This window comes from Pyrgilauda ruficollis, unplaced genomic scaffold (assembly GCF_017590135.1).
Source record: "Pyrgilauda ruficollis isolate IOZ18807 unplaced genomic scaffold, ASM1759013v1 scaffold11, whole genome shotgun sequence".
Lineage (NCBI taxonomy): Eukaryota > Metazoa > Chordata > Aves > Passeriformes > Passeridae > Pyrgilauda > Pyrgilauda ruficollis.
In genome coordinates this window covers 5901639-6012537 of record NW_024509210.1, presented here as the reverse complement: position 1 = coordinate 6012537, position 110899 = coordinate 5901639, and the positions used below count along the sequence as shown (strand labels likewise).

Below are 110899 nucleotides of genomic sequence, written 5' to 3'. Positions count from 1 at the left end.
ATTCTCACACAAATTATTATTATTATTATTGCACCTACCTTACTGCATGTAAATCTCACCCTCTGCCACAAAACCTTTGCACACACACACTCACTCCTAAGGGATTACCCAGCCTTACTTAAAGTAATTTGTAAAGACTTGGGAGAGAAGGGAAAGAGAGGAACAGTTTTCCCAGTTTATCATACTGCAGCAGCAAGCTTTTTAAGCACAGGTACTTTTACATTTTTTCTTCATCATATGTCTGCCTGAAGAATGTGTAGTTCTTTCTTCTAGAAGTTAGTAAAGAACACCTAACAGAATAAGAAAAATTTCCAGGAAGATTGGAAAATGGGTGCAAATGACATAATATATAACAGAAAAAAAAGAGCTTGTAAGTGGTACCAGTCACTTCCCTCTAGTTCCATTTAAATTTCAAAACGAGGTCAGAGCCATACTTCAAGCAGTAACTACTGAATATGCAATCTATAAAAGCATACAGGAGCTAAGTCATTCCAGCCAGATTTCAGTTACAGATTAATATGACTCAAAAGCCCTGACTTCTTCCTAGTTTTTCCTTCTGCACACATCGCTCTTCAGAGCAGATGTCAGCTGTCAGCAGCTAAACAAACCAGAGACCACCAGCGTGATCACAGACCATCCCAGCCCACTGAGCCTTGAGACTGTCAGTCAGAAATCAGCACCCGGGACAGCGCACAGGAGCCGGCAGGAGTTCACCTGTTCCACTCCACTATGTTTCCCAAACCAACCCTGAAATGAAAACAGTGATTGGAAAGGGATCAAGCTGAGCTAAGAGCAACCTAAAGAATGACATTAATTAACTCTCTACCAGAGGTCAAAAATAAGAAAGAAGCCGTGAACCACAAGAACAACCTGATATTTAATGCACCACGGCACCCTCAAAATGGTGGAACAAAAGCCCCGAGTTGCTGAAAATTCCTGCAGCTGTTCTGTCTCAAACAACGACCTAGCTTTCACCTTGGCACTTCCACCTCTAGAAGTGCCCTAATGTCACAGACAGTCTTGGGAATTATTCTACCCAGGTTTCTAGAGGGTCATAGAAGCATGTAGAAAACAGACAGCAGACACTTCTGATAATAAAGTTTTTATCCAGCTCTTTTCAAAATCACTTTCAGTATAATTGCACTGCACGTATGAATTAATATCCTCCTGGTATTGTCAGTGCCCTTACTGAGTTTCTTAATCCATGTGAAGCCCTGCTGAGAATGTTCTTTAAGCTCTGCAGAAGTGGTGGTTAAAAAATCTGGTCCATATTTCATAAAAATAGTTCTTCATCCACGATCACGGTAATTTCCCACAATATTCCCCACACAGCTCAAAGTTCTCCTTAAGACTGAATAATGAAAATAAAACAAGGCTGACATTGGGGAAAAAAAATGGATGAACGTGATAAAGTTTCTCCAAAATATTATCACAGATAATTTAAATTACAGATATCCTTACTAAATAAGGCTACTTCAGGGATACCTCCGTGCACTACATGTTTTTTCCCCCCAGCACAGATATGCCGTGCTATACAGAGAATCCTAACTCCACACAGAGTTGACCTGCAGGAGGTTTTCCAGCGGCGCATTCGCCCCAAGGCGCCCGGCGCGAGTCCCGGGCAATGGAGGCGCCTCGGTGCAATGGAACTTAACGGATTTATTACCCTGCCCTGGAAAACGCCTTCAGCGGGTACCGGAGGGGTAACACCCCACAGTACCACAGGGATGACAGCACCACAGACTCCAGGCCACCAACAGAGCAGGGGGGAGGATCTGGGAGGGTCGGGCTTGTTCTCCGGCCCCTCCCCGTAACGCCAGGACGCGGTGTCCCGGTCACCCTGGCCACCGGGGGCCGGAGCCTGCTGGGCTCTCAAGGCGCTCCCGGCTGCGACGGGGCTGAGACATCACCGGAGCTCGGGGCAGGACGGGCCGCCCCGCTCGCCCCACGCTCCGGGGCCCGGCCCGGCCTGCGGCGCGACCCCCTCAGCCGCACGGCGAGAGGCCCCGCCGCGCCGGGGGCCTGCGCGGGGGACGGGCCCTGCACCGCGGCCGGGCCCGGCCTGGCCCCGCCGCCCCCCGCCCCTCACCGGCGCGGACAGACCTGCGGGGGCGCGGAGGCTCCAGCGCATCCGCGGAGCGCGGCAGGGAGGGCGCGGAGGGAAGGGAGGGAGCGGCGGGGCGGGGGCCGCACCTGCATCACGTGAGGCGCGCGCTGAGGTCACGGCGGGGCGGGGCCGCGGGCGCTGCACCGGCACCAGCGCCCCGGGACTCACCCGGGACACGGGACACATCCAGGGACACGCCCCCGCCCCTGGGGGAACGCCCCGCCCCACGCCCCCGGGACAGGTCCCCAGACCCGCCCCCGCGGCCCCTCACAGCCCCCGCGGGGTCGCTGCGCACAGAACGCGTTCGATGCTCCCGCCCCTCAGCCCTCAGCAAACGCGTAAATACAGGCGAGAGCACCGCACCTGCACCAGGGAACGCCTAAGGAAACCCATCCGATGGACAAGCTGCTCGCACCGCTCCTGTGCAGAAGTTTGGCAGGAAGAAGATGGGAAGTTTGCCAAGGGACATACGAAGTGTCCCAAGGACACACACGTTTGCTCTCCAAAATTTGTACATAAAGTAGACTGAACGTAGTAGACCTTGACAAAATGATAATATCTGACTTACATGACCAAATATAAAATGCCAGACAGTACAGTTTCAATGTTCCTTTGCTGGTAGAATTCTTATTTACAACTTTCATGTTTTCTTTTCTCCTGGTTGTCTTCAAATTATATGTCTGTCCATTTTCTCTCATAAATTAAAAATGACATTTTTTACGTACCTGCTCTTAAGTTACAGCCAAGATCAAACGCCTATGTATATATGCAAAATTGGTATTTCGTATAACTATTGACACCATCACATACATTCCAACATTTGTTAACTTTCTGGATAAGTAATAAGATTGATGGGAAAACTGGACACATATCAAAAGGAAGGAAGAGAGAAATAATTATAATTTGTTTTGTGCTAAGGATATAGTGTAAAAATGGGTTTATCAGGGTCAGGTGGGCAGAAATGGAAAGGAAAAACCTTAGGAAGGAACACAACAGGCTTCATCTGGGGTTTTGTCACCTAACGGTCACTCCGATTTTCTTGAGGCTTACTGGTTGATACAATTGTTGATTAGAGTAAAATTAATTTCTTCAAGATGAAAAAAACCCTTAATCCTCACATAAAGACATCAAAAACCTTATTATCATCTCAGCAGTTTTCCTAGCAGCTGTGCACCTTCAGGGCACTGCAGAGCGAGGGTGTGAATGATGTGCTCATGGTTTGTGCTACACTGTTTGGTACAGGGAACAGATGGAGCAGGGATGGGGCACAGGGAGCCCCCGGGATGGCCTCGATCAGTGCTCCTGGGGAGGGCGGCCCAGCAAAGGGAAATGGGAGCTGAACTGGTACCTGCAGCTGGCCAGATGCTGCTTGAGCCTTCTGGCAAGTGGTGAAACATTGTTAGATGCTGCAGCTACTAATTGAGTCTTAACCTTATTATGGGCAGACAGAAGCCATCTTTAGAGCAATCATGTTATGCTGACTGAACATAAATTCAATTAAAAATTATAGTGAGGACAAGCAGACCTCCCCTCCACTTTAAAGGGAAACCCACATGTCAAATCTGACTGTGAATACCATTGCAGTGAACAGACAAATTAAATATGCTTGGATAGACACTAAGATACTACAGTATGTTTCAAGTGCTTATGTTGTTCCCAAAAGCTTTTGCCCCATTACACATTAATGTTATTTTCCTTTCTTTTTTTTTTTAATACTTCACACACTGGGAATTTGTGTGCTTGAAACAGCAAGATTCTGGTTTATTGGGATTTGGAGCAGCTCCCAAATTCTCCAATACTTATTGTGACTTGGTTGTCCCACCAGCCTGCCCCAGCAGCTTTTGGTGTACTGAGCTATTGCCTTGCTGCTGCTGGCTTCTGGTGTCACTTTGTCACCAGTCTGCACCTACTTGCCACTCATCCATTTGCTCTCCAGTGAGACCATGATGGACAAGCTATTTGCCCATGATTCCTGTGTCAATTATTACAATTTCCATATACAATTCACATTTACCTGCCCATTTATGTGTCCACTTGTATATTTACCTCTCCCTCCAGCCAGCCAAAGGGAGATCCACACACTGGCTTTGCTTCCTGCTAAACCATCACACTTCATAATTGGCTGGAAATCCATCAGCAGAATGAAAACTTTGAACAAAATTGCAATTCCCAGCACACTCAGAGTCAGGTGTGGCAGCTTGCTTCACATGATTCTCATGCCTGCTCTGTAGTGAGGAAATGTTATGTGTTAGAAAAGTTTTGTACTGGATAAAATGTACAGCACATGATAGTCACAACAGCACCCCTGTGCTGTCAGAGGTGAAATTGCCTGCTGTGCTGAAAGACACCCTGCCTTGCCATTCTCTATTTTTTATATTTATCCTTATGTCCTGTAGCATCAGTGTGAATCTAACAATTTTGCTTACTTATTTTGGCCTAGTTTCTGCCTTAACCCAGGCATGAGTTAACAAAACTAGATGCAACCTGTTTAAACAACCCAAAGCATGTTTTAACAAAACCAGAACCCAGCTGGTTTTGGAAACTCACCGTGCTGCCCCACTGAGGGCTCAATGTGCTTGTTCCAGGGTATGGTGCTGCACACCCCTCTAATACCTTGCTCCTGTTTTCTCTTGGGTTTGGTACGAGGGTTTTCCTTGGCGGATCAGCAGCCACTTGCAATCAGCATTGAGTTCCTGCGGCTAATTGCTCCACACAACTCTCTCCAACACAGCACGACTGCTCAGTGGGCTTGTTTTTTCAAAGGGTAATCTCATAGGAGGTGGTCGGGGTACAGGATTACTCACAGAAGGACAATCTCATTAATAGCTTTCCCTCCTGAGATAGATACATTTATGTATTTTTGGCAACTCTTCATTGTTGTTGGTAATGTAATTCCACTAGAGACAATGTTGACCAGAAGTTCTCTTTAAGCCAAGCCAGAAACTCCATTTGCCTTTATTTCCCCATGTGTTTATTACACACAGACTACAAACTAACAGAGGTTCTAATCTAAAGCACCATCTCTTCTCAAAGCAAGGCAATTTGGAAACTGCAAAACCTGCTCTCACTTTGAGCCAAACACGGATGTCACACAGGACTCTGGTCATTATGTTTGTCTAACATTTAAATCTGAGACCTAAAAACCTTAGAACCCAGACCAGCAACAAATGAGTCAGTCAGTTTTCCAAGGAGAGGCTTTGGGGGGTTTCCTGGGTAGACATTTCAAATACATGTAAAAACCCTTTTTTAATCCCTTTTTTTGTCAACAAATAATTTATCAAGCTTTTCTCCCTCCCCAGTCCTACATAAGTATTTTAACTACATCTGACACCCCCTGCAGAAAATTTCACATGAGGAATTTCACACGAGTTATTTCTGTTCTCTTTGCTTTCTGAAACCTTGGCTCTGTATGCCATAAGCTTCACTAATATCCCTGACTTCCATGAATAAACTTCCCATGGTAAAGGAGATGTGCTGCTGGATATCTGAAGGACAGAAAAGTCAGTCCCAGTTTCACGCAGCTCCTTGCTTTGGGCAAGTTAAATGTGAGGCAGCAGGGAAAGCCAACAGCATGCTGGGCTGTGCCAACTGAAGCACAGTCAGGAGCTGGAGGGGAGAAGACACAGGGATAACCTGGCCAGGAGGGAGTTCAGCAGGAAGACAGAGCCAGCAAAGCCAGGCTCTTCACAGTGCTGCATGGCAGGAAGATGAGACAGTGAAATAGAAATGGCTCCATCTAGACACAAGGAAAACAGTGGTCACTCAGAGGGTAAAAAACATCACAATGGAGACTCAGAAAAATGATGCCATCTTTGGAGGCATCTGGACCCAGCTGAACAAAGCCCTGGACAGCCTGGTGTGACCCCAGTGTTGCTTTGAGCCCTGGATGACCTCCAAGCTCCCCTCCAAGCTAGCACCTATGATTTGTACCAGTTTCACAACAGAAGGCATGTCAAACCTAAGGGTAAACAGCCATCATTATTTGGTCAACAGAAAAACTCATATTGACAGTTTTATCTGACTAACAGCTACCTTGGGTTTACTTACTCTCTAAAATGTGAGGCTGTGATGCTCTGGAGAAAATAGGTACAAGTACAGTGTGTTTTATTGGAAGACCAGTAACACCCAAGACTGCTCCTTGATTGATTTTGGCCAGTAGATTATTTTTAAGTGATTTTATTCTCCAAACATATTTCTGGATAGAATCAAACTGCAGGAGCCCATACATCTGGCCATAGATGTTAGAGAGAGACAAGCTAGACAACGGAGCTGATTGAAAATCAGGAAAACACAAATTCTACTTGGTAGTTTCCCAAGTCTTTCCTAATAAACTAGCCCAATACAGCTACAAGAACAAAACCAACTATTGCTGTAATTATTCCTTTGATACCTCATCGTATTTTCATTAAATTCTTAGAGTAAACAATTAACTACAGTATATACAAAGCAGTGAGTGAGTCAGAAAGATACGCAGGTTAAGGAGGAACTCTGGCATGCAACATTTATTATAGCTGCCAAATAATGAATTCATGTGGAAATTAGCAAGAGCACTAAACTTAATTTGTCCCACTATTTTAATGGGAGGTTAGTACATTGCCAGGCAAATCAGCAAGAAGTCTTCCCACTAACTGTGGAAACAGATCACCACTGACACTGCAAAAGAGCCTGTCAGCATTTGGCACGATGACAATGAACAAAGCACTGCCAACTGCCCTTGCCTTAAGCAAGAAAGAATTGAAAGTATCATCATCTTCTATGTGTAGATTAGGAGAAAACTGCTAGAAAATTATTTTCAGTATTTGCAGGTGTTTCATTAGAGAATCCTAACTAAAATAGAAAAAATAATTCTTTTTGATACCTTTCTTTTGGCTACATCTAAAACACACTGCATTTTGTTAGATTGCTGCTTTAGGCAACGATAAAATTTTAAGGTGCCCTGACTTCATCATATTCAACTGGAAAATTACCTCATCTCTTTAGAACTATACCACTGGCTGTATTTTCTTCAGGAGGATCTATTTTGATTTTTAATGCTATTTATCTAGCTGAAGGAATACGTAATTATCTTTCATTTGGAAGAAAATAAATAAGGGAAGACCATTCTCCATCAGCTAAAGCTTCTGGGGTATCTGAGATTTACAGCTCTCACTAGGAGCAGAGTTTGCTAATGAAGCTTTTGAAGCCACAGTGCCAGTGTCTGATTGTAATTGCTGAAAGGTGACTCTTGAAGAGCTTTATTTGCACTAATCAACACCACGTTGTGCCTCAAAGCTAGAGTTCCCTTAGAAGCACTGTCCCTACTGAGTTATTCCGCAGTAACTAAACAGGCTTTTCTGTTTACTTCTGGTTTTCAGAAGTAAAAACTTATCTGTGTTTTTTTAATGGGATCCTTCAGAGCTGCACTCCAAACCTGTTGTACTGTTAAAATTTCATCATTTCTTTCTAACATTCTGGCATTCCCAACCCTTTCTCTTCTGATACCAGAGCCACAGGGACCATCTGTAAAAGTATTAATATAAAATACCCAAGGGCTCAGGAGTGGCCTGGGAATGTCAAACTGTTAGATGCAGAGTCACAATCATTTCTTATTTTCCTGATGGTGGCCATTTGGAAACATTACATTCACAGTGCTGAACTCAGCTGGACAGTATTCGGAAGTGCTTCTGCTTCACAGCTGAAACAGCTCTGTGCTTCCTTTATATTTAGTTGCCAGCAAACTGTTCAACTGGTTTCCTCTTAAGAGGAAACACCTGAACTGAGTAGACCTGTGAGCAACTCAGGTGCCAAGGTGAGCTTACTGTTCATGCTTCAGGGGGACTCTTGATCCACAAGCAGCCACCATATCACCAAGTAGATTTTCAGAAAAATAACGTTAGTGCCATAGAAAAATGCAATAACTAACCCCAAACTTGCTCCCAGTATGTAATTTTGGGCTTGTTGTATCATCTTGGAATAAGCAGTTCTAACTTTGCTCTAAATCCCTTTCAGAACAGTTGGCTGTGCAGTCTGTGCTGTCACATTACAGATCCCCCTATTTTACAAAGTCCTCACCCATGGACGCTGAGCTCACTGAATCGTTCTAATGCTGATAAACACGAGGCAGCTGTGGAGCTCAGCACACAGCACTGCAGCAGTGTCCAGCTCTCCAGTCTCTGCAGCCAGTTCCCAGTGGGTGCCTGTGCTTGTGTCACATATGTAGAACGACTATCTCTACAGCTCCATTTGAAGGCATTTTGAGCTGCATGAATTCCTGGCCTGACGAATCATAATATCACCTTCAATGCACAGAACACTACATTTCATCATTAAGTGAAAGGCAGGACCCACAGTGAGATGACTTTTGGCTGTAATGATGCTAGGTTTGGAGTTTTAGTGCTATTGCTGTGACAGCCTAAGGCAATTACAGATGTTGCCTTAACAAACAGACCTTTCCTGCATAGACCCATTCCCTGGATGAGTATAGTGCCTGTGGGAGGCTGTCACTGAAGCCAATTATGGAAAAATATTGAAAAGTCTGTAAAGGTGTCTGGCAAGTGAGAAATAAATCCCACCTGTCACTTCTTACTCAATCCTGCTAGCAAATCATAATCCTCAGTCATCACCACCTCGAAGCTTGTAGCATGGAAAGGATCTAGCTACAAGGAGCAAGGATTGCATGTCACTTTGGGGACTGTGATCAGCCCAAGCCTCAGGTAAATGAGTCTGGCTCTGTCAGTTCAGTCAATACTCTAAAGGCACTGTGCACGGCCGGCACACGCTGTCCCCAGGGGCGCTCCGCCTGCCACAGTGGCTTAGCGGGAGCGAGCCCCGAGGCTGAATTACGGCTCCTCCCGCAGACAGGGCGAAGCTTTCGGCGAGGCTGAGCTCATCGACCAGACGCTGCTGAGGAGCCATCTGCCCAGAACACAAATAGAAGGCAAGCACTTCAGTAAACAAAGTGGCTTTTGCAAGAAATTACAACCTTCTCAAGAGCGGGACAAAACACACACGTGTCTCAGCACAGGACTGCGCTGATAGCAGCATGTTTGACCTCTGTGAGGAAAAGGTTCTGCCTGGCTCTGCTGGGCATGGCCTGAGCAGGGGATAAGGGACACTCACCGGGTCCCTCACCTCCCCCTGGCTCATTCTTTCCTTCTTCCCACTTCAGAGAATTCCCCTCCCCTGGGTGTATTACCAATACTTGGTTTTGGAAAGGCTTTAAGACAAACTACCAAATACAACATTATGATACCTGGGGCACTAGTTGCTGCTTGTGTTATGTCTCTCAGCCCTGCAGAAATATTAGGGCAGCAGAGAATACCTGGAGTTATTTGACCTAGAGATCAGAATTTGAAGTTGGATTTAATTCCCTTAAGACAGTTCTGTCAGGTCATTGCCACATGAATTTTCAGAACAGCAAAGCCTTCCCCTGCTCATTTAAGTATACAAATGCCTTATTTTGGTCATAGATTAAGCATTTCTCATGGGTACAATTTTACCTTGGACTGTAACAAAAAGCAATTTCAGAGGAATTTATTAACATTTTGAGGCCCTCTGAAGGTCATATGTAATCAAGATTTGAGGCAAAAAGAAGGGGATGCTTGTCTAAAGCAAACAGAAATTTGATTAGCCTTGAAACCCTTCAAGCTACTGAGGCCAAAGCCTTTCCTAGTAGGCAAAGGAGGTTCCTGATGTAAGCCAGGGTAACAAAACCCTTCCAAAACTCACATGCAGAAGGTGCAGGTTCATCTCAGTGTTTCCAGGTCTCATGCCAATGACTGGAAACAATTTTAAGACTTCAAAAACTTTAGAACAAAACCAACCCAAAAAATTCAGTCAAAAGATTTAGAGCCACAGAGGCTGAAGCTGTATGACTTTAGGAGATACTCTGTTATTAGAAACACCTCATCCACATGATTGCTCACAATCAAGTAGTCCAATTTCAGATAAGAAATAAAAAGCTCCAAATCTGTTACATTCTAAATTCAATCTGCTGGGTTTGGCTGCTGGTTTTTGTGTACATGGAATTGGCAGAATGAGGAAGGAGTGGACTCAATCAATCAGTAGGTCTTCTTTTTTCATCTGAATGCTCAGGGAATTGTCATCACCAACCGTAAAGTCTAAATGGCACTTACCTGAGATTTACAATGTGGATGAATTAGGAACCTACTTTTCTCAAACTTGTGGTATGTTCAAGTCCAGAAGACACTGATTGCATTTTTTCTCACCTTTCTTCCCAAAATGCAAAAGTTTTGATTTTCCACAGAATGTAAAACCAAACATCCCTTTACTCCTGACCTACATTTGCTGCAGGTCATTTAATTATGAATGAAAATGCCACTTTGTTTATACGAGTTCAATTTATGACAGAGATTAAGTTATGGAATTTGTTCTCCTGGCATCTTATTAATACTGCTCTGCTGTAAAATTCCTCAGGCAACGGCCAAAATAATGACTTAAAACTGCAATGATATAATTACCTAACAATGCAGGCATTTTGAATATAGACATAACTCTGGATTTGAAAATACAATTTTTAGGACCTCATCCTTTACATAAAAGGGTGTGAAACACTTACAATTACTTTAATTTATTTTCATGACATTTTGGTTTAGATCCAATCAATTCCTAGTACATTAAAGAAAATTTTGTCATTATTCAATAACAGGATTTTAGCTATTCACAGCAATTTTCTTAACCTTCAATTTTAAAAAGATAAGTCTTCAAATCTTGGCAAAATTAACTTTGTGCCATGATGAAACACTTCGATCTATACACTGTCATTATGGCATCCAGTATGCCAAGATGCTTTGATGAATGAAAAAAAATGAGCAAATTCAGCACTTCCCATCAACTTCCAGCTGAAAGGCAGTTGTACATGTGCAGAGGAGCCAAGTCCTCACTGACACAAGGCCATGCTGGAGGATTCTTCTGAAGCATCTCTAAAGCAAATGTCAAACTACATCTAAATCTTAAGTGGACACAAATAATTGATTTGATTTAGATCCCTCCCCTTTCAAATGGAAGTAAACAAAACTTCTCTCTCCTTAGTGATATTTCACACAGTTTAGGATCATGAACTTTCCTAAATGTCTCTTTTTAGGCAACACCTGATGTAGAAATAACGCAAGAGATTAATCCACCAGAGTGGAGTGGGTGAAACTCCTGGGAAGAGATCTTTATTATAATGCTTTTTCCCCTGGTCCCTCCTGCAAGGCCAAGTCAGAGGACACCCCTGCTTTCTCTACATGTGGATCCAATTCCTCACTGGCCTAGTTATTCACTGTCACAAAAGAGAACCCCATTAATATGGGAGCATTGTTACTGATGAAAATGCACAAGCCCATGGAAAGAGGAAAACCTGCTCTCTGGTGTTTCAGGTACACAAAGCAAAACAACTTCAATCAACCAGGCAGCCTGGAGAAAATTTTCCATGTTTTTCTTATTCCAATTCTAAAGTTGCAAGATTCTAGATATGTAAGGTTGCTTAACTTTGTCATTTCCCCACACAGGTCCAAAACAGACATGACTTACTCAGACACTTATGGTCAGAGCTCACACTCGTGTTTTAAGAGAAATATCACCCTTATGGTTTTTCTCCCCTATATGCAAAGCAGGACTACTGTTAGGATTCAGACAGGACAATCTTTCACAAATGAAAAACATCAATCAAACAGGTACCAAAGGAAACCCATACAGGTGGTTCTGCTTGGACACCAACACATGGGAGATGGCAACCCAGCAAATGGGAACACAGAAACAAAAATGAATTGCCTCCTGAAAGTGTTTTCTGCCTTTTTTGCAAAGACCTGCGAACTTTGAAAGTAAAGGCTATTTGGGAACATACATCCCCACCCCCTCACAGCTGGTCTTGATGATGATTTCTGAGAAAATCTAAGTATCACATTTAGAGAGCATAACTATAGAATATTACTGTAATAAATGTGAAAACATTGGAGTTTGCCCCTGATTCTGTCTTTGCTTTCCTGGTTTATTTTATCAACAAATACTATTAGCAATTTATGAGAATAAATGTAACAGTTCCCCACAATCAAAATAATTCTCTATCTCCATCAAATGAGTGTAAAAGAAAGGTGAAAGCACTGTCTTTGAGCAAGAAAATTGCAGTCTTCTCCTGTAGCCTTCTAGCACACTCCACCACCCTGAAAAGATTTCAGATGCTCAAAAGCCATTACACAGCCCATCCAGACAGGATTTACAGAGGTTTAATTCCTTATGCACTTCAGATGTTGTTCTGAGTGTAAATTACAGTTTATAAAATCTAGCAAACATTGTCCTTCCAGGCAAAAACACCCATAATGCCTGTAACATTTAGCTAAGGTCAGACATATTAAGGAAGTGATGACATATAGATATATTAAAACAAACAGTTTGTAATTTGTCATTACTGCCTTCCTACAAAAATAGCTTTGGAATGAAAGTTCACAATTTGCATAGGGACAGTGATTAGATGCTAACACACATACAGATTTCTTGGATCCAAACTGGTAACATCATGTGTGGCACTGCATTATTATTTCTTGTTAACTCTAAACATGGACTTTTAAAACAATCCTGCCTCACTGGTCCAAAGGTCCTTTTGCACTTCCTATTTAGCAAATACAGCTTTTATCTGTGCAGAATCTCACCTTGATAATATTAATTACAAAAGGAAGCAGCTGTAGTAGGCATAAAAATTCCAATCATTTACAGAAGGAATCTCTAAAAAGCAAACAAAAGAGATGTTACTGAACTGGGCCTTCCAAGTGAAAACCCCTGAGAGCAGAATAGACAAAGCCTCTGTGCTAAGAGAGGCTTTATACAGAGAAAGTAGGTCCTTATCTGCATGTTACGTGACTTTTCCAAGAGGAGATTTGCAAAAAACAATGTTTATCACTTGGGCAGAAGGAGATAAGGCTTTTCAGTAACCTTTACCCAACCAGGCATACTGATGCCATCTTATTGCAAAGGTTTCCATACCTTCTTGGTGATTTCTCATGGGCAGCTCCTCACAGCACTGACTCCTCCTTCTTCTCAGCACAGCCAACAAACTCCATCCAACTTCTCGACCAGCCAACCTACTCTTTTACAATACCCACCCTAACAGGATCTAGCTGTGGCCTATTAAGGGCAGGCCTGTTCCTAATTCTTGATAATTAGCACAGCTGTAACTCCTTAGGGGTGAGATTACTTTCATCACTATCTCTATTTTCCTACATTCCACCCACCCACAGCATACTCTTACTGTTTTACACCCAATGGAACAATGCCTTCATTGTATTCCATTTCTTTAAAAATTTGAACATCAATATGGTCCTCTTAGCTATTCAACATTAAAAATAAAGAGCAAACCCCCTCATCTTTAATATCACCTGTTCAATTTACTATTAATTAATGAATCAAAACCACAGGAAAAAATATCAGCACAAGAACTTGTCATTTATAGGCACACCAGCTATGCAGTTTTCAGTACAGTCCATCAGAGAGAGAGAGGACAGCTGACTGCAAAAAGGCTGAGGTGTGTGAACTGTGCACACAGAGAGCCAGCAAGCACAGCCAGCTTGTAAAGACAGTGCAATCTCTCTAGGCTCCTGTCCCCTGCTTCCCAGATTTACAGCTGATGAGCTACACCAGCAATGGTTCCCACTCCAGTAGCTCATGGCAGCTTCTTTAAAGCTTCTCCAATGTGTGTGCATGCACAGCACAGTGTGTGCACACCCAAACACATCCCACAGTGTCACCAAGAGGACTTGGAACACACCAGTGCCTCCTTTAGCTGCAGACCAAGTGCCACTTAGCAGGACCAGGCAGTGAAAGCCTGCCTGACAGCTCAGCTCAGCACAAATTGATGGTGTTGCTGTAATGGAGTTATCAGTGACAAATACCTCCTGTGCAACTTCCAGGTCACACTCACTTAAGCAATGATAAATGAGCATGAAACACTGTTAGCACAAAACAAGATCATAAATACTCAATTCTAAGCTTAAAAAACCTAACCATTTCAGACAGCTGTTGCATCTTGCCGTCTCCATGATTTTATGGATGTTCTCACTCTTGTCACAGAGGTGCCACAAAACACCAAAAGATGACTTTATGCAGAGATTAAAAAGAAAAAAAAATTAAAAAGAAAGAAAAAACACAAGTCATCCATCCAGAGCAAACATTGCATCACCCTGCATTGGCTAATATGCAATTACCTCAGTGAACCTGACAGAGTTTGTAACAGCTTTTGGAATCCCAAAGTCTGACATCCATCTGTCCATCCTTCTGTCACAGAAAGCTGCTCAGGATGAGACGATGCAGACTGTGAACGTAAACATGAAAAGTTGTGAAATTCAGGTGTCTGGGATTCCTTTGTCCAAACACTGACATAGGTGGGAAGACAATGGAGAAAACCAGGAAAAGTCCATGGTGAAGCAGCCCTTGCAATTGTGCTTTATCCCCAGGGTTATCTCCACAGGCTATGGTTGCTTTTAAAGTGCATTCATGAGGGTATTTACTGATTACAGTGAGATCAGTCACAGCTTGGGACAGACTGGCAGCTGCTTCTGCACTGCAGCAGCACAATGGGAACACCTTCTGCCTCCCCTGCACCTGGGCTTTCCAAGGGACAACATGAAGGGCATCAACCCTTCACTCCCTTCCCAGCTGTCACACACAACCAAACCCTCAGCTCATCCAGCACTCAGCCAAACACTGCTTGTGAAAATGGGATCCCTTTGGCCATTTCCATGAGCACAGTTACCTGGGCACGGTGCAGGAAGCTCCCTGCTCAGCCACCACCCACCTGCTCATTCCTGCTCCCCCAAACGTGTCTGTCAATCACCATCTTTGCTTCCATTGCTGCTGTTTGATGGACAAAATCCTTTCGTATCAACACTGCAAACTTCATAAGCACAGTTACATATAAAACTTTAGGAGCAATCAAATTATATTTTTACTCTAATTTCCTGTAATGATAATAAAAATAATTCCTTAACATTTTGGAAAAAGTTTTAAATGGTTTTATTCAGGAGGATCTCAGCCCCACTCTTACAAACCATAAAAATCCCTATACCACATGTTAATTATTTATACATTTTAGGGGGTTATTTACCTTTTTTTTGCTTTTATTTAGTGACACTTCCTTCATGAAGTTCAGTGAATAATCCAACATCTACTTGCTTACCAAAAGCTTGGGAACATCAGAATATCTGCATATGGCCATACACATGGATGAAACCTCACACTCACACTGACACCCTTCCAATTTACAGTAGCTAATTGTGTTTTACAGTAGCTAATTGTGTTTTACAGTGTTATGCAGACACAAGCAACTACCACCACACTGTACAGGAAGAATTAATTTCCCAGCTCTCTGTTATGTGTCAGTTTACTGCCAGAATTATCTGCAGTATTATGCCCTGTGCATTCAAATGTGCTGGAATTCTTCTCTCCTGGAAAGTATATTAAAAGACAAATTACACAACATGGCTTCAGTCAGAATTTTTTAATTGTATTCCTACAAAATTATGTAAACATTAGCATACAGATCCAGAAAAATCAATACAATATAATGGTGCATAAACTGTAAGTTTCGAAGAATGTCAGGAACACTTCAACAGTTTATAAATTAATATATACAGTATTGGATAGTCCTCATTGGATAAGGAAACATCAGAACTGAGCAATTTAGGTGCAAGAGCTGTAGAAGAACAGAAGTGCTCAGACACCAAACTTGACTATGAGGCAACATTGCAATCGGCATGACTGCCTGTTGTTGTTTCATATTGAGCACTCAATTTAGCTGCTAAAAAGTATAAAACAAAAGTTTTGGTAGGAAGTTTATTTTTACTGGAAATCATATAGCAAACATCCCTAAAATAATTTTTAAAAAATCCCAAACCTAGAATACTCCATCACCAGGTTCCTGGAAGAGTGAACCTGAAGCTTTCTAGGCTGCACAAGATCACTGGCATCTCCATCCCACACTACCTCTCCCAGAGCACCGAAGGCATTGCCAGCTAAAGGGAACATTTCAGGGAGTTTGGAAATGGGGAGTGGTGGGTGAGGAGAAAAAGAAAGATGTAGAGCACATATTGGGCTGACATGCAGCAATCTGGGCAGTTCAGCTCTTTATTGAATGAGAATATCATGGGAATGTAACACCACTGTTAACTAATTCTGGGCTATTTTGCTTTTAAAAAAACCCCAAAGCAAACAATAACAACAAAATAATATTCAGCCTGCCTGTGATCAAAATCATATTCAAAGCATTCTTACAATGTTGCCCTTTAGGAGATCAGGAACACACCATAGAATCCAGGATATATCACTCTTTTTCAGACAACACATGAAATGAAAAAGGAGTTATTTTCCTTTGTTCCTGTCCATACAAGCATAATTCACTAGAGAAAAAGGTATGGTAAACATATCCTAATAAATGATCTCAAACAAAAGGCATTCTTCCCCACATTAGAAAATGCTCAGTATCACTTAAACTACAGACTGCATAAAAAGACTAGGATCATCCTGGAAGCACTTGACACTGCAAGAACTCTTTTAACTGCATACCTATAATATGATCATCAGAGAAATTCTCCAAAGTTTAATTTTTCTGTTTCCAGAGTTGAAGTAGAATTTCATTCCATCATATTTTGGTACATTTTTCATACCTGACCAATCACTTCTCACAATGACTACATTGCACTAAAGTATTTATAATAAAGGGGAGGTAATTTCTAGCCATCTAAAGCTTTTTGTTGTATTTTTCCAGTTGTTTAGGAACAAATTCTGTTCATTTCTTCTACACGAGATCCTGAGTAGTAAGGTGAAAAAGGTTTGGCTGATAGCACCAGTTTTCCATCACTTGTCATAATTCCCAGGGTGCATCTATCATCAGCAATGCATCTAGAAGCACTATCATACTTGAACCTAAATGCCCAAATAAGAGCTAATAAAAGTTAGTCCTATTGCCAGAATCTGAGCCAACACTGAAACACCAGGAGCAGGAGAAAAGATTTCTGCTAAATCTGAGGACACAGGTTGCAAACACAGAAAAAAAGCCTGAAATTCTAGCCAAAATCTTTTCCTCAAAATGGATGGGGGTGGAGAAAACTACACCTGGTGGGAAGAACAGGAAGAAACCTCTGTGTTCATCATTTCCCAAGTAACACACCTGCAAGATGCCCACTCAGAATTCACGCCAAGGTACAGCTCCCTGAAGGTATTTATAAACAACCCAGACTCCTTCCTGTTGCTTCCCCCAGAGCAGATCAAGCAGTGAGTGATTTATTCTAAGCCAGACTGCCAACAGCTTCCAGCATTTAATTACCATGGTGTGTTTGAGGCTTGGAGAGTTTTATCTGACATAACTCAAAAGGATTCATTGATTAAGAAACTTAGGTCACTACATTTCCTGCTGCATATTTTACTTGTATTGCTAACTTGTAATAACTATGAGAGACAATAATAATCTAACACAGAAGAGGTTAAACTTAGGAATCTGGGCTGAAACTTAAACTGGGCTTAAATACGAATAGACAAAAGTCTCACTGGATCTGCCCTGTACATAGACCTGAAAAGGTTTTATCACAGATATATTTGCAGTTTTTGTAAACTATTAATGTACTACAGCAACACTAATTTGGTATTCACAGATAGTAAAAGCACGGGTTTTAAAATGTTTTGCCAACACTTCACTGTTACTGCCATGTCTAAAATGACACAGGCAGAAATCTCTAACAAGACCTCATGCTCTTATCTGTATCCTGCAGAATTTCCTCCCACTGATATGTGATTTGTTTCCTCACTCACATATCCCATGGGGATCTTATACTCACATATATGCGTGCTGAGAGAAGGGAGAACTGATATGACAATATGAACACAACTAGCAGACCTTAACTCAAATATTGCCAGCAGCAGTGAACCTTGAGAAACTTCCAATAGACTAAGACCTTGTTCAATGTGGTAACACATAGCACCAACAAAATGGTATTGAAGAGTTTCATGTGAAAATCTTTCCCTCTGCTTTCAGCTTTGGTCACATTTCTCTTTTTTCCACTCTTGTTCTTCTTTCTCTACTTCTTCATGCTAACTTTTATGTCTAATTTGGTAAAGACCATGCAGTTGTGAAATGCATTGACTCCCCTAGAACTTTTCAATTTTTAACAATTTTTTTAAAAATTTAATTAGACCTAGGACATTTTAAGTTAAAAGAATGAAAACTTTGGTAAGAACATCGATGGTACCTTGGCACTCCTAAGGATTATGACAATTTTCAGTAAGAACAATCATTAAATTGCTTCTCTGTAACATCATCCGAGGAGTTACATGGCTGTCTGTACTCCAGCCGTAAGCCTCCATGAGAAATCTACATAAGAGCTCTGGAAAATAAAGGCAAAGGAGTACAGGGAAATCTGAATATTTTTAGCAATCTCGAGTGACATGTACATGTATATCAAAATATTCTACTTAACAGGATAGAACGCAAACCAGACTTACCAAAGAATTTTTTTCTGTATACACATGAACAAGGTTTTCATGTATCAAACCATCAAACAAATAAATCTCGTCTCTCAAAGGTGTTTGTGGGGTTTTTTGTTTGGGTGTTTTACGTAACTACCAATGCAGTCAATATAAATTAAGCCAGCTCATTCATTATGTCCAGCAATTCACACAATATACCAGTGGGAGGAGATAAACATTATTCTGATCAAATACATTTATTTTAATCTTCAAAACACAACCCTTTTTCTTCATCCTCCTCATCATCATCAGTAGAATGTGCATAGGACTCTAGAGTGTTGTATATGAAAGAGTACAGCTTGACATCTGGTCCTGAAGTAGAACAGTTTCTGCATTGTTCATTGTAGTATCTCAGCAACAGCCTATAAATGTCCCCTTCAAAAACCAAAAAGAAATCATTAAACACCATGTAAGAACATGCCATATGAGCAATGTATGATTGCAAAGGAAGGCTAGAAATGCACATGCACACTGAGACAGTGGCTAGGAACATCTCTAAATGAGCAGTGGCAGAGGAGGCAGATGACTGTGTAAATGGGAATGTCTGCACGTTGTTCAGCACATGGGATAGCCTCCCTCAACTTCCTGCACAAGCTATCCCAACATTAAGCTTGCATACACATTACTTACAAATGTATTGCCAATTACCCAGCTTTGTGCTTCTGGCCCAGAAATTAAAAGACACATAACAATTACAAGAGGACAACGGATACACTGCTTTTCTTGTATTGCAACTGAATAACACATCCTACAGGATCAAGACAGAACCACTAGAAGACAAACCTATATCAAGAACGCCTAAGCAGCTTTTCCCTTTTCAAAGCTTTACTGAGTTATATCAAAAGCTTTTGCAAATCTTCTACCTACCACATGTATATCTATTTTTCAAATTCCTCAGCATAACTCCTAAGTGAATCAGAAAAGCATCTAAAGTCTTCTAAACTGATTAGCACTGTGCAGTAGATCCCAAAGCAGAAGAGCTCCCCATTCTGGAAACAGGTACAAATAAACTGAGATCCATTTGCTTGTGTTTAGGACTTCGTGGCAAGAATTCATATTGGAAAATATCTACTTAGACAGATGGTTATGTCACTTTTGTGCACACAAAGATTTCTTTTTTTGCTCACCAATACTTTGGCCCTTCTCACAGAGAAAAGTATGCATGCTGTAAATGTCCCGCATCAGCTCCACATCTCCAAAGGTAAAATACACAATATCACGTCCAGCCTCAGCAGCTGCCAATATCTGAATTAAGGCTGGAACAACAAAAAAAGATTACGCATGAACACAGGATAAAACAATTTGCTGAAGGAAAAACACAGCTTAATTTTACAGCAAGCAACCATAGCATCCATTTCCATGCGGATGCTGCAAAGCACTACAAACAATGGGTAGATAAGTATTACTTCCATTTTTTAAATAAAGTAAACTGCTAGGCACTGCAGGTCAAGAGTGTTGGAGCATTCTACAAGAGCTGTTAGTGACATCCACCCTTACTTCCAGATAGACAATGTGCTTAAAACTGAGAGGGTTTATTTTGGTCCATGTCTGCCCCCGAGCAGCATGCAGCCATTAATTAGCTAATAAATGCCTGTTGCAGCATAAGGCAACAGAGCAGCCCCTGCCATCCTGGTCTGAGCTGCCCATACAGCCACAGACAGTGGGGTAAAAAGCATCCATGAGCACTTGGCAATTTCCATTCTGTGCCACCTGTAAGAAGGAATGGAGCCAATCCTTTCATTAGGTAAGCTATGCAAAGTGAAAGCTGACCCAATTTTTAGCTCCAAGAGAAGAACTATGGTTCTGCAACCTCTTCCTGCATAATTTAAGGTGTCCATCATACCTACAATAGAAGTATGCAGCAAGGAATGCAATGGCTTATTCTGACCTGTGAGGGGTGATGTCAGCAATGCAATTCATGTTACTTAACTTCCAGCTTTCTGTCAAACTCATTGGCCCAAGCTACAACCCAAGTTCTGTCAAGAACTAACATTATAATATAGACAGACTTTGTTCCTCTATATGCAAAAGAAAGAAAAATGTTTCCTATCTTAGGAACAGTTTTTTGAAGATTCACCTTGAGAAATAATCTGGATCAGTAGTGCTGCTGAGCCAAGCTAATGACCCACTGCAATTGGAGCAAGTAGCTCTGGTTCACTTCTCACCCAGCTCCTGACTTTTCTGCAGCTGTCTGGTGCTCATCAGACATTCTGCCAATTTTATTCACCAAACTGCCAGAAAAGTTACAGATGAAGAATAAAAACTTCATAAATAAAAAGAAAGTGAAAGGTTTGCTAAGAGCCAGAGCTGAGGCAAGGGAGGGCACCAGACCATAGAGCCAGGAACAACAAAGGGGAAGAAGAAACACTGAGGGGGAGAAGAAAACCAGGACCCTTTTAAGCAGCACCAAACATAGAAGAGTGCAACTCTTTCTTCAGCCAGCACTGCCAGGCTGGAGTGCCACAGAGGTGTGCAATCAATCACAGGTTCATTTCAGGGAACTACAACAGTCTTACCAATGGATCCCAGCAACTATTTCATCTGCTGCAGCCTGTCTTACTTCAGAGCCTGTTGGTGCAGCTCTGATATTAATTCTTCCTTCTTCTATCCAGTAAATAGAGTTAATTAAAATGTGATTAATATTGTCTTCGTAAAGATTAATTTTAAATAAAACAGTGTACATAGTGCATTACCACCTGCTAGTGGAAGCTAAATAGAAAGCTGTTCAGAGCTCAGCTCAAGAATCTTTCACATTTTTAAACAGAGACCTATAAAAACACTGTGCTCCTTAATCAAAAAAAACCCTCCTCTTGTAAACCCATAGCCAAAATTATAAATTACATGATCCACATGTGAAATTAATCTCAATCTGGGAATGATATTTTAATTAAACCACTGAACCAGCTGTGGATTTAGTAAAGCTTCAGTAGTTTAGCTTTTAAAGAGTCTAATTAACTAGCTTGCACAGGGGAACAGAACCTAATGAATCTTATTATTCATTCCAAACTGCAGTTTCACTTACAAGATGTTAAAAATATCCTACTGCTTATTTTGCATTGTTATAGATCTTATGAAACAAGGATCAAAATTTCTGTCAAGAATCAGACTTTACAATCTTCTGGACATTAATGATACACAATACCATGGGAAATTTCCACGCTACTGGTACAGAAAGAAGCATCACAGGAAGAGCAACAGAGCCTGTGGTCTGGAGGGATCTGAGCTCTCCTGGCCCTTGCACCCAGCTGATGTGATCCCACTTAACTTCTGGACTTGCACCTGAAGCAATGGCTGTACTGACATCCTTCTTCTACTTTATAAAAAAACATACATGGGATATTACAAGTTCAGATCCAAGATCTTATGCAAATTGAAGTACTTGTTAAACCTTCCTAACATAAATCAAGTGTTCCCAGATCCTACAGTAAATACTAGTCCTGATATTGATAAGATGTGCATTTGGCATCCTATTTTATGTAATGGAAATCAAAAAACAACTGCCAGGAACTCAATGAGCATTGAGAAAAAAATAGATGCTTTATGAATTAAACACATTAAGAAAGAAATGAAACGGGTAGCCTGATGACTGTCTCACTGTAACTACCTAAAGCTGTTCTGAAAAGCAAATTTGAAATACTCTTCAAATGCTAGGAAACAACAAAGAAATGTAAATTTCTATTTAGAATTATATCAACCAGGATATGAATTTATATGTCAGGATCCATCAGTTCTTGAATTGATGGAAAAGGTTTTAAATGAATGTAGGCATGTGATATCTGCTGCATTACAAATACTCTAATTAAATATAAAAGAACATGAGAAAGTGAGTGATATAGCAGGCAAGTCAGGAAAGAAAGCAGCATGACTGAGTGACTGGAAACCTCTCTGGCATACAGCAATATATTAAGGAGTAAAACTAAACATTAACCATTGCCAGCAAATTTGTGAAGCCTTGCAAATTACCAGGTACTTTAAACAGCTTTGCAGAGATATGAATTTCAGGCAGAATCCGAAAAGACTGCTCCAGAAAGGTCAACTGATTTATATGACTGACAACTGCAATGAACATGTTCTTCTGTGAACTAAAGCTGCACGTTTGTGTTTTGGAAGGTCTCAGTGCTACAAGTCCTCACAAACCCAGCATTTCACCATCATGTGCTTGCCCCAAACTTTAAATTGAAAATAGCATAACAGTCTACAGAACAAAGAATAGAGTAGAATGCTCTTTTATTGTTTAAGGCCACATTACTCACAGCCTAAAGATCAGCACTAATGTACCAATTCTACAGAATGCCATTTCTTGGCAAACATGTATCAATTAGAACTAAAGCAAAAAATGTACTTGAACAAAAACATATGGCCCAGGATCAAAATGTAAGTTATTTGATTAATCTGAACATTAACTAATTGCTATGCTTTACCTTTTAATCGGGAGTCCCCTCCAAAGGCACCACATCCCCAGTTTCCTGTGGCTATTGCAGAGAGATGTTGAGGTGCAACGTTGGGTCGAGAGAAGCCACAGTAGGCCTGCATGCACACAAGAGTCAGAGATGCATTTGAGAGGCAACCTGGTGCAATACTTCCAAACAATAAAATGATAACAAAAACTATTGTCTTCTAGCAATACCAAATTCCAACTACTTCAATACACCTTTAGTCTTCCCTTAAATTCAACATCAATAAACAAAAAAATTAAGACAGGAAGACTTTTGCCTTATTTGGACCCAAGTTAAAAATTAAGATACAGGTCCTGCATCCCAGGCATTTCATCACAGCTACAGGAAGCTTTCCAGGATAGCCTGAAAAGAAAATTAACTCAAGTCTTAGACTTTTCCTTAAACACCAATCAGACCTCATAAAAAAACATCAGCCAAACCAACACACCTTATAAACGTTGCAATGATTTACCAGAATTTATTTTAAAAATACAAACTAAATCAATACACTGAAAATTGTAGGCAGATCATAAATTCACTGATGTAGGTAATTAGAATTTTGTACTAAGATATCAGTGAGGTTTACAAACTCTGCTTAAATGCCTTTTGTAAGGCTAATTTCATTACCAACCATGAAGAAACAAGCTGATGAATGTTACTTTAGTCAAGATGCTAAGGTTTCACAACTAATTAAATTAGTCCTTCAGCACTGTACATAATTTCAAGAGGGTGTATTCCCTTTCCAGCTGAGAATTAGGGCTGTGTGTTCCTATGTTTGAATTTATTTAAAATACATCCTATAGTCCATACCCCCCATACTGCAGAAAGCAGGAGGCTTTAACAATAGTAGCACTGAGCTCTTATAGTCAACACAAGCTACAGCAGAGGCTCACTGCATCTGGAAATGTAGACTCAGACTAAGGAGACTCATCAGCACGTTTTGATCCCAAAAATTGGCACACTAGCAGAGTATAACTGAATTAGCATTCATGTACTCCAGTGCCCAGTACAGACAGCACTGCCACTGCTAGAACAGGCCACACATCTCTCACTACCTATGCCTTATACTGGTCATGCAAGGCCCTAATTCTGGCCCATTAACCTTCTTATTAACTAAGGAGAATCTGCTTGGTGAACTGGAGACCAATTCCAGACACAGCATGTGAGCAGATAAAATTTGTGCGTGGGATAACAGCAAAGGCCTTGAAAAGCTAAGGTCCCATAACCACAAACAGCTCACTGATGGCAAGTACTAGTCCCTGTCAAGGTATTACCTTAAAAGCTGGGAAAAGACTGCTTTAGCTTCAAGAAAAGAGCAGCAGCAAAACAAGAAAAACAAGTGACAGAAAAACCTTGGCTATGCAGATGATAAAGCACCTGCCACAGCTTGGGAAAGTAACCCAATGTTCCCAAACGTTATGTTTGGGAATCCCAAGGACTGGGAAACGTCTCAAATATTGTACTTAAGGACAAGATTCTAAATTAGGGATGGCAGAGAAGAGAATTATGTCCACCACAGTTCCTGTTTCCCCTGTCAAAGAGCTCTTCAGCCTGGGAACTTGGATGTGTGAGATGATCAAGGATCACAGTCACTGCAAAGTGCAGTTTTTACCCACACAGCGGATTCAGGGCAGGGTCAAGGACTGAAAACTTTGAATAAATTACGATAATGGATTACTGTGCAAGAATTATTAGTAGGAAGAGTGCTAGTTTTGAAGGTCAGCCCAGAAGCTTTGTTTAAAGGATTAAAACTGGCCTGCATTGTCAGTCTTCTTGAAGACTCTAAGGTCTGACTGGCATGTATACACACATATGTAGTTACAACAGCCCTCACAGCTATTGTGAAAATAAAGGAGATTTATGAACAGCTGGATCTGATCTCAAGAAAACATCAATATAGGAAAAGGTCAACTCCCAGGTAATATGTCAATACCCCAAGAGCAAGGAAGAAAGGTGGAGGAAAAGCAAGTGGCACCATATTTATGAACTGCCCCATAACATGCCTCGAGGCACCTCCTTTTCCACCTTGACTGCACAGCTGAATAGGATTCAACAGCACAAATCATAGGGAAAGAACTTACACTCATCATTTAGAATCACAGAATAGCTTGAGTTGGAAGGGACCTTAAAGATTACCTCATTCCAACCTGCCTGCCTTGGGCTGGGATGCCATTCACTAGCTCAGGTTGTTTAGGGCCTCATCCAACCTGGGAGTGAACGACGAGAGATGGGGCATCCATAGGTTCCCTTCCCTGTTCCAGTGCCTCACCACGCACACAGTAAGGAATTTCTTCCTAATACCTAATTTAAACCTGTTCTCAGTTTAAAACCACTGCTCCCTGTACTGTCACTATCTGCACATATTATGTGTCCCTCCCTGAAGCCTTGTCTTCTCCACAATGAACAACCTCAACTCTCAGCCCGTCATTTGGAAGCAGGACAGGGAAAAATTAACAAAATGTATATCCAAGTTTCATTTATATTTTTGAAAGTTATATAAAATACACCTTTGAATAGCACATCAAAAGACAAGAAATGCATTTGACAATCTTTTGCTTTAACATTGGACAGCAAATCCTTGTCATATGAGACACCAGTAAGCAAGAGCTTCCTTAGATTAAGACAACAACAAAAAAATATTTGAAAAGGCTCTATAAACATTAGACTACAGGCTGTTGCAAGAAGTTACTGGCCTTGTTGAGCTCTCTTCTAATTTTCTCTGGACCAAACTGATCAAGGAAACGTCTGAAGTGAAATGCATCTATAGCAACAATTTCAGTGTGGCGTCGTTGCCATTCATCCCTAAAATTGGAGGGGGGAGAAAAGTAGATGACATTAGTTGTTTAATATCAGCCATACAACCCCGATTCAAAATAAGCAATTCCCTTCAGAGTTTCTCTGTTAGAAGCAGCTGAAAAGGTAAACTCAACAGACAATGGAATACTTTTTCTTTGTGGGTTGGGAATGGAAGCAGCACCAGAAATGAGACAGGCCTCCCCATAAATTTAGAAATACCCTGGCTAGACTGAGCATGAACGTGAAACAAATCCTATTACACAGCACTATTTATCAAGTATGTAAGAACATTGCAAGGTCAGTGTTTCTCTGTCTTCCTCCAACATTTAAATGAGAGTACACTGTGTATGTTTCCATACCAAATGGGTAATTTTCTGTATATACTCTAATGACATCACTGGAGAAATAAATTCAAGAGCTCAGAGCTTTCTACTCAGATTCATGGTATTGATTCTTATTTTGCCACACACCAGCTGCACTGTGGCATCTGAGGTATCATTGTCATTGCAAACTTATCAGTGTCTTGTGACATTGCAAACCATAGTTCAGTCAGTATCTTAGCAAAAATGTGCATTAAATACCTATATCTCTAAACTGTAAAATATGTTAGGCATCAGGGCAGGTACCACTTATTAACATTATTACGATATTACTAATATGACATAACTTTCTTAGCTTGTTGGCTCTGCTGAAGAAAGCAACATCAAGCAAATATCCTATTAAGGCAAATGCAAGGAAACACTTAAAAGTTTTCAAATTTCTAACATTTATTTCTTCCTTCATTTAAAATACTTATGTGGAACTTTACCTGGGGGTCTTATCTTCGTGGCTCCTTGCCCAGCGGTAAGTCTCTGCATAGCCTGTGTACTCACTGTACTGCTCAGTACCTGAAACAAATTATTTTCCAGATTACATATAAAATACATACTATTTTTTTCATTTGGCAAATCTTTTATAGGAATCACTGCTTCTCTAAAAGAACGCACAGCTCTCAGAAGCAATGGGAAACAGAGAATTTGCATTTGCACCACAAACACAAGATTTCCTTGTAAAGCTCCCTTCCCACAGGTGATGAGCAGCACCCAGCAAAGAACATTATGAGTGCAGATCTATGTATGTTGTCCAGTACACAACAAGAAGTGGTCAGCACAAAAAAGTGATCAGCACAAAAAAACACAGTCTGGAACCTTCTTGGCTGCTCTTGAAAAGGTCCAAAAGGGGATCCTGGCAAGTATTAAAGGCTGCCAGAAAGCAGCTCCTTAAGGTCACCAGTAACTTTAGCTACTATGCTCTGCTATACCAATCCTTTTCAAAGGTTTATCCCAAGACAGAGTGTATCTTAGCAGAGAAAAGGATCATAACCTTTCTAAAAGGCTGCCTCTCACCTCATTTTATAGAGATTCAGGACCTTGCTTCAAAACCTGGGCATCGCACAAATGCTTCAGAGAAATACTCCTGAAGTAATGCCACAGCAAAATGACACCTTTTCCTCATTCTGAGTTCACAACAGCTGAGTTTCAGAAGTAATCACAGAATTGCCTGGGTTGGAAGGAACCCCCAAGGATCATGAGTCCAGCTCTTCAGTGAACTCACTACCTTGGCACTATTGGCACCATGCTCTGACCAGCTGAGCGGATTTGTTTGGACCTTCATGCAGGTGTAGTTTGGCACAATTACAAACAGTAAGAGTAAGAAGAAAACTGTTAAGCAATCCCTTAATCCCTATAAATAGAACGGAGAGAAATAGGTTTTAAAGAATTGCAAACTGACAGCACAAAACATCTGATTACTAAGACAAGAGTACTGCCTAACTATTGCACAGATCAGCAATACCCTGAGAATACAAGTGTTTAAATTTAATCTGAGTTTTCCAATCTCTAAATAAAAATGCAATTGAAGTTGAACAATCAAAAACATAAAACTATTAACTTTAAACCTCACTGACAAGGAAACTTGAATGTTTATCTCCAGTAGTCTCAAGCATGGGAAACAAGCTGTTAAAACTGTTTACAATGATGCATATACAAGATGCATAAGATATACAAGATGTCAAGATATTTTCCCCATTTACCCATATTAATTTTAACTGACAAGACTTATCAACGCTCATTTAATTCATCTGCCCTGTTACCCACTCATTATTTATTTAGTCTAGAACATTAATCATTCTGAAGGCACACAAATCTCACTTAAGGCTATTTTGAAAAGCTGCTATGCAAAATGAGTGGGATGGTAAGAGATTCCTTACCGAGTTGACTTCCTGATAAAAAAATCATCTGAAAAATGTGGATAACAAAATATGCCTATGTATTCACACACATTCATGCCCTCAGCCAAAGGACAAGCACAAGCATCTTCCATATTCTGAAATCAGTCTTCTAATTGAATTGCAGGCTATCAGCCTTCACCCAAGACTTTTCCTGACATGAGTAAAATTCAGTTCTCTTGATAGGCTTGATGAAAGTGTCTAAGCACAGAGCAAGAAAAGACAGATAAGGGAAGTATGTGACTCTTGAGAGCTCTCTTTAGAGGACAACTTAGCAAAACTTTCAGCTTGAGAAAGGAAGCATTGCCTTTGGTGTCTAAGATGGGGAAAGAAAACTCTAGGTTATCGAGATATTGCACCGGATAGATTAAATGATAAAGTATTAGGCTGGCTGTTTCAAGGTTCATTGTTTTCATTAATTTTTATGGAAGTGTATTGTCTAACGACAAAAGCACCAGGAAACAAACAAAAGAGCAAATACAGACATATACACACATATATCCACAAAAAAAAAATAAAAATCAATACTGGAGAAACTCAAGGAAATGACACAGACTCTAAAGTCATGTCCCAGAAACCCAAAGTTAATGAAAATCAATGAGTTTTCATAAGTGAAGCTCAGGAACTTTGTCAGACAAAAATGCTTATTCAACTGGCAATACTTCTGCCTGTGAACTACAGGGACACAAACAACTTCTGCTGGGAGAACAGAAACAATATGGGATAAGCTAGATTGTTAATGTTTCTGGTGAAGCTTTTTTCCTCCCATAAAAAAAAAATAGGTAAAAAAAGGCAAACCACCAATAAAGTTCCACCAGAACTTTAAAAACAAGCTACAAAACCTAGAAAAGCCTACCTAAAGTCAAAAGAATGATATATATAAGTACCATTCAAAAATCTATCCTTTTTGAGACTTGTATAAGTTACAGCATCAGACAAAAAGTGAAATTGCCAGCCAAGTGTCAGTGTTTATGGGACCTCACCAATTTAGACAGATTTGCAATTATTACTAGAAATAAATATACCTTTCTCAGACTCCATAGTCTAGCTTTACATATGATCTGTACAGCATTATCATGTTTCCACGGATTGGGAAAAATCCCACCATAGTGTTCCTCCAGTATTTCTAATGAGCTTGAAATTACACCCCTGAAGAGGCAGGACCACTAGCACTAAACAAAGACTAGATGTGAGAATTGCAAGAGTTTAGTTTTGTAGTCACCAACATAAAGGCACATTTAGTGCCATAACTGAGAGGAAGGTCCTTCTTCCCCTTTCAATCAGTTCTTCCAATCCTTATCTTGTACCACCATTAGTCTTTGGCTCTCCCAACACTGGCACAATCAGTCAGCTAAATCCAGCTGAAAACCAATTTTCCTCTCTGAGTAAATTTTCAGCCAAACCAATTATCTCATCTCATCTCATTTGCTCCTAGCTAATGTGGTCAGAAGTCTCCAAAACTGCTCTGCTAAGACGTAGTCCCAACTGGCCATTGATAGATCTGTAAATTTAAAGCAAACAAGGAACACAGCTTCATCTGCCTGAGGATGTGTGAGCTCAAACAGGAGGGAAAAAAAGAAAGTTAAAAAAAAGTCTGAATGAAAACCACTCACACCCAGAAATGCAGCTGTAGGAATCTCTGGTGCTGCTGCTGACATTTCTGTAAGTAGATGTCTGTGTTGAAGAACTCGACTGTTTGCATGACCAGTTTCATAGTCATTACAGCAGTGATCTTAACCAGATACTGTAAAATCACAACAAATTTAATTTATCTCCCAATTTCTTGGGCTCCTCTGCAAATTTAAGCTAAACAGTTATACCCATTAGGCTGCTGAGTGAAGATGCATCACAAAGAATGTAATTTATCAAGAGGATCGTGACACAGAAGAGACTTGGCTAAGAACCAAGATGGAAAAGCTCCAGGGATTAAATAAAAATGATGGAATGGATATTTCCATTAGAGAAGAACTCCATATCCCAAATACTAATTGCAAAACACTGGAAGATAAAATATCAAGAAAGATAAAATATTGCTGCAGTGAAAAAACATTCTCACCTTTACTGGTCCATGCCAAAACACCATTTTTGTCTGCAGGGCAACGGAAGGTCTTTCAAAACACTAATTTAGTGTTTCCCCCTAACCAGTTATTACCCAGACTGATAGCTGTGCTCTGTTTTTACCCTTCCCAAAAAAGTCTCTCCCAGAGGACAGTGCTTAAAATATGTTAATATAGTATCACATCCAAAATACAGAACAGAAGTCTCTGATGGCCAAGAACTTCTTTTCTGACTCATTTTTTTAAAAATGTAATCACAAAAGCCAATTTATCAAACTTTTCACAAAAAAGGCATTAATTTTGGCAGAGTGGAAAAACAAAATAAAACACTGTCTTAAAAAGATTGCCAAGCATAAGACTGAAAACAAAAGATGCTCTGCCCAGTACAATCAATAACTTAGGACAGAGTAAGACCTGCAAGATTTAAGCTCAAGTTTCTACTGCGTATGCATGTGAGAGAAAGAAGTGCTACTGATGGATTTTCCCAAGAAATGTGTTCTAATACCTACAGAAACTCTTGACTTTTGAGACGGCTCAGGCAACTAAAGCCAACATTTTTGCTACAGCAGACTGAAAAACATAAACATAGTGTATTATAATATTTACCCAGAGGATCTCTCTGGGTAAATATATTTTTTTCTTTATAGCTAGTCTTTAGTGTAAATAAAGTAGTATTATAGGATCATTTTATTTCTTCAGTCATGAAAAATGCTCATTCATGTATAGAACTGAGACATGCAGCATGACCTGGGCTGCTCCAGTTCTTAACAGTGACATTTGGTTTTTGATGCTGTTTTAATCCAGTGGGTAATAAAACAATCCAAGATATATGACAGAGTGGGAAGCAAAAGAAAAAACCCTTTCAGCTAAGCTCTGGACAGACAGGACATCTCCACACACAGCCCCTCAGCAACATACTGGAGAAGCAGGTTGTTTTTGATGTAATTAGGAACCCATAACTAACCTACAAGTAACATGAACACATGTGAAACTTACAAGACCAAAATCCTTGAGACAGTTCCTAGATTTCTACCCTTTCCTAATGGATGAAGGATATCTACTTTTCCTCTTCCTCCCCTTTTAGGTAATCAGAAGGTAGCTCCTCTTCTCAAGAGTGTTCAATCCCACTGATCACATCAAATGTTACAAATTAAGGAGAGGAACAAAACCCCCACATCCTTTAACAAAAGAGAAGCAATATCAGCTAATAGCTGGAAATTGTGGCTGTTACCTATATTGCCCATCAGCACTCTTTAGCTAAAGACACTGAGTCCTCAAACACATTTTAAAAGGATAAAATAAGCTTTTCTGCTTGCTGTCACTTATTTTTCTCCTTTCACAAAGCATCTGTGGAACAGTGTCCCTTGTGGTTTTAGCTGGGATGAAGTAGGAGGCTCTTTGTCAAATGACTATCAATTTTTTCCCCTTTTTTTTTTTTAATCCTTACAGCTAGACTTCCAAATCCTTCCATACTAAACTTCAACTTAGAATATATTTTGTTTATATAAAACCAGAATTTGATGTGAAACATTTTCTGCAAAGACTAACCTGTGATGATAAGACATTCATTGTGATCCAAGACTTCAGTGATGAGCCTTGATACAATCAGTTCTGGATTGATTAAAAACCGAATTTCTTCTTGTACTAGTCCTGCCCCGGTCACACCACCTCCAACAAAACGGTTTGCAAAATCAACCTACCAAAAATACATTCAGGAGGATTATGATAGGATAAGAAAAAAAAATCCTTTTCTTACCAAAGTAAATAAAATCCTGTACAAATTTCAATTATTGTGTTGAAATCTGCTGCTATCTCTTAAACTACAAGCAGAGAGACTGATTAACATGATCATGCCTCGCTCTTTTTTCCATTCAACTTCTCAGAAGACTTACAACAAATGAGATATTGCACAGCAAAAGAAATTTTGCATCTCAAACGCTCCAAATCCAAGTTGTGTAGGTTTCTCTTGAAGAGGCACATATTTCAGAATAAAACACACTTCAGTAAATGTGACAGATGAAAGCAGCATTCTTTTTTGGGATGTTGAAAAATCATTAGTTGGTCCTTTGGAAAGCATTCTGCCCCAATATGGAAATATCTTTACATTAGCACTGCTCCTGTAATAGTTCTATACCCAAAAACCCTCTAACAAATTATTCTTGAAATGTACTAATAATCTCTTATGAATTGTCCTTGAAATGCACTTGAACAAGGCAAATATTTTTGACTCTAAAGGTTTCTGCTTGAAATAGAGAAGCTCTGGACTCTTTTTTGCTGCAATAGTACATATTTTGCAAATTACATTTTCATACAGACAACCGTTTTAAAAAGTTTGTTTATTCAATAAAGTAATTACTATCCACTCAAATTAACTGCCCATATAAATTTATAACTTTAAAAAAGTTACTTCATCTTCCAAATACCATTAGCTTCTTACTGATTTTTACTTAGGTAACTGATGAGAGCACAGGAGGGGGACAGAAGGGGGACAGAAGTTGCTGGGGTGACATGAACACCTGGGTAGATTACAAACTGACCCAGGAGGCAGAGTTCAAAGCACACCAAGAGCCAGCCACTACAGCAGCATGTGTTCCTCTAGTCTATCCTGGAAATACCAACACATTTCAGTTGTTTAAGATTTGCTAAACTTGACTATGATAAGAAGAGTTATACGAAAAGCACTCAGATGTACAACATGCCAGGGCCCCAGAGCACTGTAACTGTGCTGGGCAGCCTCCCCTGGGCCCAGCCTTGTCCCACCCTGTCCTGGACCTCACCCGAGACACATCACCCGTGGGCCCAGGCCCAGCCCTGCTGATGCCCACGGGCTCTCCAGACATGTCTCACTGTCCCTGGTGCCCTGACTCTCCACCTTGCCTTTGTCTGATGGCCACAGCCAGTCAGCAGGGGCTGATTGTCATCATCCCTGCCCACTGAAGCTGGGGTCAGTGGGGACTCCTGCACTGTCCTGCCTTGGTCATCCTGCTCCCTGCTGCAGTGGCTGCTCCTCATCTGAGCAGAGGTATTTTGTTTGATAAGGTTTGAAATAGCCAAGAGGAAAAATATCACATCCTAGGCAATACTCCCTTACACAGAGTACAACACTAGAAAAATTGTTATTACTGAGCAATTGCTGAGTTCTTCATAATTTCAGCACACATTTGAGTGCTCCAGTTTGATAAAGTTATGAGACATTTTAAAGTCTGAGCAAAAAGCATTGCAGAAAAAAAAATCTTGTCTCCTTCCTCCTCTTCCAATGCAGTGCTTGTCCCTGGCTAAAAAAGCTGTCATTTTTCCTTTTTTTTGGTAAAAGAATTCTAGAAGGCAGACCTTTTTATTTTTTTTCCTAAAGAAAACCAGAAAGCAAACAACTAATTTGAATACTCAAATGTGTTCCTTCCTATAGATATGGATAGGACATCCTCCTTATGAATTTCTTTTGCTGACTGCCTCCCAGACTGAAACAGTAGTGCTGGCAGCAGCAAGAAAGTCTCCTGGGTCACTGACCTGGTCACTGTCTGGGGCACAGCACAAGAATAATTTTTTTAAAATAAACTGAAATCCTTGACAAGTCATCAAGATTGCAGCCTGAATCTTTTGTCTTGTCAATCTTTGATCCTGGCTTGAACCAGAAGACCTGAAGCTGTCCAGGAGTTGTGATTTTCTGTCAGCCCTTTCTGTAACAGATACATGTGCTACCTAGATGAGCTGGGGAACACTGACGTACTAAGACTGCCCATGGAATTAATTTTGATAGGTTTTTTAATGCTGCATAACATCTAGTCATTTAAGTCAATTGAGGATAAACTTTGTTCAGCTGGCAGACCATGAAAGTATGACAAAAACATGAAATCCACAAGAACTGTTATATGCACTTACCTGTAGCATACCTTGTCCATTGCTTTCAATGGTGCCTTCAGAGGAGACATGCAATCTAGATAGTTTTTTCTGAGATCTACCATTGAGGAAAAATATTGTACAGAAAGGATCATTTCAGAACCCCCACAAAAAAACATTCATTTTAAAACAAAATTCACCCAAACCCCAACTGCTTACACACCTTAAACATGAGGTGGTTTAAAAAAAAAAAAAAAAACAAAAACCCTGATGGATTAAAAAAAAGTTTGCCTTGCAGAAACAATGTGGAAAAGTTTAAAATAGTAATTTGTTCAGTTTCTCCACCTTTTACCATAAAACCCCACATTTGAAGTTCGAAGTTCTTGCTCCCCAGCAATGAAGCTGGAATACTTGTGCTCATGCTGATCATCACCCATAGTTCATTATATTATCTGACATTTCTTAAATCAAGAAATCATTGGTAATATAATCCCTCTCTTTTTTTCCCCCCTCACTCAAGCAACAGCATCAAAGATATGTTACTGCTTTAAAACTTCAACTAATACTTGTCTGCTTTACAGACAAACATATGGGAAAACTCAGGACACACACTACTTGTGGCAATTCAGCCACCGCCATCTGTATTTCTTTCTGCAACAGTCCATAGCAAAGATTGACTTCTGTAGTACTTCTTGACCTGAATCAAATCCAAATGAATGACACCGAGTTACTGTGGACTTAAGAAACTTCTTACATTAACAGGATGTTTGACTTACCTCTCCCAGTCTGGAAACTCCTGGAGACACTGCCTTGTGAACGTCACCAATCCCGTAGGTTCTACAGGCAAACCAACCCCAAAGGAAAATGTATTAAGTGTGGGAGCTTAGCCCTTAGATTATCTTAATTGGTAATCTTTGAAAACTACAAACATCATTCTCGGTCGATACCAAGAGCTTAACTTTCCTCAAGAGTGACTCTGATTTTCCCCCTGACAGCCCATGCTCTAATTGATGACAAGTAACATGAAGACCAAAATATTACTTCTCTTCCCACTTGGCAGTTTGAGTATTTTAGCTTTTCCAGAGCTAGGAAAAACTATTATTTCTTAAGTGATTTTCACTTTAACAAAACTAAACACTATTAGAAAGACCCAGTAGTCGAAGTAAAATGTGCTGTTTTAGAGAAAAAGAGATTGTGAACCTTTAAAATCAACAGCTGTTCAGTGCCAGAGAGTATTCAACCTGTGGAGGGAGGAAGCAGCAGCTCATATTTCCAAGAAAGTCCAACTATGTCAATAGGCATGCAGTGTTAGCAGATTCTAAATCAGGCAGTTTTTAATCCTGCCAGGATGCAAGTGAAATTCACTGTATTCCAACTGAGAAAAGACTCCTGCCCTTGAGGGAAAAAGAGGAGCTGTTGCTCATACAGGAAGGATGCAGCGTCATCTCTTCTCCTTATTTCACTCAAAAAAGTTCAGTTTCGCAACAGAAAGAAAATATCAACCTTTTATTAGGTGATATCATTGTAATAAAATCTTCAATTAAGACTTATTTCTCTGCTACAGTAAATCTACTATGATTTATGAAAACATTGAGAACACTACATAAAGCAAAATGCATCCTTCGAAAAAAGCCTTAAGTAGTTCTATGCTTTACTTTAAAATTTAGGTTAAAAAAAGGTTACTTTCTCTTAAAAAAGTGCATAGCTTTCAAGCATAATATTCAAGTGCTCTTTCACATGGGAATTCTGGTATCAGTTGTGGTATTCTACAAGTCAAGCATTCACCTTTTGAGCACAAATTCTTCAGTTTCCATTGTTCTTTCACAGAGAACTCAATTATCATTTACAATAAAAAGAGCTACAAAATTATTACAGTAACTTATAGAGCTAAGTTTCTTCAGCCTTACCAGTTCCTCTGACAAAAAAAAAAAAGAGTAAGAAATGGGGTATTTTAAAGGTACAACAGGAATTTTTAATTCAAGAAAAGAGCATTCAAGAATCTCATTAAATATTATTTAAAGTTATAATGTTAGGAAATCTAATATGGTAGTTTCACAAAGCATGTTCCCATCAGAGTTCATATTCTCAGAGGCTCAGGAACAGCTGCATCAATTCTGGAGTTGGTTTGCACAAAAACATTAAAACTCAGGTATTAAAAAAAGCTGGTACACTGTATCTCTTCTCAGTCCCACACATAGATCACAGGTTACTTTTCACCTCAGAGATTTAGTTCTATTGATATTGCTTAAAGTCTGACAGCTGAAATAGGATATAGCTGCATCTACTTTGTGGTGAATTAAAATGATGAAGATGGTCTGAACCAAGTAAGGGCCTTTTATATTTAATAGTTTAAATCTGTCTTTCTTTTAGAACAAACGCTTCTGAGAAAGTATTAAGTTAATCGTAAAATGCTGACATGTAAAGAAAAAGTTTTTTAAAAAACACCATTGTAAGGGTATTGCTGCAGATCTGATGTATGCTACTACAGTAAAACCTCTTTCACCCCAAAAATGCAATATATAAGCTATGGTAGTTATCACAAAAATAGACCTGTTTTTGAAAAGCTTTTGCAAATATTCAAATCTGTGGTAATAACAAAAGATCTGACTATGCATTAAATTCTCCAAGAGCAGGAGATATCTCATGGCTTGCTATCATGTGTTTTATTTGAACTGAGCAAATCTAAAAACAGCTTTGCTTTGGAACCATAGAAGGGAAAAACCTGAAATATCAACACAAGTGAGGGAATATCCCTCAGAACTCCAAACATTATAGTCAAAAGACTAAATACGCAGGAAAAGTGAAGCTTGACTCAAAATCTTTAAACCTGTGATTTTAATGGCTGTAATGTTGCCAAGTTCTCTCTACGTCCTCACTTGGATGTGGTGATGCAAGTGGTTGCATGTATTACTAGCATTATATATATACACTTGTATTTATATCTACACATCTACACAATGATACACACACACACATATATATAAATATATATATATTTCTGCATTTCACACACACCCCATATATATTTATCAGAAAAAATAAAACAGAATCAGCTCTGGGCAAATAATTTGCTTGCATGCATCATACATATGGTGACAAGTGCCATTAGTATGGGAATCAGTGTACTTTGCAAGCTGTCTTTTGTGAAATATTTTCATCATGGCTATGTAGCCATTTCTAAATTGAATGGGATTAAATTTTTCATCTGCTTTGCGGCTCAAAAAAAGAATAAAGGATATACTTTTTTCTGTGACTCTTCTAAAATAGCAGAAAAGGGTCTTAAGTTTCTCAGGCTTTCTTGGTGACCTTCCTTCAAACAACCTGAAAAACAGGAAATAAACACAAACAATTAGATTTCAGGGACACAGTGCAGAGCAATTAGTGCTACTTACTAATTGCAATTTGATTTTTTGTAATTATTATGCACACATTTCATTAGCCTTACATTGAAATACTGTACTGTAGACAGAACACTCTAGACAGCCCCTCAGTAATTCAAGATTTTAGGACTAATGAGTTTATTGACTTGCTGTATTTCTGATGAAGATGCCAACTGAATGCTTGTCTCACTTGCACCAATTTTCCAATACCAAGAAATGTAATTTCAATATGAACATTTTGGAAAGCTACTAGTTTTATTTGCAACAAATTGAAATGTTTAACAGGTCATTAAGTGACCAAGGGGTGAAAACATGTGTGTTGAGTACTCCAAGATCCATTTGTCCCCCTCCTTTCAGCTCAGTGAGTTGCTCAGAGGAATTAATGCAACCTTGTTGCCTTCAAGAGCTGCACTGCACCAGCAGCATTTCTAAAGAAAAGAACCTTCCCCCAACAGAAATGGCTCCATCCACTGGGCTGTTACAGCCATTCTGACAGACATTTGTAAAAAACCTAAGCATTAAAATGAAGGATCCTTTTTTTTAGCCATTAAGTGAATGTATTCTTTTAAGGTTAGCTGAAATACTTTTACTGCATCATCTGTCTTCCAGCAACTTGAACATGCATTACTTAATTTCACTTCCAGCAGAGTGACAAGGCATTGTTATTGGCAACACATAATGGAATTTATCTGGAAGGAAGAACAGCAGTGACTTCAGAAATAATACCCTTTGAATAGGAACTTTACTAAAAGATGTCTGATCCACTGAAAGGCCTGAGGATATAAGATTCTCCCCCAGTACACAGTCTAAGTAAAGCAATGACACAACATTATTCATTTGCTTCTGTGTCATGGAATGACAATCTGCCTTTAAAACCAGAATGCTGAGAGGTGAATTAAACTAGATGCAGCAAGGAAGTGAACTAGATTTTTCAGCATTTAAAAATCCTTATGTTGTATATATATAGGCTGAAGAGATCAATTGCATCTGAAATCTATATTAAGTTACAGAGGTTAATTTTATTAGCACTTTATTCTTTGAACAGTGAATCAGGACTTTAGGAAGGTAAACTCCAGACTTTTACAGTCTATTCTAAGATGGGCCAATATGCAAGTTCTGTCAAGGCCTTGAGCTTGCACAGGTAAAAAGGGGTTTATAAAAGGAGCCAATGTGTGCATGTGTGTGCAGGTGTTGCCTAAATTACCCCCAACTTCTTACATGGAAGTCTCATTTCATATGAAGGCTTTAAACTGGTTCATTTATCTGTCAGCCTGATCACATCTTTACTAATTTTTTTGCCTCTTCACATCAAAGTGACATCTTGCTTACATTGCAAACTCTCAGGAGAGTTCTTCATGTCACAAAGGCAATGTGTGATCCAGCATAAACAGCAGGCTGGGCAGGAAAGGTGCAGAACTATGCCTGAAGTCAGATCACTAAAACCAGTCATATTTGTGAATGCAACAGGAAAAGCAAGTGATATTTACATGATTCAAAAATGGCCTAGTCCTACCCCATTAACTTAAATAAGGACATAACATGGCAAAGTTACAAATGTTTTAACCTTCAACCTTATTTCTGGAATAATCAATTGGACAAAATAATGAAAATTTTCTTTTTGAAGCAAATACTTTAAAGAATAGAGCTATATGAAGGCATCACTAAGATATTAAGTAACACTATGCTTCAAGTGCTGCAATACAGATCCTACTAAAAATCCACCCAAAAATCTAAGTGGAAACCACATAATTTCCTGACAGAACCACCTAGGGCCAAAACCCATTAATTTCAATTAAAGCACTCATCCAGATGAAGTGCACTGTAAATCAAACACAAAGCACTGCAAGTCCACTTTCAGGTGAAGTAATTAAAACCTTAGTGGCAACTGCATATGTAAGCTTTGTACAGGATGTTCCCACTGCCATGCAGTAACTTCAATTTATCAGCTACAGGAGCTGAGAGAGCCTCCAGGACTGATCACCAAATTCATCTCTGGCTCTCCAGCCATGCCAGGGGAGCAGCAATGTTAATCAAAGAGAAGACTCCACAGAGATACATGTAGTTATTCAAGGCCAGAGATTTTAAAACATAAGAAAGTAGATGTGTGGACTTTGTGTTTATGACATTGTAGATTGTTAAAGTCATTGTGGCTAAATGAAAAATCTTTCCTAGCAAATATTCAGACATTTAATTGTTCTGAAGAGAAATACAGTACATGAGAAATAAAATACTAAAAATAGTAAGAACTAATATTGGGAAAATGTAAAAGAACTGTCAGTAAACATACAGTAAAGTTACAAGGCAAGAGTTCATACCATTTCAACGATTATTACAACAACATGCAAGAGCATTTTCCTAAAAATTTTGGGATGGAAGAAGAAGCATTTAAAAAGTGCAATCAATGTTCTGTTTTTGCATTCTTGACTGTCAACTCAAAATTGTCATATTTGCAACCAATATTTCCACCTTTTAAAGCTGGAGTCAAAAGCTCCAAAGAACCTACTCCCAACTGCTTCCTTGCTGAGGCAAGTGGACTTTAAACTTGCAAGGAACTTCAAAGGGTGCATTGAAAATAACACAAGAGAAAAATTATTTAAGAACTTCACAAAAGTGACCTTGGCTTGCATGGAGTTTACTGGGGAGAATTTGAACCAGCTTAAGTAAACAGTTCCCAAATACACTGTTTCTGATTAAGGTAAAATTAACATACAGTATTTACCTGTAAAATTTAATTTCTAAGGAGTTAAATTGCTGCCCCGATGTTACTCTAAGAACTGGCTCCAGCAGGAGCCATTACAATCACGTGATTTAATCTCCCAGTTCAATAATTTCCTAATGATATTTCCATACCCAGGCTGGGCTTCCTTTGAATGTTTCTTTTCAAAGAGAATAATCATGCCTTTACATTGAGGTTGGAACCCACTGTAAGACCCAGAAAGGTGTACACACTGTAACAACACGCAAAAATTTGCAGTATGGATCACACTTGAAATAATAATTCCCATTCATAAATCCATGGCATTCCATGGGTACTCTTTGCAGAAGTGTGGATACACAATTTTGTACTTGTGATCCCTACAATTAACTATGTGTACTGTTTCCTCCACTACCCACAGGCACTAAAAAGTATCTTTTTCTTTACTACTGGACTTAAAGAAACTTTAAGTTGTTTATTGTGCTGTTTCCTATATTTTAGTGTGATCTCACTAAAGATAACAGAACATCTGAACAAGTACAAAACATTTAACTAAAACCTGAACTTCTCCTACAAATAAAGTCAAAGAAGGACTTACACAGAAGTCACATGGACAGATGAATTTCACCCAGTAAAGGGGGTGAGCAGGGGGAAGGATGCAAAGTTAAGGCAGAAATGAAAATACTGGAGAGATGTTTCCTTCGACCACAAGAACACAGCTAATCACAAACCAGTTTTAGTCTAAGGCAGTGGATGACAAAATGCTTGGAAAGGAGAATAAACCAAGTATCTTGCTTTTTCTATGTTGCTCCTTTTCAAGCCTATGCTTACCTGATGTATATATACATGTAGGAGTGGAAATAAAATACTTAAGTATGTTACTGTCAAACCTTATTGCCCTCCATATGATTGAGGGCTATTTTGATTGAGTGGCTGAGCATCCTCAATAGGAACCACTGAAATTTCAGGTTGATACACAGCACCCTAAAGGAAAAACTAATATAGTGTTGAATGGTCCAATAACCTCATCATTTAGGACTGCACTAGCTGCACTGGGGAGCACATAAGCATCTCTTCATCTTTCTCCTGCAATTCTCAAACTCTTGGGAAAAAGTGGAGTTCCAGGAACAAATAAGAAATACAAAATTCTCTTTTTCAAAACCACTATCATATTTCTAATGAAGTCTTTTTTGAACTTTATCTTCTAATACTAAGCCCAGCTTATCAAAACAGTTTCAAAAGGATTCTCTCTCAGTACGGTTTGACATTTTTTATTCAATTGTACTCAAGGCAACCTTAGTCACATCCACGTTAAGGACTGCCTGTAGATATTAGTGTATCAAAGGTCAAGCAAAGCTGTGTGCATTAATGTGCACAGAGAGAGAGGAGCCCACCATGTAAGATGTGGAACGTGTCTATAATTATGGGTGCTTTCCACACAATTGCTTGGGACAGACAACAATTTCATTCTCTAAATATATGAAAGCAAACCTGTTTATCATATAGGAATAACTGGAATTACATTAATTACCCATATCCTTTGCCTTAAGTGTTTTCTGACAATGCTGTTTTATTGGTTATTTATTGGGTGGGGTTTCCCCCATGCAGAAACATACATCTACCTTTTAAAATGGAGTTTAAAATCTCTAAAGCCTCACTTCAGTGAATGAGACAGGAGACAGGACGAGTCAAGGACATTTCATGAAGAACAAAGCTCCAGCAAGTGTTTCATTGCTATAAGTTATGCTTCCCTTCCCAAGGGAAACAAACTACACTATATTTTGGGAACATCAATACCCCAGAGACCCGCTCTGGTCTCCAAAGTACCCCAGGGGGTGTGTGCAAGACAATCCATTAGGCTGCAGGAAGAATATATTTTTGTCCCATTCATCAAATTAATAAAACATTTTGTAGTAGTTATTTCATCTTTACCTCATCCTTTCTAAATTTTTTCCATGTTTTATAATGCAATATATTAATAAAGTAGCACATGTATGTAACTCCTAAGTAAATATATACAAATACACTGGGGTGTATAAATATATATATATTTATATATATAGTATAAATACAATCAATTGCTCAAAAGTGTTTTACTGATAAGCATGTGTGATCAAAAAAGTTGAGGCCACTGCCCTAGACAGCTTTAAATACAAATACCTAAACATCAACATAATGCAAGATGAAGAAACCTCAGCAAATTTAAAATGGGACATTCTTATACCCAATATAAAATATAAACTCTTACTAGAAAGTCCTGCAGTCACTGAAAATATTTTAAGTGAGAATTAGAAGGAAAACTATTCGGTATATTACAACTTTACTTTATAAAATTTGGACTTAATGGAAATCAAAAGCAGACTAATCCGAATGAGAAACTCCTTCCAGAGAGACGAAAGGCAGGCAAACTGACCATCCCTCTGAGAAAACAAAAGGGAATGCTACTGTCCACATCTTGCATTTTCTGATAGAAAAACAGAGCACAACCTCCCACAAATCAGGCACAGCAACCTCAGTAGTTCTTTTCTGTGCCTCTTCCACTCAACATGAATTCTATCTGTCTGTATAAAAACAGCCTTCCTCCTCTCAGCTTATAAAGGACATCATTCTAGAGTTCTCTAATTTCTTTCATATCAAGCAGGAGAAAAACAAAACATTCAATATTTCAACCTCATGGCAATTTCTTCTTTACTGTGATGTGTTATAGGTACAAACTGTCATCATCTGAGAAGTTATTTAGGAACACTGCACTATTCAATAACTTTATGTTGAATTAGAATTTCATCTGTAGATAAATAATGACTTTTAAGATGTGTGTAAACAAAAAAATGGAGCAAAGTAATTTTTTTGCGAATCTAGATACAAAAAACTATCTTTCATCTCAGACACTCCTGTATACTCACACGTCTCTGTGCTTTGCATTTCGTCATTCTGTTTATTGTGGCAAGTAACTTGGTGCATTCTAAATTTGTTTTAACAAAAGGTTTTGGTGATTTGTGAGTCTTAAAATGCATCAGGTTGATATCTGACCTCGATGAAATGATAAGATGGCTAATTGCAAGTACTCTACACCAGAGAATAGTGGGGTAAAATGTTTTACCTCGAGGATCTAAAACAAGGGACAACCAATAGCATGGTACAACTACATGACTGTATTTACTATACTAAAAAAACATTCAGATTCAGTACTGTTTTAATCACTATAGCAAAGAAATTATGCCAGATTGATAAAAATAGTGTCCTTTTGAAGCTGTCTATTTAAAGAGTGTTTCCACATTTACCAACCACAAATGTTGATTTAAATTTTTTTGCAGAAAATTATAGTCGAGTTAAAGTAATCCATCCAAGGCTAATCAGTTCACATGCCCAAAGTAGGCACAACAGAATAAGTTTTGTAGGATCAGTGTCCTTTAACTCAGAAAACCTAGAACCACTTATCAAAGGAGCAATACATCTCAGTCCAAAACAAGTTCTCTAGAAGTCATTAGATAATCTATTCCCCAGAGAATATTCATTAGTGTTATGAAATTGATGTTGTTTATGGAGAGATAATTGCATTACTGGTAAATTAGATTTCAATTCTCCTGCATAAATGTACCATACAGTTTCCCATTTCCTTTCATATATTATATATTCCATAAAAGAAAATATATCTTAACTAGTGTGTTTTTCTTCTCATTTCCAATCACTTGAAATTACTTTAAAGGTTTGTTTGATAAAGATGAAGAAATTCAGTCCCAGTGGAATACTGGTGGTTTCGGACCAGAGCATGCACTAATATATGTGCCAGAAGATCTAGCAGGCTCATGCTGTTAGATTTTGCTGCCTTCAGTTATGAACTCAAGCCCAGTGCCTTTAATGGGAGCTATTGCATCTTCAGTTTAACCACAGAGTTTTTGAACAAGGAAAATGGAGTTCTTCTAACTTGACACAACAGTTAAAACAGATCTGTAGCAGGTCCTTGACAAACCTGTGTTATTTCCAGAACACTGATTCAATACTGCAGACGTTCTCCCTCACATTTTGCTTCCACATATAACCAAACCAGACAGTTTCCTAAATTACCAAATGCTATATTGTCTATAGTGTAACTACAACCATCACCACAATAAACTATTATAAACTCTGCAACCAACATCATAAATGTAGAGAGTCAACGCAATTCAGGCTCTACATTCAAACAGAATGCAACTTCCAAGAAAAATACATCAATAAAGTAAATAAAATAGCCAGTTCAATTATTTCTTTCTTTTGTGATGGGTTATTTTGAATAAAGCTGCCCAATCTAATGTCATCACATATATTATAGTAGTGTTTTTAAAAAGAAAACACTCCAAATTTAGCTTGATATTTTGAACAGAAGCAATATTATGCTATTTAGTAAGATCTAATGTTTGGCCACTGAATGGATGTCATTCTACCTACTCAAATTCATAAATATTAAAGCTCTTAAACTATGAATTCCTTTTTATCAACTACATTTGAACAAATTATCTTATTAATGACTTAAGACTCATAACAGGCTCATCCCTGCCAAGAAAAAAGGGGAAGAATTCAATTAAATTACTGAGTATTTAATTATACACAGGTGACTTTCAGTCTGTAGCAAGATAAGGAATCAAAATGGACAGTCAGTGTCAACACACACCATTTAACCAAGTGCTTCTGTGTCAGAAGAGGAGTGGCCACATTGATTCTCCTCTCATTTGGTAAGACTAACAGCAGGAGAGAAGTAAAACATAGATGATGTGTGTTAATACTAACACGTACAACAGCCTTCCTCCCAGTCAGCTGCACTTATGTCTCTATGAGTCTTAAATTTTAAACTACCTTGCAGTGACTGTCTTGTTTTGTCAAACAGATTTGTACCTTGGGAGGAGTCGGGGTGGAATTTACAATATGGTAGTTAATAGCACATAAAAACCTAAAGCAGAGAGAAGACTGAGAGGAAAGAAGGACTATATCAGCATTTAAATGTAAAAAGAGTAACTATTTTATGGGGTATAAAAAGGTACTAATGTTTAAGTCTGCATAAAGTGACCTGATAAAAGACTGCTGTGTAAAACCAAAAACAAGAAAATGTACACAGTTGTGTTTCTAACTTAGAAGTTGCAAATTTCAGTTTTTCGGTCTCAGAGATTTGAGGGGAGGAGTGGGAGCCTTTTGTATCAATGTAGACAGGACATGGATAAAGGAATAGAGGAACAGCACCTTTTCTAAAGAAATGCCCCTCAAATGTTAGCATCCATGCACTCAGTAGCTTGGCTTTGTTAGGGAACAACAGCAGATGATTTTTGATACCTCAAGAACAAAGTCATTCACTCACAGTCACGTAGCAAATGAATTATGCTGAGGAAAGAACTAAGTCTGAAAAAAGCAACAGACCATAATACAATGGGGACAAAAGGTTGATGTGTGAACAATCTGTTATGCCCATCCCTAAGCAGACAGAGCAGAGCAGCAGCCTCCAAAGCCTTTACATCAAAACATTTTTATAAGCAGGAAAAAAGTCACAAATATTTTAACGTCAGTCATTGCCTACTGCCTTTTGAGTACATTCAGCTATCCAAAATGCTTTTTTAAAGAAGCTAAAAACAGATACTGCAGTGAACCAAATCCGGTCACCTTTACAAGTCTGAAACAATAGCTGAAAACATGACCATTTACTCTGTCCTTGCTACTAAAGAAGAAACTTTGCAGGGCAGAAAAATAGAAGGTTGGCAGGAAGAAAAAACCCCATAAGATACTATCCATCTTCCTTCTCCCCTCTCATTTTAGATTTTAACTAAGTCAGGTTATATACAGTAGCAGAAAACTGTACAGTCTTGTAGTACTCTCTCCAGAGCTCTTCCTTTTGCTTTTATCCTACCAGTCTCCCATTCTCACTGACACATTCTCTCAAATGTTATCCACTGCCTGCCACACTTTGTATTCTACTTCACTAATCTGCTTATTATCAAATTCAAAATACAGGGGGTTTAGGAATGTGGATTTGGTACAACAAATAGTTAAGTAAAAAAAAAGGAATGGAAAAGGAAACTGTACTTATCTAATAAATGCATAAATTGACAAACACTGAGGAAGAGCCACTTTTAATCCTCAATAACCAGAGGACATTAGCCTCCCTTCTTTTCTCCAGTTTGGCAACAACATTGTTGTTCATGCACAAATAAAAATGGCTTTCTACCTTACATGACTTGAACCTGAGCGTTGCCTCATGCATAATGCAAAAGGAAGGTCTGAAGGTTGTCTTCTCTATTCCCCTTCTAAATAACATTGTGGGACCTTACCATGAGAGCACCAGGCAGCCAAGTCAGAAAACAATGCTGGACTGACTGGAACAGAGCAGAAAATTCTGAATGCTTGATACCTTATACTGGTCATTCTTTCGAGTCTACGGCAGGAAAATATTTACCTAATAATTTGCCAAGGTTTTTTATTCAGACGTAGCTTGCAATATTATGTCCTGAGTCAATCACAAGTACTGCACTATAATACTATCACCTTACATTGCTGTGCAATTTTCATAGAGGAGCATATGAATTTACTCCAGTTATTTAGGAGCATTTTCTTCACAGTTGGTAGGAACTTATCCAACTTGCAAAATTTAACTGCTTGGTTTATAAAATTTAATTTTGTTTAAATTGCAACAAAAACCAGTAGCTTAAAGTCCTTTAAAAATACCACAAAATACAGCTAGAAGTGTAAAGTCAAAGAGAACTCCTTTCAGACCTTTCACTCTCCTTTTTCAATGCTCTGAACATCAGTATTTTTAATGCACCGATGGTACTTTTCATTGATTTGTTCTTAGGAACAAATACATTGAATTGTATGGCATGATAATGTCTACCCACACTTCTCTTCTGTAACCCACTGCACTCTTGGGATAACCACCCAGACAGTGACCCTGGTCTCTCCTCTGAAATACACAAACCTGTGATAGCCCTTAAAGGCAGCAGCTGCCAAAACCATCATTAGTACATTGGCATGCCTGGCAATTTATTCTGAGAAGTCCTAGTCCAATACAGCTCTCATAATAGACACACCCAAGTGTGCTGGATCACAGGCAACACTGGTTTTGTATTTCATCTCAGCTGTCAGAGCACATACACTACATCTGTTAACAGTGAGGAATAAGAAAAACTAGATCAATAATCTATCCAAGCTTCAGCCTAATAAACCTAAAGTTGATCTACATTTGTATGGAAGTGCCAAAAAATTATAAATTCATATTTCTAATCTACAAGTCCATGTGAACCATAATATTCTGCAGCAGAAAATGCCTCCATGTACTTCCCTCGTTTAAAATTGAAATAAGCATATTTAAATTATAAAAAAGATATAAAGAAAAATTTCTAATCAAATCTGATTGTAAGTCAGCACTAAGAAAAAAAGAAGAAATGCTTGCTTAGACATCAGAGTATCTTTAAGTAAATTCCTATTGTGGCCTTCTTAGGCTAACTTGCAGCAAAAAGAAAAAGTTAATTTTAACATGCAGCTCTACAACTGCCTGAAAATAATGGTATGGATGCTGAAGAATGAAGTCCTATTGATACGACTTAATGTGCAGATCACCACTGATGACACAGGAGACAACAGAAATGTGGCTGGGGAAACACCAACCTTTAATTTAAACACACACAGAACACAACTAAGTTGTGAAGCACAACTAAGATACACCATTTGCAGATTATTGGCTTATGAGGAGGCAGGGAATTGTATCAATCTAATTATGGCAGAGGAAGAGTGTGTCTGTGCATGCTCATGCACAAAATAAAATTTGGAATATTGATCATATCTTCCTGTGCACAAGATCCTTTCTTACATAGATGCACAGTTTTCTTTCCCTTAGAGGTAATAGGAAAAAAAAGACAAAATGCAAACTAGTGAATTTAGTGACAGAAACATGAAACAAATGAGTTTCCCCCGTAAAGTACAACAATATTTTCATGGCAGGGCTATCAGGCTCATTTACTGCTGAGTGCCATACCTGTTGAAGTTAATGTCTGGATAACTGGAATACTCAGACTTCATCTTCGCATTGCGACGTGGAAAAGTACAGAAGAAAGCATTGGCCAGAAAGCTGGCGATCTGCTCCTGTGACATTGTGATGGAGTGATTCATCTTTTGTTTCAGCAGAGGTATTGGCTACCAACAAAAGGAATGAGGGGGAGGAAGGGGCAGGGGAGAAAGGAGGGAAGGAGAGAGAAGAATAATTAGCTTACCCTTTTTGAAAGAAAAAACAGAAGCACAAAATTACATTTGTTATATTAGAGCAAGAGTAATTTAGGCCATTGGTAAAGCCTTTAATCAGCAGCACCGTTAAAGTCAAGAACAGTTTATTCAAGACAATTCAGAGAAGGCTTGCCTGGCAAACTGCATATTTCTAATCAATAATAAAAAGATCAGGAAACCACAGCTTATCAAACAAAACCATCAGGAACGTAGAGGGGAAAAAAATAGATGGGATGTTGCAAATCCTGGGCAATGTTAAAAACTGAAATAAAAATCCACTTTCAATAGCTGTATAGTTAAGACCCCTCAGGGAATGCTTTCAGCTACAAGAAGCATGCTTTGAACTTTACAAAGAAACAAGGAAGTCATGCCACAGATCATAACTCTATGACTTGCTTTGAATTTTTTTCCACCCTACTTGAAGAAATAACATTGATGGCATTTGTAGAAAGTGTGTAATTCATTCTTTTATAATCAGAATGAACAAAAAGCTCAGCTTCACTTTGGTCTTTAGTTTGAAGAGTTATTTTAATCTGGTCAGGTTTTCCTTAATATAAAAAGAAACAAAGGGGCAGAGGGAAGAAAGAACTCCCCAATTTGAAGCCTCATATATCTTTCATTTTATCAGGCATTAGCCTTCTGATTTTGAGCTTTGGCTCACAACATTCACAGTATTTTATTTTTTTAATTATGTGATAATATGGAGTGTGGCAGGGGCACATCATTCTGACTGCTGAGTCCAGTAACCATTACGATAAACGCACTTGACAGGAGAAAGAGAACACAGTTTTCACCTGCTTCCAAAATTCTCAGCTATCATCATTAGCCTAGCACCAGTACAGCTACATTTCCATCCTTCTAGTTGTGAATACAGAAACTGCTGCTGATTTAGACTGTTGAATATCCAGCCCTGCTTACTCCAGAAAACAAACAAGTATCCCTTCATTCTTATAACTACTACATTCACTGAATCTCATTCTGTCTTCTGGCTATTTAATTAACAAGCTTTATTATGATGTCTGAAGTCACTCAGCTAGAGGGGGGAAAAAACCCTGAGAAGCTGACTCTATTAAGTTCTACAAACCTATAAAAACAGAATATTTTGGACAGTGTTATATACACACAAATTTATCTTTATGTCTAACAAAAAAAAACGAGCCTGACAGAGATCTTCACAATTTACATTGCCAAGTAGTACATGATCTCTACAAGTCTTGCAAATCTTGTGCTTGACTTGTTTTCAGAAACTTTGTAGTATTTTCAAACAACTCCCCTCATCAAGTAACCAGCAAAAAAAAAAAAATTAAGAAATATTCATAGCTTGAAATTATGTATATACTTCAGGACTCTTGCAGCATAAAAAAGTAGGGAAATATTTTCCCTGCTTATTTCTAATAAAATCAATTCAGAAAATGGTAACAAAGAAGTTTACAAATTGTTCTCACTCTACTAATATGTTACATACCATACATCCTCACTTGACCAGCCCTACTCACTTTTATCAGCTTTGCTCCTTAGAGAACTAATTCCCATAGCATTAATACAGAATTACTTAAGGTTTGTATGTGTGCAAGCTCTAAACAGAATAAAGTATGTTCCCAAGTAAATGAAAGTTTTAAGAAAATGCCACTTCTAAGATTAAAAAAATTCTAAAATAAATAATTAGATTGGATTGAAATAAAAAACTGAAACAGATTATTCAATTGTTCCAGTTTCTAAGGTTGATTTTACAACCTGATTTGTTGTGTGGTCATTTAATTTAAGAAATTCAAGAAGCAACTTCAGCATATAGAAAGGAAAGGGTTATTGAAGTTCAGGCTAAAACTATGACAGTGAGATTTACTTTTATTTTGCATTCTATTACATAATTGCAGATGTGTATTGTCCATTTCGCTCCTTAGGTCTCATCTGCCTTCAACACAAAAATTACAGCTTTTATTAAGAACATAACATGACCCTGATGTTTTGACCTTAGCCATCAGCTGCAGTTTGCAGAGAAGTGCTCTGCTAGCTGGGTTTGCTTACCTGGGTGCAGATATTAGGGAGACAGAGTGCCAGCTTGACCATATCAGGAAGAATGGACTGGAACAGATGTTGAGCCTCTGCATCTTCAAGAACCTGTTAAAAAATAAGAAGGGAAAAAAAAAGCTTTTTACCTCAGAAATAATGATTGAATTAGAAGTTTGTGAAAACGGGACCCATGCAAAAGAAACAAGAAAAAACCAGGTCCTCTTAGCTTCAAGCCAAATCTGTAACATTTTCACAGTAGTGCCTCAATTAATTTACCTTGCAATAATCCACTGACTGAGATACAGAAACAAGTATCAAAAGTAACAGTTGAGAAAACATATTACCAAATGTCCTTTAAAGAAAGCTTGAATAAGTTGTCATTTTACTCTTTCCAAGGCAATGAACCAAATTTTCATCTGAAAAAATCACTACCTAACCACAGAAGTACTGGGATAATTTACTCAAATTTCATATTCAGGTCATAGTCCAAGACAAGTACCTGTGACAGCCTCCTTTAAAGGACAGATAAAATACACTCCTGGCTCAGATCAGTGGGCCTCTGCAGCAGCAACAGGAAATCCTGTGCAAGAGGATGCAATCTTGGGCATTTTCTGCCATCCATCCCCACCATGTTCCCTCAAGAATTACAGCCACTGTTACATAGCAGGTGCAGCCTTCCAGACCCCACAGGCTGAAGTTGCAATCTTTTCAATCTCTTCCTGTAGGACACTACACTTCCTGACACTACAACTGTTTCAGCTGCCTCACCCTCTCTTCTAACATACTTTCTGAGAAAGAGACCAGAATTGACAACACTGAAAACAAATGGGTACGTGGCATGTATCACAAGGCCTCTCAAAGCTTTTACACCCAAGAACAAGTCACATCAAACCTTTCTTGCCCTGCTCTCAGTTCCCCCCTGACACTGTCTGGCCCACTGTGGACATGTTCAGCTGCCAAAGCCTATCAAGCCAATATATTCAGAGCAAGTCCAGGATCTCTCTTCCAGTTGCAACTGGCAGTTCTGAGCACAACAACCCACACCCAGGGTTTGGATAAACCCAACCACGTGCCTATTCATGTATCACACACCTATTTTTCTAAGACGCAAAAATTTCTTTAAGGTGGGCAATGCTCGTCTGAGAAAAGCTAGGATAAGAGGTTATAAAAAGAAATGCAACATGAAGTGGCAGTTGCAATACGTGAAGCAGCACAAAAGCCTCAAAACTCTCACAGTCTGCTGAATGAACAAGCTGAAGGGAGATGTAGAGAAAAGCACATTCCTATGATGTGGAAGTTCTTCCCCTTATCTGTGGATACAGGCATCAGTGGCTGTTAGATTTACATGCTGCATTCAAGGCAAAAAGCAGAGAGAAGAGAACACACACCTTGCACTACAGCTGGGGAACAGAAGACAAAGGTCACAGCTCAGTTGTCTGTCTCCATCCTTCCCCTGCAGGGAATCTGTATTTGAGACCAATACTTTCTACCAGTTTCTAGACTAAAATCCTCAAAATTCTGAAATGGTGGCTTTAAAATGACAAAATATTATTTTTCAAGTAACACTTAAAAAATTGTTTTGCTACCAGTTTTGCACAAAACCAGCTGCAGACAGAATGGATGAAACAGCACGAAGGTATTACCAACTTTAGTCTCTACAACAATTAAGAATAATTGTGAAATCACAGGAACAGATCTTTTTATTAGACATATTTTCAGGGCTTTGCAATTCACATTTCTATGGAAAGTTTCACATAGGCTTCAGAATATAAAAAAGACACTGGCAATTTTCTTGAGAAGGAAAATATGGTGCCTCTGACTTGAGACACACTGATTCTCATAAACACTGAAAATATTGTTTGAAGGCAAACAACTTCTGCTCTTACAAGATCATTAAAATAATCATAGAAATACCTTGGCTCTGTTATCTCCTGCTCTAAGTAATAATATAAACGGATAAGAGTACTTAGGAAGTTAAAAAACAAAACAAAAACAAATGCTCAAAGCACAGTCTGTTTGGGAAAAGAGGGAAAATACTACAACACCAAGACCTACACAGTTACTTTCTATGCATTATATATGCTGCTTGTGGAGGCATAAAAATGAGGGTTTAATATAAGATTTTTAAATGAAAGAACTTAAAAAGAACAACAAGCCCAGGAAACATGAAAATAATTTGATATGAGGAAGAATCCAAGTAATAAAGTACTTCTGAAAGTAAGTTTATTTTTAAGATGGAAAATGAGCAAGATGCATCCCTCTCTCCCATTGCTGGTTGCATATGCACCTACATATTTACACAGCATAAGTCAAACCCTAAAAACTATGACCTAACCTTTAACATTATCTGCTCGTGCAGGAAACTTTGCTCTGTTCTTAGGCACAATGTTTTTAAGTGTCATAAACTAACCAAATGAGCATTTAAAATCTAGAATTTCAGATCTCAACCCATAAAATGAATACGTAAGTTACAGCTATTCAAAAACTGACATTTAACCTCAGATGTCTACCAGGCTGTCAACTTCTGATATTCTCTTCCCTTCGGGTAACACTTCCTTCTCTCTTCAAGTTGACATATAAATAGTGGCTGCTGTGCTTTGCTGACTGCCACACACTATACAGTATCACTTATCTGGTGACACATTATGGCACCGGACTTTGTCAGAGCTGTCAAGACTTCAACCTTTTCTTTATGCTTCTTTGAAAACAACATAATAATAGTGTGAGACTATTTCTTCCCAAAACAGAGGCAGGCCAGCAATTGCACAGCTCAGCTCTGATGCAGAATACTTAACTATAAAGGTCACTTCTACTCTGAAATCCTACTTTTCCTTCTTCTTACCTTCCTAATGATGTACCAGAGTATTCTTTCTTTTCTGGCATGAGTTTTACTAGATCTCCACTAATGAAAAACATCAACATTTAGAGGTGTTACTGCCCAAAAGTGTTCTCCTCGACTTCTGATTATTCTTACATGTGAATGAAGTGCATTTTTAAAAGAGTTTTGGGCACCATGAGGACCCCACAACTTCAAATATATGATCATTGTGAGTTCACAGACCTCGTCAAGAAACTCCTAACTCAGCACTGTTCTCTATATCAAATGGCCATATCTCTGTAACTGAAGTTTACTCTGTCTGCCCATACACCCTTCATGTACAAGTAACATTCCTTTGAGGTTTCTATGAAAAAGAGCACCTGCAAGCCCCTGGCTGCTTGGTCCTCACAGCCTCTCTTGACCACTCACCCAGCACACCATCACAGGTGCAGCTTTGTAGACCCACCTCTGTCACTGCATATTCTCAGCTATGCTGAGTGCAACATAGAGCCTGATGTTACCTATGACAGTCTTTTCAGGCTTTGAAAGCAGCAAAAAAGGAACACTCAATCATGGAAAGTAAAAGAATTCCAGGACATGGAGTGCTGACAACACAGCTGCCTCTGGCAGACATCCCATGATGCAAATACCAACCTGAAGAAGCTAGCATCAGCAGAGAAAACACCTGGTCACAGAACTGAGGGCAGATTTATTTAGAAGGCAACTCTCTTCAGGAAGCAGTGACTTATACTGATGTAAAATCCAGCATATTTAGAGTGACATTGCACATTCTACATATTTGATGCTGCTGAAAGAGGAATGTGTTCATTCTCCCCATTCAAACACATGCACGCACCCCCACACACCACATTTCATCAGTTCCCATGTTCATCTGACAATTTCCTGAGATTCCTTCATCTTGCTGATTCTACAGAAAAATAATCTGGAGATGGGGATAGTCTGCCCATGCAGTAATAAGTTGAAGCAGCCTACCAAAAAGTCATGCATTATTAGATGTGTGCAGAGTGGGTGTTAAGTGAAAAAGAATCAGTCATGATCCTTGTCAAAGGGCTACAAAGGCAGATCTCAGTTGCAACTCTTCTCACTGACAAAACAGTTATGTTCTAGTCAGAATGAAGTTGTTAAAACAAGCACCTCACTTGGAAGTAAATCTGCTAGTACAGGAATGTCTGTATAAGTTCACTATTGTGCTTTTAATTGTGTACAAGTTTTTCAAGGCTACAACTCTGCAAACATTAAGAGAAAGGACTGAGTTTCTATTTTTAAAGGAACTAACATTTGATTTATAACTTAAGGAACTCTAAAATGTGAAATGGTTGTCAGCAAGTTTTCATAAAGAAAAATACATTTAAGTACTGTAGCAATTTTGGTTTTAAACAATTGATCGGTTTCTCCTTTCCTTATTATGCACTACTATCCTTCACAGCTTCCTTCAGTATTTGAAGCAAAAACATAAATACAGTGTTGACTTTATCAGTGCTCCAGCCATGCAAAATACATAGGAATTAAATACACGCAGGGGTTATACCTTGAGGGAAACATATATGGAGTCAAAGTTGCAAAGCATGACTTGCTTTTTACCAAAGAAATAATTTGGCAACTCCATCACTATTTTCACTGGGCTGACTGACTAAATGAACAGGACTTAGGGCTCCAATTCCTAAGATGCAAATGGCTCAGTGAGCCGTAGCAGAGGTATGAGCTCTTGGCCAAACCTGCATTGCAATTTTGCAAAATGAACATTTATCCTGCAGCAAAGAGGCCTGACTAAACATGGCTGTAAGTAATGGCCTCTTGTCACTATAAACCAGTCTTCCAAAATGCAGCGGACAAATATGCCTGACAGCCTAATAAGAAGGATCTGAGGTAGCATGGGGTGATAGTGATGGTAGAGAGTTTAAATCTAAATCTGACAGCTCATCAAAGCAAACAAACTGCACGTAGGGTACACAAATTTGGACAGCTCCATCTATCACATGGGAAGGCACAGCCATCATGCCAACAGGCAGCCAGCATGCTAAGACAGCAATGGCTTAATGCTTTCAATTTGTTTGGTTTTATATGCCCATATTAACTTTTGTGGCAGGACAAGGACCAGCTGAATCATGTCCTTAAGGATGAAGAGGAAAACCAGAGTGCTTCCTTCAGACTGTGTGTCTCTTATTTCCTAATTCTAATGGATTTTGACCTTCTGACTTTTTCCTTCACAGCTGCCATGCCTTATGCTGTCAGTGATTTGAACCATGTACAGTTACTACACTGAATTTTCCAGGAAGAAGTTTTCAAATTATTGTAATGTAAGATATCACATAAAGGTGATAATGTTGAACTAAATAATTGGACAAACCAATTAACTTGTATGTATTCTATTTACAGTAGTTTCATTCTCCTAATTTCAGGCATTTTTTTTTTCTTTTTTCTTCTCCACTATCTTCAATTTATCTCAAATAAAATATCTATTTATAGTTTTATAGGGGTATTTTGAAGCACATTAAATACTTCAAAGCTGAAAACAAGGTCCTTGGAGGTATTTAAAAAATGTGTGGATGTGGTGCTTAGGGGCATGGTTTTGTGGGGGACTTCACAGTACTGTGTTAATATTGGATTCTATGAACTTCAGGGTCCTTATCAACCTAAATGGTTCCATGATTTTGAGGCATTTAAACACTTGAGTGTGCTCAAACAATCACAACATGTGGCTGCTCCTTTATTGCACTGTTTTCATTCTCTATTCCTTCCAGAGCAGCCTGTATTTATTTCCTTGTTCTCCTGTCTCATCCAGAAGTCCTCTGCTTTTTGCATACTGTTTAACACTCAAATATGAGGAAGCCTAAATCCATGACTAGAACTCTGCAGTGCCAATAAAACAACAAAGCTACTGGCTATGACATTGAAGTCCTCTACCTGAAAGTAACCAACCTCAGACTGGCCATCTGTACTCCCTTTCTTCCTCTAATCCTTGTCATAGGTGCTTTTAAACATTACAAAATCCTAAGAGCAGACTTTCTCAATCTGATATTTGGAACAGCTGGGGAAAAACAACTAAACAAACAAACACACAAACAACAAAAAGGCCCATGCAAATTCTTATTGGGTGACTTTAATCTATTTAAATTAAACCCCCAAAACAAGCTTCACTAAGTAGTACTCTCTACAAAGCCTTTCTTTCTGCACAGGGAGGAGATCAATTCTTCTTAAAGACATTGTGCAATAACTATCAGTGTACTCACAGCCAGACAGAGACACCAGGTTGCAGCCCAATAACTCACATGCCTCTGTAAAGCAGACTCATCATAATGTCAAATACTGTACATATTAACAAGACTGAAACATAAAAGATATGTGGGGTGGAGGGTATGGTGTGCATGCATTCTAGTTCCCATTTTATCATGTTAATGAATTTCCAAAACTGCAGGAAAGAATATTCTCATCTGCCTCTTCCAGTTGCCTTACAAAACTAATTCAGTAGGAAACACACTTAGCTGTCAAATCCATCCCATTTATTGAGCACTTGTCTGATTAGAAACAGAGGAAGGACAAAGTAATCTTGGGAGGAAAGAAGAAAGAAACCATAACATTATGTTATGCAGAGAAGAATCTTATTTGAGAACAAGAATGCTTCTGACATTTATCAAAACCACAAACTGACACCTCAAAACGAAAAAAGAAGACAGCTTACAAGGCAGAGGTTAATTTGGTTATGTTTAATTTTTTTGCCCCAAAGGCTCATTCATGTCTTCTGCCAATCCAGCTCCGGAATAATCTCTCAGTTGTATCAACCTTAACAACTGCTGCTTTGTTCTCAAAGCTTTTAAACATTCTAAATAAAATCTGAGAGAAGAATGTGTGTTTATTTTTCAATCTCCTCTTAATGGTTTTAGAAGCCCAGTTTATACTTACAAGGAACTGGAAATTTAACCTCGGTCATTTCCACTACCCTTCAGGCCACCGATAGCTTCTACCTCTCTGCTGCTGCAGAGTGATTCTGTCATGGCTAGAAGCATCACAGCCATTTCCAAAGCAGTGGCAGAATCCTGGGATGAAAAGTCAAATACCACTTTGTAAGCACTTTCAAGTTATTCTAGAGAATGTAGACCAATGGAGAGGACAATGATCTCTACAGAAGGGTAACATGAGGGGAAGATAAAGTACCTTTCACCTGCCTGATACAAGTTACCAGTGGAAGTGACCTATTTCCAGGCTTATTCAAAACTTTTATCTCTCTGAACACAGTCATAGGGGGAAACTATTTACTACTGCTATGGTTTACAAAACATTTTTTAAAAACAGCATAGAAACATTTGAAAGCCTTCAGATACTAAATACGTTCTGCCACCACTTTTGAAACAGTTGCCATCTCATTGCAAAGGTTTCCACACCTTCTTGGTGATTTCTCATGGGCAGCTCCTCACAGCACTGACTCCTTCTTCTTCTCAGCACAGCCAACAAACTCCATCTTTCTTTCCCAACCAGCCAACCTATTCTTTTACAATACCCACCCTAACAGGATCTAGCTGTGGCCTATTAAGGGCAGGCCTGTTCCTAATTCTTGATCATTAGCACAGCTGTAACTCCTTAGGGGTGAGATTACCTTCATCACTATCTCTATTTTCCTACATTCCACCCATCCACACGAAACCCTGGCACAAAAAGCTTCATGAGACAACACAGCTGTTAACCTTATAAAAACTGTATTTTCTTTAACATGCCAAAAAACAACCCAAAAACAAAAGGAGTCAAGCACAGGCAGAAGGGGAAAAAAAGGATCAAGTAAAGACAAAACTATACCACTGCAGATTTTAACCAATCTATACACCATTTTTGCTTGACTGTCAATATGACCAATATTTAAAGAAAAATATCCAGTAATTACTATTTTATTGGCCAAATAAGACTCTCAGACAATCTTAAGGGTATGCACCTTGCCACCTTCGTAAACCTGCTCTTCAAGGAATGCAGCAGTAACAAATGCTCCAAGGAAGCCATATAAGCAAATTCAGTTTTTCAGACAAAAAGAAAGGAGGAAAAAACCCAGGAATATAGTTACAATCTACTTCTTTTCAGCAAGCATTTCTCTTGAAAGCTTTGACCATCACGGTTTGTTTTGGGGGGCTTTTGTATTGTAACTGCTCAATACATTATAAATAAAATTAAAAAAAAAAATCCCAAAGTACTAAGTAGCTAAGGAAAGTCCCCCACAACAGAAAGGAACTTCTCTTAGTCATTCAGGATACATAAGTGAGCACAGATCAATGATGACTTACACATAATCCAATGGAAGAAATCTATTCAACAGACCTCTGACCCCAAAACAAAACAAAGCAACTATCAGAAGGCAGCCTTTAAACCTTTAAACAGATTTTAAGGTTTTTTTAGGGGTTTTTTCTTTTGTTTTTCAAAGAGGCATGTTCTCAATACAGTGAAAAACTACGAAAGAGACACTCAGAATGTGTCTTTACATAGATCTTTATTAAAACACTAAGTATCCACAAGCACTTGGGACACAGCGTAATTTTATCTCGGCACCTGCTATGTGCAGCTATCCCTTCCCTGATAACTCCAACTCAACAGTCATTGCAACAGTGCTTACAAAACACCACTTAAAAAATACTCAACTGTTTTCCAAGACAGTACAGAAAACTAAGAATAAGCCTGTAACTCAATGTTCTTTCTCCTCTACAATGCTTAGTCTCTAATGTTTTGAATGTGTACAAGATGCATATTCCCCCCACCACTGAAAAGCTCACCTTTTGTTCAATATGGGAATCAATTCCTTTCTCCTGCTGTGAAAAGAAAACCCTTCATGGCACACTCAAAAGACCTTTTCAGTTTAGATTTAAAAAGGTAATCTGATGTAATGAAAATTGCTTGAAAACATCTGGACTAAAGTAAAATCCAACAAGGAGCAATGGATAGGCTATTTTCAGCCTTGGGACATTCTGTTTCTTGCTTAAAAGCCTACATTTGTGGTGCTGACATCTCTATACAATGCTCACTTCTGTTAGTACTGTCCAGACAATTATAAAAATGATTTATCAAAAACCCAGTCACCAGAACAATTTGGTACTTCAAAATTCCTTCTATTCCAGCTTCACTGATTACAGCAATCACTTTTTCAAGCAGGTCATTCAAACAACAAAACAGGAAAGACTGTCATGGTTCATAAGACCTTCAAGGAGACAGGAGTGGGGTGAAACCTTATTAGAACGTAAAGATTTCCCAAGATATGCACATACTTAACTGTAGCAGTGTTCTGTGTTTGGTCTTTTTCAAATGAATGAAAATCCAGAGCTCAACCATAATCCAACTAAATACACTGCATTTGCATCATCTTCACATGTGGGATTTATAATCATTTTTTTAGATGAAAGTTTGAAAAAACAGTAAAAAAATGGAACCATAATTTCCAAAATCACCCAGGTAATTTGAACATTTTATCAAGTTAATTTTGAGGTTATTAAAGATAAGACTATACACCCACAAAAGACCGTGTGATTCTGTGGCTGTCTGCAGTTCTGCAATTGAAGTAGAGTATTTCATTGACAAGAGAGTTCTTCATTTTATTCAGTTATCTCGAAATGCAACCAATTCTTAGAGAGGAAGCAGAAACACTGCCAATATTTGCATGCCTAATTTTTTTTGCTCAGTTCTCTATCATTTAGTATGCTCTATTGTAACTCAGTTACTTGTATCTGACATTTTCTGAAAGTAGCAAATTCAGCCCAAACACACTAGTATGCCAGGTAGTGGCATACATTTAAATGAGAAACTACACTTTGGCCAAAAACTGCACTAAGCACATTCTGTAGATATTATCCCAGGTTTTACAGATTTGCACCACAATCAGCAACACACATGTGCTACGTGTTCCAGTGAAATACATTAGTGTTCTTCTACTTACTTTAATTACTCTTAAGTGCAAAGCATTGACTAACAAGACTCATTGTAATAAGCTCCATCACTCCTCACTTTCAGAATATTCTCTTATACTCTGGAATCTGCACACAACACCTGCAGTAGAAAAAGTGGTATTTTAGCAAGTGTGTGTGCACATGCCCATATAAATACTGCTAAGCCAAAACTAAAATGGCAAGAATTTGTGAAAACAAAAACCAATTTCTAGTACAAGAGTTAACTTCAATTTTGCAAGAAAAGGAAACCAGACTTTTGGAAGATCAAAACATATATAATATGGATGTGTGGTATTTGTGGAAAATAGAAAGAGTTGTATCTATAGATCAATTTCTTTACATATTTATCTTATCACTTAATTTATGTGTTTTTAAACTATATTTACAGAAAATGTTAAAAAGACATTAAGTGAAGTTCTAAAAACTTACAAATAGAGACTTGCATGTAAAAGCAGATGGTAATAGTCTCACACGCCAGCTGTTCTGGACTTCTAAAAGGATCCAGCATGCAGTAGTATCCATCATGTAAGTTTTAGTGGAAATAAGTGAGAAATGGAACTCCTTTTCTAATCTTGTATCAAAACTAATTACAAATTACAAAAGCTCTAATTCTAAGACAACTATTTTTAAAGGGAGTCGAAAAATAGCAATATATTCCTTCAGTTTGACATGTGAGTTTGTTTTCTTGCCTCATGGCTTTTTATCAGATTTTAGAATAAGCTGAGGTTTGTGCCACAAAAAAACCCAACTGCTAACAGTCAGTTTGGAGGCTAAAGCCAGTGACCTCACGCTTGATTGGAAAAGGAGAAAGAGGACAGAGAAAGTGGTCTAGTAAATTCTTCCCTCATGCTGAAGGTTCTTCTCTGTAATTAAGTATAAAGAAGGGAAGAGACTGGTCTTTTTAAACACCACTATAATTTTTCTTTTAATCTCATACAAAAATCCAAAGGTAAAAGTTGTACAGCTTCTTTTGTAATACAAAATGATTTCCTGAATGCTGAATTTACATAGGAATCAACAGCAAATATGCAATTACTGGCCATTAAATAGACTGATTGGCTTCAACAGCTTTCCCAAAAGACAAAAAGACCACAGGGCATCCATACACAGGCACTACAGACACAGACACAGTTTTCTCTATACTAGAAGCAAATCTAACAGTTGGAAACTGAGTATTACACAGTGGAGAGTGTCTTTGTAAAGATACTGATATCATATCCCCTCTAAGAATTCCTACTTGAGTCAAGTAGGCACCAAGGGTTTAAAGAGAGCCTGGAAAAGCAAATTTTGAAAGGCAAAAGTGCCTTACGTGATTCAAGCATTTAAAATGTCAATGACCTTTAGTATTCTTGCCTCTTAGAAGAGTCTATAGTATAGATGCCATACCTTTCTGTCAGCAACATCTCATATTGCACGCTATGCAACAACAGACCCTGCATGACAAGGCCACTTGTCTCAACCCTCAGCTTCAACCCAGCCAAGCCATAAGAACGTAAAAATGGACAATAGTTCTATGTACAACAGAACAACAATAGAATGAAAGCACAGCAGCAAAGGATTCCTAGGAAAGTCTAACAGCAAGAAGCACAAGTAATCAGCAGCACTTCCTCATTTGCAGTAATCAGTATCAGAAATTCCCAGAGTCCACCAAAAGATCTCTGTGGGTGTCAATGAGATCCTTCTAACAGCAATTTCTCCAAATTCCTTTAAAACCTGATGCAAGGCCGTAGCATCCTCTAGCTCCCCTGACAAGGGGTTCCACAGCATTCAGTAACTCAGTAACTACTTTTGTCTGGTGTTGAAACCCTTACCTGCTAAGAACACCCATCTGGTGTCCCTTAACTGCTGTACTAGAAGAATGGACAGTCATTTCCTCTTCACCCTCTCTTACATTTCTTTTGGACAGCACTGTTATACCCATTACTCGTGTCCCTCAGCTGAGATGAAAAGGTGAAATGATCCTAACTTACTTAGACATTTCTCATATGGAAACTATTACATACCTTTGCATCACTCCTGACTCCTCTCCCTGTATCTTCTCCATTTCCTAAACTTTCCACCAAGATGACCAAAGACTCCAGACAAACAAAATATAGTTATGGATCCACTGTACTGAACCTGCAAGAGGTATTGTGATCCCTTTGTCAGACCAGCTGCAGCAGCTCAGAGACAATCATTGCCTATGTCACACAAATGTACCTAAACTCAATCTTTGCCCTATGCCATTTTCAGATTTAAACACTCCTCTGTTCCTGAAAGGGCAGGACAGAGGCAAGCAATCATAGGAAGAGTTCATTGACAAGAATTATGCTAAGCTCTAAGAGACTTTAAGGCATTATAATAAAAACAAAGCATGTGCAGCACAAGGAGGCCCAATCTAAAGCAGCAAACCATGAGATTCTCTTAAATGACAGAGCCCTACTATTCCCTTTAGATCAAGTTGCTGTTGTCACAGATTAGTCTAAGGCATAAGTCCTGAATGACCTAACCAAACTTTTTATTTCACACACTTGGGAAAAAGAAAAATAACTTGGTTTTGCCTGGAAGTGGAATGGTAAATCTAGAAGAAAGAAAAATAAATACTACAGTACATAGGCCTGTTGAGCAAAAGCATGTAATTAATACCCAGCCCATGACCACTCCCAGAAATAAAGCTCATCTATAACAGACTGTGGGTTCCAATACAGCTCCATCCATAGTGGTTTGCTCACATTTTCTTTTCTGCTTGTTGCTTACTCTTTCCTGGCTTCTAGGTAAGTTCTGGGAAAACAGATGTGAGGATGACTTCCAAGTGACAAGAATTTTGCATGTACAAAGAAAAATATTAGCGCTAATAACTTTCATCCACTAAGTAATAATTAAAAAAAGTCCTAAGCATGTATGCCAATATCAACAGACAGATGGCAAAACAAATTAATACAACGCTGTGAAAATTTTGTAGAGAACAGCAAAAGAGTCAGATGTCTGAAGTAAACAGCCACAAGATCTTTACATACACTGTTCTATGAACAAGTTCCATGTTCTTATACAAGTTCTATGAAACTGTCAAAAGAAACAGAAAGGAATCCAAACATCCCAATTTGCCTCACTGTACAAACAGGAATTATACTTCCACACATTAACTGACATTCAAGAGAATCTTTTGAAAAGTGTGAGGGCTCCCTCTTCTGACAACACTTTGACCAAACTGCAGAACTTGCAGGCTGCGCTGTTCCGGAAAAAAATCTTGGCTCACATACATGATATTTATTTCCTATTAGTTAAGAAAGCTGAGAGTGCTTTCATCTTAAGGGAAAATAAACCTAAGCCAAATAAACTGGTAATTATTGTTATTATAAGAAAATTTACTTGAATCTTACAAAGTAGTGTTAAAAAATAATGCATATTTTGATAGCATAACTTGCAAGGAACTACCTAAAATAGGAATCAAAGCAAGACTGATATGACAGTACTTAAGATTAATGGATGAGGTGAGCTGTGCCCATGATCAGAAGATAAAATAACAAAAGGCACTTTATAACCAAATATAGTACCTGAATAATCCTCAAAACAGGCACCACTAAATTTACAGACAGAGCTCCCTTCTAAATCAGACTACAAAATCCTTGGTTAAGCAGGCACTGAAAGTCAACAGTGCCCAATGATATAAATGCATATCTGACAATCACAGACTCTGTTTTAATCTTTTTCTTTTAATATATATTTGTGACCACATCTTCTGTTGAGCTGCTGCCACTCCCTTTGGGCTGATTACTCAGGCCAGCTCTCCTTTTAACCAACATACAGAAATTCCTTTTCATCCTTATGAAAGATTGATGCCTGATCCCCAGTTTATTTCCCTATTGTTCCCTCTCCTCTGGAGACAGCTGATATTACTTACGCTCTCTGGTTGATGATCTCTGAATCTAATCACCCAGAGTTTCCAAAATCCCAAATGCACACTGTGAACACATCAGGACAAGCTCAGTTGTGCTTGTAGCAATATGATGCAAATCTGTTATGTTCATGAGTCAGATTTTTAACTGAACAGCACTCATACTTTAAAACATTTTAATTTAGGTATGCATACTACAGTAACACATGAGTGAACTGAACAAGTTAATTTTGCTTAGCAGGAGAGTCAATAGGAGCAGGGACTGACTGTCCACAGCCTCTACCATGGAGCCATGTCAGCCACCACAGAGATCAGAGGGGGGAGCACTAAATCTGCAAGATGGGTGAGCACAGTAGCTCTCAGGGCTTGCAAGTATGATACCACCAGGATTTTTATAGGTGCCTTTCATCAGCAGTAATAATACTGTGCTGCATGCAAAAGAAAATTCCTTCTGTGAAAGAGCTGTCCCCACACACAATTGGAGACAGGCAACAGAGAGAACAGAACAGCTCCTCTGATCACATGGCCTCAGCAGACATCTATTCACATACATAACAACCAAAATTCACTTCAAATCAAATTTAGTTTCCACTGAGTCTTCACAGAGGTCAGCAAGCCCCTCCCAAGAAAACAAATATGTGTGCTTTAAAAGTACTTCTGAAGTATTGAAGAAAAATACAGCAATTTCTACTGCATCTCATTTCATCTTTCATTAACATAGTTTCTAATTGTCAGTGAGGATGTACATTAATATTAGTCCAACTTGTATTTGAGATCTACTATTCATTTCTCTTTTCCAACCTCTCCATGAAAGTACTATTACCTAATACTTGAAACTATAAAACCCATCTCAGTCTTTCAAAGGCTCTATAGTTTAAATTCACCACCTCACCAAATACCAAAATTTTCCTGCTATACCAGCAAAGCAAACACCACTGCAATATAACATTAAAGTTTTACAAAAAAAAAAAAACCAAAAAACTAACACTGTTTAAAACAAAAAACATTACACTGGAAATATTAACACGATTTCTTAATAAATCTGGTTGTCAGAAAACAGGAAAAGGGCATTACTCACCTTACCTTCAAGAAGCTTAGATATTACTGAAGAACCCAAATTACATACACAAAATTTAAAATTAAGTCAGTTTATAAAGTATAATTATTGTTTCAGCTGAAGTTACCAGCTAAATGCTGCTCACTTAGATAGCTGACAACTGGAAACATTTACTCTTGAAAATGGAAATAAAGCCAAAAGCATTAAGACATATAGGCAAAATAGTGACTTTCATATTACTTTTCTTCCTATTTTAAATCAACTTGTTTTACCTTCTCACAGAAGTCAGTAAGAGCTGTGAAGTCCCATTTCTTGGAATAAGCAACATTGTACCTCAATATGGCCTCCTAAGGAAGAAGCACAACAAAACAGAGCTAATTATTAATGGCAGAAAACCGTTTTAGGGAATTTCCTTGTTGAAGAAACAGCACCATCTGGTGGCTAAAACCTGCCACAGAGCCTACCAAACTCCAGAACACTTAATTTGCTCTTTTAATACAGAGAAAATCCTTGATACTGAACTCACTGGTTTGGGTTTAGCAATGAGTAAGCTTCAGTCCATGGGGTTTTTTCTCCTAACACAAAATAAGACACGGCATATCTCCCAAAAAACAACATAAATGTTCCCCATCCCATGCTTGCTCTTGTTAACAGTGCTAATAAAAGCTATTTAAGGCATAAAAGCAATATAGCAGAAGTTGTACCAGTTTAGGAACTCAAAAAATCAGAACCACAGCAAATTAAATAGACCCTTTACAACAACACCACCCTTAAAAAATTCACAAGAAAAAAATGCCAAATAAAATAATATCAAGGGAAGTCTCCTCAGTTACTGGGGAAGGTCTATTTGTTCATTTAAAGTTTTTCTATAGCTTTTGCATCTTCCTCTTTCCCTGCCTTTCAGGTATAACCTAAATTACATTATTCTTCACCAAAAAAGCATAAATAGCAACTCTAAGCTGCTCCAATCAATATTCATGTTACTGTAAGACTTTGTGCCAACATAACTGTAAGAGTTATCAAAAGAGCATTACTCTCCAAAATCTACAGATTTTTGTCAGCAGCATGAATTGTGATTTCAGTGGAGTGAACTGATGCGAAGAGTTACTATTTCCAACTCTCTCACCTGTGCATCCCCAACCATCTGGCTACACAAAACCCTCATGCCATTTTACCACAGACTAACATATACTGCTGGACAAACACAGTTTTCTACAGACTTTAAAATGGCAATTCATTTAAGTAATCTGAATAAATTCACTGGCAACACTTAGTACTCATTAAGAATCTTCATTCTTTAGGAAGTCCCTTGAACAGCAGAGACTTTTTCATAGTTTCTTTTTCTAAGTCATTAAACAAATACAATCAAGCCAGAATCACTGGCAGTATACAGACAACCTGAATGTCTTATATGCACATAGACTTGATCTCAAACTGACAGGCTTACCTTCAAATCATGTGAGCAGGTAAATTTGTTAAGTAAGGCAGTTTGGATTAGCTCCCATCGACTTCCAGCAGTTCTATCTCCATTCTTTAAAGTAAAAGCACAAAACAAAGTCAAATAAAGTTATTCAATACATAAAGACACATTTACTGTCATATGTGAAATTGGTAAGTGAAAAGACTGAGTGTATTTGATAGAGGCTATAAGAATTCTTTGTTTCTGAGTCTAGTATCAATAATCATTATAGAGTTTTTACTACAGGACGCACTTGCTGATTTTATTCACCCTAGTCTGAAGTATTTCAGTGGCTATGTTTAAGTCTCAAGCAGTGACAATACCAGACCAACAAAGCATGCAGGGTTAATCTCTGCAATTGTTTTAGCAGAACAGTCAGATACACCTCACTATCATCAATATCTGACAGAGTATTGCAATCAAAATGTGCTTACAAATTCATTCACTGTTGAAATTGCAAATTGCTTCACACACACAAAATATACAAATATGTAAGTAAATAAAAATATCATTTACAAGGAGTTCAAGTTTACACTCCATGTAAATATAGAAATATATATATATAATCATCAAATTATTGGCTAAGTAAAATAACTACCAGGAAAAAAAATCTGCTCTGTCTGAAGCATCATGACCCAAAATCCAGTTTTTCAGACTTGATCTTCTAATGCCATAGTCAGTCTGACAATTGAGCAAATGCACTAAACTGAAAACTCGTCTATGTGGAAACAACTTATTTGATCACACAACTGTGATCACATAATCTTACCTCATCCTCCACAGGGTATAAATTTTGTTCTGAGCAGGGCATTTTAACATGCTTGTTGTCCCACAAATCTTTGTAGTGAGTTGGAAAAGGTTTAGGTACCTCTCCTTCCCTCAGAAGATCTACCTGTAACACAGAAGGACAGGGGAAAAAAATCACTCTATTTCAAAGTTTTTAAGTGGAAGAAATAAAAAGTAAGCAAAAACACAACTTAAAAAGCTCTCATCTACAGCCATCCTGTTTGAAAAGGGGAAAGCTACAAACTGACCACATGATAGCTACTCAGAAAAAAATCCATGTGTTAATCTTACATTATACTTTTTGAAAATAATGCCACCTTAACACAGTCAAATAAAGGCAATATATTCAATTACTGTATCTCAAATCACCAGCTAAAGATTTCCTCATTCATCAATTTAAGTATCTATATATTTTCATCCAAGTAGTTTCAAAATGTAGTTACAAATGTAGCCATAGTTATGTGCAGAAATTGTACTTTTAACCTAACACAAAAGGGATGAGGAATCATTATAGCTAGAGAAATGTCTCATATTTACTCCACAGGACATCAGAAAAGTAAAAAAAAGAACACCACATTCTTAAAGACTTAATTTGCTATTCAGCCCTCTAGCAACACTAAGTCTCTCAGAATAAGCATTTCAACTCAATGTACCTTTCTTTTGGTTGGGATTTATCCATCACCCCATAGTTTTCTGGTCACATTTTGTTTCAACAATAATTGGATTGCATACTACTCCAAAGGATTAAAGGAAAACTCATCAGATTTGATCTAAAATGCATTGGTAAAATTGCAAGAAACTCTGCTTCATTCCTTGTCTTTTCCATATCTTGACTATCTTGAGCCTATTTTATGTCTTGAACCCAAACCAGAATCACATGAAAATGAAAACATAGCATGAAAATGTTGGAAGTACCAATTTTACTTGTATACATATCTAAATTCTCAAACTTTACAACTCAGTCAAGGAAGCACTCACAACCTCCCAAAAAACAAAAATACTTGCCCCTAACAAGACCAAGGCAGCAAAACCATTATTATGCTTCCTCTGGATCTTACTATCCTAATTCTATGCACCAGAAGAGCCAATTTTCAGGAAATCAGTTGCCCCACTTGCAAGGAGTGGCAAGACAGGTGGCATGTTGTACGACTGAGCCCTAGAGGCAGAAGTTTGGCTGGAGGCCAGGCAGTGCATGACTGTACCCTGATGGTCACGGTGTGGCTGGCCGAGGGTCGCAGGTGAGGCAGACGGGCCCCACACGCCGGCATCCTTCTCATCTCTTCAATCGGGGTTCCAAACCATTTCTTGTTGGTTGGCAGAGGAGGTGGTGTATATTTAGCAACCTTCCTTCCTGGCCTCTGGGGTTTGAATTCACACTTTTCTTTCCTGCTGTTAAAATACAATGCATTGAAATACTTTATTTCCACAGAAAAAATTGATAGGCAAATACACAAACTTCCAGCCCAGGGTTACAATGATAGCTGTCAGTTTATTTGCCAGCCTTTGCTGCAGCCTCAGGCCAAAGCTTTATTTGGGGAGAACTCCCACCCCCACCAACCTTGCCCCCGCCAAGACACACAAGTTCATGTCTACCAAAACACTCCTCTCTAGAGACTGACAAAACCCTTCCCAGAACTGCAGTGGGTTAGCAAAGCAGGGTATTCCTCTGCAGAGCCATGCTCCTTCCCAACAGGATCTGTTTATCCATGGACCATGCCCCAGTAAAGATGTGCAAAACTACTTTCTTGCCCTACCCAAAGGACTTGAGTCAAGTGAAATAATTGCATGTTATACCAAAATACAGAGCTCTTTTGTTTCTGTTCACTCCTTAGACACTTACTCACTTTCTCAGGTCCCACTGAAATCTAAGGACTTCGAGCAGAGATTATCCTTTTGTCCTTCCCCAACACCTGGCATGCAGAATCCTGTGTCATGCTCAGGGCTCCTGTTTCCATTGCTGCAGCATAATCACCAGTCCTTCTCTCTCCCAAATTATGAATAGAGCCAAACAAAACAAACCAAAAAAACCCACCCAAAAACATCAACAAAAAAACCCAAACATCTCTACAACTGCTCTCAAAAGTGCATTTTCCCATGCCTATTTCAATTAAAGTGTCAAAAGCATTGACAGTTCAACAAAACAGATTCACTATTTTTGACAGATCAAACTAATAGGAATTCTAAGAATTGCACTGGACAAACATATCCTTCAGAAACCCCACAAACAGCCCCATTAAAAAGAAGTTATTTCAGTCTTACTTCAGTTGTCTTTGTATCTTAAAATACATTTTGCAAAACTTTTTATACAATACCAGCCTCTGAAACTCTATCACCACGGAGGAAATTTCCAAGCATGAAAAAATTAGATGAAGAGGTACACAGAACGCTACCTTTTCTCCTCAACTTTAGGTATCCTCATGAAGTGAGAAGTGATTTTGGAGTCTCTCTTCACACCCTGTTTTGCACCTTTGCATTCTGATGATGGAGCAGGAGAGATCCCAGGTGCCTTTGTATGCTGAGTGTCCTCTTTAACAGAATTATCTACTTCCTCAAAGCTTCCACAGCCCTTGGCAGAAAAACGTGATTTCCTTGACTCCAATTCAGCATCCCCATATTGAATTCTAAAACATTTGTTTATGGGTTTTGACATATGAATCTCCTCTCGTTCATCCAGAAATGGACTTGTTTCTTCATCAGCCTCTGACCCATGGCAGCTATTTTTAGAATTATCCACATCCATTGGTGACTCTGGTTCACTTTCTTTCTCAAAAGCAGGTGAGTCCCCTGAACTGCTCTGACATTTGCTCAGTTTCCCAGGACCTCCAAGATCAGATATACAGGCATCACAACCAGCATCTGAAAGTGGACTTTCTGGAACTACATCCCCTTCCTCTTGCTCACTCATTAAACAGACAGAATTGCAACTCTTCAGCTTCTGTGAATTGCATGAAGCCACCTGTCCATCTGTCTCAATGTCTTTTGAAGGTTTTGAATTTCCTGTTTTTGAAGCCCGGCCTGCTGATAACTTCCTCTGAGTCCAAGTGGCACTGCTTTCTTCACAGCCTCTCTGCTTGCCAGTTTTGTGCATCTGATCAATGTTGGCATTTTTAAAGAGGTCTGCAGACTGCAGCCCCTTCACAGGATCTGTATCTAAGACTGCATCTTTTTCCTCAGCCTCCCAGTTACACATGCTGCCTGTCTGAGGCAAATTTACTTGCTTTGCACCAACTTCCACAGATATTTTTGCATTATTTTGCTGACAAGTATTCTCTAGCTTTTTCACATCATGCTCACAAAAGTTCTCTTTTTTAATGGAAGTCATCTTAGGATGTGCTTCAGTATTGTTATTAATTTTGCTGTGCAAGCTGTGGAAAAGAAGTAAGGGAATTCAATATCTTATTTCCAAATGAAATTTCTGTGCATATTATTTTAAGGAACAATGATAAACAAACAACAGAAAGCACAGATTTTTATTCATTCTACTCTGTAAGTGAACACTACCAGGAGCAACAGGTTTTACTGCACTGGGGACTGTAGCTCACTAGCAACCTATTCCCATTTAAAGGCTCCAAAGGATGGTCAATCAGCTGCTTACCTCAGGAATCTATTCCAGTCATTCACTATCCTTATCTTCAAATCTAAACATTATGAGGCTATTATTTTCTCCAGATGACAAAAACCCTAGAAGTTGTGATAAAGTCCTCCATAACTTTCATTTTTATCCATTAAATACAATGAGCAAGGAAATCAATGGTTTTATGGCCATTCCCTCAGAGCTACAAATTCATCAAAGAAGAGGCCACAGCAGTCCATAGTCTCCTATTACTTCCTTACTTTTATAAACAGCCCATGACTTCAAAAAAACTCCATAGAAAAGCTCAAGTGTAAAATATATTTCAAACTGATAATAAAAATTAAAAGATGCATTAAATAAGGAGGTTTTTAAGAGAAAAATAACTTGATCTGTCTTCATGTAAGGCAGGGCAGGATATAAATATGTCCTAATGATAACACAGGGAAATGAACTGAGTTTTGTATGACCAGAGTGAGAAAGTCATTTCATATCTATGTACTTTATGTGTCACACAATTTATGTGTCAGTGTATTGATAAAGAAAATTGCTTAGAGGACACATGAATATTAAAAAAAAAACCTGACTGGTCTTGGTGAATACACCACTCTGAACAATATCTTCTCCTGAACGTATTGTTACAGAACTGTATACTCCCAATGCAAACTGAGCACACTAAACTCTGTATGTCTGGTCACTGCCCAGATTCCCATTAACACTGACTAAGAAAATACACAATTACCACACCATCCTGAATTCAGCCACTGGACATTTTAATAGACTATAGATTCCTGAAGGCATTAACTTTCCCCATGAATGCTAACAGATCCTCTTCTACAAGACCACTCAGGATAAGGAGAGATGATAGCTTGGAAGTGCATCCACAGGATGATTATTTGAAAACAAAAGGATTTTAGAGGGCTTTATTTCACGATAATTTAACTTCCCATGTATGCACTTATTCCTGAAAATTTTGATGAACAAAAACGAGTTATGATACTGTTGCCAGCTCAATTCATCTTTAAAGGTACTGACAATATCTATTGCCAACTTGAGAAATTAAATCTAACACAAAGACAAACTTAAATTAAAATTCTGATGTAAAATGCAATAGAAAGGAACATGAAATGTTTACACAACAAATCTGCTTCCTAAAGTTGCCTAGGCTCTAATCTGTCAGCAGGGATGGAGAGGGCATAGGAGAGCAATACTCTAAAGAGAATTTTTAGCACTGCTATGGACTTGGATCTCTATTTATTAGCAAGCACCAAAGAAAAATAAACCAGCACATTTACAACTGCAACTACAGAAAAATAATATCTGATATTCCTCTGCACCAGACAGCTAAACTCTTCGAGTATAACTTTAAGGCAGCCGTGCAATCACTGCTCCTGACAGACCACATTAGTCAAAAATATCAAACTTTACCTGGTATCATTCAGCAGCAGAAATTTGTAACATCTTCCATAAAATAAGCTTCAATACACATTTGAGCACCTGTAAATTCTAACTGTAATTAAACCAAACAGCACATGTTTAAACTACAATTGCAGTCCAATGAGACAAACCAAAACAGATTTCTGTCTATAAATTAAAAACTGTGAGTTGGTTAAGACTACCAGTGCAAATCTGTGACTGCTAGTGCCCTATGTCAAACAAAAATGAAAGCAGAACTTGACCAAAGACAGAGTCTGATATTACAATTAAATTCATGAAGTGTTTGGCTGCTACTGGAAGCAACACTCCCACTTGGCCTTTCCTTGCTCCAGGTTCCCATCTTTTGCTTTGCAGGAGCAGATGTATTTATTCACCTAAACAGTGACATGCTTCAGGAATCTATGTCAGCAACAGGTCTGGGCTTGGGTGTTTAGAGAGGATGGGTGGGGGACTAGTTAGCTGTTTGTAGTGATCAAGAGGATGTGCCAAGGTAAGGAAAGCAGCAGAAATGGGGATGCCTCCATTTAGCCAGCTGTACTGGCAACCTGCATTTCTAGCTCCCACCAGGCCCCCTCAAAGAAGGCACCTTTTGAACAAGTTTATGTTGTGCTTTTTACCTTTTGGACTCCGTTGTCTTGGGTCCTTTTTTCTCCAACCAACTGGTAATTGTCCGCTGTTTACAAACTGAAAACCACAGTTCACCGTTACTACATGAAACATGATAAAACTGAAACATCATTTCGTATGAAAAAGATAACTTGTACTGGGTGAAGATAAAAACACCTCCAATTAAGCCCTCATTAGCTTCTCTACTATAGGGAGCATCCAGACATTAGCAGTATTAAAACTACACATGATGCAATATTTAGTTTGCATCAGTCAGCAGCAGTAGGTGTTATAATAATCTTTATAAATTCCAGGCATGGTGTGTGGTGGGATTTGTTTCATTCAACCTTTTTCTAAAATATAGTTAAAAGGTTAAAAATAAACAGTGAGTGTGTAGAATTCAAAGAAAAGAACAAAGTAACTTGAAGTTTCTAGCTCTCATCATTACCTTTACTCACCACCACAGTGAGCCCCAAAAGCTTCTACTGAATTTTGGAATGAAAAGGCAACATGACATAACTTAAAATCAAAAAAGAACAAACAACAAGGCATCTTTGAGGACCCATCCAAGAACTTTATTTGTATGTGGCATACTGTGAAACATAAGGCTCAGTATAAGCACACGACACCCTAAAAGTGACAAGCTCTCAGAAAAGGACTTTTTCCTTTCTCCTCCACCCATAAACAGTTTGAAAAGCTTTTCAATACTTACTCTCCTAAACAGCAACAAAATGAAGGACACAATTTCTTTAGATTTACTACCAACAACACAGTTCCAGTCTTATGTGTGTGTTGCTGCAGCTCACACAAGGTTTCAATAGAATAGCAACACGTGAATTAATTATGCAGAGACTTGGGGGGAATGAGGAGAAAAAATTCAAAGCAATTCTTTCAAAACTGGAAAACAGTCTTTATTAGTATAAGGGGTATTTAGTTTTGTTGTTGTTATTTAAAGATATTCTGCAAATCAACTAGCTTCAATTCCCTTTCTTTCCATTTGCCAAGAGAAAGCATCTCCCTGGTACTGCTGCCTGTGCGAGGTGTTTGCTCGCTGCTTTCAGCTGGGTAAGGAACAGCTGGAGTGCCTCGCTGGAACAACAGTTTTGTAGAACTTCAAAACCAGTAAATCATGTTTGCAGAACTTCAAAAGCAGTAAATCATACTATTCTGATTCAGAGTATGGGAAGTCTCAGCAGCCTTCTGCAAATGGAGGTTGTGTAACTTGTATCAAAGATGGCTGAGGCCATAGGTTACTTAAGAGACATTGTTTCATAAACACTTTCCCTGACATTCAAGGCCTTGAACACTTTTACACAGCTGCTTATCAAATACCCTTATCAGACGATACCACAAGTTTTAGAAGAGAAGTAATCTCCAGAAAATACTAAAATAATTTTAGTTATTCTGTAATGGCACAAACAACAGTGCAAATATTTTTATTTCCAAAAATTCACTAAACTTAAATCTAGTAGTTATTCTGATTAGCAAATTTCACCTTCTCCTAACATTTGAAGTGTTAATCCAAATTGCCTACAGGTAAGCAGCCAGAAAAAAAAGAAAAAAAAAAACAAAAAACCAAACACAAAAACCTGAAGAGACATGTTAAAACATAGGACAAAGAAACCTCTTCAAAGGCAGCTGACTACTTCTTGAGGTGTAAACTTGTGCTGAGGAAGAAATACTTATTCATTAGCACAATAAACAGAAATGATGGCAGCAGCACCAGAACAGATAAAAAGGCTTTAGTTTGAATTTCAACACCTGAGCAGCCACATAAGCCCTCCAACCAACAAAACACACATCACTTTCATACTTCCATCATGGCTTTTTGCTACAGATACGGTGGTGAAAACCAGAGGCAACAAAAAGACAACACATGCTCATTCTCAGCATGAACAACAGGACCAGATTTTGCTGCCTTTTTTGTTTTTAATGGCATATTTATTTCTACTCAAGATTTCCCAAACCATTCCCATAAAACAAACCATCCCCTACAATCTACCTTTGTGGAAAACACCCTAATTTTCAGAAGATTCTGATTTACTCTGTAGGAATGTACACCTCTAACTCCAAACTATCATCTACTCAAAGCTGTCTCCTGGTTAGGGCTTAGTGAAGTTTAACTCATCAGCTACAATGACAGCAAATCTGTCTGGGGCTTTTTTCTCTTTCCATGCATTCCTTTCTATTCCTCAAAGAGGTGCATTAAAGTTTTATTTTGACAGCGTTAGCTCCAAACAGAAAACAAAACTAAGAAAGCCACGTGGGAACGTCATCTACACAGCTTTGTTAGGCGGCAGGAGGAGCAGCCACCCCACCCCAAGGGGCCAGCAGCGCTCCAAGCTGGCAGCCACGTGCTTATGCGAGCTCCTGTCATTACTCTGGGCTCTCCCTGTGTGAAAGCCTGGCACAACCCCCGCTGAAAGCCTTTTTTTCCCGCAGTAAATATTTGTCCCCTCTCTTGTGGAACACGCTACCTTTAGCGGCTCACACCTCTCTTCGATGATTTGCACTGAGTGGAAACGTGCAAAGAATCGGGCACAAAACCGGTGTAAGCATCCTGCACGCAAAGCCGACGGCAAGGGGAAGCAGGGGCTGGGACACAGGGGGACACGCTGGCACCGGGAAGCGAAGTTAGACACAATTCCAGCCCGACGAGGAAGGGCAGCTCCGGGGGGGCTCCGTGCACAGGCACATGCGGCCCCCGCCGTCCAACCCGCCCAGGCGGGCAGCAGCACGGCAGAGATGCCCGCAGCGGCACAGAGGGACACGGACACCGGAGCCTCCGGCCCGGTCGCCTCCTCCTCCTCCCGCCCAGCCCTAGGAGCGACCGCGGGCGGGTCGGGCTGGCGGGGGGCGCCGAGCAGCGCTGCCAGCTGGGGCCGGTTCAGCGCAGCCCGGGCTCGCAGGCACCGCCGGCCCGTCCCGCACCCCGACAGCGAGCCGCCGGCCGAAGGAGGCGGGGCCAGCGAGCCCCGCTCCGCGCCCGGCCGCTCCCGCCGCCCCGGGGCCGGTACAAACCTTTATTCCCCACGGCGGTGGTGGAGCTGCTGCGCCCGGGCCCCTCCTGCCGCTCTCCCTGGGAGCCGCCGCCGGGGCTGCCGGGGCCGGGCCGGGCTTTCTTCCGCGGGGGTTCCCGCCCGCAGCCCGCGCTCATCCTCGGCGGGGCCGCCCTGCCCGCCGGGGCCGGCCAGCACCCGCCCCCCGGGGACGGCGCGACGCTGCGGCAGCGGCTCCGCCCGTCCGCATCCTCCGTCCCGCACGCCGGGCTCTTCCCAAGGCGCGGGGGGCGCGGCGGGGCCGGCAGCGAGCGGCGTCCGGCGAGCGCGGCCCGGCGCTCGCAGCAAGATGGCGCCCGGCGCGCCTCACCCCGTCGCCATGGCGACCCGCAAAGCAGCGGGGCCGGGCGGCACTTTGCGGCTCTTTGCGGCGGCGCTTTGCGGCAGCCGTTGGTGGTGGCGAGGGCGGCGGGCGCGGGGCCGCCATGGAGGGCGGCGGGAACTCCAAGGGCACCGGGCTCGGCGGCCTCTTCGGCGCCGGCGGGCTCGGCTACTCGCACGCCGACCTGGCCGGGGTGCCGCGGGGCTCGGCGGGGGCCGCGTGTGGCGACGGGCGCGGGTCACAGGGACACCGCGTTCGCCCGTGCCGGCCGCTCCCGCTCGCTTCCCGGAAAGGCAGAGCCGGCCGGTGCCGCCTTTTAGGGAGTCGGGAAACTTCAGGCTGAATTTGCCCTCCGGCCGCGCTCGAGATCTGCCCCTTTTTTGCCTTACGTGGTTTGAATTGTTGTGTTAAAGTGTTCTGTGTTTTTTTTTCCTTTTAGTAACTGGGATGAGCCCTTTGTCACCGTATTTAAACTTGGACCCCAAGTACCTCGTGCAGGTGAGGAGGTGGCGTGTGTTTATTGTGTTGAACTCGCTTTCAGTGTTTGCATTACCTGAACACCTCAGACCTCCTGCAGGGCTGGGCACTGTGCACTGAAGTCTTGAACTGAAGAACAGTGGAAAGAAACTATTTTTTTCAGTATTATCCCTTATAAATCTTGAGGTGCTGTGATATCTAGAACAAAATGAGCACTGATAACGCAGAGGATAGGTAGGGCTGTTGTGTCAATCCAAGCCTGCTGCTGTTGGAAGGAGATATTCCTCCTTGCCTTGAGGCAGACAGCCCAACACCACCTCACACACCTCTGGCACTGCTCACACCTCCACTGAGCCCCTTCAGTCAGTAAGAGCAGCCAGAATCCCTCCTCTTTTCATGGATGAATTTTCTGAACTGTGATGAGTTGGATCAGTTTACTGAGGTGTTTGGCGAAGCTCCAGACCTGATAACAGGCTTTGCCGTCACAGTAGCTGCACATTTCACATCACTGTCCTTATGTCATTACCCAGCTGAAGGGAGATCATCATGAAGTAAAATTTTCCATTTTATTCTATAAATAATTAGCTGTCACACTTGCACATCTTAACATCAGTTGATGTAAAACAAGGCCATCATAAGGAAAAAAAAATTTGAATCAAGTAATGTTTTCCATTTTCATAAATATTAACTGTAGCTGAAAATGTTAAAGTTAATCCAATTATGATGCATGTCAATGATTTTATTTAGTTATTATTTTTCTACATATATGGCTTATGTTATCTGAGAACATGAAGTTTTCTAGAATTAGCAGTTAAAGGTCAACAGTTGCATAGTGCCTGCTAACCTCTGTGCCTCTTTCATTTCTGTGCACTGTTTCTTTTGCAAGGGAAAGCTGTGCCTGCAGTTCTGGGGCCTAGCAGCATGCAGTCTGGGTTACAATGTAACATTCCCAGAAGGATAGAGCACCCCAGCTCTGTCTCTGGTGGGAGTGGGTTCAGTGCTGCGGCTGCTGGTGTTGAGTGGTCAGAAAGAAGCTGAGATTATTTAGACAGTCTCCAAAGACACTCTCTAAAGTGATTTTGTTTAGTTAGTAGTTTGTCTGAGAACATGTTGGCGTTAAAAACAGTATAGCAGGGATTTTGGGATAAAGTGTGTGTACTAAGATACTTCTAGAAACAAAAGGGAAGTTTGCTTTAAATGCAAAGTTGTTGGCATTCGTGCCATGAAACACTTCTAAAAATACCTATTGATGCAACACTAGAGGCTGCAGTCTGTGTTGTAACACTTCACTGCCCTTCATGTTTAGCTCTAGTGTGTTGAAGTAACAGCAAAGTGCATTGAAATAAAAGGGAATTCCATTTTTTTTTACCTGAACAAGTTGCCTGTACAAGCTGTGAGGTCTCCTTCCTTACAGAATCACAAGACATGGGAATGGCTCTGAGTGCCCAGCACTGACTGACCTTTCTTTAACAATACACTAAACAGTCTCCACAGGTTCCTTGGGCTCTAAATACTGAAGGAAAAAGACATAGCTAATATTTCAGAATAATAGAGGTCTTCCCATAATAACAAATGGTACACTGGTACTCATTACTTTAAGCTCCACATTTTTGGTTGGTCTGTGAATGCAAGCACAGAACAACATGTTTTCTACAATGCTGTGTTGCCTGTAGCAGGTAACAGGTGTTAGAAATTTGCATGTCAGCCTTTGGCACAGGCCTAGAGGATGGGCTTTTGAGGTTTCCTCTAGAAACTTAGATGTTACATAAACAAGATTGCTTCATCTTGACTTCTGGGACAGTAGTGAAAACTGTTAGAAACTGCTAACTTGTGTAAACACTGAATTTCTCCAACTGTCTAGTTACAAGGAAGATAGAAACCATATTGTAGGTTCATTTTATTGATGACACTAGTCACAATTTTAGGAGCTGTTTTTTCTGTATTGCCATTCCCATTCAGCATCAAATGTGGGCCAGTAAAACCCCTTAGAATGCATTTCCTTGAGCCTGCAGCTGTTGGAGTCATGCATCAGTTAAGTAGGGGTGGGTAATACTGTGACTGGAAAGCACAGAAGCTTCAAAGAGATCTGCTGCTTTAGCACCTTATCAGCAGGCATCTTCAGTGTCTCCCACTGAAGAAGTGCCTTGGCACACCTTATCTCTACACATATGCCAGTTTCTCTAGGCCATTTCTCTAGCTTTTTAGACCACTGATTTGCAAGAACACGAGTTTGTCCCTGTGGGAGAAAGATGGACAAGTGAAAAATTAACCAATCTCACATATTTCATGCCTGATCATCACTAGTTTTGAGTGTATTCCTTGCATTTTTCACTTATTTCAGTGCAAGGAAATACCTCTTTTCATAAAAGGCAGTTTTTATTTAGTATCGGAGTAGTGGGAAACTAAATTAATGCATTATTATATCAGACTGGGTTGCTCACTAAGGAAACAGTGCTATGTAATCAGACAACAGGAAAGTTTTTAGAAGGCTTGTATTGCCTGCTGCAAGATGTAATTAATAATTAAGCAAATAGTCATTAAAAAACAACCAACAACCCACACAGTATGAGTTCCTTGGCTGACTGATGTAATTTATTAAAAGTTAGCACAGCTAGGGAGGAAAAAAAAAAAGCACTCAGTCCACTGAACTTCTTACAGTCCTTTTTCATACTTAATACAGTACACACATAGTATATTCCATCTCTGTGCTACTGTAGGCAAGAATTTTCCAGAAGTACTCATCCATCTTTAGTTCATTGCATGGATTAAAGAAAAGAATGAATATGGCTTACATTTTGAACTGGACTGGGAAAATACAAAAGTATTTGTTTTTGTCTTCCCCCAGGATACAGATGAATTTATCTTGCCCACAGGAGCCAACAAAACTCGAGGCAGATTTGAGCTGGCCTTTTTTACCATTGGAGGATGTTGTATGACAGGTGGGTGGTTGTGGTTTTCACTTTTCCCAGCTGTCCAGGTAACACCTATGCACTACAGTGATGGATGAGATTGTAAATGTCTTGTTCTGCAAGACACTGTCTGTTCTAATCTTAAGTAAAGAGATACTTTACTTAAGTATTTTAGTTTATACATTGAATTCTATTCTCAGTATTTGTTTCTAGTATTGTTTATTCTTTTTCTTCTTAAAATGTAATAACTGATGTTATTCCACCTAGGGGCAGCATTTGGTGCACTGAATGGTTTGAGACTTGGCTTGAAGGAGACACAGAATATGGCGTGGTCAAAACCTAGAAATGTACAGTAAGTGTTCCATCTAAAAAAAAAGTCCTTCTTAGTGACAGAGTTGTTTCTTCCAGTTTATACAAGGTTAGCTCTGAATATACTGCAAAAATAAATGTTTTGGGTTGTTTTTTTTTCTTTAGTGGGGACAAATGGGAGTCAGTATTTGTCTTGATCAAGTTATTACATGTTGTTAATTACAGTGATATTCAGTTCAACCTTTTTGCTTTTTGTTTAGTCACAATTGGTGTGTCCTGTGACTTACCTTAAATGTTTGAGAAATAATTACTACTTTGATGTTTACTAAAAATCTACTTCAAAGTCAAAGCAGTTTTTTATATGTGAAGGATTCCCAGAAGCAATAGTGTTTACTTTCAGCTATTTTTTGCTGTAATTTATCTGAGCACGAGACTCCCTTCTTTCCCAAGCTTTTCACAAGCAGGAAAACATTCAAATGCAGAGCTGGGCCTTCCTGGATTTGCATTAGGGATGACATTGGTGCATGGTGCTGAGCAGGCATTGCAGGGGGGAGCTGTTCTGGGTTATGGCATCCAGGAGCACCCGTGACATTGCTATGTTTTCACCTCACCTGATTGTTTGAAAGAACACATCAAAGACAGGAACATTTGTTTCAACAGGATGCCTCTTAAAATGACAGTTTAGACATAGCTATAGGAAAACCTAAGTGAAAGAGACATTGGAAACCAGAGGAACAGAATAACTGGGGGAAAGCATGGAAAATTTTCACTCCCAGAATACTTTGCATCTAGGGAATTTTCTGGTACAGTTTATATTGGCTCTGCTTCTTTTTAAATTGTTTCTATATTCATCCCCTTCTTTATCAAAATATTCACCACTATAATGATGACTCTTTCATAATGCTCGAGATGAACAGAATTGTATTTTAGGGTTTGGAATGAGCAGAGTTGGAGAAAGCCACGTTAAGCATAAACCTTGGCAGGTCAAGCCCAGGAGGTGGCAGTCATGCTGCTCTTATCCTGGCTCTGCAGGGCAAAGGTCTGCTGAAGGTCATCACCGTCCAACAGTGCATTAAGTTCTGGTTTTCACTCATCAGCTGCAGAGAACCGACTTGCTTAGCTAGATTTCTTCCAAATTTATCCTTAATGTACACAGATCTATTTCTTAATGAATTTTAATTTTGATGTTACTCATTTGTCATCAAATACCTCACAGTATGCCATGGGTGTTAGAATTACTGATTCTCTTATCAATTCAGAATGAATATAAAGTTAAAGGGTGGGGGTTGTAATTAAGAAGAGGTTATCAATACTCTAGCCCCTTAAATATTTTTTTCTTCTTGTTTCAAAATGAAATGTTCCATTATTGTTTAGTTCATTGCCTAACCATATTCAGTAATGACCCGTGTCCTAATGAAAATTATAAAAAATGGAAAAACAATAGAAAATTAAATCAGAAGGAACATAAAGCAATTAAAGTGTCAGACATTAAATGCTGAACTAAGTTCCAGTGGTAGTCAGCTGTCCAGAGCAATACTATGCCTGTGATAGTGTTACACTGCTGGGAGATAAAGATCAGTCATTCTTCTGGCTGCTGTTGTCACCGTTCTGGAGACAGCTGGAACCAGCAAGAAGTGGCATTGTGCTTCTCTGAGAGCGCACTAAAGGTTCTCTTTTCCTTTTAGTGCTAGTCTGGAAGCCTACACACAGACATACCTCTTGGCCTTTTGCTGGGTGGACAGATGGGACTGGAAGGGACTGTCTCTTTCCTTCCTGACTTACTGTAGTCCAGACTTGCTTTTTTGCCCACACCATTTGCTCAGGCATCCCCACACTCCCTGAGACATGGTCCTTGTAGAGGAGACTGAGGCTTTCTTGGAGATCTTTTACCCAGCTACGTCTGCATAAATGTGTCAGTTATTCCTGGAGCTGTGTGCAGTCACCATGTAAGGAAGGACAACTCTGGTTAGAAAGCCATTTGAAGGGAAGAGATTTGAGTCTTGGGGAGGGTCAAGTTTGCCTTGAAAAGAGAGAAAGATTTCCTTAAGATTTGACAGGACTGAATATTTGCTTTCAAAACCTTTTAGTTCATCATTGCACTTTTGTTAACCACATATATGTAAACACACAAGCCCTACTGTCATAAACACTGCCTTGATGTAAACACAGTGCTAAATGTTTTCATACCTCTTTAACTCCTTTGTAGAATTCTAAATATGGTGACAAGGCAAGGAGCGTTATGGGCTAACACTCTGGGATCACTGGGTAAGTAAAGCCATTCCTTCATAGAGAAAGCAGCTTAAAGTTGGAATTGTGGGAAAGTGTATTTGTGTATTATCTGAATAAGAGTGTTCTCTAAATTGTCATTATTAAATCCATCGGGAAAAAGTGCAGGTTTTTGTCTTTGGGGGCTTGAGAGTATTCCAGTAGACATGATAATGGAAATTAAAGGCTAAAATAGGATTTGCAGCATAAGGAGCCAAAAGGCTTTAATTAAAACCCAAATTTTCTACTATATTATAAACAAATTCTAGCTATGTCAGAAATAACTAGAAATTACATATAATAAATAGTTAATAAATGCCAATTAAATTACAACTTTAAAATATAATTTCATATTTTTGAATAATTTTAATAACCTACATTGAGACTCTGTGGTCATGTGATCAACTGCCTAATGTTTGTTTCCTGTAAAAGTCAACAAAATGTTTATGTGAAGAAGAAATATGCTAGTCAGTACAGATTTATCCTTTAAATGATGGTACATTAGCAAGAAAAATCTCATGTGGCACACTTTTTTATCAACCCACTTTAGTTATAAACAACATTTAGGTTTAGAGTCACCTAAACCTAAATGTTGCTTATAACTAATGTGGGTTAATAAAAAAGAGAAAAGAAAATAGCCTAATGTATAAGAAAAAAAAACTTGTATGAACTGAGATTTGGGTGGGAGGGGGCTGTGAAATAAAATCACATCAGTTGCCTTAGAAAAATGAGATTATTTCGTAAAAGTCAGTGAAATAACTAATGCCCTAGAAATGACTTTTTTTTTTACCTCCCCCACAATCTTAAACAATTGAAAACTGATGCAGTAACTTTAAAAGGAGATATTTAAAATTGATTAGATTATTTTGAAGAAAAATAATGATGGAACTTGTTATCCTACAAAGTTGTAGTTGAAGTTAGCAATATTTAAATCAGAGACTGCATCATGTTATAACCCAGTCTACGTCTGTTTCTCTTTTGAGAAACACATCAAAGTATAGGCTAGGTTGCATGAATGACATTTTATTTCAGTCTTATTTCTGAAGAGCAGATTAGCTGCCATTTAATTTAGGCATTAGCTTTTGAGGCATTGTATAGAGGGCACAGAGGATTCTGAGCTACAGCAAGAAGGACACTTTTTCTATAAGCAATGCCTGTTGCCTGCTGAATTTTATTGGGCCATTTTTTGTTTGGATTTTTTTCTTTTTTTTTTTGTTCCAAGTCTAACAAAAACATGTCTGAGAACTGAGATGCAGGCACACTGCAGTTCAAGGTTTCAGTTTAAGTGACACATTAACAGGTTTTTTCAGCTGTGTTTGAAGAAAGATTACTCAAGAAAATGTTTGTGCATTCCAGTAAAAAATTGTTATTTTTCTTACAAAATATGGCCTCCAAAAATCACAGAGTTAAGCAGAACTTTCTGTTTGGGATTCTGGTAGATCTCTTTCTTGTCCTAGCTACCAGAGAAATTCCTTTCAAGGAGCTGAATTATTTTTGCAGCTTAATTCACCTTGTGCAGCCTTTCTGTACCTCAGAGATTCTTTTTGTCACCACTGACAATTTTTGTCATTCTGTTCCTGAACAGAGGCAACATCTGTTTGGAACTATTTTAAAAAACTACGTTGAATTCAGCTTTTCCTTCCCTCATTGTTAATCTGCTTGCTGCTAAGACAAACTGAAATACCCTTGCCTGTGCTGAATGGAGAATGATGCTGCTGTTAACTCATTGACATTATTATGGTTGCTTATGATGGATTTGCTGCCTTTCAGCAGAAGGAAAGATTTCAAATTCTTGGAGGGCAAGGAACGAATTAAATGGCATTGTCTTTATCACTTCAAAATGATGACATACTCTGCTATTCTTTGCCAGCATGAAATATGAGTGTATCATGAGGTGTGGGGATGGGGGGGACTTTTCCTTTCATCAAAATGTATAAATGATAAATGCACTCATGCTAAAAAGCCTATCCATTTCTCTTTCCTGTCCTTTCCAGGACAGTCCCTAAAGTTATCTCAAAGCAAAAAGCCCTCTGGGGATAAAGATTTCATGCACAAGCAGAGGTGAAACAGCTGGAAATGTCAAATCCCAAGCATTCTAATAGTATTTTTAAAAGAAACATAACCCACTGTACTCCAGCTCTTGGTAGCATAATCTGAATGCTGTACTTAACTCACATTTCATCACTGTCACACATGGACAGCAATTTTCTCTTACCTAGAAAGTACTGTGTTTAGTTTCATGTCATCCACAGAAGACAGAATGAAGCTGCCAGTACAAATTTAAACACTGAATTTTCAAACAAATTTGAACTATCAAAATAGGCTTAAACTTCAGTCTGTGCTTTATAGCACATATTGTCATGAAAAATGCTACTTTATAACCAAACTATAGCTTGAGAAAGAAGAAATAGCTATATAGGAAGAGATTTGGAAAAGAAACACCAAAGATGTCATTTTCCAGAGGATTCCCTTCAAGTGAGCAGAAAATCTATTCTTCAGAAGCATAGTCTAAATAGCTACACCAAACCTAGATTGTAAGCTTTGGGCCTCAGACCATGGAAGGTTTTATGAATATATCTTTTTCCCCCAGCTCTACTTTACAGTGCATTTGGAGTCGTCATTGAAAAAACACGTGGTGCAGAAGATGACCTGAACACCATAGCTGCTGGAACCTTGACAGGAATGCTATACAAAAGCACTGGTAGAGTAGCAAAATATTTCTCCTTTTCCTTCTCTTTGCTTATCCTAGTTATTAGGATTTTCCTTACTTTTACTAAATACTGTCCTGCTTTCAAAATTGAGAGTTTAAAAATGGTTATTAGCTCAATGTCCCCTAACCCACAATGCTTTTCACCCAACTTAGGCTACCTAGGGAAAACTTGCACTATAAAAGAAAAAGTCCAGCTGAGTTAAATTTGATTTTTTGTAACTGCACAGGACTGACAGTAACCATGAGAGCCAAATTATGACTGTTGTACATATATACTGAAGAAACAGTCATTTATTTCCTCAGGTATATGGTGAGATTGTATAAAATAATAGCCACCTCATTCCTAGCCATGTTTTCAGCAATAGCAGGAATAAATCTAATTGTTTCTCAATTCCATGAGTGGATGCAGGCAAATGGGAACTACCTTGCAAAGTGAGTGGGGACAGGGAAGGAAAACACAGAACACAGAGATTGATTGCATGGACATGAAACTTAATAAAAGTGATCCATGTGACAGTAATTCACATGGTAGTGGTACCTGAATCTGCAGAAACCCTACACACAGAGAAATTGATGTATTTATGACGTTATTACTTAGGTTTTCATGAAACTGTTGTCTTGGGATAGGATTCTAGTCTTTGCATAGTGGTCAAAAGCACCAAAAAAGGTTATTTGAGAACAGCATGGATTTAAGGTGAGACTGCTGATGCAAACTGAATTGTTTGCAGGAGAGAGGGTCTAATCTTCATCAGCAAAATGGCTGTCAACACATGTTCCAAGCTTAACAATTGGAGGGATCTTTTCTAGAGAATTGCTGGGTACCACAGATTGACATTAGCACGTGGAAAAAGGTTTTATATTTTAAGTTACTCAGTAAATGTTTGGCTGCATGACTCACCTGCATTTTATGGAGGAGATAATGCAAGAATTGACCTATGTACTTCTGCATATCTAACTGACCCTCAGTGTCTTAACAGTGCTACTAAAGACCTGCTTTTTTGGGGGGCAAAACAGTTTGAGTAACTATCTTCCTGATGGCTTAGACTACCTGAAGCCACAAATAATTGGCTGGAACAGCCTTCATAAATATGAGACTCTTAATTTAGCAAGGGCACATAGCTCTCCTGTAATCCATTTCTTCCTTGGGATTTCATGAGTGATATGACAGATTACCAACAACAGCTGGAAAGGGTAGCATATAGAAGCCTAATATTTTCTGTAGGAGCTTATTAATAAGGAGAACTGTCATGTAATACTCCAGCAGAAGCATCCCCCTTACCTTCCAGAAGTATAGAGCTGGCATTATGTGTAATATTTTTTTGGCACAGTGCAACCACAGATAACTACTCCAGTCACATGCACAGTCATCTGACACTACTAAGGTTTTTATTACCAGAGCACAGTGGGACATTTGTTTTGTAACACAAGATCTACAGAGCTAATGGCAGTACTTATAAAGGCAAATGAAGTTAGTAAATCTCTATTCATTGCAATATTGTATTTCAAGTGTGTGTTGTGCCTATGAACCATAGTGCAGAGAAACTGCTGCCTCTCCTGTCACCTTATGCCAGATCACCCATTCTTATTCTGTATGGTAAAACTTACAAGTTCTGCCTTTACAGTGCATCACTCTATATACTTAGCTTAAAGTCTGGAATATTTAAGCCATATTTAAACCGTGCAAAAGATCAGCATACATCTGACACATCAAGACTCTAACTACTTCCTGTGCTACATGGAATGCCACAACATGTTGGCATTAGAAAGAAAAGGAAAATGCAAAAGCTGTCAAGGACACTGAGTTAGAAATCTCCATATTTTAGTGTCAGATGGAAGCTCACACAAACATGCCATTGCAAATTAAGGCTGCTCTAGTCCACAAGGGGTAGATACAGAGTTGCAGGCAGTGCTATTCAAACACTCAGATTTCCCACTTCCATCATTCCTGCTTTGTAAAGAGATCAGGAGCATACTTAAGAAGAAATGGGATAATGTGTAGCAGGTCTTTTATTATAACTTCATGCTTAACCACAGTACTGATGGAGGAAACACATCACAATCTGTTTTGCACTGAAAAACACTCCTGTGTACACTGCAAAACCTAGACTGAATTTCTGAAACCAATGATTAAGCATCTGGTGAGCAGAAAGGGAAAAAAATACAGCTGGGAAGTCTTTGTGAAGGCTGAGATTCACTGCCCCAAACTGGTCCCGGTTTTCACAATTTGTCCTTGTAGAAGTGTTAATCATTACCAAAATGGCAGCAGTCAAACAGAACCTGCACGTTCTAAAGCCATTGATTGGGAGCAGTTTTGTGTAAAGCTACTTGACACAGCTTGTGTGGGAGAAGATAAGAGAGGTTTGAAAGCTCTGCAAGGGAGGACAGTGGCAATTCAGCCCCCTCCCTGTGCTCACTGGCAGTGCCATCACTCATTGAGACTCCCATTGAAGTGACTGAAGCACTTCAATCCCCAGTAAACGCAGGGGAGAGCTGGGCTCCATCTCAGCAGTGCTGCATGGCTCAGGTCAAAAGACACCTATTGAGTGGGAATGGACAGCTGATGGGAGGAGTCTGGAAACCACTTCTGCTTGATTCATCTGACCAAAGGGATCTCCAGCTTTTACATTTGTTTAAATTTAATGCCACAATTACTGACTAGATTTTAGCCCAAATGCAGCAATAATAGTACATATTTATTTGTTACACCAGTCTTACAACTTGATGGGAGCAATTTTTTGAGCTCACCACTTAACATCTACCCAGAATATTCAGTTTGGGTAAGTTACAAGAAAACCCTTTGGATTCCTCTGCCAGTAGCATATGCAAAAGAAATGTTACAGCAACTCAGTCAATTCAAGTTTTGCTAAAAGGTCTGATAGTCTAAGTCCACAAGGATGGCTTTTCCATTTAATAAGATACTATTCTTTACTTTTCAATTTCAGGCAAAGGCAGAAATTAGTATCTGCTATGCCATGTTTTTTCTGATAAATGTTACAAAGGACAAACATATCTTAAAACAAACATTTAGCCTCCTTGCATGTGCTTTCAACCTCTTTTCTAAACTGACCATCTTTATTTGGTTTTCTTATCATTGTATTAGTCATGAAACTAACAAACCACCAAACAAAAATGATTGTCACTGTGCACTATGTCACTGTTATACCCTCCCACTGTGAAAATGCATGGTTGCAGCTGTCACAAAGGTACAGCTGGCTGAGGCTCCTACACTCCTCCCCAGGCATGCAGGATTGATCACTCAGGAAAAGATGAACTAGCTGGGACTTTGACCTGACCCAGTGTGACAGCAATTAATTTCTCACTGGAATTCCTGACAGACTTCAGTAAGCAAAAAAAGTTAACCAACATTTACCTCTTATCTGAGGGTTACACAGGTTGTAGATGTTCTTTTTCTTGGATAATTTTTTTTTCTCTCTTGAGGTTAGGGGTAACAGCAACAAAAGTAAACTAATTCTTTGGACAAACTAAATTCCTTTGTTTACTTTTGTGCAGTAAGAACTTGATCTCAGGTGCAGCATCTCATGCCTTTGGAACAATAGACATTACATAATTTGGTACAGAAAATGTTGTGTCTGAAAAGACAGGAACTGCATGCTAGCAGTAGCTGAAGGTAGCAGTTGTTGTTTTAAGACCTCAGAACACAATTCTGAAAAGCCAATACTTTATGAATTAGAGAGGGCTGAATGTTTTATTGCCAGCAGTAAAATCTGGTGGGAGCTAAAGATCAGGTTTGTGACATCCTGTGGGTAGTTAAGGGCAGTTGTGTTAGCTGATAGCTTCTTGAGCTATAAAAAGCCTGATCTCTGAGCCCAGCCCATGTTTTTCTTTGGGCCAGACAGGGCTGTTTTCTCATTTCTCTTGGCTGGAGAGGGGGAAGAGCTTTTTGGGGACTGCTGTAGGTACAGGCCTGGGATAACTTACTTTTCTGCAGTATTTGGAAAAATGAAGCACTTGCTTGTCATCACTTAAGGGCTGAGAGGTATTTTGGAAATTTAAGAACCCCTTTTAACACAACATGTCTATAGGATTATCAATCAAATGATGTTTAGAGAATTTTTTTTTTTAATCTGATATAAGGAAGAGGTAAGGACAATGTACAAGCAGCACTACAGGTAACAGCTTGTTGGGGCTTTCTTAGTTATTGAGGACTGATGTTTAAGAGTGTGTGTGGCCACTGAGAGCAGTGCTGCCCAGCTCTGTTAGTCAGGAGCTGCAGAGAATTGCAGAGTTTGCAGCTGCCATTCATTTACAGTAGCTGAAGTAGCCTCCTGTCAGTCAGGTGCTGCTGCTTTCACTCAGTGAGAATACAGCAAATTTTAATCATGTTTGCAAAGTAAATTTAACAACTCTACTTCCAAACCAGTAAATTAAATTGTAGAGTCCTACTGTTTTTTCTAATTTAACCTTCATACCACAGTAACTACAGGAAACATTCCCTCTTTTAAACCTTATTGTTTCTGTATTCTAAGCACAATACTGCCTAAGCTGCAGTAATATGAAAATGGAAGATGCTTTTCTGGAATATATCTTGCTTCCAAATAGAACTTCATCAGTTCCCTCAGTAATTTCTGTATCCACAGACTTTCCCCACTAGTTACAAGATTTCATTAAATCAGCCCCATGGAGCAGCAGGTGGAAACTTGATACTTTCTAATGACAGCCAGCCCCCACAGATGTTCAAGCAAATGACTGCTTGGTGGTTCAGATGGTCTGGTTACTGAGCTTGAATTTGGTGCAAAACTGAGATTGCCTTGTACACTTGAGTTGAGCCTTTTAAACCATTTAAAAAGTATTTTTGTTCCTGAAGGCCCAGAAGGAAGAGAAGCTGTTTTCATTCAGAGTATCCAAGAGAGATTGAAAGACAGAAAACTAATCACAATTTCAAGATTATTCTTCTTTTGTTTGGCATAAGTGGGTCTGAAGTTTTGATGAAGGTATTTGTAATGCTTGCTGTTGGATGGTTCTTGCTTTAAACATTCCAGGATCTGTCCCAGGACATTGGAGTAACATTCTGAAAATAGAGGCAGTAAGGTTCTAAATGGAAGATGTTGCCCTCATGGTTTTACCTACTGGACAGGTGCAGCTCAGCATCAGGAGTGGCTCCTGCAGTGCTGAAACGCAGAGCTGTGCTGTTGGAATGCTGTGTGCTATGGCACAGTGCATTGGAATGCTGAGCCATGGCACAGGGTAAGCTGGAACCTATTGAAACCCACAGAGGAGGGACAATACTTGGTGGTGAAAAGGTGCAGCAGCTAAAGCCAGAGAACTCTGAAGCCAGAGAACTAATTTCCCATTTAGAGAGCGTCAGATGTATCTTTGGAAACCCACAGCAGTTCTCAACTCTTGTGCAAGGTGCCTGATCTCAAAATACCTGCTTCCAGAAGCATCTGTCAGCTGGAACCCTTATCTTACTGGGACATGCAAGATTAGGGGCTCATGGCCATGTTTCAGCAGGGCTTGTCAGGACAGACTCGGTATCAAAGGCTTGCACAGAGTGATTGCAGAGGAGGGGTGGGAACGTGTTCTATCGTGCAAACACAGCTGGGATGGGAGTGGAGAGTTTATTTTTTATTTTTGTTAACAAGTTAATTTTCTCAGAGGCCCTAAGATTTTCTGCCCAGCAGCAGGGCTGCATTCTAAAGTGCATTACTGTTTGAAGTCTGCCACAAACCTGGACATATTTACTCAAACACAAATCTGACCAGTTAGGTTTTCTTTCCTTTTTTTTTTTTTGTAATTACTGTGGGTAGTTCAGAAGTCAGGAGCAACTGCTACCAAAAAATCCCCCAATATTTTATAACAGAGGCATAGTATAGAAACACTGGAAAAGGAACACTTCTTACATGTTTTCTTGGATATTTTCTCTCTCAGTCGTGCACCTATACCAACTGCACAAGTTTAGTACCCTGTTTGTGAAACATCTCCAGCAATGTCCCTAAGTTGTCTGCAGGCCTACAGATGGCTTTAGGCCCTGTGGTTGACTTTTGCCAGTGGGTTCAGAGCTGTCATCCTTACCTGGCTGGCTCAGCACATGACAACACCAATACTTGCTGCAGCAGGAGCAGCACATCTAAGTCCTCACACGTGAATGCTAGAAGACAGCTCAGTGACCCGAGTTTAAGATGGCACCTTTCTTGTACAGCCCAGACTTGACAGAATCTGCAGCCAGGCTTGATCATCCTTCAATTACCTGTTCTTGCATAGGAAGAGTAGGATTTTAAGGGGAAAGGAGAGGAATTGATCCTGGAAGGGGGGGNGGGGGGGGGAGGGGCAGGTAAGAAAAGAGCCTACAGGAATAGTCATAGTTCTGTAGTGCATCACATTCTGAGGGCATGTTCCACATTTCCTTGTACACCTGATGGTCATGAGCCCCCTTTGGGGGTTCCTGCTGTGCTCTCTTGAATCCTGATACGAACAGCAGAAAACTGTACTCTAATGTTGTATTCCTTTACCCCAGCAGGAATGAGGAGTCAGTATTTTTATAGATTATCTCAAATACTTGTTTATCACAAAGTGTCCTTTAGATTTCACCTGTGGCTTTTTGCCAGACACTGCTTGCACATGGTTAGTTTTGTGTACCCAGCTGCAAGCCCTTCATATGAAAAGCTTTTTGTGCAACAAATTCAGAATCAATTAGCAAACACAGCCATCTACATTTGCTTTCCTAAATGCTGATTTAGGCACATAGATCATATTCAGTAGGACTTTTCTTAGAGCTGTTGAATTCTCAACAGTTACAGCAGTGAACTCAGCCTTATACCCCAAAAAACCTCTCAAGCAGGCAGGGTTTTTTATCTTGCTGTCAGCAAAACTGGCCTTGTTCTATACACTGTACACATTATCTAGCTTGGTTCAGCTGCAATGATAAACATTGCAGAATCAAACTCACTGATGTTCTCCTGCAGTGAGGGTCATACTCCCAGGTGTTCTGTGCATTTTATAGTGCATTCTGGGAGCTCTGCTGAGGCACAGGAGTGTTTTGCTGTTTAGTAAAAGCAACAGAGGTCTCTTCTTGTGCCCCTGTACACCCCAGTCCTCATGTGGATAGAGTGGACATAGGATGCCACGTGACTCCCAGCTGCAGCCAGGTGCCATACCTGCAGGCAGTAGCCAAACTTGCCCTATATTTCTGCCTTACACTAATATGCTCACCAGCACCTTAAGACTTGAATCACCCACGTGACTCAATTTTTATCATTGCAAGGTGATAATTCTGATTATTAGTAAAAGAATAAAGAAAGCTGTTCAATGTACACCATAGTAAATACCTGCCAGTTAATCCCTTTTGTCTACTTCCTATTTTTTAACTGAAAAATTTTAAAATTCCAAAGACACAGATGCAGTGATAGGTTTTGCATGATGGTCCTAATGAATCTCTGGAGCCCAGTGTCACACCCATATCAGCTGTTTTGTTCACTTATTTCCCTCCTGCTCTTTCTCCTTCTGCCCAGAGCTAATTATCATAATTGAAAACCTGGAGGAGATTTTGTAATAGGAAGAGAGCATGTCTATCTGTAAAAACAAATGTAAAAAGGACAGATAGATTAAGTAGGACTTGGGAAAAGCCATCTTGGCTTCCAGTGCTCCGTAGTGGTTCCCTGAAGCAGTAGTGCTAACACAGTTTGAGAGGAAGCCATTCCCACAGAAGTAGTGTCAGAACCAGGAATGAGTGACCATGAGCCTGGCAACAGGTTTGAGAGGAAGGTACAAAAAGCACAGGGAAATGGAGAGTTACTCAAGAAAGTAAAAGTGAAAGTTATTAATTGAGATGCCTCTGGATTTAAACAGCTTCTTGGAAGTTGCTGTTCACTGACCATTTGCTGGCAGTAACCCTAATGAGCTGCCATGTGTTTTGTTTGTTGCAGGTGGAGTGCGCGGGATAGCACGAGGTGGGATCGCAGGCCTGACGCTGACCGGCCTCTACGCGCTGTACAACAACTGGGAGCACATGAAGGGCTCCCTAGCCCGGCAGTCCCTGTGAGCAGGGCAGAGGACACGCTTGCTTAGTCACCAATCAAATCAGTTGTGAGATCTATCTGGTGCCCCTTGCTATTTTATTTACAATTAGTGTGAAACTGGTGGAAGCTGTGCTGGGAGGAACCTCTTGACACCGTGTAGCTGGACTGGCCCTTCCCACCAGCCAGTTGCTGGAGAGGCAGCAATATTTGTTGGACCTGCAAGTGAACAGAGTGGCCACCAAGACAGAGTCTCCCTGCCATGCTCCCCAAGCAGCCCTGGCCAGAGCTGCCAGGCATGCTGGGCCCCCATAGCTGATCGTGCTCACTGCCAGGTTTGTTGGGTGCCTGTAAGGTCTGTGTCCATGGAGCACTCCCTGCAGTCCCAGCGCCTCGCCCGGCAGCACAGCCCCAGTAGCCATGGCACAGGCAGGGCTTGCTATTCTGACAGCACAATGCAAGCTAGCAAAAGGGACATCATCAGAATAAAAAGGGTGGTACTTACTCAAACCCATTTCTATCCTTTGCTCTTCCTGCTACAAAAGCATTCTGCATCCAGCGACCTATTTATGGATTTATTTTACAAGACCTGTGTGATGAGATCCTGGGGGACTTGGTGGGTGAGGGGAAGTGGACAAGCAGGCTGATCATCTCCTGATGATGTTACAGTAAGGCATAGCAGGGCTTGACTTCACTCCCTTATTTGCTCTAACAAATTGGGTGTTTATGGATGAAATACAGTTGCTGTTGCAGAACAGCTGCCAGTGGATTATCAAAATATTTGGGTACTCTAATATCCCAGAACTCATTTAGCCAACAGTTAGAAACCAAACAGTATAAAGACTGCACTTGTTACCTATTACAGGACTTAAAATTAGCAAGAAACTTTTTGTCTGAAGTACCATATGTAGGTTAATGGCAGAACAAAGACTGTGATGAACCTGCATGTTCCCCAGTGTTAAATTTAAACCATGTACCAAGTATCATTTGCAGATAAATTAAACAGTAAGTGGCAATTAGTTCAGTAATTAGAGTTACTGTGCAACAACTCATTCCTTCCTCAATTAAATAATTAAACAGGAAAAATATTGAAGAGGTCTGAAGACAGGGAAGGCAGAGCAAGGGAAAAACAGGAAACTTACTGGTCAGCAGACAGCATAATGCAAACCAAGTTTACATTTGAGTTTTCAGTACTGAAACAGCTCTTAATAATTACATTGCTTACACCAAAATAAAAACAACAAAAGCAGTAAAGGGAAGGTGATAGCTCTTACCTTCCCCCAAGAAGAAATGCTGCTTTGCTGAGAAGCCTCATTGGTAGCAAATAACCACTGAGACCAGCTTTTTATAGAGCAGGTGCTCCAGCTAACGAGCCATCACAGGTGAACTCAATTTGCTTTGCTTGGCTACCAGGTCAAATTAGTTGCTTTATGCCAGCACTTAATGTGGCATAAAGGAAGTCAGCCTTTTCTCACCCCGTGTCAATGCTGGTTTTGTTAAGCCTTATGATTCACAATTCCATAGTGCTCTGCATGTTATTATTGTGCTGTGAGAGCTGGACTTCCTTCCTAGCCTGCATTTTTTGAGGGCTGTACCACTAAAGAAACTGTCCCCCCCCTTTCCAGGCTGCAGAGGGGTGACGTGGGCTTCATCTGCACAGTGCTGTCACATGGAACATCAGGAAAATACACGCACTTTCTTCTGAGCTTTTTCTCTCCCCACTGGCATCAATGAGTTCCTCCCCTGCATGTTTCCTGGTCACCATTGGTTGGACTTGTGTTCCTGCACTCTTCACTACACTGGATGAAGGATTGAGAACTGCTTTGGGGGTTGATGGGGGGCAGGGGTGGTCTTTTTAAATGTCAGGAACTCTGCGCTGTATCTTAGATTTTCTTAAGATTTTTCAGGACTAAAATGTGAGCCAGGAACTGTCTGTCCTGATTGAAGTGGGAAAACCATGAAGCTTAACAAATGTATTTCCTTCTTCAGGTGCACTGGAGATACTATAGAAGCAAGCCTTTTCAAGTTCATCGTTAGCACAACCTTAAGGCTAGGCTGACTCTTGAGCAACTTCGCGTGTTATCTGGTGTGCGGTGCACTCACATTTCCTGGAACTGCTCACTTCAAGGGCAGAGTTGAGAGCATTTTTCTGAAATAGCTGTGTTACAGCTGTTAAAAGTTCTGGTTCATAATCTGTATATGGAGTAATATGTAGCTTGAGCTATGACAGCCAGCACAGAGGCAGCAGTGAGGGAGGTGAATTGTACCATTCAATACGGAGAATGTTTACAATATTCTGTGTCATGACATCCTGCATTCACAATTTACTGGAAATCAGTATGAAATTGCTACATTAAATTGTGACCAAAAATATATCCAAGTTGAGTAGGAATAAAAGGATGTAAAATCAAGTTGAAAACAGAATTTGGCTCAAGTTAGAGCCCTCCCATGCAGTGTTACATAAATATAAGTATGGGAGACTGTCTTGGAAGAGTGGGGTTTTGGTGCCAGTTGTACCTTTGCTGATAGATCCAAGGCAGCTTTCCATGCTGTGGCACCAAGTGAGGGGGCTGAGACAGCAGGTGTAATGGAAGGGTTTTGAATCTTGTGAAGCTGGTTCTGCTTAGACTTTGGAACAGAAAGGCAAATCCACTTACACCATTCCCTGTTAGTAGGTGACTTCTCTTACGGTTGGAGGAATTTGTTGAAAAATCACTGCTTAGGGTGGGAATCTCTGGGCACCCTGAAGCAGAAGCAGCTTCTGAAAACAGGAGGCAAATGTGTTAGGGCAGAAAAACTATCCAGTATTCATAGTCTGTTTTCTGTGATCTAATCTGGGACTTCAAAAAGAGGGGGGAAATCCTTTTGTATGCTTTAACAGAAGGTTACCTACCCCTGTGCTTAATAAATTCTAGATAGGAAACTGGAATGTTTAAAGTGGAGCTTTGTGTACTCTGTGAGAATTGGTCTGTGCGGTTCAATGCCAGCCAGTGCAGGGACACCAGAGGGTATCCCAGCCCTTTTTGGTACTTTCTCAGCATGGTTAATACCTGCTCTGTGTTCCTCACAGGTATTGCCCCCTCTGTCAGCCCCCCTCGGTCCCTGCCCTGTGGGAACAGCTGCCCCACTGACTCCACAGCTGCTCGGAGGACAAGGAGTTGAAGGGGCTGGTGCCCCAGGAGCCTGTGGCCGCCCTGCTCCAGGGAGGTGTGGGAGGGAAGGAAGCATTCCTCAGTACAAGGCATCAGTGTCAGCTCAGCTTGTTCAAAGTTCTCCAGCCATTTGAGAACCCATCAATAGCATTTGCTTCCTGCTGTTCTGTCCTTGTCTTAGGATAATTTTGAAGTACTTTTTCCCTGCCTTTGAAAACTAAACATTCAGGATACACATTCAGGAGTTCTGCATGTTACTACTTCTAAAAAAGAACTTCCAGTCCACTTTTAAAAAAGTGGTGTGTGCACACCCCCACGTGAAATGTAAGGTCTGGTGGTTCAAAGGCTGTAAATGTTCTCCGAATGAACCAGGAACAGCTGCCCCACTGACTCCACAGCTGCTCGGAGGACAAGGAGTTGAAGGGGCTGGTGCCCCAGGAGCCTGTGGCCGCCCTGCTCCAGGGAGGTGTGGGAGGGAAGGAAGCATTCCTCAGTACAAGGCATCAGTGTCAGCTCAGCTTGTTCAAAGTTCTCCAGCCATTTGAGAACCCATCAATAGCATTTGCTTCCTGCTGTTCTGTCCTTGTCTTAGGATAATTTTGAAGTACTTTTTCCCTGCCTTTGAAAACTAAACATTCAGGATACACATTCAGGAGTTCTGCATGTTACTACTTCTAAAAAAGAACTTCCAGTCCACTTTTAAAAAAGTGGTGTGTGCACACCCCCACGTGAAATGTAAGGTCTGGTGGTTCAAAGGCTGCCAGGCCCACTGTAAATGTTCTCCGAATGAACCGCGAACAGTGCAGGCTGCAGTTAAATACTGGAAAATACTCAGTGCGGGAACCAGCCATGCAAGGAGGCTGATGCTCAAACAACGCGGAGACAGAGAACTCACTTCCAATTGTACAAATGTTCTTCAGCCATAAGAGAAGAGGACCAAATGCTACTAAAATCCAGAAATCCTCACTAATTATTCAAGAGTACTAAGAAGCAAATGGGTCATTTTGTCCGAGTCTGTTTCTTCCAACAGCTGAGCAAAGCCCAGGTGACTGAGACACACCAGCTGTGTGTCCAGGGGGTCACACTGCAAGGCAGCAGCTGACAGGAGCTTCCCACTAAGTGTGTAGGAGTGAGCCAGCTCCAGAGTCTCCCTGCTCTGGAGCTCAGTGCAGCTCCAGGCAGTGGTGAAATGAACTAAAGCACTGAATCCCATCTGGATGGAAGCACAACTGTAGCAGCTTCCAGACAGGCAAGCTGGACATGCACCACAGTGGATTTGGTTGACCATCTTGTAAGTGAGACGTAACACACACTTTGGTTGCAATTATTTTTTAATGGAAAAGACTAATCTGTTTCACATAAATATCAATTACTGACAAGTCAGTTGAGTAAAGGAATACATACCCCCAAGTTTTAAAGGCTCATAATGAACTGACAAAGTAGCACACAATGACGACTACATGGAATTAATTGGAAGAGGTGGGTTGCACGTCGATCCCGTTAATTTAAGTTCAACTGCTGATCACATCTATTACTGGAGTTAGTCACAGTACAGTCTTCCCATGGAGCAACAAGGACATGTGAAGGGGAAAGTGAACTCCTAAAACATCTCTCTGCCTCCAGCAGAAAGCCCTGGCTATGAAAGTACAAAAGCCTCAAGTGTTTTGTTGATGTTAAGCCCTTTCAGGGTCTGGTTTCAGATGTGCAGTCTCCCCTTCTCAGACTAAAAACTTACTTTTAAATGAATGCACAGGATTGATGGACAGGAATGTGTTCACACTGCAAAGTGACACCAAGGTTGGATCTTAATAATTTTCTACAGGGTTGTGAGGAACTCAAATCACTCTTATTCCCAGGCAGGCTGCAGGGATGGGGAGAAGGGGGGCCTATTTTCATAGTCATTAAGAGCAATTTGTTAAGTGAGTAGAAGCTGCACCAGAAGCTATGGAGCTTCACAGTTTTTCCATGGAGCCTGACAGGCATGATCCACATTTCCATAGAACGTCTTTGCACTCGTTCCTACAGGCTCAAAAGGCTAAGTATCTGAAGAGGTATTGCTCATATTATGTCCACAGCTTCAGGAAGATCCAAGTTACTGGACCCCACTTTCACATACATAATCACATGGTAACCACAGATTAAATACCTTTAAACAGGGAGCCACAGTTTGCCAAGTTAATGTTTCCCAATTAAACAGCAGGTCATCAATCTGCTGAAGGCATCTAATTCCCCAAATATTATCTTTAAATATTATGTGGCTAAGATGCCTGTTTTCCAGTGGTTTAGTCAATAAAAATTCATTATGAATTATTTAGAACTAACAGAAACACACATTCCATTTTACAGCTTTTTCAGTGACTTTCAGTTTGTAAATGCTGGGGACACAGTAGAGTCTGATTTACTGGTGCATGAAAATTAACACCCTACCCTGTTCTCTGAAAGGCTCAAAATTCACAAGAAGAATTTTGATCTAAAACTAAGTTACCAATTCTCCTGTCACATGTTAGGTCCCATAAATCCATGTATTTTTCAAAGGCTGGATTTCACATATTTAGCTGGGAAATGCACCAACACAAGATGCAAATGAAACCTCCAAAGTGAGCAACTGCTCCATAAAACAAATTGCTTGCAAGTACAGCCTATGTAAGCTGGAACCCAATGCATGACAGTTGTAGCAGCTGAAAGAACAGCAGCACTTTTAAAGTCACTGTCAACAGTGGATGTTCCACAGCACCAGGAAGATTCTGCTTTATACCTGCACTCCCTTCGACATACTTGAAGTGACAACCCATTAAATATCCTTGTATTCCCATAATAGATACAAATTTGCTAATACCTCTAAAGCATCTGATTGCTTATGGTCAGTGGGTTTACATTTCAGAATTAATGACAACAAAAAGGGATCTTCTGCACCAAAACTCTGTTAGATAAGGAATCTTTCTTTTTGTTATAATTTTAGAAGAGAAAGCAGATGGCCAAACACAAAACACAAGCACTCAGCTGGCTGCAGTCACTCAGTGTGATGTGCGACTCATAGCAGGAAGGGGATGATTTCAACACATCCAGTTCTTCACATCTAAACAAATTTAAAATAGGGTTATTATTCTCTTTGATAAACAGCAACACTTTGGAAAAAAAAAAAAAAAAACCAACTATAAGATTATACCCTTGAAAAAAAGTGGTATTAACATTCCTCTTAGAACTGAGGATCCTGCCTTTTAGGGTTTGAAGTACTTCTGCTAAGGGCTATATTGATTAATTTCAAAAACAATGACAAAGAGTTATCAGCAGAAAGCAAAGACATGATGTCAGCTGTAAATACATTACTAAGATAAGAAAGAAGCTGCCTGGAGATTGATACATTAATTCCATATCTTAGTTACAATCAGAGTTACTAAGTGTCAATCAGTTGAGAGCTTTACACAAGAACAGAAGTAATTCCCACCCTGGCCTGTGATCAAAAGAGGAGGAATAATAACAAAGGGGAATGGTCGAAGTTGTTAAAAAGGTGTATGGGGAGGAAATTACTGCTGTTAAACACATGTAAAGAATTGAAGGTGACCATTAGCTGCCAGTGTCTGTGTTCTGTACCCCAAGTTATGATTAGGCTCAGCTGTTCTAATAGATTCTGTATCCTACCTGTAAAGGAGACCGATACAGCCATTTTTCATTATCTCCACTGAGTTTCATACAGGCAAAAAGGTCACAAACTGTAGGAAGGCCAAAGTCCTGAAAGAGAAGTCACCTTAATTACCAAACCCCAAACATAAATACATTCTGATGCATCTTCAAATTCTGTAGTGTGTTCAAAACCAAAACTGATTTTTGAGTCTTTGAGATTAATACTTTCTTCACTTAGTATAACATCTTAATTTATTTGGTGCTAAGTAACTAATAATTGTGAAAACATTAAAATAGCCCAGAAACCTAAAAACTTTCAGTCAGTATTAGTCAGAAGAGCTATGACTTTGGAAGAGAATTAAGTCATTAAATTCAGTAAAGCAATAAACCTGGCACATAAGATGCAAAAGTATCAAAAACTTATGCTCACTTGTGCTTTCTTGCGCAGAAGCCATTTATCTTCCACTGGAGGCAGGTTTGCATTTTCTAGGCCATTTGAAGCCAACACCCAACTGTTTACATTTAAGGGGAGGTGGAATGGAGCCAAGAGGTCTAGGAAAGGACTCTTGAAACTCTTGTCTGCTTTTTCCCAACTCTCCTTTTCTTCTGTGCTTTCTGCTTTGTGCTCAGCCTTGGCCAGCCAGCTTGTCAGAGGCCTCTCGAGCAATGCTTTCCAGGGTTCTGCAATCTCTGCTGAATAATCTGCTTTCTCTGCACTCATGGGTTCCCCTGGGAGCTGCTGGGCAGGGCTAAGCCAGGAACTGGCAGCAGACTTGGTCTTCTCATGCTCAAGGTCTGGTACATCTCTCTGGACTGGAACTCCATTTTTGTCTTTCCCATCTTTCTTCAGAAGCCATTTGCAAAGAGCCTCTTTTCCACAGTTTTCATCACACACACATTCTGAAAAGCTGGCACACAGATCATTAGCTTTGCACACATCTTCCACTTTAAAGGGGGCCTGAGGATGCTGAAGAAGCCAAGCATTTACAGCAGATGTAGTGGCTGATTTCTTTCCATCAAGATGCTCATTCAGGCACTTCAGATTTCCCAGGTTCTCAATTTCCACACTTTTGCTTTGGCTGCCACGACAACTGGTACATGTTTCAGCTTTGAGGAGCCAATCATTCAAATTGCATTCCTCTCTAAAAGGTTTAAATTCATTCTTCCATTTCTCATCTGAAGCAATACTTGCATTTTCTGTGTCAGGAGTAAGCAGCCAGTCAGAAAGGTCCATCTCTTCTTGTCCAAGGGATTCTAATTCCTCCACCTTTTCAATAGTGGAAAAAGATGAGTTGAGAGTAGAGGTGGAGTCCTTGCGACCAGGGGAATCTGTCTTCCCAGCAACATCACGCTGCTGATTGTGCAGGAGCCAGTTCTCCAAATCCTTCAGATTTCCCCAGGCTTGCTCAAAATAGCAGACTTTGGAGGAATTTAAATCCTGGTAAAGACACATTGAAATACATCTATTAAAACTAAAAGGCAATGTTCAGTAACTGTTTGTATAGTTAGAGCTCAGAGCATTCAGCTAGTAAGTGCCAAAGCATCGGGTGGACATGAGGCAGAATGAAGACTACTACAGAAGGTTTCATTCCCACCACATTCTGCTTGCAATCAGGTACTGTGTTTTCCCCTCTGTTCAAAACTAGGTTAGCACACAGAAGGTTTACCTGGCTGGGCTCTGACGCACACTTTTGGGTAACCCATTCCTCAAGATTGGTGCTGGGAACATAGGGAGCCTGGCGCACACCCGCAGGCCTGCTTCCGAGTAACCAGCCAGCCAGCGAGGCACTCACCGGCCCACACTGCATCTGCTGCTGCGAGAGAATGGCCTTGGTTAGGAGAAAGACTGACTGCTGAGCCAATCTATGCTGAACACCAACACAGGCATCCAGCAGGCAGCAGTATTTCTGCACCAACAGGAAAAACAGTCCTCTCTAATTACACAAAAACCCATAGGAACTGGATAGTTCCAACATCAAGGAACATTCAGTTAAAAAATCCTGTCAGTCACACCCCACATACACTTTCATACTCTGTTCTTGCCTGTCTGCTCCTGGAGCAGCTACAATATCAGATCACTGCTCACCACAGCCACTGTCACTGGTTACTCAAGCATCTTAACAAGCACAAGCCATTACTCAAGCTCACATAACGTGCTTGAGTTCTCCTCTTTCCTCTAATGCAATTAAACATGCACACACAGGTCAATCTTACCTGCTCACAGTTCATTAGGGCATAGCTCTGCCCTGGGAACCAAGGAGAAGTATTCTCTCTCTCTGAGGTTTGCTGAAAGAAAAGTAAAAATTAATTTAAATCTCTGTTTTGTCCAGTTTCTAGGAAAAATTCTACAATAAAGCAAAAATAAAGCACAGTTACAAATTCTCAGTGCTTTATGGCTAACAATGTTCTCAACATTTACAAACAGAATAGAGAAAAATTTACTACTACAGGGCAGTATAAAAATACTACCTTGAGTCTGCTTCCTTTAACAGAATTGTCTCCAATAATACAGGAAATATGTCGCTTACATAAGAATCCCAAAATACTTTTATCACAGAAAACATCTACTGTTTTAACTATTGATATCTAAAGAAAACAGTAACAAATTTTCATCTGCTAGAATAGAGCAAGAACGCAGTAGTCATTCCCTCAGCCTCTGCCAAAATACATTAAAATAGCATGTACATAACTAAACTCAGTGAAAACTACATGCAATAACTAATAAACCACTGTGTATTTATTCTACAGCTAAAATTATGTGACTCACACACAGAATCCATTCAAGCTGTCACTAAAAGCAAAAATATCACTTCGAATATATTGCTCTAATGAAAAAAAAAAAAAATCTTTGAGGCAAGTATTCCAACCCAGGGAAGTCCTGGTGCTTACCATGGTTTTAATGGAACCAAATGAGGTAATAGCTTGGCGAAGGTAAGATGTGTCAGCCTCAAAATTTAGGATGGAAGACTCTTCAGGTTTAAGTGTAAGACTTTCCAGTCTGAAAGAGAAAGGTGATAGGAAAATAAATTAAAATCTTCTTCACCTGTGCTGTTTAAGAAGTCAGTCCATTATTTCATCAACAGGCTTTCAAGCTACTTGGCAGTAATTAGGTAACAAAGAAGGCTTTTGATACAGCATACAAGAAAGGAATGGCTATCTACAAGCCAAGAACAGAATAAATTGCAAGCAAAACACCTTGAAGTTTCACCTTCTTACTTCAACTGCCATCAACAACTAATATTTGAAATAATCTGCATAAATGAGTACTTCTCCTGCTCATTATAATCCTGGTTTATCACCTCAGACTGCTGTTCTTATTTCTAGGAACTATTAAAAATGTAGGAACAGTGAGATCTATTAGTTCTATTAGAATAAAAAAAAATCAGATTAAATTCATAAGTTAAAATAAACCCAACTGTGTTAACTTGCATCATAAAATACATTTACCTCTCCAGGCAAATTGAAATCTGGTTTGCCAGTTCGTTACTGTAGGAGTGTTCCAGCTGATGAATAAGGCAATTGAACTGTCCCAAGTACTGCATGGAAGACAAAACACACATTACTGTTTCAGCTTCCAGGATTAAAATTGAGCCAATACTTGCAAGGACAATGTCTGCTTGAAAACGCCAGAGCAGCAATTGACAACCAAGCCTTACCCAGTAGAGCTGCTGTGCCTGCTGCTGCAAGGCCTCCTCTTTGAGCTGTTGGATGAGATCCACCTGCTCGAAGAGCCACACCTCACGGCTGCGCAGGCATTCCAGCTGCCGGCTGATGTGGCTGTGGATCTTGGCCTTGACCTGTCAGGAAACAAACACCATTTCTGCATCTGTCCAGCAGGGTGGACATACACGTGCTGCACTGATTACAAACTACTGTTTGTCAGTGGCAAGTGGTATTTTTGGAGAAATTTATCTCAAAAATTCATCACAGTCACCCACAGAACCACATGACTCAGGTCAGTAATAGTTCCAAGACTACCTTTAAAGATGTATCAAATAATAATATTATTTGTAATCTCTCTCTATTCTGATGTTTCAATCAACAACTTTTGGAAATTCTGCGTGCCTAAGCCAGTAATACAGGAGTACCTTTATCAAGAGCATTGGCAAAATGACATGGCAATGTGTTTGCAAATTTCTAGGAAAAATTCAGACCACCATAATAGTAAATATTCTGGAATAATAAAAACTTTAATTGAAATAATGTTAGTTATTAAAAAGTCTTTAAGAAGTAATTTAAAATTACCTCCCGCCAGTTTTCTTTAATCTGCTGTTCAGCTTTGACAATTCCAGATATAGCTGTTTCCAAGTCCTTCTTTGCTTGAAGGCACTTTGCCAGAGTCTCACTGCTGCAGGAATTTCTATTTCTATCTTGTGGTGGACTCATTCTTGAAGTGTTCCTAAAACACAATGGAAAAACGATTTCTTAATAGTTTCTATTCCTCTTTAACAGAAAAGGAAGGGCATCATATGAAGAACCATCTGCTCTACTTCACTATAAAGGTGAACAAAAAACCCCCTAAGACCCTACACAGATGCAAGTTTTCTAAAGATAGATAAAGCTCTCCTCCAGAAGCAACAAGAGTCTCTCAAACACCTCGGCCCACGGAATTTGCACAATCACAGGGAAACCAACAGATATTTGACAACAGCTTCAGCCATGGGAGTTTATGCAATCCTCCCCTGCCAGTTCCCTTCCCCCAGCTTTTATGCCTAGCCAGCAAACCCCAGAGCTGAGGGGCTGATTCAGGAAAGGTTCAGCAGCAATGTTGGAGCTGAGGGAGAATGGCCTGGCCAGGGGCAGGAAATATTTCAGTCACCCTTCTTTCCTCTGCAGGCAATGAGCTGGCTCCCATAAATGAGAAAATTCCAATAGAGTTTTACCAACTGAAACCCCACATGTTGCTACAAAGATCATTCTTGACTAAGCTGCAAAGGCCAGAATTTTCACAGCTACCCATTTTGTCCTGGTCACAGCTGTGGTAACTTAACTTCCGCACAGTCTCAATTAGAAGGGGCTCAAATACAAAATTTCTACAGAAGTTATACTGGCAAGGATTCTGCAAATAAGGGAGAAAAGACAGTATGGATTTTTAGTAAAAATGGGAAGAATCACTGTAAGCACTTTTCCTAAACAGTGGGTTATTTTGTTACCAAAAAGTTTAAATTCTCCTGTCACTTTCATGAGACTCCTGAAGCACTAAACATTCACAGTATTTATTCTATTTAAACAAGTTCTCAGCAATGACAACTATGGAAATTCCCAGCAGATTTAAAGCATACACATGTGCCAGTCTAAAATGTCACAAATTTTACCACAGCTCTGGAGGGAACTGAAAGTAGTTTTGAATATGACAAGACAACCAAGAGCTTGTGGTACTGAGCAGCTATTTAGTCTGCAATTTCCAAGCCCCATGATGATATAAACTGTAACCCAAAAGTTCTTCCACAGAAGGAAGATATAAAAGTGTGTGTTTCACACAGGAGAGGGCTAAGAGAGGCTTGCAAGTGGAAGGTGACAGAAAAAGCAATGTTCTCGGTGGGGCAGGAGCAGAGGCTGCACCTCCCTTAGTTGCCTCAGCACCATGGGCTTCCTGTCTCTCCAGCACCTCTGGACACAAGACATAGACTAGGCACAGAAGCCCCCCAAGACCCTGCACACAACTCAATCCCATCTTTACCATAACATCTCATCCTCTAGGAACTGCAGAGCACAAACACAAAAGAACTCAAATATAATATTTAAGTTTATGTTATTTTGCACCAAATCAGATGGTGCAGAAGCCTGAAATACATCATTCTCCATGCTGTGCTGTGAACACCAGTATTTGCACACCCTAGCTTTGTCACAGATTCACTTCTATAAGGTTTCATGACCTTCGCCATGCTAGCAACATTCAATAAAAGGTAAGCTAAGCTTTTTCTCACAACACTCCCTAGACGTTATCTTGCTTTTCAACTCTCATGTACAACCTACAGGATGTAGGAGCCAACACTGTGTGAGCCCTAGTTCTCAGATGTAATCTAACAAGTGGATGACAGCAATACACCCAGCCAAGAAAACAAGGATATTAGGTACCTTAAAAACTATCATATACCCAAATGTAAATTTAAAAAATCATATTGGTTATTATTTCATTTTTTATATTCTTACATAACAACAGAGTCAAAGTCTGAAAGGCTAAATAAAATACCATATTTGCTCACACAATAGATAATGTACTTTACTTTCGTGAAAATTATGTTAACTTACTTCACCACACTCTGTATTAGCAACTTGGTAATGGCACAATTAAATTTAAGAAGCTTACACACTCTTCTCTAATGATCTCTGAAACTACTGTTTGTTGCTTTTCCTTTTTTCAACGATTGCAAGACTCACTCCAGAATGTATGGAGAGAATGAATGCTGCCTTCCTCCAGCCAGCCAGTTCCTGTTAAAATGGCTGTTCTTAGGCTTTGTCACAAATAAGCCAGTAAAACTCACATGTTGAGCATGAGAACCAATCCACCCTTCTTTTCCATTTCCACAAGCCTCTAACAAAACCAAGAGGGGGCAAGAACATATTTCCTTGTTTCCCAGTTACTCCCAATTAGCACTGAGAATTTAAGACGTTTTCAGGCCATATGCTCTGATACACCCGCGATCACACAATTCGGCTCAACAGTAACAGGAAGACACACGGCTGCAGCACACCGTCATCTGCTGTGGCCATTTCCGTGCCATCAAACGCTTTCCAAGCACACGGGGGTCCCCACCAGCCCCCGCTATGTGCGTCACGGGATGCACACCCTCAACAGACGCGCTCGCACTTACTTTCCGCGCTCAGGAAGCAATCCCGCAACGTCCCGTTTATAACGCGGCCTCCATTCCCAGGCACGGCCTCCGGAATGCTTTCCGGAATGCTCCCAACCCTGCAAATTCCGCTCCAAGCCCTGGCTTGCTGGAGCGGCCCCTCGCCTTATCGGGGCGGCCCAGCCCGCGCCCCGCCCCGGCCACCGCGCCCGGCCGAGCCGCACGTCGGCAGCGCCGGGGCGGGCCCGGGGCGGGCCGCGACCACCGGCCCCGTGCCGGGCGGGACCGGGCCGAGCCGCCGCTCTGCCCCGGCCTGCCTCCGCTCAGCCGCAACACCCAGCGCCTCCAAACATCCAACGAGCAGTTGAAACCGCGTAACCTCAACGTTTTGCAACAAAACCGCTGTTTCTTGCAACTTCGTAAGTGTGGCAATGTATCTCTTCATGCAACAACAGAGCAGACCCGAGCGCTGAGGCATCCAGCTCCATCGCGGAGCTAGAGCTAAAGAGCTGCGAGCCGACCCAGCTGCCGAGCTCAACCTTCCGTCCCTGGCCATGCACAGCCCAGCAGTGAGGCTCCCCATCCAGCACTGATGCCAGACATGCCAGAAATCCTGACACTGAGCAGCTCGGATGCGAGCTAGCTTCTGGAAGGACCAAAATGACACGCACACATACACAGTTCTTGTCACATCTACTTTTGCTTCCAAATTTCACACACACAGCAGAGGAAAGCACACAGAATGGCCTCGGTTGGAAAGGACCTTGAAGATCATGTCGTTCCAATGCCCCTGCCATAGGAAGGAACACCTCTCACTAGACCAGGATGCCCAGCACCCCATCCAGCCTGGCCTGGAATACTCCCAGGGATGGGCCACGCACATGTCCTCGCCTGCATATAAGCAGTAAAAATGTCATAGCCATGAAACCAAAAGAACTGTCTGAATGATAAGGAAAATTATATTATTGTTCCTAATAGTAAAATAACTACCAGTTTTTACAGGAAGACTTTTGGCTCGTTGGAGAGGTGTCACCACAAGACCTTGCAGCTACAACTCCTGGTCACAGGTGCTCTGTGCAACCTCCTGGCTGCCTACACTCCCCTGGGATTCCCACAGATCAGAAACCACTGGACAAAAATAATTTTAAGCTTTTAATTAAGCAGCTGGTGAGCAGAGGAGGAGGAGACAGCCCTGCCTCTTCTGCAAACAGGCTGGCAGGAAACTGGTTCTACCAGCTTTTCACTCTCAGCACAACCATCCCTGCTGCCCTTGGGAAGAGCATTGTTTTTAATTTCAAATAGGTGTGGAAAAATCACCTCAAAAACAGGGCTGTGCAGAGCCTTTGTTGGGGAAAAGCTTCTGAAGGGAACGAAGCCTCCCATTGAACGGGCTCTATCTATAAATGTGGAATTGATTTCTTCCATTTGGCAGGACAAGGCTGCTCCAAAGGCTTCTCTGACCTGTCTTTATGTGGCTTTAAACCAGCTGGCTTGTTTGAACTGAAATCCCCACGGACTTCCATCTAACCCCACCAAAAAACAGTAGTTCCTCTTAAGAACTTTCCAAAATTAGACAGGCAGGAGTTGTGGTCAGGGAGTGAAGTACTCTAAGTACACGAGCTGAATCTGGGAACTTCCCATTTACATCCAAGCATAACAAGCACTTTGTACAGTGCAGCATCAGCATTATGTGCCAGTATCTGTATGGAGCCCCTGCTCCATACAGGGGGATTATTTTACTCCAAAACAAGTACACAACACCCTATTTTTTAAGTCACAAGCCATGTGAAAAAAATAAATAACGTTTAACAGTTTCGAGCAAGAGAAAAAGTGAAATAAGCACCTTAAGAAACAGTAACAGACGTTTCAGCTATTACATTTTCTAAAATTCAGGTAGTTTTCACCTGTCTGCACAGTAAATGGTCTGTGCCAGAGACCTGAACACTTGTGACTACCTTTTCTGCCTGTTTTAGCTCTGACACAGCCCAGCCAGTGCACAAAGCACCTGTACTGAGACAATCTCACAAGAGATGTCAGGCTCTGAACAGTCACAAGTCACTAATGCAGCTTGAAGAACTCTGATCACCACTTTATTCCATTATCATAAATATATATTTTATGCACAACAAGTATATAATTGAAACCACAAAGTATCTGAATATGAAGGCCTGATACCTCCATGCTATAATCACTGAAAATACCAAAGATACACCAGAGTGGGGAAAACACACACTTAACGTAGGTTGCTCATTACAATGCATCTTTCAGACTACTGCACTTAGAACTCCTTCGGAAAACAAGTGACAAACCCCTGGTTCTGCCCGAAGCATCTGGCCCCAAAGACAGCACTGCCATGCCCTCTGCACATCCATCTACCCAATGCCATGCCCTTGCACCGTGACGAACAGTGGTTTTTACATGGCTGCCGGCTTTTTTCCGCTCACCTGACTGCATACCTTACCGAAAGTATCGGGGGAAGACAACCTTGTTCCTCTGTCATCTTTTCTCTTTAATCTCAGCCATAAAGACCGAGTTTAAAGCTGTCAGAATGCTCAGCAAACCTCCGGAAGCTCTGGCCCACACCACTTACCAGCATCGAACAACACGGGTCTGACAAACTTTCGAGAAACGCGACGCGGCACAACCCCGACCATTCCTAACCCAGACATTTACTGCTTATATAACCTCTGAGAAGCGCAGCTGCTAACAAAAGACTTTGCCTTTGCAATTAGAGACGTGGCTTTAGGAGCGCTCGCGGCACAACCCCTCCGGCACACGGAGAGCGAGATCAGTACAAACCCCGTCTCCGTGTTCCGTGAGCCCGGCGCCGCGGAGCGTCCATTTCCCGAGCGACCTGCCCGACCCAGGCCGGGGGACAGCGCACTTCCCGCTGCGCGGCACGAGGTGCCTTAAGAGATGCCTTACCGGATGCCTTAGGGGATTCCTCACGGGATTCCTCACGGGATTGCTCCCAGCTCCCCCCGGATGTCTCCCCCGCCCTGCCGGCCCCGCCGCCCCCTCACCGCTGCCCGCGCGCCGCTCCCTCAGCCCCGCGCCGTCCGCCCGCCCGCCCCGCGCGCTCTCGCGAGACCGCCGGCCCGCGCGCCCCCTGCCGGAGCGGCGGAGCGGCTGAGGGAGCGGCGTTGCTGCTGCTGCTCCTGCTCCTCACGGCGGCCAAAATCCGGGAATCACGGCTGACCCGGCACGGCAAATCCACGGAGCACAGAACGTGTACCATGGGGCGAGCCACCGGTGTGGGTCTTTTTCGTGTCCACCGGAAATTTCCCAGAGTACGTGGCTTGGTTTTGGGTTTTCATTTCCGCAAGTGTGGAGCACGGCAAGAACACCTCCCAGTACTACCACGCCGCTTTCCAGCTGGGAAAACTGGGAAAACGATCCAGTTACTGCTCCCTGCCCGCGCGCTTTAGCCAGCCGGGAGCTGGACTCGATGGTCCTCGTGGGTCCTTTCCAACACAGACTGTTCTGTGATTCAGTGAGACTTCAATCTTTACGGGAATCCCCTGCCAGCACATTTGTGAAGCGCTGCCTTTTGTACGTGTACACACAGCATTTAAAGCTTAACAGAGAATGTAGGTGGGCTTCAAGCAGAAAGGACTTCAAATGGAAATCTAAGTAGCTGAGTATATGTGGTAGCTGAGTCACAATTTCCCACACATCTCCTCCTCTGGGCACAGACCAAGGAGCCGTTCTTCTGATCAGGACCTCACTCGCGGTTACAAGTACAAATTATTCAGTGCTGACATAAGAGAAAGTATAAATCAGCCGCCTGATCCCAGATGTGCTGTTACCCTAGGAACAAGCATTTCAGGTATTTGGCTTCCTTGTCTAAACATGTAGGACACACAGGCTGTGTTATATAATCCTCCTCTGTGTACTTGGATTTAAGAGGAAAAATAATACCAACCCTGCCCGACCTTGGAAAACCAGGAGTGCTGATAGAACTGTTGTGTCCTCCCAGGCACAGTGGACAATGACAGGTTTCTGTCATGTCATCCACAGGCTTGATGAAGGCAGTGTTATAATCCAGATGGTCTGAGATTTGGGTTTTCATTTCCGCAAGTGTGGAGCACGGCAAGAACACTCCCAGTACTGCCACGCCGCTTTCCAGCTGGGAAAACGATCCAGTTACTGCTCCCTGCCCGCGCGCTTTAGCCATCCGGGAGCTGGACTCGATGGTCCTCGTGGGTCCTTTCCAACACAGACTGTTCTGTGATTCAGTGAGATTTCAATCTTTACGGGAATCCCCTGCCAGCACATTTGTGAAGCGCTGCCTTTTGTACGTGTACACACAGCATTTAAAGCTTAACAGAGAATGTAGGTGGGCTTCAAGCAGAAAGGACTTCAAATGGAAATCTAAGTAGCTGAGTATATGTGGTAGCTGAGTCACAATTTCCCACACATCTCCTCCTCTGGGCACAGACCAAGGAGCCGTTCTTCTGA

The 110899-nt window shown here is 40.2% G+C and overlaps 3 protein-coding genes and 1 non-coding gene across 13 annotated transcripts; 2 read left to right on the top strand and 2 right to left on the bottom strand.

Moving 5' to 3' along the window:
- Positions 1-15560: 15560 nt before the first annotated feature.
- PARG (poly(ADP-ribose) glycohydrolase) lies at positions 15561-76220 on the bottom strand. 4 transcript variants are annotated; one of them, XM_041475199.1, is made up of 19 exons: positions 75869-75940; positions 72859-72925; positions 72233-72314; positions 69624-70598; positions 68436-68622; positions 67217-67339; positions 66436-66519; positions 65261-65335; positions 50323-50415; positions 48053-48210; positions 37229-37308; positions 34764-34824; positions 34030-34105; positions 31699-31846; positions 26636-26714; positions 25725-25833; positions 23017-23122; positions 19723-19851; positions 15561-18970 (listed from the first exon to the last, which is right to left on the bottom strand). In XM_041475199.1, the coding sequence occupies exons 4-19, from the start codon at positions 70553-70555 to the stop codon at positions 18798-18800; spliced, it is 2613 nt and encodes an 870-aa protein (XP_041331133.1). In that variant the 5' UTR covers positions 70556-70598; positions 72233-72314; positions 72859-72925; positions 75869-75940; the 3' UTR covers positions 15561-18797. The 4 variants fall into 4 exon arrangements, 3 of the variants coding, with proteins under 3 accessions (XP_041331133.1, XP_041331125.1, XP_041331113.1); XR_005955751.1 differs by lacking the exon at positions 72233-72314 and adding an exon at positions 21112-21199 and having other exon boundaries at positions 18835-18970; positions 75869-76150; XM_041475191.1 differs by lacking the exon at positions 72233-72314 and having other exon boundaries at positions 75869-76220.
- A 55-nt stretch (positions 76221-76275) lies between these two features.
- Positions 76276-93381, top strand: LOC121357681 (mitochondrial import inner membrane translocase subunit Tim23). The gene is made up of 7 exons (XM_041475211.1): positions 76276-76428; positions 76668-76726; positions 79551-79644; positions 79882-79966; positions 82130-82188; positions 84779-84889; positions 92782-93381. Exons 1-7 carry the CDS (start codon positions 76332-76334, stop codon positions 92895-92897), a joined length of 621 nt encoding a protein of 206 aa, XP_041331145.1. The 5' UTR covers positions 76276-76331; the 3' UTR covers positions 92898-93381.
- On the top strand, positions 81430-81630 carry LOC121358326. Its single transcript, XR_005955862.1, has one exon. It is a non-coding gene; the product is annotated as a small nucleolar RNA SNORA74 (small nucleolar RNA).
- A 3955-nt stretch (positions 93382-97336) lies between the features above and the next one.
- NCOA4 (nuclear receptor coactivator 4) lies at positions 97337-109799 on the bottom strand. 7 transcript variants are annotated; one of them, XM_041473425.1, is made up of 10 exons: positions 109674-109799; positions 103890-104043; positions 103301-103441; positions 103092-103180; positions 102534-102642; positions 101859-101930; positions 101312-101458; positions 100075-101082; positions 99663-99752; positions 97337-99099 (listed from the first exon to the last, which is right to left on the bottom strand). In XM_041473425.1, the coding sequence occupies exons 2-10, from the start codon at positions 104028-104030 to the stop codon at positions 99094-99096; spliced, it is 1803 nt and encodes a 600-aa protein (XP_041329359.1). In that variant the 5' UTR covers positions 104031-104043; positions 109674-109799; the 3' UTR covers positions 97337-99093. The 7 variants fall into 7 exon arrangements, with proteins under 7 accessions (XP_041329359.1, XP_041329384.1, XP_041329342.1 ...); XM_041473450.1 differs by lacking the exon at positions 109674-109799 and adding an exon at positions 109462-109601; XM_041473408.1 differs by lacking the exon at positions 109674-109799 and adding an exon at positions 109364-109499.
- Between the last annotated feature and the right edge of the window lie 1100 nt (positions 109800-110899).

Bases quoted from the DNA above. Each gene is read 5' to 3' on its own strand.
- PARG (XM_041475191.1), bottom strand. From the start codon at position 76,004: ATGAGCGCGGGCTGCGGGCGGGAACCCCCGCGGAAGAAAGCCCGGCCC. The intron at 50,416-65,260 runs GTAAAACAAGTT...ATTTTTTAACAG, and splicing joins TTACTGACTTCTGTGAGAAG to GTTCTTGAAGATGCAGAGGC. The intron at 23,123-25,724 runs GCCAGTAACTTC...GTGTGCATGCAG, and splicing joins TTAGAAGAGAGCTCAACAAG to GCCTACTGTGGCTTCTCTCG.
- LOC121357681 (XM_041475211.1), top strand. From the start codon at position 76,332: ATGGAGGGCGGCGGGAACTCCAAGGGCACCGGGCTCGGCGGCCTCTTC. The intron at 79,645-79,881 runs GTGGGTGGTTGT...TATTCCACCTAG, and splicing joins TGGAGGATGTTGTATGACAG to GGGCAGCATTTGGTGCACTG. The intron at 79,967-82,129 runs GTAAGTGTTCCA...ACTCCTTTGTAG, and splicing joins TCAAAACCTAGAAATGTACA to AATTCTAAATATGGTGACAA.
- NCOA4 (XM_041473425.1), bottom strand. From the start codon at position 104,030: ATGAGTCCACCACAAGATAGAAATAGAAATTCCTGCAGCAGTGAGACT. The intron at 103,181-103,300 runs GTAAGGCTTGGT...TCTTCCATGCAG, and splicing joins AGGCACAGCAGCTCTACTGG to TACTTGGGACAGTTCAATTG. The intron at 101,931-102,533 runs GTAAGCACCAGG...CTTTTCTTTCAG, and splicing joins TTGGTTCCATTAAAACCATG to CAAACCTCAGAGAGAGAGAA.